This window comes from Raphanus sativus, chromosome 4 (genome assembly GCF_000801105.2).
Source record: "Raphanus sativus cultivar WK10039 chromosome 4, ASM80110v3, whole genome shotgun sequence".
Taxonomy (NCBI): domain Eukaryota; kingdom Viridiplantae; phylum Streptophyta; class Magnoliopsida; order Brassicales; family Brassicaceae; genus Raphanus; species Raphanus sativus.
The window spans coordinates 20877512-21015939 of record NC_079514.1 but is presented as its reverse complement, the minus strand read 5'-3'; the positions used below and the strand labels follow the sequence as shown (position 1 = coordinate 21015939).

General features: G+C 35.6%; 8 protein-coding genes, 4 long non-coding RNA genes and 2 pseudogenes across 17 annotated transcripts; 9 read left to right on the top strand and 5 right to left on the bottom strand.

The window, feature by feature from the left end:
* The first annotated feature begins 17350 nt into the window (after positions 1-17350).
* Positions 17351-19459, top strand: LOC108852116 (uncharacterized; annotated as a pseudogene).
* A 9650-nt stretch (positions 19460-29109) lies between these two features.
* Positions 29110-31440, top strand: LOC108848500 (uncharacterized). Its single transcript, XM_018621886.2, has 6 exons — positions 29110-29968; positions 30052-30154; positions 30489-30544; positions 30671-30835; positions 31016-31129; positions 31213-31440. The coding sequence occupies exons 1-6, from the start codon at positions 29255-29257 to the stop codon at positions 31303-31305; spliced, it is 1245 nt and encodes a 414-aa protein (XP_018477388.1). The 5' UTR covers positions 29110-29254; the 3' UTR covers positions 31306-31440.
* Positions 31441-34314: 2874 nt separating this feature from the next.
* On the top strand, positions 34315-36991 carry LOC108855527 (pentatricopeptide repeat-containing protein At5g42310, chloroplastic). Its single transcript, XM_018629374.2, has 4 exons — positions 34315-36234; positions 36315-36467; positions 36544-36615; positions 36693-36991. The coding sequence occupies exons 1-4, from the start codon at positions 34459-34461 to the stop codon at positions 36804-36806; spliced, it is 2115 nt and encodes a 704-aa protein (XP_018484876.2). The 5' UTR covers positions 34315-34458; the 3' UTR covers positions 36807-36991.
* Positions 36992-46669: 9678 nt separating this feature from the next.
* LOC108850281 (uncharacterized) lies at positions 46670-47758 on the bottom strand. The gene has a single exon (XM_018623844.2). It carries the CDS (start codon positions 47756-47758, stop codon positions 46670-46672), a length of 1089 nt encoding a protein of 362 aa, XP_018479346.2.
* Positions 47759-48826: 1068 nt separating this feature from the next.
* On the top strand, positions 48827-58837 carry LOC130510667 (uncharacterized). Its single transcript, XR_008944379.1, has 4 exons — positions 48827-49492; positions 53045-53197; positions 58565-58603; positions 58694-58837. It is a non-coding gene; the product is annotated as an uncharacterized LOC130510667 (long non-coding RNA).
* On the bottom strand, positions 53091-72616 carry LOC108853782 (uncharacterized). Of its 4 annotated transcripts, none has more exons than XR_008944382.1 (4): positions 72479-72616; positions 66189-66328; positions 65845-65926; positions 53091-53234 (listed from the first exon to the last, which is right to left on the bottom strand). It is a non-coding gene; the product is annotated as an uncharacterized LOC108853782 (long non-coding RNA). The 4 variants fall into 4 exon arrangements; XR_008944383.1 differs by lacking the exon at positions 53091-53234 and adding an exon at positions 56791-56921; XR_008944381.1 differs by lacking the exon at positions 53091-53234 and adding an exon at positions 56827-56953.
* LOC108814854 (uncharacterized) lies at positions 62088-65832 on the top strand. 3 transcript variants are annotated; one of them, XR_008944378.1, is made up of 9 exons: positions 62088-63138; positions 63208-63475; positions 63569-63665; positions 63754-63878; positions 63961-64045; positions 64142-64533; positions 64625-64748; positions 64842-65057; positions 65158-65832. XR_008944378.1 is itself a non-coding variant. In XM_057007209.1 (3 exons), the coding sequence occupies exons 1-3, from the start codon at positions 62992-62994 to the stop codon at positions 63613-63615; spliced, it is 462 nt and encodes a 153-aa protein (XP_056863189.1). In that variant the 5' UTR covers positions 62088-62991; the 3' UTR covers positions 63616-63736. The 3 variants fall into 3 exon arrangements, 1 of the variants encoding a protein (XP_056863189.1); XR_008944377.1 differs by lacking the exons at positions 63961-64045; positions 64142-64533; positions 64625-64748; positions 64842-65057; positions 65158-65832 and having other exon boundaries at positions 63754-63949; XM_057007209.1 differs by lacking the exons at positions 63754-63878; positions 63961-64045; positions 64142-64533; ... (1 more) ...; positions 64842-65057; positions 65158-65832 and having other exon boundaries at positions 63569-63736.
* A 1588-nt stretch (positions 72617-74204) lies between the features above and the next one.
* On the bottom strand, positions 74205-75170 carry LOC130511609 (uncharacterized). Its single transcript, XR_008945106.1, has 3 exons — positions 75051-75170; positions 74530-74633; positions 74205-74443 (listed from the first exon to the last, which is right to left on the bottom strand). It is a non-coding gene; the product is annotated as an uncharacterized LOC130511609 (long non-coding RNA).
* Positions 75171-75499: 329 nt separating this feature from the next.
* LOC108850280 (uncharacterized) lies at positions 75500-76089 on the top strand. The gene is made up of 2 exons (XM_018623843.1): positions 75500-75518; positions 75617-76089. The coding sequence occupies exons 1-2, from the start codon at positions 75500-75502 to the stop codon at positions 76087-76089; spliced, it is 492 nt and encodes a 163-aa protein (XP_018479345.1).
* A 2251-nt stretch (positions 76090-78340) lies between these two features.
* On the top strand, positions 78341-79650 carry LOC108850279 (uncharacterized). The gene is made up of 6 exons (XM_018623842.1): positions 78341-78416; positions 78515-78599; positions 78676-78805; positions 78909-78964; positions 79182-79305; positions 79387-79650. Exons 1-6 carry the CDS (start codon positions 78341-78343, stop codon positions 79648-79650), a joined length of 735 nt encoding a protein of 244 aa, XP_018479344.1.
* Positions 79651-82698: 3048 nt separating this feature from the next.
* Positions 82699-88349, bottom strand: LOC130511182 (uncharacterized). The gene is made up of 4 exons (XM_057008058.1): positions 88038-88349; positions 87938-87946; positions 87702-87842; positions 82699-82716 (listed from the first exon to the last, which is right to left on the bottom strand). Exons 1-4 carry the CDS (start codon positions 88326-88328, stop codon positions 82699-82701), a joined length of 459 nt encoding a protein of 152 aa, XP_056864038.1. The 5' UTR covers positions 88329-88349.
* Positions 88350-89235: 886 nt separating this feature from the next.
* LOC108850278 (uncharacterized) lies at positions 89236-91983 on the top strand. The gene is made up of 2 exons (XM_057008057.1): positions 89236-89411; positions 91422-91983. The coding sequence occupies exons 1-2, from the start codon at positions 89236-89238 to the stop codon at positions 91981-91983; spliced, it is 738 nt and encodes a 245-aa protein (XP_056864037.1).
* A 12102-nt stretch (positions 91984-104085) lies between these two features.
* On the bottom strand, positions 104086-106229 carry LOC108853243 (DNA-binding protein RHL1-like; annotated as a pseudogene).
* Positions 106230-113397: 7168 nt separating this feature from the next.
* Positions 113398-113966, top strand: LOC130511523 (uncharacterized). The gene is made up of 4 exons (XR_008944998.1): positions 113398-113410; positions 113513-113570; positions 113671-113772; positions 113835-113966. It is a non-coding gene; the product is annotated as an uncharacterized LOC130511523 (long non-coding RNA).
* Positions 113967-138428: the final 24462 nt, after the last annotated feature.

Below are 138428 nucleotides of genomic sequence, written 5' to 3'. Positions count from 1 at the left end.
ATCACTCTGGAGACATAATGAAGCAGGACGGGAATTAAGCAAGACGGGAAGTAAGCACGACGGGATCGAAGCATGACGGGAAAACCCGAAATCGACCGAAAACCCTGATTTCGGTATTATCGATATTTTTCGAGGAAGCCGGAGACTCGGGAAATATTTTCCATCATGGTCAGAATTCTTATGGAGTATTTTAAAAATATTCAGCGCATCAGAACGGGCATAGAAAAATATTCGGGATTAATTGCGGGTCAAAAATTCACCGAAAAGGTCGAAACCGGTCGAATGGACTGGAAGCTCGAGGTGGCTTTATCTGTGAGATAAGGACGTGATGTAACCTGCCTGGCATGGTATGTGGCAAGGGAAGCAGGAGGTGTTGAAGCCCAGGAGAGCACAGCATGCTGAGTGACACCCAGAAGCACGAGGTGCCGCGAAACCTGCGATCGGAGCATGCTGAGCGACATGTGTGCGCTGAGTGTCAATCTGGATGAGGTCAGGACGTGGATCAGACATGTGGAAGGTGTGGTGTCACCCTGCAGGAAGCCATGGTCTTGCAGCCAGACATGTGGAGCATGAGGTGCCGCGACACATGCGTTCGGAGGCATGCGAAGCGACACACGGGCTACCACACGGCTTGTTTGTGATTGGTTGCTGCAACCTATATATACCCCACGACCCACAGTCCTTTTCATCACATTCATACAAGTTTAAACTCAGAGAAAAACGTGAGAGAGAAAGCTAGAGAGAGAAAGTTCGAGTTCGATCATTTTCGAGTCTTTTTCGGCAGTTTTTGAGAGTTATCGAGAAAAGTTACTCTGCACGAATTGAGTCAGCATTTACAGAAGCTCTACTTGAGTGAAGATCAGTCCAGACGTGGGTCTACTTGGGAAGGTCAAGAAGAAAGGGTTCGGATCGCAGAAGACGGGTTTGGGGTCGAGGCCACGGTCAACCGAAAACTGTGAGTTATAGTCAATTGTTTGTTAAGCTATTTTCATGCAGGTTCCTGTTACTTGGAGGTTGGATCATGTCAGGAGGCCAGGTCTAAACTGAGTAACGGTTTGATTAGTTTACAGTTGAGATTGATTGGTTGATAGCATGCTTAGTTATTGCTTGAGAAGTATAGTAGCATGCTAATGGTTAGGTTGATTGGTTAGTTAGTGATTGCTGAATGCATAGATGATATCGCTAGGTTGTGGATAGTTAGATATTCTAGAATTAGTCTTTATGACTAATTCTAGAATATGGTTGATTGTGGTTGTTGTGATTATTGCTTGGAACCTCGGTTATATTTCCGGGTTTGGTATTGTTTATATATTGGCCGTCAGCATTGTGTAACCCACATTGCTAGGCGTATTAGGGGTGAGTTAGTGTTCCTTCAGACCTCGTACCTGGCGGGTTTAAGGAAACCCCTTATTCGCTGGATCGGGAAGACTCAGAGAGACGGGGTCATGGCCTAGGGCTGAGTGTTACACGACGGTGTAACGTGGCAGTGACCCGAAGGACTGTGGGCTGTCGCGCGGTGACCCGAATGACTGTGGGCCGCGGTCGGTTAAAGTTCCTTCTTCTGGCCTTTGTGGTAGGAAGATAGGATATTGCCGATAGTGAAGGAGGAACCTAACGTCACCGGGGCCCGAGTTAGATATATATTATATAGTGTAAAGGGATTGGTAAACCCTGGTTAAGTTTTATCGACTATCTTATAGTATCGGTATTTTACTCGTATTATTTTCTGTTGCGGATTTCAGATATTTTTGATATGCGTATATTATTATCTTTGGGTTGTGTTATTAGGTGAACCTCTCTCTTTCGATTGTTTGGGGTGGGATAGCGAGGGGTTGTATTTGTTAGTTGGGGATTGTAACTCACTGAGTAATGCTAGATTACTCATCCCTCACTCGTTGTTCTTTTCAGGTGACCAGTAGTGTTGATAGAGGAAGCGGGAAGTTAGGCCGGCTGGTGTAGATTTTGCATCTCTTTTTGCTTGCGACGTTTTCAGACTATAAGTATGTATCTTTTCTCTTGGCATGCCACCACGTGTATAATATTTTGTGTGTTGTGAACCCAGTATGATATAAGATAAATAAATCGATGTTTTGTGTAAATGACTTGTTGTATCTGATATTAGCTTGTCCAAGCTAACACAACGTCAGATTGGGGTACGGGTTGAAAAGCCTTAGGCTTTAATCTGACGGGACGTGTTAGTGGGCGGACTGGCCTAATCACGAATTGCACTCTTTGTGATCATGGCTGGATCGTTCCTAACCCGTCATGTAGCGCTCTCGGACCTTGGTAGAAAGTCAGCCGTCGGTCATGTTCTTGTTTGATTGTTGGCCGGTGGTTCGACCTATACCTAGAACGGTTCGGGGGTGTTACAGAGGTGGTATCAGAGCATGGTTTCGTCCATGCGTGACACAAGTGCTTTTCAATGTTTTATCGAGTCAAAAGGAGTCGCAAAAAGATGCTTTAGGAAACCAGCCACTTCCCGTGTTAGGTTAGATTCCAATAGGACTTACCCTTTTGATTGTGTGCAGATGGCTAATCGCGGGATAGGTGATGATGGAAGAGATCTGATATGGAGAGAGGGTAGGGTTTCGACAGGAAGAGGATTGGGCTACAGATCAGATCAGGGTAATGGCAATGGAGCCAGTGAGGTGTTTGGACATGATAGGAGCCCTCTTCAGAGAACAAGATCCTTTCCGGTGTACGGTAACAGGACCAGAGAAGACAGTTTGTTGAGCACTAATCCGAGTCGTATTTGGGCTCAGAGACATCAACAAGATCAATCCGCTCAATCAAACCCGAGGTTAGATCAGAACCGTGCCACAGAAAGACCACAAGATCAAGGAGCAGAAAACATTCTGAAGCTTTTGCACGACGTGATGACCCAGGCGCTTAGTAACCGAAGTACGCAAACTCATACCCCTGAAGTTTCCAGGCTGTTATCTACCATGAAGAACATTGGATCCTACAAGTTCAAGGGAGGATCAGATCCTATTGAAGCTCTTAAGTGGATTACTATGATGGAGAAGAATTTTGAAGCCATGGAGTGCTCGGAAGAATATAAGAAGAAGATCGCTGTGTATTATTTGGAAGGCGACGCAACAGGATGGTGGGACAGCATCGACAGGCAGCGTGGACATACCATCACATCATGGGAATCGTTCAAGGAAGAGTTCGAGAGGAAATACTTTCCTCCTGAAGCGAAGCATCGATTGGAGCGTCAGTTTATGAACCTTGTCCAAGGAGATAGGCCAGTGAGGAGTTATGATTCTGAATTCACAAGGTTGAGGCGACATGTTTTTGATGGACGTGAAGATGAAGGAACTATGATCCGTAACTTCATGTACGGATTAAAGCCGGAGCTTGGAAGTCGTTTAGCTGGAAGCAACTTTGGCAGCTTGTCCGATCTGGTGGAGAAGGCTGTTAATGTTGAGGCTGTATTGGAGGCAGAAAAGAAAGTTACACAACATTCTGGAGGACACACCAAGTTTAACCAAGGAGAAAGGTCGAATTACAACAAGGGTCCAAGATTCAACAGAGGTAAAGGGCGAGGATATGGAGGCCGAGGAAATTATCGCAGTAACAATGGGGTTTGTTACATATGTGGTCAGCCGGGACACATTTCAAGGTTTTGTCCCAAGAACCAGCAGAATAATCAGCGGAGTAACCAGCAGGGTTATCCCACAGTAAGGATAGAAGATGTCACTTGTTTCTCCTGCGGCAGGAAGGACCATTATGCTTTGTCTTGTCCAAACAAGCCAATCCCTGCAACCCCTCTCGCCATCCGAGCTCCTCCTAGCCGTCCAGCAATTGAGCCAGCACCAAAGAAGCAAAACCTAGGAGGTAGAGTTTATGCCTTAGGTGTAGAAAACCCTGACAATGCAGGACCGTCAAGCGGTCCCATCACAGGTATTGTGGGTGTTTAACCTCCTCTTTTTATTGCATGGGATGTTTTGTAGAATTAGTTTCTGGAATTTAGTTAGGATTCTGGTTAGGTATAGATTGCTTGATCGCTAGGTTGCGCGTTTAGAAATATTTCGATTGTGATTGATGATTGTGCGAGTCTTGATTAGTAGTATTGTGATTGAGATATTGTTGATTGAGTTACTGTGGCAGGAACCATACATGTTGCTGGTAAACCCACACATGTATTGTTCGATTCGGGGGCAACACATAGTTTTGTGACCCCTGAGGTTGCTGCCCAGTTCTGGGATTGCTTTTTGGTTGACAGGGTAAACGTGGCAGTCTTGACCCCCGCAGACCGAACCCTTCAAGCGAGTCAGTATATCAAGAATGTTCCATTGGTCATTCAAGATAGAGAGTTCGTGGCAGATTTGTTGGTCGTGCCTTTGGAAGGGTACGAAGTCATCCTTGGAATGGATTGGTTATCGTTCTACGGAGTTCAGATCGATTGTGGAAAGGGAAGAGTTTTGTTTGGCAGAGGCAAACGTCCAGAGATGGTATACTATGGAATCAGTTCTAGTATGAAAGTGTCACTTGTCGCGGCAATGAGAGTGCAAGATTTGTTTCAAGACGGAGAAGTGTATTTGGTAACTTTATCGGTTAGTGGAGGAGCCACTAATAATGAAGTTAAGATTGAAGACATAGAAGTGGTCAAGGAGTTTGAAGATATTTTTGAGCCACTAAAGGAATTACCTCCACCTCGGAGTAATCCCTTTACTATTACTTTGGAGCCTGAAGCAAAACCTATAACTAAGGCACCGTATCGGATGGCACCTGCGGAGTTGGCTGAACTGAAGAAACAATTAGAAGATCTATTGGTAAAGGGATTCACCCGATCGAGTTCTTCACCTTGGAGAGCTCCTGTGCTATTTGTGAAGAAGAAAGATGGAAGCATGAGGTTGTGTATCGATTACCGCGGAATCAACAACATCACCATAAAAGACAAATATCCTCTTCCGAGGATAGATGAGTTGTTGGACCAGCTTAAAGGAGCTAGTTGGTTTTCGAAGATTGATTTGGCATCAGGGTATCATCAAATTCCCATTGCCAAGTCGGACATCATGAAGACGGCATTTCGGACGAGGTATGGGCAGTATGAGTTTGTGGTTATGCCCTTTGGTCTCACAAACGCACCCGCAGCTTTCATGCGTTTGATGAATGAAGTATTTCACGACTACCTCGACAAGTTCGTGATCATTTTCATTGATGATATCCTGATGTACTCGAGAAGTAAGGAGGAGCACGAAGAGCATCTGAAACTGGTTATGGAGAGGTTACGAAGTCAGAAGCTGTTTGCCAAGTTTAGCAAGTGCTCGTTTTGGAAGAGAAAGATAGGATTTCTTGGTCACATTGTGTCAGGAGAGGGCGTGGCTCCTGATCCAGAAAAGGTCCAAGCCATACGAGAATGGCCTCGACCTACGACAGTGACGGAAGTGAGGAGTTTTCTAGGACTCGCGGGCTATTATCGGAAGTTTGTTAAGGACTTTTCCTCCATTGCAAAGCCCTTAACTAAATTGACCGGTAAAGCAGTTCCATTCCAATGGGTGGAAGAAACGGAGAAGACATTCAAGAAGTTGAAGGAAGCTCTCACGACCGCACCTGTGTTGGCTTTGCATGAGCAAGGTAAACCTTACACAGTGTACACGGATGCTTCACGAGTTGGGTTAGGCTGTGTGCTAATGCAAGATGGGCGAGTTATTGCATATGCCTCTCGACAACTACGGAAGCATGAAGATAACTACACTACACATGACTTGGAGTTGGCGGCCGTGGTATTCTCTTTGCGAATTTGGAGATCGTACTTGTATGGAGAAGAAGTGGAGGTATACACAGACCACCAAAGTCTTAAATACCTATTCACTCAGCCAGATCTCAACCTGCGCCAGCGTAGATGGATGGGGTTTGTGGCTGACTACGACTTAAAGATTCGCTACCATCCTGGTAAAGCGAATGTTGTTGCAGATGCCTTAAGTCGAAGAAAGTTGGACGCAGATTTGGAAAAAGAAGTGGAGTTGTTGAATCAAGAGCTGAAGCAAGTGAAGTTGGTTGCCTTGGAAGGTCAGACAAGCGAACCATTGGGAGTACAAGCAGTGAACCAGGCCAGCTTGATTCAGAAGATCCGAGAGGAGCAACTTAGAGACGAGAAATTACAGAAGATTGCTGAAGAGCTCAGAGGGCAAGCCGGACCAAATAGTGCTGGATACTACTTGGCGGAAGATGGAACCTTGCTTATTAATGGAAGGATCACGGTTCCTAAGGGGCAAGGGCTGAGAGATGAGATACTAAGGATGGCACACCATTCCTTACTTAGTATCCATCCTGGAAGTTCGAAGATGTACCGAGACGTGAGAAGATACTATCATTGGCCGGGCATGAAGAGATCAGTAGCGCAATGGGTTGCTCATTGTGCGACTTGTCAACAAGTGAAAGTCGAGCATCAAGTTCCAGGAGGATTGCTGCAGAGTCTTCCGATACCTCAATGGAAATGGGACTCTATTTCCATGGATTTCATCACTGGATTACCTACTGCTCTAGGTAGATCGAACAATTCAATCTGGGTGATTGTGGATAGGTTAACCAAGGTTACACACCTGTTACCTATGCGGGATACAGATAAAGTGGAAGTATTGGCCGAGCTGTACATCGACCAAACTGTGAAGCTACATGGTGTACCTTCAGACATCGTCTCAGATCGTGACCCTAGGTTCACGACAGCATTTTGGGAAGCATTACAAGAAGCCTTGGAACTAAACTATTCAGAAGCACGGCGTTTCACCCAGAAACAGACGGCCAAACGGAGAGAACCATTCGGACCATCGAGGACATGCTCCGGATGTGTATTCTCGATTGGGCAGGAAATTGGGAGAAGCATTTACCGTTGGTTGAGTTCTCATACAATAACAGTCACCATGCGAGCATAGGGATGTCACCTTATGAAGCGTTGCATGGAAAGTCATGCAAAACACCTTTGTGTTGGACGGAAGTGGGAGAAAGAAGAATGTTTGGATCGCCTATCGTACAAGAGACTATGGTTAAGCTGGAGACGATTCAAACCAACATGAAGAAGGCTCAAGACCGTCAGAAGAAGTACGCTGATCAGTCAAGAAGAGAGGTAACTTTTGAGGTAGAAGATTGGGTCTACTTGAAGGTTACTGCATAGAAAGGGAATGACAGATTTGGTAAGGTTGGGAAACTCGCAGTCAGATTCATTGGTCCATACAAGATCATCGGGAAAGTTGGTGAGGTAGCTTACCGATTGGATCTACCAGAGGATATGCATCTACATCCGGTGTTCCATGTTTCCATGCTTCGGAAACATGTACGGGATCCAAGTGCTGTTGAGCCCGAGAAAATTGAGGAGCTGAGGATGAACCTTACATACCCGGAAGGACCAATCCGACTTGGAGAAAGGCGTATTCGGAAGCTGAAGAATCGTGAGATTGCTCAAGTACAAGTATTCTGGGGAAGACAAAACAGGATTCATGTCACTTGGGAGGATGAAGCAAGATTTAAGGCTGATCACCCGGAGTTTTTCCGAGAGGATAATGTGATGGAGGAAGGAGGCCCCTCACATCCTTAGAATTCGAGGACAAATTTTATTAAGGGGGGGAGAATGTAGAAACCCTTAAAAAAAATATTATAATAAAGATTGGAGTTTGAGGTCAAGCTTTTGGGAATCAAAGAAAGATGAAGAATGTTGAGTTTTGATCATTTCAAACTGAACATGGTTCAAAGAAAATGGAAGATTGGTCGAGCATCTGTTTTGAGGTCGAGCCGCGGGCGATAAGGATCGATCGGCAAGTTTTGAATACAAGTGGTCGAAGAATTGATTGTGAGTGAGCCATGAGTCAGATAAGCTGCTCTACCATTGATAGAAGTTTCTTAGATTGATCAGACGGTAGTGTTCGAAGCATAACATTTTTGGAAGCACGACGTTTTAGAAGCTCGACGTTTTTGAAGCCGACGTTTCTTAACCACTAAGTTTTCCCGGGAAATCTTCGTATCGGTAAATTATCACTCTGGAGACATAATGAAGCAGGACGGGAATTAAGCAGGACGGGAAGTAAGCACGACGGGATCGAAGCATGACGGGAAAACCCGAAATCGACCGAAAACCCCTATTTCGATATTATCGATATTTTTCGAGGAAGCCGGAGACTCGGGAAATATTTTCCATCATGGTCAGAATTCTTATGGAGTATTTTAAAAATATTCAGCGCATCAGAATGGGCATAGAAAAATATTCGGGATTAATCGTGGGTCGAAAATTCACCGAAAAGGTCGAAACCGGTCGAATGGACCGGAAGCTCGAGGTGGCTTTATCTGTGAGATAAGGACATGATGTAACCTGCCTGGCATGGTATGTGTCAAGGGAAGCAGGAGGTGTTGAAGCCCAGGAGAGCACAGCATGCTGAGTGACACCCAGAAGCACGAGGTGCCGCGAAACCTGCGATCGGAGCATGCTGAGCGACATGTGTGCGCTGAGTGTCAATCTGGATGAGGTCAGGACGTGGATCAGACATGTGAAAGGTGTGGTGTCACCATGCAGGAAGCCATTTTCTTGCAGCCAGACATGTGGAGCACGAGGTGCCGCGACGTATGCGTCCGAAGGCATGCGAAGCGACACACGGGCTGCCACACGGCTTGTTTGTGATTGGTTGCTGAAACCTATATATACCCCACGACCCTCAGTCCTTTTCATCACATTCAGACAAGTTTAAACTCAGAGAAAAATGCGAGAGAGAAAGCTAGAGAGAGAAAGTTCGCGTTCGATCATTTTCGAGTCTTTTTCGACAGTTTTTGAGAGTTATCGAGAAAAGTTACTCTGCACGAATTGAGTCAGCATTTACAGAAGCTCTGCTTGAGTGAAGATCAGTCCAGACGTGGGTCTACTTGGGAAGGTCAAGAAGAAAGGGTTCGGATCGCAGAAGACGGGTTTGGGGTCGAGGCCACGGTCAACCGAAAACTGTGAGTTATAGTCAATTGTTTGCTAAGCTGTTTTCATGCAGGTTCCTGTTACTTGGAGGTTGGATCATGGCAGGAGGCCAGGTCTAAACTGAGTAATGGTTTGATTAGTTTATAGTTGAGATTGATTGATTGATAGCATGCTTAGTTATTTCTTGAGAAGTATAGTAGCATGCTAATGGTTAGGTTGATTGGTTAGTTAGCGATTGCTGAATGCATAGATGATATCGCTAGGTTGTGGATAGTTAGATATTCTAGAATTAGTCTTTATGACTAATTCTAGAATATGGTTATTGTGGTTGTTGTGATTATTGCTTGGAACCTCGGTTATATTTCCGGGTTTGGTATTGTTTATATATTGGCAGTCAGCATTGTGTAACCCACATTGCTAGGCGTATTAGGGGTGAGTTAGTGTTCCTTCAGACCTCGTACCTGGCGGGTTTAAGGAAACCTCTTATTCGCTGGATCGGGAAGACTCAGAGAGACGGGGTCATGGCCTAGGGCTGAGTGTTACACGACGGTGTAACGTGGCAGTGACCCGAAGGACTGTGGGCTGTCGCGCGGTGACCCGAATGACTGTGGGACGCGGTCGGTTGAAAGTTCCTTCTTCTGGCCTTTGTGGTAGGAAGATAGGATATTGCCGATAGTGAAGGAGGAACCTAACGTCACCGGGGCCCGAGTTAGATATATATTATATAGTGTAAAGGGATTGGTAAACCCTGGTTAAGTTTTATCGACTATCTTATAGTATCGATATTTTACTCGTATTATTTTCTGCTGCGGATTTCAGATATTTTTGATATGCGTATATTATTATCTTTGGGTTGTGTTATTAGGTGAACCTCTCGCTTTAGATTGTTTGGGGTGGGATAGCGAGGGGTTGTATTTGTTAGTTGGGGATTGTAACTCACTGAGTAATGCTAGATTACTCAAGTTTTGGATACCAACTAAACTAATCACACAATATCCCCAGTTTTTTATCCTCCCTCACTCGTTGTTGTTTTCAGGTGACCAGTAGTGTTGATAGAGGAAGCGGGAAGTTAGGCCGGCTGGTGTAGATTTTGCATCTCTTTTTGCTTGCGACGTTTTCAGACTATAAGTATGTATCTTTTCTCTTGGCATGCCACCACGTGTATAATATTTTGTGTGTTGTGAACCCAGTATGATATAAGATAAATAAATCGATGTTTTGTGTAAATGACTTGTTGTATCTGATATTAGCTTGTCCAAGCTAACACAACGTCAGATTGGGGTACGGGTTGAAAAGCCTTAGGCTTTAATCTGACGGGACGTGTTAGTGGGCGGACTGGCCTAATCACGAATTGCACTCTTTGTGATCATGGCTGGATCGTTCCTAACCCGTCATGTAGCACTCTCGGACCTTGGTAGAAAGTCAGCCGTCAGTCATGTTCTTGTTTGATTGTTGGCCGGTGGTTCGACCTATACCTAGAACGGTTTGGGGGTGTTACAGTACACTCCCCGCATATGCGGATTGTAGGTCCCCCACGGAATATGCTCCCAACACCAATGACTCAATGCTAACTTTACCTTTCAAAGCAGCTGCAATCGCATGTGAACATGGAATTAGAAGTGTCTGGAACTCGTAGCAGCTACAAGTCATATTAGCAAGGTCAACAACGAAACTCTCTCCGGTTTTGTTGCGTACTTCATACTCATCCTCCGCGATGAGAGTAACTAGGTAACCCCCACCCATTTCAAAACTCTTCGTGAGCATGGTTGCAACCTTCGGTGTAATAGAGCCCTTGTTCTTTTTTCGCGGCTTCCCTACGAGTAGCAAACCATTCTGTTAGCTTGCTACGGATGAAATCTATCAGCGGGATGATCAAAAATTCTCGAGCGTCACACAGCACAGCATTCCACGACTCAGCAAGGTTGCTTGTCATGATATTGTAGCGTTTTCCCGGAAAATGAGCTCTTGCCCAATGCTCCAAACCTATGTCAAGTAGATACTCTGCACACGCTGGATCCAAGCTTTTAATATCATTGAAAATGACATAAAAGTCTTGTAGCCTGAATGCCCGAGCCGCCTTTGCAACGAGGTACTCCAAGTGCCTAGCTCTGAAATTTGAGCGTATGTTCCTCTTCAAATGCACTACACAAATACAGTGGCCTGCTAGAGGAATGACCTGAATCCAAAAAGATGTAAAAATTTATCCCGCAACCTTCATCTTAAGACATACAATCAGTTTGTTGTCATGTTACAGTATATATTAGTGAATAATTACGAAATTACCTTGCTAATGCCTTTTGATATCGAAGTGTGCCTATCAGAAACAAACACCACCTCCTCATCACGTCCCACAAATACGCTGAGCTGCTGGAAAAACCACTCCCAAGACGAGTCATTTTCACTGTCGACGATCGCAAAAGCTAGTGGGAGTATCTGGTAGTTGCCATCATGTGCCGATGCCGTTAGCAAGCAACCCGCTATTTATCCTTCAAATGGGTTCTATCGACGACAATCACTTTCCTCATAAATGAATACCCTTCAATGGATGCTCCAAAAGCGACAAACATATACTTGAAGCGCTCGCCTGCACCCTCATTTGACTATGTAAAAAGCTTTGTTACCCTTCCCGGGTTTGCAGCAACTAGCCGCTTCAGATAGTCGGGAAGCTGGTAGTATGAAGCATTTGTGGTACCCTTCACCTTGTCAATCGCGACGTCCCTTGAGCGCCATGCCTTCCAGTAAGATATATCTACACCATGGTCACCACGCATCATCTGCCTTATCTCTCGTGGCTTAGGTCCAGAGCATGCACCTCGAAACTTGGTCCTCATGAGCTCTCCAATTACCGTCGCCGTTGCTTGTGTTTCGTATCCACCACGTTCGTCAATGGAACAAGTATGCTCGGGGATGACTCTTCTAATCTCAAACACTTTGGCATCCTTCAGCTTCACCGCATACACCCTCCAAGGGCAATCCACACCACAGCACTCAAGAACCATCAACCCTGGTTCTGACTTCCTACTCCTGAATCGAAACTTCCTGTTTATGGCGTATACTGCCATATGCTGCTTGAAATCGTCTCTGCTACTGAACATCATCCCGACAGTCACCTCCTCGTTCCCATAGTCGCCGATTTCGCCTACAAACATCACGCAAGACAACCATGATTAGTACCGATAGTCAAGGTCATCATAATTAACTTTAAATTGACGAAGCCAAAACGGTGAATAACTACCAACATATCATAAACAGGTACACAAATAAAACAATTTGTAGCGGCTACGTATAAGAAACCCCCACCAATCTGCATGAGCAATGGTTCCAATAATTTTTAACAGAACGATACAACTGCATTTAGATATAGATAAAATGATGCCAAAATCGTGAACTTTGATAGCTAGATGTAAGAAATTATATGGACAAGTGTGATTGGAGGAATACTACAATAGGTTATTAAAACGCTAAGAAACGATCATTAGTCGGATAAACTGAAGGGAAAATAGACCAACTCAGAAAGAGGAATGCTACAATAAAGACTGACTCGATACAATCTGACTCGATACAAACTGACTTCATAAATACGTTAATAACCCAGTGATTAGCTGGCTACAAAATAGAAAAAAAGGCCAACTCCGAACGGAAAATGATACAAAATATTTTTCCAAACCAAAACAACCGCATTTAAGGACAACTGACATGACCATAAAAAGATGAGGCACTTGACAGTTTAACCTCTTATCGCATTTACATGGGCAAATTAGATAGTTAACACCCACCTTCCGTGCTACTGCCTTCAGAAGATGTTTCCATTTGCCTCACCCTTGCGTTGCTTGGGCCCTCCCCCTTTGTTGCACAATACATAGCTAACTTCATCATTGGCTGGAGACTAGCATTCATGTTTGCCGCAGTCTCCACCGGATTGTCAGCAACCACGGGTATTGTAGTTGCTAACACCAATCCTTCAGCAGCGGCCAGCTCTGAAGTAAAAGTTTTTATTTGTAAGAAGACACAATTAAAATCATAATCTCTGAGTACAAAACATCACGTACCGTTTCTACTCGGCTGAGTCAGTGGACCAATGTCATCATTTGAAGAGCCCGTGGAAGATCCTTCACTGACTTCAAGCCCAACTGGAGACGGGTCCAAAGTAGGTGGGTTAACATTTGGAGGAGGCTCATTCAGCTGTCGCGGTAACATTGCAACACTTTCATTGTTCGTAACATTAGCCGTTACATCTCCCACTCCCACAGCATCGGCAATCCCAGCCCAAAACGCCATACTATCATCACCCCCTTCAGCATTAGGCGTTTGTCCTGTTGGTTGCACTGGTAAGGTCCCCACGTCAATGCCTACATCCCAAAGTCTAGGGGGCGCAGCACCTTGACTCGCTGGACCTACCAAGAAGTTAGCTCCGCCGCTTGTACCTGCATATCAATACCCTGAATTGTTAAGACAATTTTTATCCGCATAACTTTCTAAAGATACATGCAACCGGAAATAAATAGCTTGCTAAACGACGCACATTGACAGTATTTCAGATTTTGTAAACACTCACCCTGATTCATAGTAGCTTGATTTCCTTCACCCATTACTTCGTCATCTTCGTCAAGTTCGATGATCTCTCTTGCGGGCTGGCTTGTGCGGTGTTGTGCAGCCAAAATCTTGTCTGCAAAACCCATTTCCAACAAAACTCGGTGGAAGAGGCGCATGCTATCCTCGAGGAATATCGCATTCATGACGCGTTCCGTCTGTGCTGCACGATTACCAAACACTAAACCTGTAGTATTCAGGGAAACCAAACGATACATGAATTAGTAATAAGCGTAGGTTCTAGTATTCAGCAAAACCAAACGATACATGCATTGGTAAATAAATTACAACTGACCTAGGGCTGTTGTTAAAAATTACATACATGCATCATTAGTAATAAGCGTAGGTTCTACAAACTTACTTTCATAAGCGGCTCTCGAGTTATCGTTTGCCGTGTAGTCAAACAGATAAGATGTGCCGCCTATAGAGAAATTGGAACGGCTAAGAAACTCGTACTCAGCTACGCCCTTTGTACCCAATGTCACGAACAACGTTAACTCTTCCAATCCGGATCTCCCGTGTAGCAACCAAGAAAGGACCGCCGTGCACGAAATCGTCGTCGGTGGGATCTTGTTAGCATATGGCTCGAGCATCCAACTAGGAAGTCTGTATGACATCGCAAGTGGAGTTTGAGGGCCCAGACCGTAGTGCTGCCTCAGAATCATGTCAACTGATTCATAGCTCACAGTTTCATCTATCACGACTCTATAGCAGACGTCTTCGGGATGGGTGAGAAACTCCCACTCCGATTCAGCACTCTGCTTCCATTGCCCTCGCCAAAAACGCACACAGCGAACCATCTGCACATGCAACCACATTACCATATCATTTACATGATTTATACACTATCAAGCTATTTTTCAAAAACTATATATCATCATCTCCAAACAATAAATGTATTTTCCAGCAAAACATGATCTTCAAAACATCATTCACTTTTGTAACATAAAATACCCACATCTACAAAGGCGTGTGTAGTTTTCCGACAAGAACGAGACAAAATAAATGAGAGAGGAGCAACACGATGATGTTGAGAAATTAAAGACCGTATTTTATGGCGCAAACATGAACGAAACAAAATTTAATGCAGGTGTAATGGACATATTAAATCAATGATAATGAATCTGCGACGGTGAGAATCAAAACTGAAACCGGAAACTAACAAATTTATTGCAGGGAATAGAACATTCTAACGACAGAGAAAGTGACATTTATTTGTGTCAGGAATAATCACCTTCTTGGTTTCTCTGAAGTGTGAGAAGAAGCTCACCCTTAAGCCTCCTTTTATACACGAACACCAAGATCATCTTTTCGCTATCCTCCTCAGATAAACTTTTCGTATGCCAGACGTTAACTTTTTCTTTGATCTTCCAGCCCATGCAGCCGTTGTGTTAGAATTCTAAGATTTCTATTCGGCGGTGACCTACACGTAGCCACAAGTAAAAAATGTGGGGAAAAGGTTTAATCATTGCTAACCCCCTAATTATATTTAACTAGGATTAGGATAAGACCTGCATTTTGCGCAGGGTGAATTTTATGATAAATATTTAAAATATATAATATTGACAAATAATGTCAAATCAGCAATATCTCAGTTTTATTAGGGATAAACATGTCGGTTTAACTATATGCTTAGATTTTATTTAAAAAAAACTACGGGTTTAGGTTCGATTTGGTTTATTAAAGTCTAAGAGACCCTTAACCAAAGTCAATTCAAATTAATTTGCTTTGATTTGGGTTCGGTTTTATTTCGATTTGGATTGTGTTCGATTCAATTTTAATTTAGTTTGGTTTGTGTTTGGTTCATTGTATTTTGGTTTTGTTTGTGTTTGTTTAATTCAATCGAATTGATTTTTCTAGTATTGTTTTAGTTACAAAAATATAATTTATAAGAACATAAACAAATCATCATTTGACACTAAGACATTATTTTCTTCATTAATATTAGTATACATTTTTAGTGGAACCTTCGAATAATTCAGATATTGATAAATTAATTGCATGTTTTTAAATTTTAATTATTTTATACCTTCTTCGCTTATTCACCAATCTTTCTAATTAATACAAACATTCTTTTTACTGAAACTTATGAAAATTATATACTACATATATCAATTGCATGCATCATATTGTGCAATATTTTATATTTACTACTTATTTTCTGTTTTTTCTGCAAATTATGAAATTATAAAATAACAATTATATATTAAATAACTAAGAAATCAATTATTATATGTAATAAATTAGTGTGCGCATATAAATGAAACGATCACTCTTGTTTTTTGCAATCATTTTAGAGTAAATAAACCGAAACAATCACTCTTATTTGTCGTATATAATATGTAATTAAATTTAAATGATATTAACATAGATACTATTTTTGATATTGATTTTACTAAATGAGGTTTCTACTCATATGATTTATGATTATTTGCATATTTGTGAAACAAAATTTTACACCAACAATTTTTTTTTAATGTGGATGTTTAGTAGTTTCAATGATTTATAATCATAAAAACAATGAAGATTTCAAAATTAAAATATTAACTTTTCAATATATGTTCAATGCAAATATCAAAATATTAGTATGTATTTTCATATGATGTATAGTTTAATTTAAACGATATGAAATATATATATATATATATATATATAATTTATTAAAATGAAATTATTTATTCATACGGTCTTATATCATTATATCCTAATATAAAAAAATTAAACCTTGATCACAAAGGTTTATATAAGATTTAACAGTTTTAGTAATTTATACTCGTTTTGAAAAATTCAAAATACAACATATACAAAAAAATCTACTTTTTTATTATATCACTAATGTAATTGTGTAATTTATTTTAATAATAAAGAATTAAACAAAAGTGATAGAAAGTATACAAATTGTCGTATATATATTTTAATCACATTAAGTAATTTCGTAGGTTTTATTGAAGGAAAGATATATGCGACCAATGTAATGCTAGTGAGTATAATTTTTAGACTATAGTTTATATAAGGTGCTTTAGAATTCTTTGAAATAGGATTTGGAAGTCATACACAAGTGCCATATAGGATGGGGTCTTTTTTTAATTCTTACAATACTAAGGTTCATATTTTTTAAATGATTCCCAAATAATATATAGGGGATACCGTAACACTAAAAGACATTTTTTTTTCAAAATAACACATGCAAGATATTATTCTATTAAAATAAATTAAGTAAAAATAAAATAAGCATAGACAATAATGATTTTTTTGTAAATTATCTTTCTATTTGGAACTTTGTATAACCCGTAAAACAGTGCATGTGAGTTTTATATTGAAACAAACGTAAAATAATATATAGTGTGAACGTATTAATGTAGAGTTTGGCCGAGAGCCCTCTACACGTGACACGTAAGCGTATTTGTTCTCAAATTATTGTGAAGCTGCCACATGGCAAATATAATGTGAACGCATTAAATGACAATGCATCTCTTTTAATATAAAATAAGGGGATCCCGCTAATTTGTCTTAATTATTTTCGGACTTTACTTTCAAAACATCACAAGGTTAGTTTGGTAATTGCTATAGGCCCAACATCGATTCTAATCCCCACGCAAATTTCTTTTGGGTACTCTCCTAATTATACACTTCTTATATGATTTTGGCCAAATGACTCAAAGATATAGAGAACAAAAATCACTAAAAATCCGGTTGAACCGGTTGGACCAGTCCGACCAGTCAGCCCAGTGAAAGTATCGAGTCAATGGCCGGTCCGATTTTCAAAACATTGGTTTAGGTAGTCTGGAGAGTCAGGATGACTTATGACCCATATATTCTTCACTGCTCACCACATAAAACCCTAGTGGGATAATCTATACCTGCATCCAAGAATCAACTATGGCGTCTGCTTCTTCCTTGCTTAGATGGAATCCGCCTTTCACACACACTCGAGGGCGTCAGATTCGTACCACTTGTTATTCTCAAAACCTCAACGCAAATCAAATTTGTTTCGTTTCCAAATCGCCGTCAAATACAAACAATCTGATTCGGGTCCTTGTCAGATATGTAAAAAATCAATTGACCAAATCGCGATTCAGATCAGGAAAACGTTAGATTCTCTGAAGAAACCCGCAATAGCCGCGGTTTTGCTTGGGCTGCTTTTGTTTTATGATCCTTATTCGGCCTTGGCTGCGTCCGGTGGCAGAATCGGCAGCAACTCCTTCTCATCAAGAAGTTCTTCTTCCTCTTCGAGAACATTGGATCCGAGTACGAGGTACTCGGCTCCATCAAGAAGTTCTTCTTCCTCTTCGAGAACATTGGATCCGAGTACGAGGTACTCGGCTCCGTACTATGGGCCGTCTCCGTTCAGTGGAGGTCTCTATGTTGGCCCTGCGGTTGGATTTGGATTCGGTGGGTTTTCGAGCTTCTCTCTGATTCTGGTTGGTTTTGCAGCCTTTATTGTGGTTTCTGGATTCCTGTCTGACCGTTCACAGGGTTCCACTTTAACCGATACTCAGAAAACCAGCGTCATTAAACTACAGGTCACCTCTCCATTCCTTGTTTTCGAACTATTTATCTACAGTAGAATGATCTAACACTTTACCTGAATAGAGAGCTTATGGCGTCACAATTTGTATATGTATCCTTTCAGGTGGGCTTGCTGGGTTTAGGGAGGACACATCCGAGGGTCTCACCTATGTTTTAACCGGTAACATGTACAAACAATGTTAGAAATGCATCTCTGACTAGATTACTTGTTTCACTATTTTTGCTTTCTGTCTGTTTACTGAATTTTGTTCAACTATATTGAAATCGAAACTGCCTAGGAAGTAGATGGCTTTTAAAACATTCGAGATTTATTTAACCTTGTAGTATTGCTATATTTAGTGAAAACTGTCATTCCGACTCATTACGGGCTATCTTTTTAACGTGAGTTAACATGCGTAATCTATGTAAAAAGCTTGAGTTCTCTATACGACTTCTCCCTAATAAATGCTTAAGTATAATTTACAGCTGCTGATGAAACCTGGTGACTGTATAATATATCATTTTTTCTTCTTTTCGGTTCTACAGAGGCAACATTAGCTTTGCTGAGGCACCCGGACTTTTGCATCTCTTGTTATTCATCAGTAAGTCCACTTGGTTCTACCATGATTGATATATTCACCAGTTTCTTCCTGGCTAGTAACTCTAGGAGCATTTAGTGAGCATGTATGCAGAACCTAACCATTCTATTTTGTATCATTTATTTTCAGGTTGATGTGAGACGGAGTATAGAAGATGGAGAGAAACGATTTAATCAGCTCTCTATTGAAGAACGGGGGAAATTCGATGAGGAGACGCTTGTTAACGTGAACAGCATAAAGAGACAGAGCTCAAAGATTCGGACAGCTAGCGGTTTCAGCAATGAATATATTGTGGTACACTTACAAATTCATAGTTAATTGCTTACTAGAATAGGGTAAATCGAATTTAGAAGGCTGTCCCTAGAGAAAGAGATGAATGGGTCCTGATAATAAAGTTAACCATGGTATGAAGCATGTGTTTGCACGTTAGATTGCCGTAACGTTGGTTTAAGAGGAAGCGTTGTACATGTTCAGGTAACCATCTTGGTAGCTGCAGAGGGCATTCATAAACTGCAGCCTATAAATGGAACTGCGGATCTAAAGGAAGCCTTACAAAAAATCGGGTTGATACCTAGAAACAAAATCATGGTAAGAGTGTATCTGTAAGTTTGAATAATCATGCGAACAAGTTTAGTCTTGCAAATGAATGGTGTAAAAAACAAATGTTGCAGGCAGTTGAAGTACTGTGGACACCGCAGAATGAGAAGGACACTTTGTCAGAAAGGGAGCTACATGAAGATTACCCACTCTTGAGGCCTTTGTAAATTTGACTCTCATAAACGAACCCTCCATACGTGGTATGGATTTGGAGAATTTATCTTACATATGTACTTGCCACCTTGTAAGATTCGTCTGCTCAAATTAATTATAACTAGGATAAGACCCGCGCCTTGCGCGGGGTGAGGTTTAAAAATAAATATATAAATTTTGGGTTTTGACGAAAGTAAAAATATTAGGGTGTCGGTTTGTTATATGAATATAACGAATTTTAAATTGTATATATAATCATTTATAAATAATGAAGAAGTAAATTGTAGATAGTATCGTAGATTTAACTTTATTTTTATTTTTCTATACTGATTTGGTTGTGTATGGTGAAGTCGTACAATTAAAACGCTTTTCCTCCTTCTTTTATTAACTCATCTTGAAAAACATATTAAATGTTTATATATAATATTTTTTGTTGATCAAAAATGTTTATATATAATTAACATAAAAATTATGCAAATTCAATCAGAATGTGGAAGTCATTCTTCTCGGTTTTACAAAATTAATGAAAATTGTTAACTTCGAATAACATTAAAGATCAATTTATAAATAGAAAAACTATTTGAACTCTAAACCTTACAATTCTAACTATGAAAGATATATAATAGCATTTTCTAACACTGAAATAACTATTTGAACTCTAAACCTAAATATGATTTTAGACCATAAACTCTAAAAACAAAATTCCACATTCTAAGTTTATATATAATTCCGATAACATAAGTAACAATGTTTTCGTTTACACAATAATATTTGTACAATGCATTGCTCGCTTAGAATAGGTTGATATGTATTTTGAAACCTTTTCAATAGGTTGATATGGAATTTTTTCCATGTTTGCGTATTATCTACTTTTACTTAGCTAATGTATCCTCTACTCTGATTTTAGTGAAAGTTTATATGCTTTTCATAGTTTGCATGACAATTATTTAGTGTCACTATAATAGGAAGAGGAATCTTTCTTAGTGCAAGCATAGAACTCTTAACTTATGTTGCCGTGTAAGTAGTAACAAAAGCTATAGGTTTACCAAACGGACTTATTTTGATCATTTCATAATCATGAGAATTTATTTTGCTCATGTGTAATCACCAAAAGATATCAATTTCATATATAAAGTGATTTTTGCAAAATGTAATCGAAAATGGTATATAGTTTTTACCATTAGCGTCTTTGTATTTGTATTAAATTTAAATACCATAGATCACTAAGTAAAGATTCTTTTTTGAACAAATATAATTAAAAACCACAAAGCAAGCCACCTTTTCATTAGTTGGATCCATAAAGATTTGCAGAACTCGAGTACACAATGAAACTAAAACGACGAAATAAAAAAGCGATGATTCCAAATACAAACGAAACATCTTAGCACATAGATAGTAAGAATTACACAACTCTTGGCCTACCAGAGGGTCGAATTTTGCAACCAACTCTCTTTTCACCGATGCGTGAATTTTATCACCCTGTTAACGTTTGAAAATATGCACCCCATTAAGATGAAGTTAAAAATATAAAACTTATATTACTTATAATCCGTATACTGAAACTTATACTTTAACATCGCAAAGTACCATTTCAATGGTTTCACCTCCAGCGGCTGAGTATTGTTTCCACAATCAGACTATTTTCACCTTGATCTTCCACATGGTTTTGAAAGGCTTAACATCGACAACCGAATTGAGAGACATACTTCCTAAGATAAGATAGTTTATTATTCTTTAGATAGTTTGAAAGATGAGTGGTATCGATAGGGAGGGGAAGGTATATATATTGCAATTGGGGTGGTCTAGGTTTTAGAATTATAATCAATAAATGAGTTTAGAGCCCAAATATATTTTTTTCCTTTTAGAAAGCCAAGTTAACATAAGTAAAACCTTGCTCTCGAAGTAAACGTGATGGACAAAATTTTATTAAATACAGTAAATGCGAAAATATTATATTTTTATGCATTGCTATAAAAATAAAGATTTAATACTTGTTTCCCAAGTTATTAGCAATATTAATTGACAATTTACATAAATAGAATCCCATATATATTAAACCGACACCTTCATCATGTACATTAGAAAAGGTGTCACACAATCGAAAAATTAAAATTATCTTTATTTAGATATAAACAAAAAAATTTAAACCTTGGTTTAATTGAATTTTGTATATCAATATATTTAAAATTAGACGACCTACTTAAACATATAATAAATCAAGTGGAAAACACAAAATTTTGCTGAATATAAATTTCAAATGGCATTAATAAACAGAAGAATTTGCATAAACAGAACATCATTCCGGACTATAACTTATCGAAGACTACCATGAACAAAAGCTTTATAACGAAACTCCATTTGCATAAACAGAACATCATTCGTAAACAGAACCTTTTTAACTAAATGTATAATATTCAGTTGCATAAACAGAACCTTTATAACGAAATGTAAAAAATAAATTTGCATAAACAGAATTTAAATCCGGACTATAACTTATCGAAGACTACCCTGAAGTTATATAAACTCATATGATCAATGAGTTTCCGGCGATGATAATATAAACTCTTATTATAGATTTATCATTTCAAATGATATTCTTAGGCTCTACAATATACAGGAGGCGTTCGATGATAATATATTGTCGGAAATATATATTATCGGAAATATAATGAATAATAAAAAAACAATGAAATCGCAATGAAAAAATATTACCGCGATATATAGTACATACAATCACGGTTGGTCGAATTATTATTAATACTATGGTTTTATCAAAGCTCCTCTAAGAGTGACACGTAGGATTTTTGGCCTCTTAGAAACTTGCCACGTAGGAAAGGGCATTTTTTAATTAATACAAAAATGAGGTTGTTATTTTTTAAAGTTTTCTCTTTTAATATATAGGGGATGTGATTTTTAAAAAATTGAACTATCTACTAGATTTGGTCACACTATATTTTTAATTATTATTAATCTTTGAACTACTTTAATCATAATATCTTTTGATATCTTTTCATTTAAAATTTAAATATATATATATATATATATTTTTTTTTTTTAATTTCGAAAAATCTTTTAAAAAGATCTTAACAAGATCTTAATTTTCAAAACTATATGTAAATATTTAACTAATTCTGTAATTAGTTTTGAAATATTATTATACATTAATATATTAAGTTGTTTTTATAAAATGAAAAATAAAATATTATATCTTATTTTTTCTATTATATAATCACAATCAATCATGTTAATTTTTTTATCATATTGAACTTAATATGATAAAACTAAATTAAACTGATTAAATTTTAAATTCTATTTCCATAAATAGAAAATATTTATTGTAAAAATATAATATGACCGAGCGGCTTAACATTAGCAGACTATATACTACATGTATAAAAATTAACATATCTTTCACTTTTGTAGATATAATAATATATTGTGTAAATGAATAAACATAGAAAATACTGCTAAAAATCCAGTTTTGAAAGACGGGTAAAAATTTAACAAGAATTAAATAAAAAATAACTAAATGCAAATACAATAAGATAAAAATATAATAAGAAGCGACAAATACGTACGACAGTTTAAACAGTTGATTATTTACAACATGCAAACTATGTATTATTGTATTTGAATTAGCTCTATAAATATTTAAATATATGATTAAAATTAAAAATGTATACTACTAATGATCTAAATAAATATATATACATATAAAATGAAAATAAAACCCGCACGGTTGTGCGGGTCGAGATCTAGTAATATATAAAATTAATAAATTATGCATTAAATTATAAAACGACACTTATTATAAAACAAAAAAAATTCTAAACAACAAAATATAAATTGAAACGGAGGTAGTAGATAAATATATTTTTATTTATTTATTTATTTTACATCATTATTTGTATATATTTTTAATTTAATCATATCTTTACATGTTTATATAAATATTACAAATGCTAAAGTTTATATGTCATAATTAATCAATTTTTTTAATTGTAACTTCTTACTATACATTTATCTAACAAATTTGTATTTGATTATTAAACGAATCAATATATGCATAAAACAACATATTTAAAATTAATATATATATTTTTGATTTATATTATTCTTATCCACGCTTCAAAGTTCTGAATTACTTTTTAGAATTTTTTCATGTTTATTCATTTTAGATAATACATTTTTGTATATAAAATTTTAAATATTTTAATTTATATACATGTATTATATAGTATAGTATGTTAACCCTTTTTTGCCAAATATTATATTCTTTTGATATAAATATTAATATTATGAAAAATAAAAATATTAATTTATTAATTTAATATAACTTTATCATATTTATTTCAGTATACAAATTATTTAATATGAAAGTTTATGATTAGAAAATAAACAAAATATATTTTGTTTTTTTTTTATAAAAAATAACTGAATACACATTATGCATAATAATATTTAGTTATTAGTTACGAATATATATAATTTTTTTAAAACTGAGATCTTGTAATATCTTTTACAATAAATTTGTTAGCAGTTTTAATATTTACCAAATTATTAATAGTTTTATAGCATTTTCAAATATAACAATTTTATAGTTTACATGCAGTAATTTTTTTTTTTTGTTTCAAATATTAGTGATATATCTCTTATTAAAACATGAACACTAATTAAAATATTACATTCTTTGATATTTACGATAAAATCCATTCAAATTAATATTAACTTAGATATTAATTTCCTTAAAATATACTTGTATTTTACGTTTTGATCATACATATATGTTAATCGAATTATTTGTATGATATAAATATTTGACTGAATAAATTTAATTTATGCTAATGACAAAAACTGGTATAATATCTATTACATTTTCAAAATTGCACAAGATAAAAGATATAAAACAATCACATTAATGAATAGTATATGAATATGGTTTATATAAAGATAAACTTGATTATATTTTTGTAAACGAAACAGTCATATACTTTTATTATAGAAATATGAAATAAAACCATCTATTATATTTAATAACATTTAAAATAGCAATTAAAATAGCAACTGAATGCACTTTTAAAATAACATTGTAGACCTTTTGTTCATATTGATGACATATTTTCAATCATGAGATACAAATACTAACAAATCTTAATTGTTAAAGATCAAAGATTTAATTGAAAAATATTATATAAATTTATATCACAAACTAATACAAAATTATACATGGCAGTAGTTTCCAAATATTATATAAATGTAACATGGGTTTAATATAATTACAAAATTAATTAGATACTTAAAATGTTTATTTTAATAAAAATAAAATATACATCTAGTCTATTATTAATTACAAAATTAATTAAATATTTAAAAGATTTGTAAAGTGAAAAACGAATTATAACATTAATATTTTAAATAAATACGAATATATATTTATATAGTAAATAAATAGATTTGAAAAGATTTTATTTGGATGTAATTAAGAGAAAATCTAGAAATATCTATTTATAATGTATTAAGGACACAAATATGTCTATGTATATCATTAATGAATGAATGAGCTGTGATTTCTATTAAGAGTCTGTTTTATTAAATATCACACATGGATGAGAAGTCATGACTTCTCTTTTAATATAAAAGATTGCAGTGTTTTGCCGGATATCCTACCAAACATACAAAATATTTAACGCGATAGGCGGATCAAATATATTAATTTCCTTTTATTATATAACCATTAAAACAAGGGGTTTTAACAAATATATTTCACTGTCAAACACAAAACTAATACATATCTTTTTGGATATTTCATTTGTTTTATTCATCTAAAAATTTTGAATTATTCACGAAAATACCATTATATTTTTTTTATTAAATGAATATTTTATTCTATCATCCTCGTATTTATCAAGTATTTATAATATTATCATTGACAATAATACACCAGCTATGAACAATTTATTTGAAGCTTTTAATGCACCTAAAAATCGATTTTTAATATTTAAATCTCATTTCTTATGCTCAGAAGTTATATCTCTCACTTCATCTCTACATTCATCCAAAAAAATCTAAAATTTTGATTCTAGACTTTATAAGGTTCAAACTCATGATTTTTGGTCATTAATAAGTGGATCTGTTTCCTGGTGAAGTTGTGTGTACTATGAGAAGCTAATCAAGTTATCTCACTCTTTGAAAGTATGAAATTGATTGTTTTCCAGATTTGTTTGTCAAAAGATTTATACGGAAGTCTTCTGATCAATGTGTTATTTTTTAATTGATTTTATGTGTGTTTTCCAAAGACGACTTCTTTCGAAGTTTTTCAACTTTTCTTTGTTAATGACAAAATACTGAAAATACTAGAGAATACTTCCCGGTAATCGTCTAGGATAAACATGTTAGTTTTTTAATTGATCAGATTGTGTCAGAAATTTTTCTATAGATGACTTACATAGAAGTCTTCGGTCAAAAAACTTCCCTGCAAGTCTTACGAACTCTCGGTGGAAGTCTTCCAGAATTTTATTACAAGATTCTGGTCAAACATTTGTTATCACAGAAGATTTCCGTGTAAGTCGTGTGCCAGAAGACTTACATGAAAGTCGTCTAATTAAAATTAAATACTTAAATTTTACTTTTCAATTGCAAAAGTAACCTGAAATTACTTACATGGAAGTCGTCTAGTTAAATGTGATATTTAAGTTTTATTTTTCTAGTGAAAGACTTCCATGTAAATCTTTTAGAAATGGTCAAATTTCTGATACAATTCGGTCAATTGCAAAACTAATCTCATTATCCTAGAAGACTTACCGGAAATATCTTGTATCTTCAAAACCAAAAGTAAGCCAATATTTAGAAAGGAAGACTTCCAAAAAATTATTTTGTAGACTTCTCCGAAATTCTTCTTTTGTAAATTTTCAATTGTAAAAATGACCTAAATAGAAGACCTTCTAGAAGTCTTCTGGCCGAGTTCTGTGGAAGTCTTCTACATAAAAGCTTAATAAATTTCATTTTCTCTAAAACTATAAAGATTTTTTAAAATTTTCTGATTAATTTATGTATATTAGTCGATATTAGGGATCCTGAATGAAATTCATAACTTTACTGGTTTTAATTATGAGGTTGCTAACATTCATGTTTATTAATGTTTTTAGCTAATCCAGGAAGACTTCCGTAGAGGTTTTCTACATTAATTTTTGTAAACTTGTTATGTAACTTTACGATATGTTTTTTAATTTTCAAAAGTGGTAAAAAATTTAAAGAATATCAAATCATATGGTTTAATGTGTCTTTTTAGATCAAAAATATACTTTTTAACTTTCATTAAATTTGAAATTACAATTTTCACTTAAATTTTTGATTTTCCGCTTAAATTTTAACTTTCCTCTTAACTTTTCCGCTTTAAATTTAAGTCTTCCGAGAAGTTTTCCGATAAGTCTTCCAAAAGTCTGTTACTGAAAGTGTTATATATTTGAACTTATGTAATGTTTGATCTTTTGTGAATTTGACTAAGTTTTTTTGAGAAATTTTCTTTCCTAGTTGTAATAAATTTGACTAACTTTTTGTGTTATTGTATTTTACCATTGAAGTTGTATCAATAAATTCAATAATTCCAACTAATTTTGGCAAGATAATATTATAGTCATAAACATATTTACAAAAAAAAATCATTAATATATCTTCAAATTTACAAAAGAATTCATAATTAAAATAGTACACACACAAATCACAAAACGGACCACAAAAAAATTATTATAGATCATTCTTTCACAAAGACAAGCTTGGATTCTACTTGATATGAGAGAAGACTTGTCAGAAGACTTGCAAGAAGTATTTTAACGCATTATATGTTTTTAGAGTTCTAAGAAGACTTCATAGAAGTCTTTCAAAATCTGACTCAGATATGAAAATCTGCAAATTTAAAAATGTTCAAATGACTTCAAAAGGAAAAAATAAGTAGAAGATGAGATAGAGATCTATCATTAAAAACACACAAAAATATATATCCAAAAAGTTTAGATTTACATTTAAAGGAGCGGAAGATCAAAACCATGTGATAAATAATTTGCAAAAATAAGATAAATTACTAAGAAAAACATGAGACAAAAAAATGAGAAACTCATATAAAGTTTGGTGCTTTCAAGTTCAAAGAAATTAGTGAGAGATTGGAGAGTTTTAGTTTGTGAAAAAGGTAAGAGTGTAGTTCTGAGAACAGGAGTGCCTGAACAGGAGTGCCTGAAGCCAGCATGTAGTTCTCCCTCACGGTTTCATCGATTAACTCCAGGGTCTCAGGTGAATCCAGAAAAATAGTAAAGCTATAGTCTTCATGGTTTGGTACAAAGTTCCACTGTTCTTCAGCGTTCTTTTTCCAGTCTCCACGCCATATGCGGAACACACGACCCATCCTGAAAAACAGAAAGAAACATGTATAAGTATATACCGGAGGATTCAATGCCTACAATTATTTGAAATATCTGGATTTAATGCTCGACAAAATAAATTCTGAGACCTAGCAACGATATCGCTTTTACACATTTAAAGCTGATAACTAAAGACAAAAAATCTTTTTTACCTTTGTTAAAAGCTTCTGCAGACTTTAATCGCACAATCTTTTCTCTTCAGTTAACTGAACTTCGTTTGCTTGTGAATGAGAAACCGTCTAAGACTCCTTTATACACGCCCACCGATTTCGTATAGATCTTCTCGTACAGGCGTGACAGGGAAATCTTTTGAAAGATTTCCTCTACATAACCGCCGTATGCGTCAGACTTATCCCCTAAACACTGTGGCTTTTGGTTTACCGATGCAATCGCTTCGTGTGTAAACGAAATCTATTTCTTATCGCCAAATCTTTTCAAATATCTCGTGTCAGACTCTAAAACCCTACGACCTAAAACACTAACTAGGGGAGGATGAAGCGTCGTGGGTAAATTCGTCTTTTTAGCTCCGATTTTGATGACGCGTCGGTTCGCTTTTCTCCTCTTTGGTATAATGCCAATTAACCAATCTTGTTTGGTTTTGTAGCTAAATTGCCCTATATATAATTCATTAAGGGTATCATCGACTTTGACCACTCTAACTTTTAACATGAGAGCTTAATTACGAAAAATCAGTTTTATATATATAATTAATTATATATAAAATTCATTAAAAGTAATATTGATTTTAACTACTTATTTATTATAAATTGTTTTTTTTATCATATTTTAATTTTTATAATTGAAAATATTTTAAGATAACAAAAAAATACATAAGAATTATCTTATTTTTAAAAAATTAATAATATTAATAAAAATTAATATTGATTTTAACCACTTAATTATTATAAATGGTTTTATATCTAATTTTTAAGTTTTATAATTGAAAAATATTTTAAGATAACAACACAATATATAACAATTATCTTATTTTTTTAAAAAATAAATAATATTATTAATAAATTTTGTTTTTGATTATATAATTGATTATATATATATATATATATATAATTCATTAAGTATCATTGACTTTGACCACTCTAACTTTTAGCGTGAGAGTTCGATTACGAAAATTCACTTCGCTATATATATTATAATCTTTATATATATCAAAATAATATACAAATATATAATTAAATTTAAATAAAAATCTCGGGCGTAATCCGGACCAATCTTTGTCGATTATAACTGATAGTTAAAAATTATTAAAAACTAAATGAAATTAGCAAAACAGCGTAGTGAGTTTAAAATCTAGTGCTTTTATGAAGCGATCAAAGCCTCAAAAAGAGTAAAAACTGAGACGATATGATACTAGTAGTTGCAGTGACACGTACACACTAGCTCCAAACCACAAACGAAAACAGGTCGAGGAAGAAAGGATAGAATCAATCAAAAACCCTTTCCGCTCGCGACACCACGTCGTTGGAGAAGAGAAGAGGACTATGCTTCTCATTCAACCTCCTCTGGTTTCATCCCGTTTTCATTCCCTCTATTTCATCACTCGTCCCCACCACTCTTTCTTCCAACCGCCCATTTCAGCCTTCTCTGCAACCGCCCCTTGTTCGCGATCATCATCATCTTCTACTCTGTTATTCTCAAAACCTCAACGCAAATCAAATTTGTTTCGTTTCCAAATCGCCGTCAAATACAAACAATCTGATTCGGGTCCTTGTCAGATATGTAAAAATTCAATTGACCAAATCGCGATTCAGATCAGGAAAACGTTAGATTCTCTGAAGAAACCCGCAATAGCCGCGGTTTTGCTTGGGCTGCTTTTGTTTTATGATCCTTATTCGGCCTTGGCTGCGTCCGGTGGCAGAATCGGCGGTAACTCCTTCTCATCAAGAAGTTCTTCTTCCTCTTCGAGAACATTGGATCCGAGTACGAGGTACTCGGCTCCATCAAGAAGTTCTTCTTCGTCTTCGAGAACATTGGATCCGAGTACGAGGTACTCGGCTCCGTACTATGGGCCGTCTCCGTTCAGTGGAGGTCTCTATGTTGGCCCTGCGGTTGGATTTGGATTCGGTGGGTTTTCGAGCTTCTCTCTGATTCTGGTTGGTTTTGCAGCCTTTATTGTGGTTTCTGGATTCCTCTCAGACCGTTCACAGGGTTCCACTTTAACCGATACTCAGAAAACTAGCGTCATTAAACTACAGGTCACCTCTCCATTCCATTCCTTGTTTTCCAACTATTTATCTACACTAGAATGATCGCACAATTTGTATATGTATCCTTTCAGGTGGGCTTGCTGGGTTTGGGGAGGACACTACAGCAAGATTTCAATCGTCTTGCTGAAAATGCTGATACATCCACATCCGAGGGTCTCACCTATGTTTTAACCGGTAACATGTACAAACAATGTTAGAAATGCATCTCTTGACTAGATTACTTGTGGCACTATTTTGCTTTCTGTCTGTTTGCTGAATTTTGTTCAACTATATTGAAATCGAAACTGCCTAGGAAGTAAAACATTCGAGATTTATTTAACCTTGTAGTATTGCTATATTTAGTGAAAACTGTCATTACGGGCTATCTTTTTAACATGCGTAACCTATGTAAAAAGCTTGAGTTCTCTATACGACTTCTCCCTAATAAATGCTTAAGTATAATTTACAGCTGCTGATGAAACCTGGTGACTGTATAATATATCATTTTTTCTTCATTTCGGTTCTACAGAGGCAACATTAGCTTTGCTGAGGCACCCGGACTATTGCATCTCTTGTTATTCATCAGTAAGTCCACTTGGTTCTCCCATGATTTATACATTCACCAGTTTTTTCCTGGCTAGTAACTCTAGGAGCATTTAGTGATCATGGATGCAGAACCTAACCATTCTATTTTGTATCATTTATTTTCAGGTTGATGTGAGACGGAGTATAGAAGATGGAGAGAAACGATTTAATCAGCTCTCTATTGAAGAACGGGGGAAATTCGATGAGGAGACGCTTGTTAACGTGAACAGCATAAAGAGACAAAGCTCAAAGATTCGGACAGCTAGCGGTTTCAGCAATGAATATATTGTGGTACACTTACAAATTCATAGTTAATTGCTTACTAGAATAGGGTAAGTCGAATTTAGAAAGCTGTCTCTAGAAAAGGAGATGAATGAGTCCTGATAATAAAGTTAACAATGGTATGAAGCATGTGTTTGCACGTTAGATTGCCGTAATGTTGGTTTAAGAGGAAGCGTTGTACATGTTCAGGTAACCATCTTGGTAGCTGCAGAGGGCATTCATAAACTGCAGCCTATAAATGGAACTGCGGATCTAAAGGAAGCCTTACAAAAAATTGGGTCGATACCTAGAAACAAAATCATGGTAAGAGTGTATCTGTAAGTTTGAATAATCATGCGAACAAGTTCAGTCTTGCAAATGAATGGTATAAAAAACAAATGTTGCAGGCAGTTGAAGTACTGTGGACACCGCAGAATGAGAAGGACACTTTGTCAGAAAGGGAGCTACTTGAAGATTACCCACTCTTGAGGCCTTTGTAAATTTGACTCTCATAAACGAACCCTCTGTACTTGGTATGGATTTGGAGAATTTATCTTACATATGTACTTGCCACCTTGTAAGATTCGTCTGCTCAAATTAATTATATTAATAAAAATTAATATTGATTTTAACTACTTAATTATTATAAATTGTTTTATATCTAATTTTTAAGTTTTATAATTGAAAACTATTTTAAGATAACAACACAATATATAACAATTATTTTATTTTTTAATAAATAAATAATATTATTAATAAATTTTGTTTTTGATTATATAATGAATTATATATGTATAATTCATTAAAGGTATCATTGACTTTGACCACTCTAACTTTTAACGTGTGAACTAGATTACGAAAAATCACTTCGCAAATAATATATACTAGATCTTGACCCGCGCTTTGGAAGCGCGGAATATTTTACAATGAAAAAATTCACTAATAACTTACCAAATATTTTGGTAATATTTAAAGAGTGTGTATTTAAAATATTTTTGCATTTAAATCAGTGTTTTTAAATTCAACCCGATTGTGATTATACCAGTTAATCCGGAGATCTGACAATTCAATTTAAGTTTTTAAAAAATTCATATCAAAAAAATCACTAAAACCCGAGACTAACCGATTGAACTGATGGATGACCGATATGTAATCTAATTTGATTTAAATTGTAATATTTTCATAATTTGTAATCTTATAATCCAAATTTTAAAGTTCATTATTTTGCAATTTATGAAATTACGACGTTTCTACAAAATTTTAAAGAGAAAATGATAGATATAAAATAACTAAAATTAATTATTGTATTGTTTGGAAACATTGATAGTAGTATAAAAATATATTGTTTGGAAACATTGATAGTAGTATAAAGAAATAAGTATATTGTTTGGAAACATGGATAGTAGTATAAAGAAAGGAACATTAGTGATTTAATGTAGGTTTAACTATAAAATATAAAGGTGTATTTAATTTAAAAACTTACAAAATAAATGTTAGGTCCAACAGAATGTTTCTGGTTTAATAAGATAGATACTAGGTGTTTTGTCCGCACATGCGGGCATAATCGATTTACTAATAGTTATTAACATATGTATTATGATTTGAACATCATGATAACTTATTTTTCATATTTTTAATTATTTTACTTTTCTTTGATTTTTATTTTGGTCTACATCTCCTAAACACAAAGGAAAGTTATAAAATTATAAGAGCATAATTACATATAAAATATTTTACACAATAAAGTAAAGTATGAATGTGTTAGTTTTTCTTAATCTACTTTGTATTTTTGAATCAGAAACATGTATTAAATTATCAAAACAAAACAGTAAAACACATAAAATCCAAGTAATAATTTTTTTTAAATTAAACAAAAAAACTAAAGTTCGACGATAATTTAGAAGAATTTTTTTTTTAAATGAATTGAGATAATAACAATATTTCATTGGTTTACTTGATTAATACATACATTTACTTATCTTAATATTTCATAAGTTTACTTTTAATAAAAGAAAAAATAGATAATGATAGTTTTATATTTAAGTTAACTTATGGTTAATTATATAATGATAAATTTAATTATTCATTAAAATATATCTATTTTAACCACGTGTCAGTGGTCAACTGGTATGTGCTCCCTCCTGTTGTCCGCAAGGTCGAGGGTTCGAGGCTACTTCTTGCAGATTTGTGGTGATTATCTTGAGGGATCTTTGGGCCCAATACGGAGAAGCCTAGATCTGCTGCGCGTAGCCACTGGTGGCTTAACATAGGGTGATCACCAGCCCTCCTGGATGCTTTCGGCGGGCAATGCCCAGATTTCCGAGACGGTCATTAGGCGCTAGTCGGATTCCTCTCGAGGCATTCGGATACCAGGGTCATCAAAAAAAAATATCTATTTTAGCCATTTGAAAACTAAAACATTAAACATATGTTCATAACATGATTACATAAACAACTCTTTAAATTTAATATCAAAGCATATTTTCTTATAGATTAAATAGCAGTAAAACATACACGTGTAATAACTACCGAAATAATTTAGAATACCTAATTCATAATTTCAAACTCCATGTAATAAAACTGATTTGTTCATAGTCTTCCAAACTCAAAGAAAGAAGAAAAACATAGAACTCCAACAAAAAGAAAACAAATATCAAAAGTTTGATACATAAATATAGATGTCAAAAAACTATAATCGAGACAACTTGGAATGAATGAGAAAAATGAAACTATATAGTTTAAAACATCTGACAACATATAAAAATAATAATTGGCCTTAACTTGTTTAAAATAATTATAATTGTAATTCCAATTAGAAGTTTGAAATAGTTATATTATTTAAATTAATAAACTAATGATTAAAACGAAAAACTAATAAGAATCTTCTGAAAGTTAAATAATTATAATTATAATTCCAATTAGAAATTGTGAAATATTTATAATATTTAAATTAATAAATTAATTAGAAATTTCTAAATATATCTATTTTCTAAATTAATAAATTGATGATTTAATCTAAAAATTAATAAAAATATGACAAATCAGCAAAATTAGCTAAAATTATGGAGATAGTGACAAATAAGCAAAATCACTTCATAAATGTTATAATAACTCCAATTAGAAATTTTAAAATATTTTTAATATTTAATTTAATAAATTAATTAGAAATTTCGAAATAAATCTATTTTCTAAATTAATAAATTGATGATTTAATCTAAAAACTAATAAAAATATGACAAATCAGTAAAATTAGCTAAAATTATGGAAAAATGACAAATAATAGTATAGATATATAGATAGATTATAATATTTATATATATCAAAATAATATACAAATATATAATTAAAATTTAAATAAAAATTTCGGCCGTAATCCGGACCAATCCTTGTCAATTATAACTGATAGTTAAAAGTTATTAAAAACTAAATGAAATTAGCAAAACAGCGTGGTGAGTTTAAAATCTAGTGCTTTTATGAAGCGATCAAAGCCTCAAAAAGAGTAAAAACTGAGACAATATGATACTAGTAGTTGCAGTGACACGTACACACTAGCTCCAAACCACAAACGAAAACAGGTCGAGGAAGAAAGGATAGAATCAATCAAAAACCCTTTCCGCTCGCGACACCACGTCGTTGGAGAAGAGAAGAGGACTATGCTTCTCATTCAACCTCCTCTGGTTTCATCCCGTTTTCATTCCCTCTATTTCATCACTCGTCCCCACCACTCTTTCTTCCAACCGCCCATTTCAGCCTTCTCTGCGACCGCCTCTTGTTCGCCATCATCATCATCATCATCATCATCATCATCATCATCATCTTCTACTTACTTCGCGAGTGAAGAAGAAGAAGACGATGAATTCTCCACCGTCGTTCGTCGCCGCTTTGACTTCTCTCCGCTTCTAAAATTCCTCTCCAGATTCGGACCAGTCGAATTGGTTTTGGAGTCGGTCAATTTGGAACCAACGCCGGCGGTTACGCTTGATCCGGTGGAGTTGGAGCTGGCCGAGTCATACAAGGCGGTTCCGGCGCCCTACTGGCACTCACTACTAAAATCGTTATGCTCATCGAGGTCATCCCTCGGTTTAGCTTACGCCGTCGTCTCTTGGCTGGAAAAGCACAATCTCTGCTTCTCTTATGAGCTTCTCTACTCGATTCTCATACACGCGCTCGGCCGTTCCGAGAAGCTCTACGAGGCCTTTCTTCTTTCTCAGAAGCAAACCTTAACTCCTCTCACATACAATGCTCTGATTGGAGCTTGTGCTCGGAACAATGACATCGATAAGGCTCTTAATCTCATTTCTAGGATGCGTCAAGATGGTTACCAGTCCGATTTTGTTAACTACAGTTTGGTTATTCAGGCTTTGACACGTAGCAACAAGATTGATTCCGCTCTTTTGCACAGCCTTTATCGAGAAATCAAACATGACAAGCTTGAGCTTGATGTGCAGCTAGTTAATGATCTCATCATGGGCTTTGCTAAGTCTGGTGACCCCTCTCGGGCTTTGCAGCTTCTTGGCATGGCTCAGTCTACGGGTTTGAGCGCCAAAACCGCCACTCTTGTTTCTATTATCTCGGCATTGGCGAATTCGGGAAGGACTTTAGAAGCTGAAGCTTTGTTTGAGGAGCTGAGGCAAAGCGGTATAAAGCCGAGAACCAAGGCTTACAATGCGTTGCTTAGAGGATATGTGAAGACTGGACCGCTAAGAGATGCGGAGTCCATGGTTTCGGAGATGGAGAAGAGTGGTGTTTCGCCTGACGAACATACGTACAGTCTCCTCATTGATGCTTATGTGAATGCTGGAAGATGGGAAAGCGCCAGGATTGTGTTGAAAGAGATGGAAGCTGGTGATGTTCAGCCTAATTCTTTTGTTTTCAGCAGACTCTTAGCCGGTTATCGCGACAGAGGCGAGTGGCAGAAGACATTTCAAGTTCTCAAGGAGATGAAGAGCATCGGAGTTAAGCCCGATAGACAATTCTACAACGTGGTGATCGATACCTTTGGAAAGTTTAATTGTCTTGATCATGCCATGACGACTTTTGATAGAATGTTAAGCGAGGGAATCGAACCTGATAGGGTCACTTGGAATACGCTTATCGATTGCCACTGCAAGCACGGCCGGCACATAGTAGCACAAGAGATGTTTGAGGCAATGGAGAAGCGAGGGTGCTTGCCTTGCGCCACAACCTATAACATCATGATCAACAGTTATGGAGATCAAGAAAGATGGGATGATATGAAAAGATTGTTGGGGAAGATGAAGAGCCAAGGAGTACTGCCTAACGTCGTGACACACACAACACTCGTCGACGTTTATGGCAAATCCGGTAGGTTTAACGATGCAATAGATTGCTTGGAGGAGATGAAGTCAGTTGGGCTGAAACCATCATCAACAATGTACAATGCCCTTATCAATGCCTATGCACAGAGGGTATCGATAACTGTTAATAGTATCCATGAAAAATCTTTAAGAGTCATCGACTGATAGTTTCTTTGACTCTTGTGTGCCAGGGTTTATCGGAGCAAGCTGTTAATGCGTTTAGAGTGATGACATCAGATGGACTGAAGCCAAGTTTACTGGCTCTCAATTCCCTCATCAATGCCTTTGGAGAGGATAGAAGAGACGCCGAAGCCTTTGCCGTTTTGCAGTACATGAAAGAAAACGTAAGCAACTTCTTCTCTAGAGTCTAGCCTAAAAACCAATCTTGATGAAACTACTTTAATGACACAACAATTGCAGGGCGTAAATCCAGACGTGGTGACATACACAACACTCATGAAAGCTCTCATTCGTGTTGATAAGTTCCAAAAGGTAATGAATCTTCTCTTATGGTTTGACAAGAGACTACACCGAAAGTAGGAGTATTGACGTTTCGAGGCTTTTAACAGGTACCCGGTGTTTACGAGGAGATGATCATGTCAGGCTGCAAACCAGATAGGAAAGCTAGATCCATGTTACGCTCCGCTCTAAGATACATGAAGCAGACGTTAAGAGCCTCATAAAAACATAGAAGTTGCTAAACTTATTCTATCGAGCTTCTGTTGTTAGATGATATCTCACAAGCTAAGGTCAGTATGTAACGTCACAAACCACACAGAGAAAGTCTTTCGAACAAATCCTCACAATTCTCTGTCTATGTAAAGATTCAAACTGTATAAATATATAACTGTTACGTAGACTTAAATTAGATGGGATATGTTGAAACTTCAAAACCAAATCTCCATTAATCAATCTCGAGTCAAAAGAATTGTCAGCTTTTTATGTGGCAACATTCCTAAACTGCAGCAAGTAAATTAGCAATACAAGTTTCGCAAACCAATAAAATTACTAAGTTACAAGGGTTAATTAAGTGACAGCTTTTCCAATAGTTTCTTTGAACGAGTGATATGGTGTTTCTACCATACTTGCTCTTGGCGATTCAGGAACAGAACATGAACATCAAAAGTACTGAGGACAGCAAGAAGAGTTTGAAGTAGGTCTTAGTCTCCTGCATTAGCCATTGGTGTTCTTACAGCATCATAGATATAATCTGTAGCTGTACCATGTGCCAGGTACCTGAAGTCAAGAAAATTGACCAAAACGAGCAAAAATTACTGTCTAAAGGAGATATCAAAACTTTTGAAATGAGTCTCAAACAACACTTAATTTGAAAGGTTTTCTGAAGGTATTCATAAAACATTCCAGGGTTGTGTTATTGTGGTCATAACTCATGTGGCATAAATAGAGCCTGAAATAAGAGGCTGTAGTCATCCATTGAATCCATCTTCTTTATTATCATGCTGAAAACATGGGATGTCTACACAATAACACTAAACCAAAACAGAAAACATCACTTTCGTTCCAGAATGCACGTTTATCCACATGGAAGGATCAAATGACATAGCTAGCTTCCGCATTATTTGAGTTTCAGGTTCACTGACACTAACTGGAGCAGTTCCTGGATTTTCTTCGGATGGATCATAATCCTGGAAGCGAAGGACACAAGTTCCTGATATGCCATGGAGAGTATATACAACAAGAAGGAAGAGAGAAGTGGAGAGGGAAGCTGCACGTGAGGAGCAGGGAGCTACACGTGATTAAAGAAGATGATTGGCAGTTACGTATTAAAGAAGAGTTTGTTACAGTTTGTTACAGTTGTTTGTACTTGAGCCTTAGACTATAAAAGGATTCAAGAGTGAAAATAACAGATCATCGATTGAATTGTAAATGGCTTAACTCCGTGTGTGGAGATTAAGAGAGGGCGGTTGGGAGGATACTAATCAATATACATCTCAGTTCATAACAAATTGGTGCGAGTGAGCGATCTGGATCGAGCAATCGCGATCGATAACGATGACGAGACCGACGCAATCTTCGGGGAACTTGGAATCGCTTTTGGCGCAAGTCGCAGAGCAGAGAGAGACGAGTACTCAGCTGAGGGGAAGTATCGATGAGATTAGGTCATCGATGACGGAGCTGGAGCAACGACTCGATCTGAAGTTTGAGGCGATTCTACGGAAGCTTGATAAACGACCAATGGAGGAGGTGATTCTTCATCCGAATCCAGTCGATCTTCCACAAGAGCCTCAGGTACGACTCACTAACACGGAACCGGGCCGTAGCTTTAGGGAAAGTCACGATACGGTTAGATTTCCGATGCTGGATGATCGCGACAGTTTCATTAAGAAAGTTGAGCTACCGATCTTCTCCGGCGAGGATGTGTACGGATGGATCGCTTTGGCAGAGCGATTCTTTCGAATTGGAGGTTATGGCGAGCTGATGAAGATAGAATTGGTGTCCGTCAGTTTGAGTGGGGATGTGTTGAGCTGGTTCAATAGTGAAGTGATGCGCAAGCAGTTTACTAGCTGGTGTGATTTCAAGAACAGATTGATTGAGCGTTTTAGCAGAGTGAAGCTTCGCGATCCCAGTCAACCTTTCTTTGCCGTTCAACAGACCGGAACTATTGCTGAATACATACACAAGTTCGAAGATCTATCAACGCAAGTTGTTGGCATCACTGATACGCAGAAGGAAGGGATTTTCATGAATGGATTGTCACCTGAGATGAGGGAGGTGGTGACGATGTGTAAGCCTGTTGACTTGCCAGATATGATCTCAACAGCATATCAAATGGAAGCAAGTTCTTTGTTCAGTGTGATTCAGAAAGAAATGAAGAACAAGAATGTGGCAACGGTGCGACCTCCTGAGAATACAAGCAAGTCTTACTCCAACTTTAACACTAATGCGGGTTGGAAGCCTGCAACTCAGTCGGCGACACAGACAGTAGCACCAGTTAAGCAGTGGAAGCCACCGGTGAAGTCACGTCCTCAACTTCGCCTTTCTGAAGCTCAAATTGCAGAGAAGCGACGTTTGGGTTTGTGCTATACTTGCGATGCCAAATGGTCAAGGCAACATGTGTGTCCCAATGCTTCGTTACAAGTCTTGACAGTAATTGATGGGTTTGATATGGCACTATTGGATCAAGAAATGCAAGAAGCAGAAGATGATGAGATAGTTTGGGTACCGCAGTTGAAAAAGCTATCTTTGAATTCTTTTCTCGGGCACTCTTCACCAACGACAACGAAGATGAGAGGGTTGTTGAAGAAGTTAACAATGGTGGTGATGCTTGACAGTGGTGCAACACACAATTTCATATCTCCAAAGGCAGTTCAGCAAGCGAAACTACAGATTGAAACGTTTGGAGGTCTGGAAATCTTGTTGGGAACTGGAGTATCAGTTCAAGGAAATGGAGTATGTCGTGGAGTTGAGATTCTGTTACAAGGAGTAAAGTTTGTAGCTGATTTCATTGTGTTGGATTTGGGAGATGTCGATGTCATTATGGGAATGCAGTGGCTGAGAACTCTGGGTAAATGTGAGATTGATTGGGAGCGCCATGAGTATGAGTTTTGGTATCAGGGACGGAGGGTTAAGTTGTGTGGTGATCCTACTCTGCATTTGAAGATAAAATCAGTGAAATCCAGCGTTGCTCAACTTGAAGTAAATGGGAAGATTCAAGAAGTATTGCAAGCGTATGATCATGTGTTCAAAGAACCGACGGAGTTACCACCAATTCGTGGGAGGGAGCATGGGATAACGCTGCAACCAGGGCTTGGTCCAGTGAGTGTCAGACCGTATCGATACCCACAGATTCATAAGGATGTAATGGAGCAGAGCGTTAAGGAGATGTTGGAGAAGGGTTCGATACGACCAAGCCATAGTCCGTATTCAAGTCCAGTGTTGCTAGTGAAGAAGAAGGATAATTCTTGGAGATTTTGTGTGGATTACAGGGCGCTTAATAGAGCCACAGTACCTGATAAATATCCAATTCCGATCATTGATCAGTTATTGGATGAGCTTCATGGATCTCGGTATTTTTCAAAACTAGATTTGAGATCAGGATATCATCAAATTAGAATGAAGGCAGATGATGTTGAGAAGACTGCTTTTCGTACTCATGAAGGCCATTATGAGTTTCTGGTGATGCCTTTTGGTCTCACCAATGCTCCGACAACATTTCAAGCGCTGATAAATGAAGTGTTTCAGCCGTATTTGAGGAAGTTCGTGCTCGTATTTTTTGATGATATTCTGGTGTATAGCGCTACTTTGGAAGAACATCTAGTTCACTTGGAAATTGTCTTGAAGGTGTTTGAGGAGCATTCGCTTTATGCGAATAGAAAGAAGTGTGAGTTTGGTCAGCGAAGTGTTGAATACTTGGGTCATGTGATCTCTGAGAAGGGAGTATCGACTGATCCAAAGAAGATTGAAGCAGTAACCAAGTGGCCAACTCCTCGAACGGTGAAGGATTTGCGAGGGTTCTTGGGCTTGACAGGTTACTACCGGAGGTTCGTTCAGTCGTATGGGATGTTAGCCAAACCACTCACTGAGTTGTTAAAGAAGGAGCATTTCTTGTGGGTTACGGCAACTCAGACGGCTTTCGAGAAGCTCAAAACAGCGATGACTACTACGCCAGTCTTAGCTTTGCCGGACTTCACTCAATTGTTCGTGATTGAATCTGATGCTTCGGGTTTTGGTCTTGGGGCAGTTTTGATGCAAGGAAAACACCCGATTGCATATTTCAGTCATGCGTTGACTCCAAAAGAACAGCTTAAGCCAATTTATGAGAGGGAGTTAATGGCTATTGTCATGGCAATTCAGAAGTGGAGGCATTACTTGTTGGGTAGAAAGTTTTTGGTCAGAACTGATCAGCAGAGTTTGAAGTACTTATTGGATCAAAGGGAGGTGACGATGGATTATCAACGTTGGTTGACGAGGATTTTGGGGTATGATTTCGATATCGAGTATAAAGTGGGAGCAGAGAATAAGGTCGCAGATGGCTTGTCTCGGATTGTGCAGTATTCATCGGAGGAGGTTCAGGCTCAGATTTGTGCTTTGACGATTCCTTCGACTCTGCAAATGAAAGATATCTACGCGGAGATTGATGATAATCAGGAGATACAGGAGTTGATTATGAAGTTGTCTTCAGGAGAATCAATCAAAGCTGGATTTTCAATATGTCGGGGCCGTCTCCTATACAAAGGCAGCTTGGTGTTGCCAAAGACATCGCAATACATTCCTCTTATCTTGCATGAGTGTCACGTTGGGTTATTGGGAGGTCACTCGGGTGTGCTACGTACTTGGAAGCGTATCATGGAAAATTTTTACTGGCCTCAGATGCGTAAGCAGATCAGTGAGTTTGTGGCAGCTTGTGAAGTGTGTCAGACTCACAAATACTCAACCTTATCGCATGCGGGTCTCTTACAGCCTATTGAGCTACCGACAAGAATTTGGGAAGACATCTCAATGGATTTTGTGGAAGGGTTGCAAGTTTCAAGAGGAGTGAATGTGATACTGGTTATTGTGGATCGGTTGAGCAAATATAGTCATTTTGTGACTCTGAAACATCCATTCACCGCGACTGAAGTGGCTAGTAAGTTCCTATCAGAGGTTGTGAGACTTCATGGCTATCCTAAGTCTATAATCTCAGACCGTGATAAGGTGTTTTTGAGTAACTTTTGGCGCGAGTGTTTCAAAGCTTCAGGAACCAAGCTACGTTTCAGTACTGCGTTTCACCCACAGTCGGATGGTCAGACTGAGGTTCTCAATCGATGCTTGGAAACGTATTTGAGATGCTTTGCATCGAGTCATCCGAAGACATGGGCCACGTACTTAATGTGGGCGGAGCTCTGGTACAACACGTCGTATCATACAGCGACGCAATGCTCTCCTTTTAAGTTGGTCTATGGGCGTGATCCACCATCTCTGTTACGTTTTGAAGATGGCTCGACACAAAACTTTGAACTGGAAGTGATGCTAAAAGAAAGAGATGCGTTGTTGGATGATGTGAAGCAGCAGTTGTTACGCGCACAAGAGATTATGAAGAACAATGCTAATAAGCATAGGCGTGATTTGGAGTTTGAGGTGGGTACGATGGTTTACTTGAAGCTCAGACCTTATAGACAACAGTCGGTTCAAAGGAGAATTTGTCAGAAGCTAGCAGCGAGGTACTATGGTCCTTACGAAGTGCTGGAAAGGATTGGGAAGGTGGCTTATCGTCTTCGTCTACCGGAGAATTCCAAAATTCATCCTGTTTTTCACGTTTCTCAATTGAAACCAGTGGTTGGCAGCGGTGAGTCTGTAACACCGTTATCACCGGCGTTATCGGAGGAAGATGAGTTACTTGTGGAACCGATGGAGCTCGTGAATACTCGTTACAGTGGTGATGGACATTTGGAGGTGCTGGTGCAGTGGAAGAATTTACCATCACATGAGACTTCTTGGATGAGGATGAGAGACTTTAAGGCTCAGTTTCCTTCATTCGAGCTTGAGGGCAAGCTCGGTCTGCGAAAGGGGGGTATTGATATGCCATGGAGAGTATATACAACAAGAAGGAAGAGAGAAGTGGAGAGGGAAGCTGCACGTGAGGAGCAGGGAGCTACACGTGATTAAAGAAGAGGATTGGCAGTTACGTATTAAAGAAGAGTTTGTTACAGTTTGTTACAGTTGTTTGTACTTGAGCCTTAGACTATAAAAGGACTCAAGAGTGAAAATAACAGATCATCGATTGAATTGTAAATGGCTTAACTCCGTGTGTGGAGATTAAGAGAGGGCGGTTGGGAGGATACTAATCAATATACATCTCAGTTCATAACAGTTCCATAACTTACTAACAAGTAATCTATAAAGGGAACGGAAATGAAGAATTGACCTTTTCTTCTTTGCCCCAGTCAATGGCCCAATTTATTCAGGTCTACTCGTCTTCCTATAGTTTACAGATATGATAAAGGATGAAATCCTAATGAAATGCATTCATGACCAGAGACAGAAGATGGTTACTATTTCTGCGTTCACAAAGATCTCTAGCTTCAACCCGTTTACTACCATTAGAGTTTTTGATAGAGTTTAACGAAGAAGAAGATGTAACTGAAAGTTTGTTATTTCTGTTACTCGAAAACAGAGTACAATGCTCTGTTTATATAGAGAGCTGGTTAACACCCGGTTTACACATGCGTAATACCGTTACAATTAAACCGAAATGAACCATTCTCCTATTTACTCTATTATTCCCCCTCAAGATGGCAAGTATATAGATTTCAAAGCCATCTTGCCCACAAGAGAATAAAACTGAGGTGAAAACAAAGCTTTTGTAAAAATGTCAGCAACTTGATTGTTCGTACGAACGTGAAGAAGCTTGATGAATCCAAGCAAGACGCGTTCTCGAACTTGATGACAATCCATCTCGATATGTTTGGTACGCTCATGGAAAACGGGATTGGTGGCAATGTGGATAGCAGCAGTAGAGTCACAGAAGAAAGCAATCGGACCGCGTTGAGGTGCTTGAAGATCACTCAAGAGATTTCGTAGCCAGATGACCTCTCGAGAACCGTATTCCATAGCTCTATACTCTGATTCTGCTGAACAATGTGAGACAGTCTGCTGCTTCTTAGACTTCCAAGAGATCAATGCCTTTCCCAAGAACATACAGTAACCCGAAGTGGAACGCCTCGAGTCTGGACAAGATGCCCAATCAGCATCCGTGAATGCTTGAAGAACTAGATCACACTCAACAGAATAGAACAGTCCATAACCAACCGTGCCTTTCAAGTAACGGAGAACTTTCAGAGCTGCTTGAAGGTGTGAGTTCTTCGGAGCTGAAGTGTATTGACATAACTTGTTGACCGCGAAAGTGATATGAGGTCGCGTTATTGTCAAGTACATTAGTCTTCCAACCATTCGTCTATAAGCTGCAGGATCATCAAGAATCGGTTCTGCAGAGTTAAGACACAACTTTGCGTTTGGATCCATAGGGATTTGAGAAGGTTTACAAGCTAACAAGCCTGATTCTTCCAGCAGTCCAAGAGTATACTTTCTCTGACAGACTGAGATGCCTTCGCTGGAGCGAGCAATCTCAAGACCGAGAAAGTACTTTAGAGGACCGAGGTCTCTGAGCTTGAAAGCATTGCTCAGATTTATCTTCAGCTGATCGACGTCACTATCATTGTTACTAGCAATGATTATGTCGTCCACATAAACGAGCACCGCTGTGTAGACACCATTGATATTACGGATGAACAGAGTGTGATCAGAGTTAGACTGATGAAAATTCAGCTGGAGGAGAGTTTCTCTGAACTTCAAGAACCACTGTCTGGATGCTTGTTTAAGACCATACAGTGATTTTCGAAGCTTGCAGACTGCATTTGGAGGAAGACTTTCCCCCTCTTTTGGTGTATATCCCAGAGGTAGTGTCATGTATATCTCCTCATGTAGCTCCCCATTTAGAAAAGCATTCGAGATATCCAGTTGAGTCAAGCTCCAGTTCTTTGCAGCTGAGACAGACAACAAGGTTTTAACTGTCGTCATCTTGGCAACTGGTGAGAAGGTGTCAGCAAAATCAATTCCTTCTTGTTGAGTGTAGCCTTTAGCTACCAACCGTGCTTTATATCTCTCCAAGGTTCCATCAGCATTGAATTTGAGTTTGTAAACCCATTTGCATCCAATAGCATGTTTCCCTGGTGGAAGAGAGCACACGGTCCATGTATCATTGCTCTCCAATGCCTTTAGCTCTTCGTTCATAGCGTTCAACCACTCATCAAATCGTTTAGCTTGAGCGAAGTTTGTAGGTTCTGGATACATGGCAACGGCACAGATGTAGTTCTTGTACTCATCAGATAAGCTCTCAAGAGACATGTAACTAGACATCGGATATGGGATCTCAGTATCACACTCTGCAATGTTGCAGTAGTAATCCTTAAGATGTGCCGGAAGCTTAGATATCCTCTTTGCTTCAGCTTTAGAGATCTTCGGAGTGGCTTGTTCTTCTGGTAATGAATCATCATTCATCATATCAGGTGATTCATTATTAGTAGCAGAAGATTCACCGGAGACCTCTGGAGAAGAAAATATATCTTCATATATCTCAGCTTTATCCTTAGCATAAGGGAATATCTGTTCATGAAAAACAACGTGTCTAGAGATGTGGACACTGTGAGTTTCCATGTCTAGAAGTTTGTATCCTTTGTAGCCAGCAGGATAGCCAAGAAAAACACATGGTTTTGATCTTGGTTGAAACTTGTTTCTGTTCTTTGAAGAGGTTGAACAATAAGCAAGACAACCGAAGACTTTGAGACCTTCATAATCAACTTTCTTCGCCGTTAGCATCTCATATGGTGATTTATCATTGAGTAGAGGAGTAGGTAGACGATTGATTATGAAGACTGCAGTAAGAACATAGTCACCCCAATACTGCAGAGATAGATGTGACTGAAACATAAGGGCACGCGCAACGTTTAAGATGTGTTGGTGCTTCCTTTCAACCACTGAGTTTTGCTCTGGAGTTTCTGGACATGAGTGAAAGGAGACGATCCCTTTCTTCTTGTAGAGCGCAGCAAATCTCAGCTCTGGTGCATTATCTGATCTTACTGCTTTAACAGAGGCCTTGTACTGTGTTTCAACCATTTGAATAAACTCCGAGAACACTTTCAGAACCTCATCTTTTGTACGTAGAAGATATATCCATGTTACTCGAGTGTGGTCATCTACAATGGTTAAGAAGTATCTGTAACCTTCTGTAGTTGGCACTGAGAACGGTCCCCACGTATCGATGTGTAGTAAGTCAAACGCATGAGAACTCATATTGTTTGAAGATGGAAAGGGGAGACGCTTTTGTTTTGCAAGTGGACAAATAGCACAATGAAAAGGCTCTTTATTCAATCGCTTGAGTCCCAATACATCAATGATATAATCAGTTTTAGACATAGAGGGATGGCCTAGTCTGCTATGCCAAAGACCAACATCAACAACTACACTTGAGCAAGAAGCAAACTGTTGTTGAATAGGATAAGAGGTCTTCATGTCCATTGCGTCCAAAACGTACAAGTTTGAGATCTGTTCACCCTTCCCAATCATCAATCCCTTGATATGATCCTGTATCATACAAGCATCCGAATCAAAAACAACTCTGTAACCCAGTTCTTTTGTCATCTGGCTCACACTTAGGAGATTGAGTCGAAAATCCGGTAGGTATAATACATTCTTGAGTATCAAAGAATCACTCAGTCTGATACTGCCTATCCCTGCAATCTTGATTCCAAGGCCAGTAGGTAACGTGACTGAAGTGTTAATAGCATCAGATAGTTCAAAGAACAGATCTTTGCTATGAGCAACATGGTGTGTTGCACCACTATCAACAATCCAAGAGTCAGAGCATAAAGCATTTTTCGTAGCTCTAAGCATGCCTACAAAGCATAGAGTAGAGTTAGAAAAAGCCATACCAGGAAGAGCCGTGATGGTTCCACCAGAAGTTGAAGCAAGATAGTTCACTTGAGGTGTCTGAGAAGCCATCTGAGAGTTGAAGTAAGCAATCATTCCTTCTATCTGATCCCTCGTGAGGTTATTGATAACACTTGACAAAAGGTTCAGCGACTGTCATCTGAGCTACTACCGGTTTTGAATTTCCAGCTTTAGGCGTCTGCTTATCATTCTGCTGTTTTGTCTTATGTTTAAAACCCACTGGATAGCCATGTATCTTGTAGCAAGTATCAATAGTGTGTCCATTGTATCCGCAATGTGCACAAACTGGTCTGCCCTGGCGAGGTGGATAAGTAGATTGTGAAGCATTGATAAGAGGAGCTTGTACAGGAGTCTGTACAGGTGCTGTGATTTGAAAAGCAGTAGCGTTCTGGATTGGAACGATATTCCTCTGATTATAATCTTGATCCAGTAGATTGTATATCTCAGAAAGCTCAGGAATGTGTTTCTTCATAATGATCTGACTGCGAATAGTGGCATAGGACTCGTTTAAGCCAGCTAAGAACTTGATGACCTTAGCTTGATCAGCCTTTGTCTCTGTTGCTTTACAACAATCACAGTTTCTGCAAGTAGTCACGCAGTTTGCACCATCGAGTTCATCCCATAAGGTCTTCAGAGTGGTGTAGTATGTTGAAAGATCCATTGATCCCTGCTGCAATGACCAGATTTGTTGAGATAGCTGATAAGAGCGAGGAAGATTCGTGATGTGAAAGCGAGTTAACAAATCTTTCCATATCTCAGTCGCATCATTCAAGCGAAGAATGCTCTTGTAGATCTGTTTAGAAACTGTGTTGAGAATCCAAGACTTGACCATTGAATTGCATCGAGACCAGATTCGATAGTTAGAATGTGATTCTTGAGGTCGTTCGAGAGATCCATCAACAAACACAAGCTTATTCTTAGCGTCTAAGGCAATCGTCATAGCAATACTCCAGTTATCATAGTTTGAACCGTCGAGAACTTCAGATATGATGGAGAGACATGGGTTATCGCTATTAGTTAGGTGAAATGGTGAGTGAATACTATCCGGTGAGAGTTCCGGCGTGATTTGCGGTTGAGGCGGCGTGATTTGAGGTTGAGGCGACGACGGAGCTGATTCCGGAATAGGAACTCTGCGAGAAACCGACGTCGGTTGTCTTCCTCCGCGACGCAATGATCGACGAATCACCATTGTTACAGCTCGAAGATCGGAAAATGGCGGAACAACCAGATTCTAATCCGATCAAAGAGGAAGAAAAAGATCAATCGTGAGATTCACCGATTGATCGAGGTCAATGAAGGAAGAAATGAAGAAGAATCGCTTGAGGTTTCAGCCTCAAAAGCTCTGATACCATGATAGAGTTTAACGAAGAAGAAGATGTAACTGAAAGTTTGTTATTTCTGTTACTCGAAAACAGAGTACAATGCTCTTTTTATATAGAGAGCTGGTTAACACCCGGTTTATACATGCGTAATACCGTTACAATTAAACCGAAATGAACCATTCTCCTATTTACTCTATTAGTTTTTTATAGGAACCATCTTTTCGAAAAAAAGATTTATTGCCAGTTACTGAATCTATCAATAATTGCAGATAAACTGATATCGTACGCACTTGCCTTTATGACTAGCTTGTCTAGGGTGCTGTTCAGGGTTGCTCCGTTTGCTCAAAATGGACAAAATCCGAAAGACGAGTACAGAGGTGATAAGTATTTAAGGGAGTTTACAAGGACTCTGAAGTTTGACTATCATCTCTTTCTTCTACCCCGACAATAAGTGACCACGTTAACCTCAGCATTGTAGTGTTGGAGATGTGAACCAGTTGTGGGATTTATGTATTAAGGATTGTTATCTCGGTTTAATCCAAATAATGAGTGATCATATTTGGATTAGGCCTTCGGTATTTGATTGATGGACATGAGGATTTTATGCATAGAAACCAATTTGGATGTCATTTATTTATTTATTTATATAAAGTTTACTTTACTCTCTCCTGGTGAAAACACCTAGGACGCCACGTTAGAAACTTGGTTCACAGGAGCGTGACACGTGTCTCTTTAGCAAAGTGTGCGTTTCATTTATTCTGGTTATTGGATGGGCTTGCGATCAGATGTGCTCAACTCATTACTCTTCTTCTGTTAATAGTCCTTGGGTTATAATAACTGCAGCTATTTGGGCCACATAAGTTATTGCATCTAAATGAAAAAGCCCAAATTCACATGAATTATAAAATCTAACCTAAACATTTTTATACGGACGTCAGGTCAGATCCTCTAAATTCCACCGACTATAAATGAGATGTAACTTTTCCGTCGTCATTGAAATTTCATCATTAAGTTTCACTGTTAATTCTCGAATTCAAGGTCTTCCACGACGTTTGGTTTTAGTTTTCTCTTTTCTCATTTCAATCGTATGTCCCTAATTTCTTCAACTATAAATAAGGATGTAGACTACTGGGAATCTCACTGCTTCACTTGATTCAACCATACTACTTCTTTTACATACAAGACCCTCGACAATGGCTTGGCGGTTGATTACAAGGGGAATGCTTACGTCACCAACTCAGCCAAAAACTTTATCTGGAAAGTGGATCATGACTCCGTATCTTCGATCTTTTCCAGATCGTCGTTATCTAACTCGCAGCCGGTGGTGGCTGACGCGGACGCAAGCTTTTGCGATTTCAGTTTGAACGTGATTTTGTACAACATCGAAGGATAACTCTTGCTGGTCTTGGTGGTGAGAGCAACACATGAAAGATGTTTAAGGTCGAGGAAGAAACCAGGACGGCGAGGATTGTGTTGCTGAATGGAGATCTGGCTGCGGCAGATGGGATTTTGAGGAGACAGAGAGAGAAACGGTTGTGGTGGTGTCCGAGAAGAAGCTTTGGTTTGTTCAGAGCCAAGATAATATGGATATCAAAAATCAGGTAAGTGATTGATAAGTACTCAGATGGGCAGTTAGTGGGTCTCGGAAGGAGAGGAATTAAATGAAGCCCAAGACATATATTTTCTACTTTCTCTTTATATGTTGCAGTTGTTCTTTGTAAACATTTGATCGAAAAACGATCATAAACATATTTGGGTAAATCCCTAACTTCTTTTCTCTCTATCTTCTTCTTCTCCCTAAACTCTTCGTCGATTCTCCCCCTATTTCTGTCACACAGATAAGATCAACCTCTGATCTTATCATTGGTATCAGAGCTCAAGTTCCTCTCGACCTTGAGAGTCTTAATTTAAAAAAAAAAAAAAAAAAAAAAAATGCCTTTCAGTGATGAGTTCGAGAAGTTACTGCAATCATGGAAACAGATGGATGTGGATCGAAAGCTTCGTGAGGAGCTTCGAATGGACAGTCAGAGACTGCATGAGGAGTTCCGTGAGGAGTATCGGAAGCGGCGGAAGCGGCCGTATGGTGAATCTCATCCTTATAACGCTTTCATCCCTAAAAGGTTTGAAGATCTCAAGCCCAACGGAGGTATCAGGTTCAGAAGGATTCCGATCAAGCTAACCTACCACAAGGCTAGGCTTAAGAGACGGAAAAGATGGCTGATGAGGGAAAACAGTGATCCATCGGTTACACAAAAACCAGAGATATCAACAAGCTGTCTGCGATTGGGTGTGAAGAGTGTGGGAATGAAGAAACAATACCATCAGAAGAAGAGAACTGCTCAGGTGAAGCTTGCTCAAGCTTGTAAGAGCTGGGGAATGTTCCTAGACTCTCCAAGTTTTAGAGACCCAAAAAGCTGTACGAAGATCTGTGTGGTTAAAAGGCAGATAGTAGATACAGGAGTGAAGCGAGAGACTTATCTCTTCCGGTATGAGTTTACTTCTCTTGATCCTAAGGATATAGATTGTCGTGTGGATATGTGGATAGGAGACCATTTTCTTTTCGCTGAGGAGGTTACAGCACTAGAACATGATGATCTTGATGCCGCGATGGAGTCTTTACAGGAGGTAACGTCAATGGAGACGAGCAAGTATAAGAATCGGATTAAACTCTCTCATGTTCATCAAAAGTGGGGCAAACGAGGGTTTCATAAGGTTCGGTTCAAGGATATACTTCACCAAGGAAGTAAAATGACAGCTGAGAAGGTTACACAAGGTGGAGAACCTTTCAAGATGGGAAAGTCAGAGTCGCTTCACAGAAGAGGATCCAAATACACAAGGCCTGGTACTGTCAGATGTTACAAGGTCAGGAAGCGCAAAAGGGGTTTTGATTTTCAGTTTAAGTATAGTGGTGATGACAGTAGCCTGTGTTTGTCTATGTTGTTTGGGAATTGTGAAGAAGTTTCAGAAGATGCTGGCGGTAAGGAGACAAAACTCAAGCATTCATTGAACTGTGGTGAGGAATTGGATCCGTCTCTGGAGATACATGACTGGGATCCAGGTCAAGCTGAGTCTGCCAAGAGACTGCTAGAGCTTCTCAAAAGCTCTCACTCAGAGAAAATTTTGGTTAATGGCGCAGAGGCAGTAACTATGGAGCAAGAACATGATTCAGTTAGTTCCTTTAGTGAGTTGGCGTTTGAAATTTGTGTGGCGGATACAGGATGGCAACGTGGAAGTGGAACTGACAATTTCAGCTTCTCTACGTGTGTGAAGAAACAGACTTGGAGGCTAGTGAAGAATTTTTGTGGGAGACAAGTCTCTGAGATTTTTTTGGCTGTTCAAGTTTGGGAGCCTGGTGGAGATTCTGATAAACAGGTTCAGTATATGAAGAAGCTTCCAGAACCTTTATGGAGTTTCGTTGGTGATAGCTTAACGGAGATGAAAGTTATACGAGGTGCAGTGGCTCCCTTCCTCAATGGAGAAAGTGTGATCACATTTTCAGTTTTTGGCTTCTTGGGCCTTGAGGACAAGGCTGTTCTTCTACCGGGCAGAAAGATGATCTATGACCAGAAGATGATAAAGCGACAACACAGTTACAAGAGCACTCTGTTGCTACCTTCAGTCGTTACATATGTAACATCTCAGTCACCAAGACCACCGGAGCTGAGTCTGTTCATAGTGAGGTATAGGCGTTGGAGGTCAATCAAGCCAGAAGTCGGAGAAGTGCAGAACGCAACTCGAGCTACATCAAGTTCAAACGACATGACCTGGTCACAAGTGTACGAGGTTATTTACAGCATCATTTCGGTGGAAGTGCTTGTTGCATCATACAAAGGTGTGGGTGAGGAGTTTGTCACTGATTTTGCCTGCTGGGTAATGAGGAAAGCAATTTGTGATGCGGTTGTGAAGCTTTTGTATCTATGTCCGCAGAGGAATGAAGAATCTGAGCCTGTGAATTGTCCTGAATGGGATCCTGGTGGGGTTAGCCTCGAGAAGGTTCAGATAGTCATTTTAAACATAAGTTGCGGCTTGCTTAAGATGGAACAGGGTATGGAAACGAGTTTTGCTAACTCGTGGCTGGAGTTGTTTACGAGAAAAGGAGTTACGGACGTTACGTCAGAGATGTTATGCGATGCAAAAATTATCGCGACGGTACTACTACACATCAACAATCTGGTTAATGTCGGCAGAAGGGTTGGAACAAGCTGTTTAGTAGCTATTGGATTGATGTTCCATCTCCCAAGACCGCCAGAACTCTTTTCAGACAAATTAGAATGCTGGTTTTGGTACGTGATGGGTTGGTTGTTGCATTTTGGCCTTAATGAGAACCTGATGATGAAGAAATGGCCAGGAGCTGTAATACGAGTTGAAAAGTACAGTTGCAGGTTGCAGGAGTTTCTTATTGATGGCAATTGTTCTCAAAAGATGAGTGGATCTGCAACTAACACAAAATCTCAGCTCAACCTTGTGGACAAGGTTGTTTCAACCGGGGAGTATTGATAAGTACTCAGATGGGCAGTTAGTGGGTCTCGGAAGGAGAGGAATTAAATGAAGCCCAAGACATATTTTCTACTTTCTCTTTATATGTTGCAGTTGTTCTTTGTAAACATTTGATCGAAAAACGATCATAAACATATTTGGGTAAATCCCTAACTTCTTTTCTCTCTATCTTCTTCTTCTCCCTAAACTCTTCGTCGATTCTCCCCCTATTTCTGTCACACAGATAAGATCAACCTCTGATCTTATCAGTGATCATCAATTTCTTATCAGTACAGAGGATGTGTTTTCCTAGACTGTTGCACTTGGAGATTAATGTTACTGAATCGATTCTGAGTAGCACTTCCAAGCTTCTGGGTTTCAGGAAAACGGGTCGACCCGGATTGTAAATCTGATCGTTGTGAATCTAATTACGCTTCGTTCAAAGTCTTCTCGGAGCATTTAGCAAAAAAAAAATAGTCCTATCCGCAGATGGGATTTTTTTATATTATTATTTTACAAAAAAAAGCTGGGGGCAGTGTCGTTTCAATGCTTTGCTTGAAAAGAGTCCGGCCTAGACCGCTTTACGATTTATATAGTTTTATTGGTTTACTGGAAACCAATTTGTGTCACAAAAAAAAAAAACTGGAAACCAATTTAACCGGATTTTTTATTACAAGGGTTTCTTGGTGCGTCGAAGATGGTTTGGTTGGTTCAATTATTAGCTAACTCGGTGAACATGGGCTTGCAAATCTTTCACGTGGGAGAAAGACAACCATTTGAACCTGTTTACATGGAAGCAACTGGTGACCGGTTTAAGGATCTGGATCGAGGTATGCTTCAACCAGTTATAATATTGGTGAGGTTTGACTACAATTTGGAATGACTTTCGTGAGTAAATAATTGAAAGCTGGCAATGATTTTTAGCCTAAAAGATAGTTAATTTTCATATGAGCCATATATTAAAAGATTTACTATGTCAGCTGCCTAGGTTTTAACACATCAGTACAAATTTTTCAGAATTAAAAAACTATCTCATATCTTTTTATCACTTTAGTTTTTAAATCAAATCTATTAATAAAAAGTTTTTGTAAGTAGTTCTTTGGTTTTCGACCAATTGTTTTGCACTCATCATTCTAACAACATATGTTAACTTAGCAACAACTACATAATTTAATTTAAAATTCCAAAAATAAATAAAAACCCTTCATAAAAACAAAATAGAAAACAAAATATTTTTGCCTGGTTCATCAACTTCAAGGTAACAAAAAGGAGAAGACAATCTTATTCTTCTTTTCTGTTACCAAATTTTAACCATATAAAAATTTATTAGAAAATATTGAAAACCATAATCAGTTATTAATACATAATCAAAATCAGAAAATTAAAAAAAAAATCAGTCAAAAAAAAATATATATATATAAAAGAAATGAAAATTTAGTTAATTAACTTGAATTTAATTTAAATTGTAACCATCAAATAAATTTAATGTAAATACATAAATTAAAAAAATACATAAAATGTAAAAATAAATAGAGCAAGTTAATAAGAACAAAAAAAGACAAATCAATTTACATTATTTTTAACGTTTTACCAAACCTAGACCAATAAAAAAACATTAACTCAAGAAATTTAATTTATCTAACCAAAACTAAATTAGATAACTAAAAATTAATAAATATTCATAAGTTTCTAAAATAAATACAATTTCATTTAAAAAAGTATTATGATATTTTTTAGTTTAATTAAAACTCATGCTGAGAAACAGAGTGAATCACATATTTTGTTTTTTCGTAATTACGAAAAGCATAAGTTATAATTATTATATAATCAATATAACTATTACTCAAAAATTAGTTTGGAAAATATAAGATCTAACATTGCTTCAATCAAATAATCGTAACTATCATATACTTTAACACTTAATCGCTTAATACTTATATGAACAAAAATTTGCATTGCTCATTTTAAACAAAAGAATCTATCTATATAAATTTGGTTAACAATGAGTTTGACGCTTAATCTTCTAATATCTAAACAAAGAATGTATAACCAAACTTTTAACACAAAAAACAAATATAATTACAATTAAATTAACAAATATAAATGTATTCATAAAACTTAGTAAACAGAAAATCTTATAATTCAGGTTTAGAACAACAACAATAGTAAGTATTTGAAATTTTTAGTTATATAAGTAAAATTTGGTGTACACAACAGAAGCATACTCATACACAACTTAATACAAAATTATGTTTTTTAAACAAACCGATTCATCAAATCCCGCGCGTAGCGCGGACTTCCCCTAGTATTCTATAAGACCATCATTATTGGTGTTCTTTCTATCTCTCCTTTAACTAAGGGCTTTGTGTTTTTTTTTGTTCGGTAGAGATTAAGGGCAGCCCTTAAATAAGGGCTTTCCCATTCTCTTTTTTTCTCGGTCCCCGCTTTTTTCTCTTTAAGGGCTTTGCTTAGGACAAACCTATAATGATGCTCTAATGGACTGAATTAAATGACAATGCTTTTAGACCGGTTAAGTTACGGTTTACTGATTTGGTTGTGGTCCCTAGCTCACATATAATGAAGGTATATATATTCGGTTTAATATATACCATAAAGAGGGGAAATATATAAGATAGAGAGATGAGATTATGAATTTGTTTTAAAAAAGTTCATAAAATTGAAGGCTTTTGTCATTTGGCTAGACAAAACATAAGGATTCTCTCTCACTCTCATAAAGCATGCTTTCTCTATTCTCTACACAAGCTCCCATCTCTTGGTAGAGGGTATTTTCAGATACGAAGAGCTAGAAGACCATCTACATATCATCTTCTTGTAAGATGAATTCAAGTAAGTTTTCATGCTTTCATATTTTTAGTGCTAATCATATACACTATTAGATCAAGGGGCCTATTGGAATATGGAAGAGATACCACCTCCATGTATAGTTAAAATCTATCAAGTAGTATCAGAATCTACTACTATGTGTATATGGTTGCATATGCTCATATGATTTGATTTTAGTCATTTATTAAACTCATGAATTTAAAGTTTGATTTTTTATTAATTATTGTGCATAAGAATCATGATTAAAGTTAAAATTTTGCTTTATTATGATTTATAAGGTTTATTATGCATGATTTTCGGAACTAAAATCTCAAAAAAGCTTGATTTCATGTTAGAATAGGTTTTTAGCTAAAGATTGAAGATAATGACATTTTTGGTAATTATTTTAAAACGAATTTAATAAATAAATAATTATTTGTGAGTGCTTGACATGTGTCATTTAGTGAAGACATATGTTGTGTATGTGTCGTAAGGTTGAACACAAGTTAAACAAGTGTCATTTGCGGGTGTCTTACATAATAAGACACATTTTTGTTTCTTAACATAAAAGGGCACAATGTGTTGGGAAGGCACTTTGTTTGTACGGTAAATGAATTATAGACTAAAAAGCTCTTGACTAATCTAAGATGATGTCGTGAGTACTTAGAATGCAAAGAGAAAGTAATCATATTAGTATATGTGGACCAATATAAACGCTAATATAAACTAAATGAATATAATCCAACGGTTAGGTAAATATATATACATATTTATTTATTTTATTTGTTTGTTAATAATTTTTTAAATTTCGCAGACATCATATTCAGTTCCTTATTATTTCATTATCTATTATGTACATTAACATTTAATGACTGAATAAAAGTTTATTTTTTTCTTTTTATTTTGATACTCATATCTACATATTTTAATATTTTTTAATTTTTAATTTAAATTTATTATATAATTATGTTTTGAATTGTGTACATATAAATTGTGGGCATATATGTTGTGGATAGAAAAATATAAAAACAGAATATTTATGCATAAATAAAACGTGGACACATACATTGTGGACATATATATTATGGATAGAAAAATATGAAAATTATACATAAATAAAATGTGGATAAAATGTGGATACATATATCGTGGATAAAAAAAATGCAAATATTTTGTGGACTAAGTTTTGTGGATAGGTTTTCGTGGAGAAAGTTTATATATTTCCGTTCTTTTTTTCTTATAACATGAATTTTTATGATTTTAATGTTTTAAACTATTTTTTTAGTTAATTTTTTAGTTAATTTGATCATTTAGATTGCATATTTAGTGTATTCATTTGCATATCATATGGGTTAAATTGCACAATTGACAGTTTGAGGTTAATTCATGAGATCATTTTTGCATATCCAAAGTTTGTAACCGATTTGAAAAAAATCAGAAGACGAGTCACCACTATACAATTATGAGGAAGGTTTAAAGTGCAAAATTAAAAGTTAGAGATTGCTTAATAAGGACCTTCCGGTATGATTTAAAGGTTTCAGGCACAATTGAAACTAATCAGACGTTTAGGGACCTTCTTTGTAAATATGAAGAAATCACCATTGGAGGCTCTATGGAGATCTCCGTTCACCGCCACCGAAGCTGGAACGGAGTCGGAAAGTCGAAATCTTATCTCAAACGGAGTCGAAAGTTGCAATCTTATCTCAACAAATTTAGAAAGAATGTGGAATGCTACAGAAAAAGAACCATTTTTTGGGTAAAAACTGAAAAACCAGACAAAAGAGCAAGCTTAATTACAGAGGTATACTTAAATTATTAACATAATCAAAATTGAAATATCCAAAAAGCTAGCCATGGAATCTTTCATAGTTTGCACTTTGTGGATGCCAATTCAAAAACGAATTCTCAAACACTTACCCAATTTGAATAATCTTCTAACCAGTTTCTTTTTTTAATTGGTCAAATCAATAACAGAAAGAAGCGTAAGAAGCAAAAGATTATGATTCTGATAAAGCTGTTTTATAAAACCTAAGCTTTAATAAAACCCATAGATTTGTTACCTATGAAACATCTACGCATAGAAATTTCATCTTCCTCTGTTAAATTTTCTAGTTTTCTACTCGCTGGTAAGTCTGAAATTTGATAAGAAAGAGATTAAACAACGGGTTGTATTTTTAACTGTTATTTTATTTTTGTGTGAATGTGAGGACAGTATATTGAGTTGAGACTAGTTAAGAATAGTTTAGAAATCTGTACATGTGGCTTGAGAGGTAAGAAGGATAAATCACATAGAAAAAGGGTGTGACATGTAGAAAGTATCTTCAAGTGTAGTTCAAAAGTGAAAATGTGTATTAGAGAGTAAAATTTTCTTTCATTTGGTGTAGACATTTGTGGAGAGGTGTCATTTAGTTAACACACTTTCCATTCAAAACCATGTAAATAGTTATCTATTTATTTTGGGCCTTTCTTTTGGTTTGTTGGGTTTACTATTTAAAATAAGTTATCAATACTATTAAATTAGACACATGACCAATTGATATTAGTTCAGTCCAAGTGTTTTATATAACTGAATCAAAATATGCAAATGACCTACTTAAGGAAACTAACTAACCATGCCCATTTCAATATATATTGTTTAACTATTCTTTAGTTCCAATATATATTGGCCCACTTCTTTCTATAACTTTTATTTTGAACGACCCACACAGCTGAATATTGTGTGTAATTTTTGCGTTTGTCTATTTTCTTTTTACCAATTCTATGTATCCTTATATAATAGTAATAATACATATATAACTAAATCGTATATTGATATGTCCGTTGCTTCTTACGAGCAAAACACATACCTATTTCTTTTAACTGATTTTTACAGAAACCCAATTCTAATTACAACCTATATATATTTTATCAAATCAGAAACATGATCAGTTGATATAGGTTTAATCCAACTTAAAAGTATAACTACATCTAAAATATAACTGCGTCACATAAAATATAAATGCATCTTAAAAAAATATAACCACCTACCTGTTAAAAAAACGTAGTTTTCTTGCACAAACACTTAAACTCCTATTTTATGGTTTACATATATGGCAACAAACAACAAATATTGAACTCCTATTTGGTACCTAAGTGTGTGGCCAATATACTAAATTTAAATTTATGACCTACAAAGTATATTTTTGAAAGTAAATTTAAGATTACTAAAACTATTTAAGTTCATATTATTATGGAAAGTATTATTTATAAAAATATATAGGCAGAGAAAAAATCTAGGCAGAGGATGGGAGTTTCTTTCAGAAACTAAATTTATAAAGATATTTTATGTTTTTGAAAGTAAATTTAGATTACTAACACATGGGAGTTTCTTTCAGAAGACATATATTGGCAGAGAAAAAATATTAACCTACCAGGTTGTTTTTGTATCCTTTATTTCGTCAATTGATAAGCTTTTGTTAGATAACACAAATTGAGTTGTTAACAATCATCCTTTATTTTTACAGGATTATGTCTAAGCGATGCTGAGAAAAATAAAGGAGCCATATTGGAGATTGAGAAAATATTGAAAAGTAATGGAACTTCTATGCATTGTGTTCTTTGCTTAATTGTTACTCTAGATGGTAAGGATGGTGAGTTTTAGTTTAGCGGGTTTTAAATAGGTTATTCGACTAAAAGATATTTATTAGATGTGATATCTATTCTACTAAAACAGAAACATGATCTATTGATATAAGTGTGGTCCAACAATTTTAATACAATCATTAAAATCTCTTATTAATCATTTAAGAGAAATATTATACAAAGTAAAACACAAACATGACTGAAAACCCACAAATTTAAAAAATTAGACTTCTATGAAATTTTGAAACAAAAAATACACCCGCCCTTTTAGGGGCGGGTCAGAATCTAGTTATCTTATTAAAGTGGACTTGTGGGTTTAATTAACCAGACATCCCCCTATACATTAAAAGAGAAGTCACTTTAGTGATTTCTGCTTACGTGGTACTCATACAAGCCACTATCGAATTAATTCTCTTAGGGGGGGGGGGTGTATTGAATTGTGGATTTTCATAGTTTGATTGGATTTGAGAAAAACTAGAGTTTGAAGAGATTTGAACTAAAATCTCATTTATATGGGTGAGATTTACAAAAATAAAAAACGATTTTGGTGAGATTTTATCTTAAATTTCAGAGTGCTTTAGATCATTTGATATTACTAATCTATTTGTTCAATTATTTAAGAACATGATATTCAAATGGTTGCTCGTATATTATTCCTTCTGCATCATCTATCACACCGACAAAGTCATTATCATTTGTCTTCTCGCTTTCTTCAAATTGATAGGCCTCTTAGAATCACTCAGTCCCACTGCATTCTGTCCAGTTGCAGTGTTTTGTTATCGTCTTTATCTCTTCAGTTTCACATTCACATATAGATACACATTCAATACTTCATCATCTGCTCTGTTTTTCTTTTCGTTTCAGAGTTCCACCCAAAACCAGATCTGCAACAATAAAAACTGCAAGGCTTTGGTACTAGACTTCAAGATCTTCATCCTATTTTATAGTGGCCATAGGTTTTTGTAGATCCAAGTTGTTGTTGTAGAATTGTTAGTATTCTGGATTCCACCATCAATTTGTTGAATTTACCATTGGCATCACAAAAACCTTGATTGATGGCTTCCACTAGTAACATCAATAACAACTTGTGCACATGTTCAAACCATGAATGGTATTGACATTTACCTTTTATGTCTTTAGGATCTCACATTTTTCAGAAGGCAACTAGTCATATAACACCATAGAAATTAAAAAAAACTAAACTAACTAATCTATAGTCTTTATAACAAATAGTGAATTGTCAAGTTCTAAATTGACCGTGAAAGACTCAAACTCATAGACAAACATCATTCAGATTCATGACAAGTACACAAAATAATGAAACTAGTCTGAAACAAAAGTAAACTGAAAAGAATACTCACTTTGATAAATAAAAGAGTGATTGATGCACGTATCCTATCCTCAGTTTTGCAAGCCTCTCCCCACCCCCATGTTACTGATCTTATACACATAGATATACACATAATATACCTATCTAATCCTAATAAAAAAAAATGTAAACAAAAAAGAAGCCTAACATATTTATTTATTTTTGTAAAGAACAGCCCATAAAGCTTTTGAAAGTTAAAGCAACGTGTTCTTCGAGAAGTCCTTCTTCTCTGTTCAATCAGAACACATATCCGATCTACTACTTTAGCTTGCATATTTGGAGCAGTACTCTCACAGAATACTTCCTAAAGCTTTTGAGAGTTGAAGCAACGTGTTTCGAGAACCATGATAAGGAATCGACGAAGGTGGCAGAAGCTTCATCGTCACTGTCGTGCTTGCGAGAAAGCAAAAGTGCGGAGACGTTGTCGAAGTTCAGGTCAACATAGAGGTATAGAGGGAAATTTTCTGGTGTAGACACTGGTTTGTGAGAGATTGTGGTGGAGTCGTAGCACTTGAAATATGGATCATCGATTTCTTTGGCAAATTTTTTATATTGCTTCTGGGTTTTGTCAAATAACAGGTATAGAGGTGTGATTTGTATTACGCTAGTTTTGACTAAAAATCATAGATTTCGTTGCTTCAAATCCTTTTGTTAGATTTTTTGTTCCAGAATAGTTTGTCTTTCAATAACAGTAGATTTGATTTAGTTTTTGTAAATTGTTAATTGAATAATAGTGAATTGTAAGTGATTTGTGATGACTTTAGATAAATGTCATATTCAATAACACAAGATTTGAGAAAAAAAATAGAAATCATTAGTTGAATAACAGGGGATTTTTAAACAAAACCAAAACACTCTAAAATCAATAATTCAATACACCCCCCTTAATTCTATTGGTTTCTTTTTTTCTAATTTCTTTTTGATTTATTTTCAAATCAGCAGAGAAGAATAAATCGAGAACCACTTAATCTAGGCTTCCAAACACTCTCATTCTAGAGTTAACCTATAACCTATTAAATCTAGGCTTCCAAACACTTTCATTCCTAGAATTAGTACGTATATATATATTATACTCTTTAGAACATTATTATAAATTATATATACTAACTATTTAAAATATTAGTATATATATATATATATATTTAAATTTTAGTATAAAATATAATTTGGTATTCAACCTGCGAATGAGAGTGGTAAGAAATAGAGTTAAAAATTAGTGTCTTATCCTTTATATAATTATTGATAGAAAAACACACATACATATTATACTAAAATATGTTTAAAATTAGTAATTATTTCTTATCCTTTGTATAAAACATTTAAATACATTATCGTAAAGAAAACATTTAAATAAATTATTGATAGAAAATATTTTTTTTTAAAATACTACATATAGGCTATTTAAGAATTAAAGGATTAATAAATTATTGTGTGTATGTATAATTGTGAAATCCGCATAAATATTATATAAGTGTATTAAAGAAAAATATATTAAATATTTACCCACCAAAAAAAGAAGGATTAAATATTTACCGACCAAAAATCCGCATTCAATTTAAGATTATTTAGAAATTTCTAAAAATTAAGAAAATAGAAACAACATTTAATATAAACAAAGAGGAGCCAATATAATGTTTCCTTATTGAGAATATACATTTCTTGCGCATGTAAACGTATCTAATTTATTTGATTATTAAATTTATCAAATTTGTTAATTCCTTTTAATGACTTACCTTATTTTAATTATACTACCTTGCATCCATTGTTACTTTCTTCAATCTATTTGAATATATTTTTAAATCTATTATATTTAATAATTCGTATTAAATGTCTTACCTTATTTTTTAAAAATATGATTATTGCGCAAGTTATTGATATGACAATACAAATTTAAAAAAATTTCAAAATTTTTAATTCCTTTTAACAACTTACCTTATTTTAATTATACATACCTTGCACAAGTTCTTATTTTCTTTAATATATTTGAATATATTTTTAAATCTATTACATTTAATAATCTAAACTATTAAAGCAGGAGTACAAAAATGAAACTACCCCTAATGTTGCACAAAAATTACTAACCTATGCCACTGCTATTTTATCAAACTCTGTCGTTTTCCTTCCTTCTTTTTTTTTAATCAAATATCGTTCACATTAATGACCCAAGCTTTGGGCTTAGAAATCGTAAATGGCCCAAATCGTTCAAATATATTTTTAAAATAATATCAAACCAAAATCGTACCTAATTAAACAGACTTGGCAAACAATAATACAAAACATTCCTAAAACTACTCCTATCGAATCCGATAATTTAAATTTAATTAAGGTATTATTGTATGATTTAGATTTTTGTTTGCAAAGTCAAATATTTTTTAAAAATAATATCAAACCAAAATCGTACCTAATTAAACACACTTGACAAACAATAATACAAAACATTCCTAAAACTACTCCTATCGAATCCGATAATTAATAAGCAAATGAAATGAAAATATCTTTTTCCTAATTGTACACAATCGGCATTTATAAAAGATATTGTAAACTTGCGAAATGTTTTAAAAAATACTTGCTAACCAAGTTTTGTATATCTCTAAATCTCGAATATTCTGTTTTTCCTAAAAGATACTAACTAATCAATGTATATTAACTAATTTTACAAAGATTTCGCAATTTATTCTGCATTTAAATTAAAACTACCGTAATATACTATCTAATTAATATGGTTTAACCTAACGTGATCCCATTTTCCATCGCCTCCTATATATATCATCTATTCTCCATATCATATCAAAGAAAACACAAAACCTAAACATGTCACATATGACGACCTTTGTTCCTCTCACAAAACTCAGGCCATTCAAAGACAAATGGAGAGTTCAAGTGAAATGTTTACATTCATGGAAGCAAACCACAACTTATTCCGGTGATACTTTTGAGATGGTCTTAGCAGATCAATGGGTAAGTTTTGTTCTTTTCATTGTATTTATAATGTCACAAATCTATCTAATATGACTTTGTTCTTTTTAGGGTAACAAGATTCATGCTACTAGAAAACGCAGTCTGATGCAACGAATTCAACGTGTCTTACCAATAGATTCATGGGGTGTTATTGAACACATTACCATCACTGCAGCTGGTGGTCAATATCGAACTACCAACTACAAGTACAAGATGGTTATAGCAGAAGACGCTGTGCTATCAAGATCTGATTTAAATGATGATAGAATTTTCCTCTCTGTTGCTAATTATGAAGAAATTGAAAATGCTGACGTTAAAAAACAAGCGTTTCTCATAGGTAATCTCGATATCTGTTATATTTATATTGTTTAAAAACTTTTCTGTTAGTTGACATCAGTACTTACCTATGTTTATCTTTTTGATCTGTCAGATGTGATAGGAAGAATTCATGAACTTGGTGATGTACATACTGTATAAGTTGGCGGGGAAGATAGAAAGCGGGTTCAGTTTCGCTTAGTTGATGCAGAGTTTGTTTTCTGAGTTTTTTTTCCCCTTAGCTTTTACACTTTATTCTGCTTACTTTGTTTACTAAACAACATGTTTTGATATTTTTAGAGGAAAAAATCTCGCATGCTGTCTCTGGGGAACATATGCCGAGCAACTCGAACCGTTTTCTGGGGATGACAAAGATCAAACGATTATTTGTTTGATCAGGTTTGCCAAAATCAAGGAATTCAGAGGTATTTTTTTGACTTCTATAGGATTTCGAGATTATTTTCTTTTAGTTGTTCTAATTCAAAGCTTATGTTTATTGATTAATAGGAGAGGTGCAAATCACTAATGCTTTTGATGCTTCAAGGCTGTTCTTGAATGCAATGATCCCCGAAGTTACTAATTTAATTGAAAGGTTCTTTTTCTGTTATGATTTTTATATTATTGCCTGCCTTTCTTATATAACTATTTTTTAAACATAAGCTAATTTACTAATCTTAATGCATTCAAGGCTGTCAAATGATGATCTCTCTGTTGCTCTGGTCAAAAAACCATCTGGAAAGAAGGATGGTAAATTTTTTTTGTATAACTGGAATGATACTGAGATCAAAACTATTGAGGAACTCGCTGAGGCCAATCAGGTTCATTATCCCTTTCCAGAATTTAATTATTTTATTTTAGGTCGGTTCTAATTTTATACAAAATATAGGTGGAGATTTGCAAAATCATATGTACTATTGAATCAATAGATACAGATTGGTCTTGGTTTTACATTGGTTGTAACCGGCACCAAAAACGAGTCCAAAAGATTCCTAAAGTTGACTATGGGAGTATGACCAAAAAAGACAAGCCTTTGTTTCGGTGTGAACAATGTCGTTCTAATATCAGTAATGTCGGACCAAAGTAAGTGATGCTATTTACTTTAACTAATTCTATATAGTTCACATTTTTTTTTCCAAGTATACTAACTATATCCTGAATTTTGGTTTTGTAGATTCAAGCTACATTTGGTGGTGAAAGATGACTCTGCAACATGTAATCTGATGTTACTAGGCTCAGTTGGTAAGTCCATCGTTGGAGTGGATGCTGAAGAATTATGGGATGGCTCTTATGAGGAGGTATAGTTTAATACGAAGTTGTGTTTTACATTTATTTTCTTCCACAGTATAATTTTCGGACTGAAACCCCCATGTATGGCTACTTTATATCAGATTGAAGATCCAGACATCCTACCAGAACCTATTCTGAGTTTGGTCGGAAAGTCTTTCTGTTTTGGGATTTCCATAAACTCAGACAATGTCACAAATGGATCAGACACTTTTGTTGTTTTAGAGGTTTGTTCTGGAGATAAAGTTTTTACTATCGAATCTGACTCTCAAACAAATTCGGAAATGCTCACAACTTCTTCTACCATGTCATCTGGATCTGTAAGTGTATCTTTTTATCAAATTTTTATCATCCTGTTCAATTACTGTGTGCGTTATCGTAACTTTAAATGATAATACTCCTAATTGTCAATGGATTTAGGTCATGATGTTGGATCAACTTTCCAATGATGAGTGTCCAACACCTATAACGAAGCGCAAATAGGGTGATTGTGACCTACAGGACCTAACATCTACTTCCAAGAAACACTGCACCAAGATAATCAAACAAGAGAAGACCAAGGCTGATTAGGCTCAAGATCAAGTTTCATTTCCGAGATTAAACTCATTCCCCTTATGTTTCAATTTTTTGTTATGCTATGATTTATTTCGTACTTTAATTTTTAGAAGGTTTTTTTTTTATGTTTTCTGTTTCGGTTTTTTGAATTTCCTATATTTAATAATAAGTTGGGTTTTTTTCGATTGCCTAAAAAATTTTAAAACTTGCATCCATCCTATATTTTTTGTCGATTGTATTCCTACTATAAATTTGAGGAGGTGGTTTTTGTTTGATGTTTTCTGTTTCTGTTTTTTGAATTTTCTATATTTATAATACGCTGGGTTTATTTCAATTGCATTAAAAAAAATTAAAACTTACATCCATCCTATAACTTTCTCCATTTAATTCCTACTTTAAATCAACTACTATATTGTAATTACTTATTTCTAATGTAAAGTCTTATTCAGTTCACACAACAACCTAACTAGCCAATCAACTCATATAGTGATAAAACCACATAACTAGCCAATCAAGTCATATAGTTCTAAAGTAAAAGTTTATAAGGTGAACCTGTCTAAAAGAGTATGATTTGCTGAATCTGCTCCGAATTATAAAGAGTTGATTGGCCCGCTCGACGCTGAATCTGCTCAATCTGTAAGAAAATCCAATAATTAATATGATTAGTAGAAAAAATAAACCCCTTTAGAACTATATTTACTATAAAAAAGGGAATACAATCGACATAAAAGATTATGCATTTCCACTATAAATGTCATATATTGAACAATTAATGTTACAGATGTTTAAATAAAAGAATTCCTAATTAAACTGAAGGAGTAAAAGTAGTTTCCTAAATTTTTAAGCAAACGATATTTTGTGAATCTCAAGTTACATACCGAAAAATAGGAGATTACCTCTCTCATTGAAATCTCATCGTAAGCTAACTCTTTTTTCCCACAATTCTTTTTCACTCTGGTCGTACAAGGAACATATCTACATCCTTTGTATCAACTGATGAATCGTAAGAGAGGAGACGTCCAAAAAGGATCTGACACTGCCAAAAAAAAGAACAGCATCATTAAGTGATATGACGTCCCTTGAAGAGATTCAGAGTTTTTCTAATCCTATATCATATCAGCCGATTCCTTTAAATTCTATTTACTATAGATTGTTCGAAACTATAGAGAATCGCAAAGTTCCAAGCTACACTATTCCTCCACATCAACAAATAAGCAAGCTTTCACCACAAACACCTTTAAATAAAAGAAGATGTATCCTTGGTAAGTGATTCATCTAAAAGGAACTATTTACTTTCAAATGAAAAATAATCAATTCCTATAAAATTTTTTATTTTATTTTGGAATGTTTCTAAGGTATCGAAAATATAAAAGACCAAGTGAATGACACCCTGGTGTTTAGCAGTTGCTTAACCTCATTATCAAGTTAGTGTTTGTTTGGTTTATTACTTTAGATTATGTCTAACCTGTTCATTTTTGAGACTCATTTCAACATTCTTTACTATTATAACAGAGGATCTACACAAGAAGAGTTTCAAATCCGCAAAAACTAAGGGATTCCATCGGAACAGAAGTTCAAGTAATGTACTGAAAGACATTACTAATATTGCACATCTGCGGGAACAAAAAACTAGTTCATCGTCATCTACATTTGATGAGTCAGCTCAGTCCATGGAAGAAGAAGATGGATTAATAGGAACTGATCTGTTTGGAGGTAGCCAAATTTCTGCCAAATTTACTACGTTGTTAAACTGTTTTCAACTTTAGTAATAATTTGTTGTTCTTTTCTCGCAGGGATTGATACAGATAGCCACCAAGTGTTCGACTGTTCTTCTCTAGAAAATACTGACACAGAAAATGAGGATTCTGATTTAGATGATCCTAAGGATTTTGAGCAGTCGGTTGAGCCAAACGAGACAGAGAGAGTGGCACCTAACTCATGTTGCACTGTTGGGGTTGTTAAGGCACCAAAACCATCTAACAAAAAGTCTTTTACTGAAAACGGTATTGATTCTGTGTATTTGTTTAGTTAATAACACGTTTTATGTTCATATTTTGGCTTATTTACATGTTTCAATTTTTATGTGAAATGTGTAGACTACTTAGATGAAGGTGATCCAGACTACAACTGTTCTCATTGTGGTGCTATCATGTGGTATGGAGAACGACTTAACAAGCGGATAAATCAGAAGAATCCTACATTTTCATTATGTTGTATGGAAGGACAGGTGCAATTGCCTTTGTTGAAGGAACCACCATCAGTTCTAAAAAATCTCTTGCAAGGGGATGATCCAAGAAGCAGACATTTTCAGAAACATATAAGACCCTACAATATGGTTTTTTCCTTCACTTCTCTTGGTGGAAGAGTAGAAAGGTCTCTGAAAAAAGGTAGGGGCCCTGATATGTTTCAACTTCAAGGAGAAAATTACCATTTATTGGGTAAGGGTATCACACCACCTGATGGAGGTGAACCAAAGTTTGGACAGTTATATATTGTTGACACCGAGAATGAAGTTGAAAACAGAGCAAAATGTTTAAGGTACAATTTTAATTTAAATTCCTGTGCTTTTTTTTAGATTCGATGACTAATAAGATTCTGTTTAAAATATATTGCAGCTCTGGTAAACAGAAATTTCAGGTGAAGAGAAAAGATCAGCTCAAAAAAGATATTATTGAGACTTTGATGAAGATGTTGAATGAAGTCAATCCATATGTTAAAAAGTTTAGATCTGCACGGGACCGGTTCAACACATATCCTGAAAATTCTTTTCATATGAGGATTGTTAGTGAGAGGTTAAAGGACGGAAGGACTTATGACACACCCACGGCTTCAGAGGTTGCTGCGCTGATTCCTGGAGATTTTAGTCTTGATATGGACATAAGGGATATTGTTCTACAACATAATTCTGGAAAACTCCTAAGAATAAACGAGATTCATGCTTCTTATCTTGCCCTTCAATATCCTCTTTTGTTTACATATGGTGAAGATGGATTCAGACTTGGCATTAAGAAAGGAGCAACAGCAAAGACGAAAAAACATAAGAAGCCTAATATCAGTATGAGGCAATGGTTTGCTTTTCGTCTGCATGAGCGTAAGAATGAGTCTCATGCTCTCCTACATTCTAGAAGGCTATTTCAGCAGTTTGTGGTGGATGCCTTCACAAAGATTGAGGCTAATCGTTTGCGATATTTGAAGTTATACCAGCCTTCTTTGCGATCAGATAGTTATGATTCCATTAAAGAGTCTGAGAACAAAGGCAAAGTGGATATGAATGACCAAGGATCTGAGTTTACATTACCAGCTTCATTTGTAGGAAGTCCTAGATATATGAAGAATTGCTACTTGGACGCTATGGCAATATGTAAGCATTTTGGATTCCCTGATTTTTTCATCACTTTCACATGTAATCCCAAATGGCCAGAGATCACAAGATATGTTAAAGCGAGGAAGCTAAAGGCTGAAGACAGATCAGACATTATATGTAGGATTTTCAAGATCAAACTTGATTCATTGATGGATACTCTGACCAAAAAAAAATATTCTGGGAGAGACACAGTCATGTAAGTTAAACATCTCTGATCTTAAAATTTAAATTGTACTCCATACGTTTGCATTTATATAAATTATTACTAATAAGTTTTATTTTCCACAGCAATGTACCCAATTGAATTTCAGAAACGGGGTTTACCACATGCTCACATTCTCTTATTCATGAAGAAGGTAAAGAAGCTTACAACAAATGATATTGACGACATCATTTCTGCAGAGATTCCTAACAAGAAAGAAGAACCAGAACTCTATGAGGTCATTAAGGATATGATGATTCATGGTCCATGTGGACGAGCTAATACTAATTCTCCATGTATGGAGAATGGGCGTTGCTCTAAGTCATATCCTAAATCATTTGCTGAGAAGACCACTATTACTAAAGAAGGATTTCCGGTTTACAGGAGGCGTGAGCAGTTAGAGAATTTTGTTATGAAGAATGGAGTCAGATGTGATAATCGGCATGTCATCCCTTATAACCGGAAATTGTCTGTTCTTTACAGAGCTCATATCAACGTCGAGTGGTGCAACCAAGTTGGGTCTATAAAATACTTATTCAAATACATTAATAAAGGACATGACCGTGTCACAGTTGCTGTTGAACCCCCAGACCACATTGTTGCGAGTGAGTTAGGAGACGTTGAAATTACTAATGAAAAGCTTGAGAAGAAAGGGAATGAATTGAAGGAGTTCTTCGATTGCAGGTAATAATTATTAGCAATCGTTCTTCTTTACCTACAGATTTATGGGGAGCTGCGATTTTATCTCACTATTTTGTTTTTCAGATATGTTTCCACATGTGAAGGAACATGGAGAGTATTGGCTTTTCCTATTCACTATCGATCAACTCCTGTTGAGAAGCTTAGTTTCCATCTCCTTGGAAAGCAAAATATTACATTCAGAGGGAAAGACAAATTGAAAGCAGTTGTCACCCGGAAACTCATTGAAAATACAATGTTCTTAGCTAGGTTTGAGTTGAACAAGATTGACTCCTACGCAAGAACATTGACCTATGCTCAGATCCCTAACTTCTATACTTACGACAAAAAGTCAAAGAAGTTCAACAGGAGGAAACGTAGATTTGCTTTGGGTAGGATTAACTATGCTCCTAGGAACCAGGAAGATGCTTATTACTTGCGTGTATTGTTGAATGTTGTCAGAGGACCCACCAGTTATGAGGACATTAAAACATACCAAGATGTTCTCTATCCGAGCTACAAAGAAGCATGTTATGCTCGTGGGTTATTAGACGATGATCAGGAGTACATTGATGACATAGTAAGAAGAAGTTTTGAGAGCACAGCAAGCGAGCTGCGGAAAGTTTTTGTTATGATGCTTGTGAGTAACACTTTATCTAAGCCGGAGTCAGTATGGGAAAACACTTGGATGTTTTTGTCAGAGGATATCGAGCACTCTAGGAGAAGGAATTTTAATAGACCAGGTATATTTTTAGTTTTAGCAGAGATTGTTCAATTTAGGTACATGTATTTTCGTTTGAAACTTATAATTTTTTTTTCCTGCCTTTTTCATATCTATTGTAGGTCTGGTGCTGAGTGATGACGACAAAAAGAAGTATGCTTTACTTGAGATTGAAAAAATCATGAAACGATCAGGAACTTCTCTCGCAAAATTTACTTCTATGCCTAAACTGCCTATGACAAGTATCCATGATGAAAATGTCTTGGTGCTTGACGAACGGAGTTATGAGCGTTCCGTTTTGTTCGACACTCTTCGAGAAGATCTTCCGAAAATGACTTGTGAGCAAAAAAAGATATATGACGAGATTCTGCAAGCTGTTAATAAAAGAGATGGTGGAATGTTTTTTGTTAGTGGTTTTGGTGGAACAGGGAAAACTTTTCAATGGAAATTGCTTTCTGCAGCTATCAGATCTAGAGGAGATATTGTTCTAAACGTGGCTTCGAGCGGCATTGCATCATTGTTGTTGCCAGGTGGTCGGACAGCTCATTCCAGATTCGGTATTCCTCTGAACCCAGACGATTTTTCTTCATGTACTATGAAGCATTGAAGTGACCAAGCTAATTTAGTGAAAGCATCATCACTTATTATCTGGGATGAAGCGCCTATGATGAGCAAGCATTGTTTTGAGGCTTTGGATAGAAGTTTATCTGATATTGTTGGGAAACACGACACACAGCCATTCGGAGGAAAGGTTATCGTTTTTGGAGGTGATTTTAGGCAGGTATTGCCTGTTATTAATGGTGCTGGTAGAGCTGAAATAGTTATGGCCTCACTTAACTCATCCTATCTTTGGAACCACTGCAAAGTGCTTAAGCTCTCGAAGAATATGAGATTGCTATCAGCAGGATTGTCACCAGCAGAGGCAAATGATCTTAAAGAATTTTCAGAGTGGATATTAAAAGTTGGTGATGGTAAACTTTCAGAGCCTAATGATGGGGAGGCAGAGATAGAAATTCCATCTGAATTTTTGATTACAGACTGTAATGATCCTATAGAAGCAATCTGCAAAGAGATTTATGGTGCCGCAGCTTCATTGCATGAAAAGAAAGAGGCCAGATTTTTTCAAGAGAGAGCTATCCTCTGTCCAACTAACGAGGATGTTTATAGAGTCAATGAATATATGTTGGACAATCTAGAAGGTAAATTTCGCTATTTTAATCTTTTGATTTCACTTTCTTTGTGTTTTACTTTTATTCACTAAAAATATGTTTTCCATTTCAGGTGAGGAAAAAACTTATAACAGTGCTGATAGCATTGATCCATCTGATACAAGTGCTGCGAACAATGAAGCCCTTAGTGCTGATTTTCTAAATACAATTAAGGTTCCTGGTTTACCAAACCACAGTCTTAGACTAAAGGTTGGTTGTCCTGTTATGGTTCTGAGAAACATAGCTCCTACTGATGGTTTAATGAATGGGACGAGACTGCAGATCACTCAGCTAATGGATTTTATGGTTCAAGCTAGGATTATAACAGGAGAGAGGGTTGGAGAGATAGTTGATATTCCTAGATTGCTAATAACCCCTTCTGACACTAGATTGCCTTTCAAAATGAGGAGAAGGCAACTGCCTCTTGCTGTGGCTTTCGCAATCACAATTAACAAAAGTCAAGGACAATCACTATCTCAAGTACGTCTTTATCTACCAAGACCCGTCTTTTCACATGGTCAGTTATATGTTGCTGTTTCTAGAGTAACTTCGAAAAAGGGGTTGAAAATTCTGATTTTAGATGAAGATGGCAAACCACAGAAAAAAACTAAGAATGTGGTCTTCAAAAATATTTTCGACAACCTTTAACAGATGAGGTAATACAGTATGTCTATTCTCAACCTTAAAAATATTACATATATATATATTTTGGTTTGATTAACTATTGGCTCTACTAAAATGATTTTCCCCTATTGAATATTACAGATATCACATGTTATTGGTGGTGGATGAATGCTTGCTGGTTCACTAAATTATTTTTTTTTATCACGCAAATAACAGTTTTTTTATCTTTTGGGTTTCATTTCAATAAGACTGATATTATTCTAATGAGACATGGATTTTCTATCAAACATCTTAACTAAAACTAAGGTTCCGTAATCTAATATCTTATTCTATACTGTCCTATTTTTTTCAACTTACGAAATAACTACATTAGATCAGTAATTACTAACTGTAATAGAACTCTGTCGTTCTGTCTGTTCTCTTCTTTTTCATCTTGCTTACTGCTACTTGATAGTCCTTCTCCTTCAACATGTCTCTCCCTGGTCTTCTCTATATATCTCGCCTGTCCTCTCTCCTGTTGTTTCGCCTGTCTTCTCTATATATGTTAATAAATCATCATGCGAGATCAACAACTAAAACTTATAAAGTAAGATATCAAAACGCAGTCATGAAAGCGAAGCAAGCATCATATGTTAGTCGGAGAATCTATGATCCTAAAATGTTGAAGAGACTATAGTTAAAACATTTATCACATTTTCTTTTCAGGTTTCTATGGGATTGTGATACCTATGAGATTTTTATCACATTTTTTAATACATCACTATTTCCTGTATATTTTTCTTACATTTGTTTTTTTATTAGTTAACTTTTATTAAAAACATACTAATGATGTTGATTTTTTTTACTTTAGTTAACATTCATTTTTTTAATTCTTATATACTTTTTGTGACTTTTTTAGTTTTTGTTTCATTTTTATATTGAATTTAGTTCACATAGTTTATGTGTACATAATTTATGTCTTAAAACATCATTTTTCTTTTAAAAAATTAACCGACAAAGAGCCTAATTAAACCGATAAAAAAAACAAACCGAACCGAATATAAACTAAACTGGACATAAACCACACCGAACCAGACTAAATATGGTTTACTTCAGTTGAAAAAATATTAAAATCAAACTAAACAAACCAACCGAACCGAAAAAGTAAAGAATTCCACCCCTACTGCATCTTGGAGATTTGTGCAAATCATGTCTCAGCATTGAAACTTTCACTTGTTCCACATTCTCCTACATTTGAACTCAATCGATATTATACAATATTTTTATACCCGCACAGGGTGCGGGTCGGTCACCTAGTATTCTATTATAAGGTTAAAATAGATTGACTTGTTTAATTAAAAGCCCAATACATAATTCAGAAATAGAATCATAAAACAGTAAAATAGTAGGTTTGATTCCTGGTTGTTTGAGTGTCCTCCCTACACTCTAACCATCTGTACTGGCCCATATTTCGGTTTAAATATTGCGGAAGTTTATGGTAACTGCTTCTGACTCCGAAAATGAGGATTAAATTATGTTATTATGAAGCATGGTTTAGTGTGGATTAAGGTATAATCACAATAAGGTTAAAATTAAGGAATATTATTAATCGAATGTTTCCATTAATTCAAGTTAGAATTATCTGAGCATCCCGCCAAAGTGGGCTCTCTTGAGATAATTTTTAAATGGAATTGAATTAATTGGAGATCATGAATTTTGTCTATGCGGATGGCGATAAACCCAAAGGACATTCGTCATTTGGCAAGATAAAATTCATGGGAGCAATGCAAATTGATGATAATTCATTAGGTGGCTATGTGTATGGTAGTTAGTCCTAGGCCTGCGTTTTCGGTTTTCCGAAATCAAACCGAACCTAATTTTCGGTTTTTGGTTAACCGGAATTTTGAAAACTAATTCCGAAGAAAACCGAAATTGAATTCGGTTCGGTTCGGTTTGGAAATCATTTTTATTCGGTTTTCAATTTATTTCCGAAAATAACCGAATTATTCAATGGTTTACCAAAAAAACAATTTTTTTCTCGGGTATTTTTGGTTATTTTCGGTTGTTCTCGTTTTTCCGGTTTATTTCGGTTATCACCTGAAAAATTACAAAAACATCAGCGTTGAATCAGTCCAATAAAAACATATAATTTTCATATTTTTCCCTATCATCATAACTCATAACAAAAGAGAAAAGATTCAGAATCTATGGCTATTTGCAACTAGCAAACATTCAAAGAGGCATAGATTCACATAGTTTCAAAAAAACACTGAGAATGTCTAAAATACACAATGAGGGACCAGAAGAAATCATAATGATGGACCAAAAAAAACAGAAACATGATGCCATCAACTCCCTTAGTCTCGCACTCGAACCTGAAACTTATTGCAGTAAAAAATCAGTTATAAGACATAACAAAAATGCACAAAAGACATACCAGTTAAAAGATATATACCATTACCTCTAAAGCTCTAATGTTTCCACCAGTTGTATTTGCTCGTGATTCATTGCCGTCTCTAAGTAGCTACTTGTTGTCTTCTGTCTTCACAACCTAACATCTAACATCTACGTAAGATGAAGAAATTCAAGTTAAAGAATAAAGAGAGTATCAACACTAACCCAAGACACTAAAAGGCTAAATCCCAAATCGATTTATAATAAAACCTAAATCTCAAATCCATCCCAAAACTGAGAGTGAAAATCGATAAACAAATCACATGATATACTATCATACCGAACTCTTCCTTTGCTCCAAATCTTAAACCCCTAATCGATTTTGACTGAAACCCTTAATCTTAAATCCATCCCAAACTCTAAAAAAAAAACTTATGAGAGACTGTCACTGCTAATCGACCCTTCCTTTGACTCTAATCCTAAACACCTAACTGATTTTGACAGAAAACCTAGATCCCAAAATGATCTCAAGCCCAAATCCCAAACTGAAAACGACACAGACATAGGGAATGAGAAAGAAGAACTTACCTCATGGTCGGAACGTGAGAATCAGATGAAGAAAACACAATGATGTTAGATTCCGACGAAGAAGACAGAAGAGGATCGGGTTCGAGAGAGAGAGAGAGAGAGAGAGAGAGAGAGAGAGAGAGAGAAATGTGAATTAGATTTAGGTTTGCCGACATTATACGTTTAGTTAGTGATTTATATAGCTAGGTTTAACTTCGGTTAACCGGTCGGAATTCACGAACCGAACCGAACCGAGGTGATAACCAAACATATTTACAACATCCTCCGATCGGTTTGTTGCTCATAACCGAACAATAACCGAATGACACAAATTCCGGTTCGGCTCGGTTCGGACCATTCAGTTCGGTTCGGAATCCCAGGCCTAGTTAGTCCAAAGGATAACTATTGTATGATAGACTAGGTTATAATTTGTTTTATTGCATTGAGACATCTATTGCAAGTCATGACTAATGTCCAAAGAGAAAAGAAGTAATGTTGCGCTGATGTCTTGTTAGGAAACATTAAAAGGTTTCCGCATTCGATTATGATAACATGATTCGTTTAACATGTTTTTCCTTAATTTTCAGTTATGCAATCCATATCAAGTATCTCCTCCAACATGTTTTCTATTCCAACGCTGAATGGCTCAAAGTTTTGGGAATGTAAATATGACCTTGCATTCAGAGAGGATCGTCCAACGATTTCAGATTCAAGTACTGATCAGTATCGCAGTAAACTTGAACATTGGGACATCTCTAACCGCACAATTCTCATGCTAATCAAGCATTCTATTCCATCAGTCTTCAGGGGCATTGTGTCCGATGAGGTGGTGTTAGCTAAGGATTATCTCGTTGCTTTGGAGAAGAGCTTTGCCAAGAATGACAAAGCTGAAACGATTACCCTTCTAGCGGATCTTTTCTCCATGAGGTGTCAAGGCATGGGCAGTATCCGAGAGTACATCTTAAGAATGTCTAACACAGCCTCCAAGCTAAAGGCACTTGGACTTTCTTTGGCTGATGATTTCCTCGTGTGTTTAGTTTTGAGTCATGGGCCCGGTTAAAAGAAGCAGGCATTAGGTGACGCCAAAGATAAGACGCCTATCTTAGGGCCCTTGTGCAACGATCTGAAGGAAGCCTGCAGAAACCATGTCAACAAAGAACAGCCCCATATAATTAGTTTTCTCATCCTTAAATTCTAATGAGTACCTCTTGCATGGATTTTTAGTCTTAAGGTACATGATTTATATGATTCATATAAGCAAAGATTTAAAGGAAGTTAGAGATAGTTAGATGTATCTCTGGAGCTTCAAAGCCTTTGATTCCTAAGTAATGACAGAAATCTACCTGCTTCAGGTCAACCATGAGAGCGCATGGTGTTTGGGTCAGAATCAGATAAACAAACCCCACAGCTTTCCGTGGAAGAGCAGCAACACATGTTTGGACTTGTAACATGTGAAAGGACGTGGTTTGTCTGGATGAGAATGCTCTTTGATGTGTTTGTGTATACATATTTAAGTATGTTTAATGGAAGGTGGAGACGTTACTGGAGAGTTGATCGGCTCTACGAAGGTCGAATGTGTGAAGATAAATATATCTAATATTTAGCTCGGTTTGAGAAAATGTTTTCTAAAAGTCCAAAATCATAGAAGTAAAAGATCAGCCCAGATAAAGCCACCAAAATCAGTCGTTGTTTTTAAAAGTCCATACCTGTTAAGTCATAAATCAGAAGTTCTTTGTTTATAACAACGCCACATGGCAAGTTTTCCTTAAGATATTTTTAATGATGTAGCAGTGTAAGAGAAGAGAGATTTTTATTTTTTATATATACTAGATTTTGACCCGCGCTTTGAAAGCGCGGGATAACATTTTGGTCAAACTTTTCATTCGAGTATTTCTAAATCTCAGTTCGGGTGTAGTTCAGATCTTTGCCGATTCATTATCTATACTATTAAAACACAAGGCCCTTTTTTTAGGTGTCCTTGATTTTTGAAAGTATTTACAAAGGAATGCCACTGTATTATGTTTTAATCTAAGCTTTTTATTAATGTGTTTTTTTCTTAAAAAGTAACTCATTTTATTGAGGATTACGCATCTCCTATATTTCGTGTAACTGATCAAAATCGCAGAACTAAATAAACTGATACAAAATCTAAAACATTTAAATCGCAACTATATTGATTTACAGATGTATCAGATATCTTATTCATTAACGATAAACCATATGTTGTTGTAACGAAAAAGATATCCAATAATATTTATCCCATGAATATTCCTCTATCCACGATTCGTTGGAGCAGAATATAAACAGAAAATGTTATAACAGTCTGTTTTAAAATTTAGGACGTATTTAAAAAAATTAAATTAATTATTTTTGAACATTTAAAAGAATTATATAATCTAAGCAAAACATTGTTATACAATCGCAACTATACTAACATATATCCCAAGAATATTCTATAAATTAAAAGATTTTATTTTCTTGAATTTAAGTAGTTTCGGAAATCAAATGTATATAAGTAACACAATCAACACACATCAGTTATGACCATTCTAAACTTTTAAGCAAAAACGTATTCTATTCTAATGGATTCCCTTCCCAAGATCAGCTGTTTAAGTGATGTTAAACCTTTCAAATCTGTGTGGTGTGTGAGAGTGAAATTTCTACATACCTAGATATCATTCAGTCACCAGTTTGGTGCTTCGCTTCATATGTTTTGACTGACGAAAATGTAATAAACTCTCACTTCATAACGTCTCTAATATTTTATTATATAAGATCTCATGTTTTTTTCTTTTTACATGTATCAGGGAGTCAAAATCCAGGCTACGTGCAATCAATCTTTGCTTCAAAAATTCGAGAAACAATGTGTTGTTGGAGAATGGAAATTTATTGCTAACTTTACATTGAGTTCAGCAGTGGGTCTTATCCGACGCACCAACCACGCTTACAATATGCATTTTGTTAGTCAAACTTCAATAATCGATTGTAAGGTTGCGTGCCCGAATATGTATCTCGACCTCGATGATTTTGTCAACATATCAAATGGTTCATATGACCCGCGCTATCTTATTGGTAACATATGTTTCTTTTTATATATTTTCTATATTTATTAGATTCATACCTTGATATAACTAACATTACTTTCATAACAGATGTGATAGGTGAAATCTTAAACTTCGGTGGTCTAACAATCGAGAATTTCGTAACAAAATTGGAGTTTACTTTAAGAGATATCAAGTAAGTTGACTTTAAAAACGTTTTTAAAATTATTATTAATTCTAATTTAGTATATTTAATTATTAGCTGCTGATATGACCCAAGGAAGCAAACAACTGAAAATTGGTGATATATGTTTACTAAGATTCGTCAGAATCGGTAACTACAAAGGTATAATTAGCATTATATAATTTTATCCAGTCCATCATTGTTTTCTGTGTATGTCTGTGTTTTGTTTAACATTTATTGTCTATTTATGTGCGTTTCAGGAGATTTCCTCTTATCCAATGCATATTATACATCGCTGGTGATTGTAAACCCAGATATCATGGAAGCAGAAACACTTAAACAAAGGCAAGTACATTTTTTGTAGTTATAGCAGTTTGTTGATGAATTAAAAATTTTGATTTCATCTGTTTTATACATATAGGTTTCGCGTTGATGGTAGCTCTCTTGCGGTGTACCAACATGTCAATGACAAGATTCAGATCCTGGAAAAGCGTCAGAGATGGTCACAGTATCCATTCAGAACCATTCAAGAGATGAGACGCTGTGATAAGGTTTGATGTTCTTAAAAATTTTATATACAAATATACTTTTGATTTTGACAACATATTACTTTGTCTCCTAATGCTAATATGGTTTTCGGAATATATTTTTTAGTGTGGAAACTGCAGAGTAATTTGTTCTGTTTATGCTATTGACACCATGACTGGATGGTATTTTTTTGCTTGTGTCGTCTGCCACAGTAAGGTTTTTAAAAACCCTATTTTATTTGGTGAAATGGATGTATCAATCTGGTGGTGTCAATTTTGCCATAAAAGTTATACTAAGGTTTCAACAAGGTACATAATTTTATTCTTTCATAACATATTATTATTTTATCAATACTAACTTGATTGTTAATTAAATTTTTATATACTATAATTTTGTCAGGTACAAGTTAGACTTGCTTGTGCAGGATCAGACCGGTGAGTTCAGATTCACACTTCTAGACTCAGTCGCTACATCTATCGTGAAAACTCTTGATGCTAAAATCGTGAATGCACTATCAGCTGAGGTCATATTTTTTTTTTTAGTTTGTTGATTTATATTCATTGTTTACTACTAATTTAATATTATTATTTTTTACTTTACACAGGTTGAGATTCCTGAAATATTGCCACCTCAGTTAGTGGAAATAGTTGGTAAAACTTATGGATTTGGCATATCTATAGATTCAAGCAAGTCTTCTGAGATTGAAAATTTCTGTGCCAGCAAAGTTTGGACTCTTAGTGATGTTATTTGGAAAAGAACCAAGACATTGCACCAGGATTCAACTCCTTCGAGAAAGAAGCAATGCACAAATGTGATTAAGATTGAGAAACTAGAAGATGGTGAGATTGCAGAGGATAAAAGTGGCTGATCAACTTATCTGTTAAACTCAGATGCTCTTTTCGGTGTTTATTTCGAACTATTAAAAAACATATAAAGTTTGCAAACAAAACAAAGACTGAAGAAGAAGAATAGAAAGACCATGGATTGAAATATTGATGAGGATGGAAAGCCTCAAAAACAAACAAGAAATGTTGTTTTTAAAGAGATTTTTCAGAATCTCCGAGTTTATTTTTTATTTGATACTAGCATTGTTTTTATTTCACAGACTTTATTGTCTTTTACAGCTTTAGCGTGTGTAATCACGCTAAGACAATTCGAACTTTAGGAAAAGTTCAGTATGCAATAAACTTTTTCAGCTTAGATTCTATAGTTGTGACCGATTGTGAACGTGAGCTTAGATTTCATAGTTGTGACCGATTGTGAACGTGATGAGCATGTCAAAAATTATAAAAATCATCAATCATCATACCGTTCCATTACTAATTACCAATGTGTAGTATATTACCTGATTCCCTTAGTATACTGTCTCATGCCAGCACGGTTTTGTCCCAATCTTATTTGTTCTTTCTCCATGCGTATATCAGCTGTTGAAACGGCATGAACATCAGAATATTGAGGTAACATCAATATTTTATTAAAATTATGCTTAAATATTATTTTGGGTCATAAAAATATAATTTTAACATAATGATATCTTTTTAAATATATAAAATAAATAAGACAAACCTATTGAGTAAAATCACTTATCTTCTCTCAGTTTGTATGTAATGACAGGAGTAAGTAAATTAAATATAAAAATTATTTACATATGATACAAAGTAACCAATCAAATTTTATTTAATGAACATATTATTTGAAAGTAATATTATAAACATGAAAAATCCTTTTATTTGGTAAAAAATAAAATTAATAAAACACTTATCTTCGGTCAGTGTGGATGTATTTCCTTCGTTTGATGACAAAGCTTAACAACCTGGATACAAATTTTCAAAATAAAATAATAAATGGCAGAAGTATATAAAATAATAATATTGATTTACATTGTATAAAATTTGTTTGAAGAAACCTATAATTCGTAAGTAACCTTATAAACATATAAAATCCTTTTAATTGGTAAAAATATAAATTTATAAAAATAAATTAAATAATTAAGACACAGAATATTAACTTCGTATATCCTAAGAAGGTTAAATAAACGGTAATGAAACGTTTTATTAGAATAAAAGACAAACATTTCGAGTTTCGATATGTTTTAAACCAATAGAGAACGATCTATGAAGTATCTTTATATGAATGCATCATATCGGCTTCGATTTCATCGGATCTATGAAGTTCAATCCTTTGAAGATGACATGCAAAAGAAATAGAAACCAAAATAGAGAGAAGGACATACCTTCAGACGAATCGTGGAAACCCATTGGAACAAGTCTGAAAACCCTAATTTCTTTCTTTAATCGCCATCTGAGATTGTATTTTTTTTTTTAGAAACCACGAGTAAACGTGTCCGAAACATAAAAAAAAATGTCTCTGTCGTTTATGAATCAGATACTGGCTTGGGCCAAATTATTTTCGGGCTTTCTTAACATATTATAAAAAAATTAATACAGCCCATATTTCAATCTATACTATTCAAAATTATTGACAATTTTTACTCTGGCCCATGATTAACTTCATTCAATAGTTATTTTTTAATATTATTACACATTTTATATAACTGAATATAAAATACATATTTTAAATAAACCCATCAGATCACGATTTATTTATTTTAAAATACAAACTTATCATAAATAACCGAAGAGAATAAGTTTTTTGAAATACAAATATAAAACTTTAAAATAACTTATTCTCTAATCAAATGATTTTTTTTTCAACCATTCACAATACTAACATTTTGTATATATGAAAACGAACATTAACCTAAAAACAACTTCTAACAAAAATTATTAAGACACTTGATATACATTTATGTTGAAACACATAATATATATAAACATAAATTTGCCAAAGAAACATACCCGCCATTGTCACTTTCTCAAAACATAAATTAAAATCTCAACTATTTAACTCGGTATATTATCAAAACATGAGTTACAATCTAAAAAGTGTAACTCGAATTAGTATTACACGTCGTTATAATAGTATAGATTATACTTCAAAACCAAACTATACAATGTTTGATATTTAAATTTGATAGGAAACAAAATTCCGCCCTTCCAAAAGAAACATACCCTCCCTCTCAAAGGTTGCTTGCCACGCAATCTGTCGGTAAGATTGTACGTTATCATAGTTGATATATATATGTTGGACCAAACCAAATTTATTAACGACAATCGATCTCAACCCGGATACTCATGCCTAAACACAGTTATGAAAAATCGAACAAGAACATAAATTTAAAACAAAATGATTGTCCCGCCCTCTAAAGGGCGGGTCAAAATCTAGTATACTTTAAATTTCTCAAAATCTATAAACAAAATAATAAATTACATATAAATTTGAATAACATATGTAAAAATACAAAAAACTTAACATTTAAATTGGTTTGGTTTGAATATTTGGATAGAGAATCTATAGATATTTTAAGCATATTTGGTATTTTGAGTATACGTTATTTATTTTAGACATTTACTTTGAAAATTTGGATATACTTTCAAGTATTTTGGATAACTTAAAAGCATCTTATATATTTTGAATGTTTTTAATACACATTAAATCTAAAAATAGTTAATATATTTAGATATATAAATCTACTTCAGATACATTCGGGTATCCGAAATACTTCGGCTCGGGTCGGGTTCGGTTTTGGTTCTTTAAATACCAAAATTTTGAATCCGTTCGGATATCTAATCAATTTCGGTTTGGATTCGATACTACTTTATCAGATTGGCTTCGGTTTGATTTTTTGGATTCAGATTCTAGCTCAGCCCTAAAAGTTACTAATTTATTTTTGTTTCGAGTTTTAATATTTAACTTTTTACATCTATAACTGAGAGTAATTTATTTTGACGTCTCATATTGATGGGCATTCAAATTTTACGTTCATGTTGGTTTGAGTTATTAAGTTTCCAAATTATTAGGCTTGGGGTGTGACCTGTTTAAGAACATACATTTTTCAGATCAGATCATTTCAGGTAATATTGGGTTGGAGTTTCTATTTTTTCAGAAAAACCGAAGTGAACCGAATTAGAATAGTTTGGGTTTAATTCAATATGTATATAAATTATATTATGTATATAAATTAAAATTTAATTATGTTTTAAATATACGGATATTCTTTTGATTTTTGATTCGGTTTTACTTATTTGGGTAATTCATGTAGTTCAGGTTTTGGATATTTTATATTTACGAATTATATGGCGTTTTAGTGATTATAATATGTTTTTTCATAGCTATATTATAGGAATTAAAACTTGTAGAATAAATTTAGAATTTTCACAAAATCTTAAGAAAAATCTAGAAGTATGGCATAGTTAAGTATAAATAAGGTTTATGAAATTAATTAACTGAATAAATGGTGAACAAATCAAAATTGTTTCCATAAAACTTAATGTTATTAATATATTTTATATGTAAAGAAGAGCATAATCGGGAGTAATTGTTTTTTAAGGAAAAAGAAAAGAAAATCATATATAGATATTTATAATATTTTAAGGTATAATTTGAAAAATATAATATAAGTAGTTTAAATTTTTAAAAGACACTCCTTGTTTTATCATTATTTATTTATTTTTTACTTTTATTTTTTTCCATTTATTTTATTTATATATCTTGGATATAAGAGTTTTGCCTATTTAATAAAATATATTTTAGTCATTTTCTTCTTTGTGGGCTCTTTTATGATAAAATTTTAAAAATATCTATTTGAGAGAATTGTCTTTTTGGTTATGTAGAATGTAATTTAAATGAATTAAGGACATGAGATTGATTTTTAAAAAAATGATTAACGACAAATATTATAAATTGTACATGATTTCAAAATATATATATATATATATATATATATATATATATATAAAATACATCATTTAATTGTATTGAATAATGATTTTAACATTATCCCGTTAGTAACAAAGTCCAAGACTAAAAACAATATTGATTTTGAAATTCAATAATGGGCTGGTGCACGGATGAATTTAAGATCCTATATTGTTGTCTTTTCGAGATTTCTTCTCTTTATTTTGAGTTATTAATATTTACAAATTAAAGAAATTTTCAATTTTAGTTAGCTATATTTACAGATTCAAATAATATAGATATTTTTAAGGCTTTACTGATTTATTTGGAAGGGAAAGAGAAATACGATAATGTATTGTTTGCTAGAATTAAAGGATTTTGTGAAATAATAAATATAATTAATGTAATAGGTTTTACATAATGTAGTGGCAGTAGCATGTATTTGTCAAAACAGAAAAGCACCTAAAAAAAATCTTTTGTTTTAATAATATAGATTTTAGAATATTTGAAAATTCGGAAACCAATAAAATTAATATTTAAAGTATATAAAGTGTATTTTAGATATTTGGGTTATCTATTCGATTTGTTGGTTTGGTTCTAATTTGTTTTTTTTTCTATTCGAGAGATATAAGAACCAATCTGATATCGGTAAACATTGGTTTGGTTTTGGTTTCACTTGTTTTTTTTTTTGTGATTTGGCTTCTTTGTTCTGTTTCAGTTCAGTTTTTGGTTCTTGATTTATATGCCGAAACTTAAATATGTTTGTAATATCTGTTTTATAATTAATAAATAACTTATTTAAATTTATTGTTAATGATAAATTTTATAAATCAAATAGTAGTATTATTATCATATTAAAACCGTTGCAAATATCCATTTAATAATTATATAATATTCTAAGTATTTTGATGTTTATGTTTATGAATTTTTAACGTAGATTTCACTGATAATATATAAATTAGCACCATCAATATATTAAAATATAAAATATATTTTTATTTATTGAATAGTTAGTAAATGGTGAGAATCTGGAGTGATACTCTTAAAGTTGTTATATTATTTGTTAGGTTTGTATAGTCTACATTAAAAAATTTAGTTCTAATGTTAAATTTCTCAATCTTGATCTGCTCCGATTTATTTTCAAAATATTAAATTTGTATAAATAAATATCTAAAATTCGGCACAAAATCTGACATTTACAATATTTTAAAAAATTAGATTTTCTCTCATTTATTTTCCAACTTAACTGAATATGTTTAAATTAAAAGTTTGATATTTTTGTTTGTTAGTTTGGATCTCTCTGTATGAAAAGATTTGGATTTAGATTTATTGAATTATGAAAAAGATAATCTAATAATAACATTTAATTTTAGTCTATAAAGACAATAGTCCAGTTCCAGTACTACACAATTAAAAATAAGAGGATTATTAATCATGATTCATAGCAAATGTTGAATTGTATGTGGGGATCAAAATGATTTTCTGGTCGTTGGTGCCAATTATATTATAAACATACAATATGAATAAAATAAATTAAAGTGATAATGTTTGATGATAACACGTATGTACTCTTCGGTGTTTTGTTGTTATGTGCAAACTATAAGTTTTGACTTTTGAATGATAAGTATTGATACGAATAGGTTTAAGTGTTAGTTGTTAGAGCATCTCCAACAGACCCTTATCCCCTCATTTTTAAGGGTTTTTGCATTCCAACTGACTCTTATCCCTTCAAATTTTAAGGAGGTGAACAGTAGACCCTCAAATTTGAGAGGGCACTATTGAGACCCTTAAAACACTATTTACTTTTCACTTTAGTCCTTCTATTTATATATGTCTTATGATTGTGTACTTATTATTTCTTATGAAGCATTATACTATTATAATTATATTAGCACTTAAATATTATAATTCTGATCTTATAAAATTATTTTTATATAATAATAATATATTAATAAATATTGTATACCAATATTTAATAATATTAATAAAAATAATATTAACATATTATTTTACACAATACATTTCGAATATTTTGGACAAATCTATCGTATTAAAGTAGAAGTACTTTAAGCTTTTGTTTGGAAACATAGATAGTAGTAAAAAATATAATGTTGTTTTGGATAAATGGATAGTAGTATATTAAGAAAAATAATAATGGGCTTAATTTGAATCATAGATTATTATGGCCCAAAGTACAATTAACATTATTTTTGGATTTTGTATGATTGTTATTAATTTGTTAAAGAAAATTATAAAATTAGTTATAGTTTCTTTTGAAGGGATTTTTGAATAAATAAAAACAAAATGTAATTTATTTATAGAAATATATAATTTGTATGATATTTTCTGTTTTCGTATATTTTAAACACTTTTTGATATATAATTTTAAAAATACAGTATAACTATAAAAGTGATTCACCTCATGAGTTATTATGTGTACTTAAGAGTGAAACACTATTAAGTAAAAGAATTATTAAATTACAAAAGTATAAATATTTGTAAAATTGTTACTATAGTGTTTACGGGTCACAAACGCTTTTATAACACGATACAGAGCCGAAATACATAGTTTAAACAATAAACAAAAGTAGTAAAACTGAAATCGTTAAATGTTAGTTTTCTAAGTTTGTAAATACTGTAAATTCATCATAATTATTTATCAAAAAGGTATATACATATTTATTCCTAAAATAGAGATTAATAGCAACTCAGTTACCATTAATTATTCCTAAATATTTTCACATAAATTTAAATCTAGCAATTTTTAACTAATTTATATATTTGTTCAAAAATTTTAAAAAGATTTGACGTGGTATCTCCTCATTTAAATCAAAATCTCAAACTTGATCCCCACGAATTAGAATAAAGGTTATATAACTACTAAATTGCCATATCTTTATTGTTCATAATTATTCTTAAATATGCTCACATATATTATTGTTTAAATCGTACGAAATCTTAGCATTTAATTTTAATAAAATCATTTTCCAAAACAACCTTGCTCGCCTTATATATACACCTCTTACGCTTCTTTTCTACACATACATTCAGACTTCACAAAAGAAAACAATGGAAAAATTCAAAATTATGTCGACGTTCACAAAGTGAAACCACATAAAGATGCTTGGAGAGTGCACGTGAAGCTACTCCATTGATGGACATCGAACACAAGTTTTGGAGGGGAAACTCTTGAATGTGTTCTTGCTGATGAAATAGTAAGTCATCATCTTACTAAATTGTCAAGATATGTTTTATCTGTTCGTAAAATTTTGATCATAGTTAATTTCGTGTGTTTATGGTGGCAAAATACACGCAAGTTGCAAAACAAATCTGATATTTCGCCTGAAATTAAATCTCTCAATTGGTGAATGGAGATTCGTTAAACACTTTAAGGTTGTTGCTTCTGGTGGTACAATTACTAAATACAAAGTTTAAATAATAAACAATAAGCAATACAATTTCGTTCAACCAATTTAAAGTTCTGAAATGTTTATATATATATATATATATATCATAAAGACAAAAACCAACCCAATATCCATGTGGATGTGCGAATCAGCCTCTAATATTATTTACCACAATAAACTAAAATAGTAAAGATTGTACCCATTAACCTTTTATTTTTCAAGATCTTATATATATCATAAAAATAAAGACCCGCCCAGTTGGGCGGGTTAAGATCTAGTATAAAATTATAATACAATCATAATATTTTACATCAAAATAAAAATTACATAAAACTGAAATATTACACACTAAAATATATATTATAATACAAATATTTAGAAATTTGGTGTTGAACCTCCAAGATCACCAAAATATTCTCGATATGAATTTGGAGCATTTTCTTCGGTTTGTTGATGCTGAGTTCTTTTTTTTGTATGATTCTTGCTTGTTCAGATCGGATAAACTCGCGAGTATTAATATCAACGATGAAGTTCAAATTTTTCAACAGAATTTTATTTTCTTGCTCCATTTCTTTTATAGGTAATTTTTTTGCTTCATTTTGCATGTGTAACTGAACCATCTCATAAGTTTTTTCTCTAGATGATGCACTTTCTTTCAAGAAATTGAGGATTTGTTCATTTGCTGAAACCACACTATCCATAGATGAAGTATTACCTTCATGAAGTTTCCTTTTAAGTTTTGCTTTCTTTGATCTAATAGGACGTTGTGACGAATTTGAAGAAATTCCAAGAGATTGTGATGCTGGAGAACCGACAATATCGTTCTCAATATCCGGAATACCGATATTGACATTATCTGAGAAATTTGGAATATCTTTCATCAAAAACCACACATGATCAAATTTAAAACCTTTTTTTTTGTTTTGGGTCTTGTATAAATAATTTCTTTGCCTTTTCCATCTGCAAATATTTTTGGAATTAAAGAATATGATCAGATACATAAACACTAATAAAGATATATAAAAAATACTAAAATATAATTTATACTTACAATGTCTTGATCGGATGCACCACTTGGATGCATATTTTGCACTTGGATCACACAGCTCTTCAAGTTTCTAACAGCATACAAAATAGTATCCATCCTACCTTCTAAAGACCTCTGACTTCTAATTTCCCAACTCTCTGTTTTTTTCTCATTGTAAGTTTTTTCTATTTTTTCCCATAGTTTCTTTAGAGTTTGATTGTTGCTAGCAATGAGATCTTGTGAAATTTCTAAGTAGACATGACATAACAACTCATCTTCTTGTTGGTTGAATGATGTGCCTCTATTTTTTTCCATTTTTCTAAACAAGAGAAAGAAATGAATGAGTGGGATGGATAAAAATGTGATTTTTTCATTTGATAAAGCCTATTATTTATACACAAAATAAATATGGTTGGAAGTTAGAAAGAAAAAATACAAAATTTCATTTAATGGTTGATGAGACAAGAAATCTATTTGAATATGGTTGGAGGTTGAAAGTTAGAAAAGAAAATGACAAAGTTTCAACTTAAAACAAGAAATCTATTGAATTGCCTATTGAATGGTGTAGATCAATTACATATGGTTGGAGGTTGAAAGTTAGATAAGAAAATGACAAAGTTTCAATTTAATGGTTGATATACATAGTAATATTTATATATATATATATATATATACATATACATACATGCATTTGCATCTACGAACATATCAACAAAACTTCAAATAAAAATGAATTTTAATATCGAAATTCTTCTTCTTCTTCTTCTTCTTCTTCTTCTTCTTCTTCTTCTTCTTCTTCTTCTTCTTCTTCTTCTTCTTCTTCTTCTTCTTCTTCTTCTTCTTCTTCTTCTTCTTCTTCTTCTTCTTCTTCTTCTTCTTCTTCTTCTTCTTCTTCTTCTTCTTCTTCTTACAAACGCATTTGAGTTTGATCAATGGATTATTGATGAAAATGAGAAAATAGAGAGAGAGCAACAAATTGCAGTCAATTTGTTTATCAACAATAATCGTCTTATTCACCAACTCAATAAGGAAAATAATCATGTAAGTTACCGTGGTTCTATCAGCGGTCATGCAGTTTATTTTCGAGATAGAGAAAATGCTCATCGTAATTTATACAATGATTATTTTTCTGATAATCCTGTGTATGGCGAAAGAGAGTTTCATCGTTGATTTAGAATAAAACAAAGGTTATTTCTTCACCTTGTTGATGCCATCAAGCAACATGACAACTACTTCAACCAACAGCGTGATGCATCTGGTAGACTTGGATTATCAACTTTACAAAAGTAACCGCTTGGCATATTGCATGCCTGCTGATGCGACCGATGAATACATCAAAATAGGAGAGTCTACAGCAATTGAATGCATGAAAAGATTTTGTCGTGCAATTGTTTCTAGGGAATTTCAGGAAAATGGAACAAATAAACTAAACTTTTGCCCCCTTAGTACAAAATCAAATTTTGTCACTTTTGGACTTTCACTACCCTTCTTGTAAATAAAAATTCATATCAATATATTTACAATGCAAAAAAAATTAAGAAAAATATAAAACATAAAATAATCAAGCATGTGCATATATGAAAAATATTTATGGATTAAAAAATATTTGTAATAATAAGTTTTAAAATAGGTTAAATGTGTTAGAATATCAAATCTACCATCTACGACGACTTAGAATATGCAGTCTACCTAAAAACAATGATCTACACATGGTAGAATGCAGAATACACCGAAAACATTTCGACCTACTAAGGCAGAAAAACAAATCTACATTTCCTTCTATTTTCTGTATATTTGGTAGATTATAAGGTACAATAAATGTTCTCATATCTACCTTGGCAGAACATACTCTTTTCACATTTTTCTTTTATCTACGATCTCAGATTTCCATATCTACCACTTTATCGGTTTTCTAACTTTAGTAGAATGTAAGTTCTACTAGATTTGTAAATAAAATCCGAAAATTTAAGAAAAAACGGTCACCAAATATCCCCTAAATCTATTAAATCTTTTTATTTCCTTTTTAAAATGTTCTAAATTTGAATTTTCTTCATTAATGTAAGCATATTTTTGTTAGATATTTTTTCACATCAGGAATCATACATATGTAGTAGGTTACTTGAGGTGGAAGAAAAATCTATCAAACTAAGACGCAAATGCCATTCAGCTAGTGGAAAGACATAGCACATGTGAACAACACGTTCTACTCTGAGAATTACTTTTACCTGTCAATAAGATTACAAGTAACTGATTCACGTTGTCTGTATGACTGTATCTCAAGGATTAATGCTTAATGTTTTTCTAAGAAGCTCTTTTCCAATAAGGTAATGTAATGAAATATCTGAGTGAAACTGTGAGACATTCATCAGATAATTCAAACAAAGACTGGTTATCTGTGTTTGTAATGAAACATCTAAGTGAAACTGTGAGACATTCATCAGACAACTCTATGCTCTTACAAAAAATTATGACAAATAAGATTTCCAGTGGTTAAAGTGAAAGTTTACCAAAGCTAGCAACATTAATTTAGACAATCAAACACTAAGATGAGGCTGTGATCAAAGCCAGCAACTGCTTGAAGAACACAACCCTCAACGTCCTCCAGCAACATCGGTTCATGTTCATCAACCAAGCTTCCTAACCCCACCCAAAAACTTTACCATCAACAGTAAAAGCAAGACTGTGCACCCAACCTGACGATACCTTAACGATGTATTCTTGACCTCAAGCTTCAATCTTTGAAGGAACCAGAGCTTCAACGATACCTTCCCCAAGCCCAAGCTGTCCCCTTTTCGATTTTCCCCAAACCCACAGAGATCCATCATCTTCTATTGCCATTGAAACCACTCCAGACTCAAACGCTGATCGGACTCTCACATTCTCCGAGCTTTCTTCCACTCTCTTCGCCACACTCCCTGAATCTCCATCGATTCGATCGAGCTGGCTTTCCTCCTTGCGACCCAAGCCCAAATCTCGCCGCTGGAGTTAACTGCGAGGGAGTGGTAGTGTCCGGGGGATATGAACGAGACGTCGGAAGGTAAATCAGGAACCAGAGTTGGTTCGTAAGCGTCGGTTCCCAGTATTCATATACATGGTAGCCCCAGAGCGCCATGGCTTCCGTCTCCGAAGCTCATCACTCTACTAGTTCTCTGGCCGCCACTGCCCGTGAACCATCGTCATAGTAAATAATAATTTTATAATTTTTACTTTTTTATAATTAAATCTTAATTGTTAATTTTATTATTTTTCTTTATAATTAATTTTAATTGTATTTAAAGTTAATTAGAAAGGATTAAACTGGATTTTCATTAATGTTTATACTATAGGGACAATGATTTCAGTTTTAATTCTAAGGGGACAATACAATAGTTAGTTTGTTCCTTATTTCCAAATTTCCCTTGTTTCTATCTTTTCGGAGTGGTATCTCAGGTCACCGACACCAGAGGACGTTTCCAGACTTCTCAGTATTGGCCAACAACGCGGATTTCCTGGAATGTTAGGCAGTCTTGATTGCATGCATTGGAAGTGGAAAAACTGTCCAACGGCATGGACAGGACAATTTGCAGGTCGTAGCGGATCACCTACGATCATCCTCGAAGCGGTTGCGGATTATGATCTATGGATATGGGATGCCTTTTTCGGAATGCCGGGAAGCAACAACGATATTAATGTTCTAAACTCCTCCAATTTATTTTCCAAGCTTGCTCAAGGTATCGCTCCTCCAGCTAATTACACAATTCAAGGTCAAGAATATAACATGGATTATTATTTGGCCGATGGTATATATCCTAAATGGTCAACAATTGTTCAAACAATAAGCGATCCCCAAGGTCCAAAGAAAAAATTGTTTGCAGCAAGACAAGAATCATGTCGGAAAGATGTTGAACGAGCTTTTGGAGTTCTTCAAGCCAAATTCGCTATCGTCGCAAGATCCTCACGTTACTGGAAAAAGAGGTATTGCATGATATAATGACTTCATGTATTATAATGCATAACATGATAATTGAAGATGAACGAGATATCAACGCACTGATTCGAGATGCAAGACCGGCGCCGCCAATAAACGTTGAGATGGCCATAAATGAAGACATGCGTTTTCAACAATTTTTTAGCACGTAATCTTCAAATAAATAATAAGGAAGCTCATTTATCACTTAAAAATGCATTGATTAAGCATATATGGGAGCATTACGGAAATAATCGTATTTATTAGTTTTGTTTTATATATATTGTAATTAGAATTGTTTGGGTTTTATTATATGTAATTTTATGTTTTTTATGCTTTTTATTTTTTATCATAAGTATTTTGATGTTATAATTAAATCTGTTTACTAATTATGTCAATATCATATATTAATATGTGCTTATTGTTTATTTATTAAATTTTAATGGTTATAGTTAATTATTATTTAAATTGAGGACTAAAGTGTAAAATATAAACTTTTAAGAAAAAAATTTGAGGGTCACCATTGGAGAACCACATCTTTATCCCTTTATTTTGAGGGTGGATCCCATTTAAAATGACGGTGGACCCCATTTAGAAAAGATGACTATTCATCTGTATGGGACAGGTGCCATCTATCTGATCTAATGGGGACATATGTCTTTATTTCTGTCATGACTCATCAGTCACCTCTTCCTCTTTTGTTTTCTTGCTCCCCTAAATGACCGACTTTGTGAACTATAAATAGCTCCCTCTCTCTTTGTTTTGTAACAACAAGAAGAAAATAATAAAGACATAACTTTACTCTCATACTCTCTCTCTCTCTCTCTCACGTCTCCATCATCTCTCTTTTTTGCCTTGTTTTTATTACAACCAAACATATATAATAATAAATTCAATTTCATCACTTTTATTCTCAACACGTTATCAGCACGACGAACTCTCTTATACCGACTGTTCCTAAAGCAAGCAAACAAGGTGATGTTTAAATTTATGTCTTTCAATATATTTAATTTATTTAAATTTTTATTTATTATTCCGGAGTAAGAGGCTAGGCCTTCTCCGTTTATTTTCCGGGATGATAGGCGTTGCCTTCTCCGACTGATCGTTAAAGTAGGCTAGGCCTCCACGATCAGAGAAAACGTCAAAATGGTAGGTTAGGCCTCCTGAATATTGAAAATAAAGTCAACATGGTAGGCTTGGCATCTTCTGACTTTGAAAAATGATCGATATGGTAGTCCATGACTCTTCAGATCATTTGGTGTGCTGGGCCCCCAATTTTATTTATGCTATTTAAATTTCTGCAATTTAAGTTTACACAATTTAATTTTTGCATTTATTTTATCCATTTAATCTCTGCATTTAAATTCCCGTCTATATTTATATTATTATTGTATGAATACAGTAATCATGACGAATTTGACAAAGCTCAAAATTAATGCCCTGGATATTACGGAAAATAATTATATGACCTGGGCAGTAGGTGCAAAAATGCACCTAAGAGGTAGCGGGCTTTTGGAAACCATCGATAATACTAAAACGGTGTTGGGTGAGAAAAAGACTAAAGTCATGATATTTTTACGACACCACATACATGATGGTTTAAGAGACGAATATATTACGAAAAAGGATCCTGGGGGCCTCTGGCAATCTCTTAAAGAGATGTTGGATCACCAGAAATACGTAATCTTACCAAAAGCCAAACACGAGTGGATCCATCTCCGGTTCCAGGACTACAAAAGTGTAAGTGAGTTTAATTCCGCTATGTTCGGAATTACCTCGGGATGATGTTATGTGGAGAGAAAATAAGCGATTATGATATGATCGAGAAAACTCTCTCCACGTTCCATCCTGAAAATGTAGTCATGCAGAAACAGTACCGGGTGAATGAATTTAAGCGTTACTCAGAGTTGATGCGAATCTTCCTTGTAGCGGAACAAAATAATCAACTCGTGTTGTTAAACCATCAGGCTCGTCCCACTGGATCTGCTCCACTCCCCGAAGTGAATGTTGCATCATCCAGTTATAATAATTGGAGAGGACGAGGACGTGGACGTGGTCGAGGTCGAAATCATGGTCGTGGAAGAGGACGAGGAAGAAGATTTCGTCCGTATGATGAAAAAAATAAAAAGGACTTCCACGAGAATGAAATGAGCCGGGATGATAAAAGGCAAACAGAAAAGGTTTGCTACAGATGTGGCATGAAAGGTCATTGGGTACGTACTTGTCGTACGCCAAGACACTTAGCCGATCTGTATAGAGAATCCTAAAAGGAAAAAGAGAAAAGTGGAGGTGAAACGAATTTCATCTCTGATGAACCCGGGCCATCCTTTCATGGTTTAAATGATGATACTCATCTCGACGTATCAAATTTTCTGGTTGAGCCAGAAAACATCGATGTGTGATATAAAATCGATGTGATATAAGTTTATTGTATTATAGTATCATTATCTTTTGTTGTAAGATAGATGTTATGTTTCATGGTTTATGTTTAATAATATATGTTTTATAAATATATTAAATTCAGAAAGAATGCCAGACTTTGAGACTTTGGATGGAGATATCTTCTTGGCGGATAGTGCGTCAACGCACACGATAATTAAAGATAAGAAATATTTCTCTAGTCTCAAAATGAAAGATTACGCTGGAAGCGTAAGTACAATATCTGGTAATGCAACGATTATTATGGGCTCTGGAAGAGCGAAATTTTCAATGCCAGGGGGAACGATATTTGAAATAAGTGATGCATTGTATTCCCCCGAGTCACATAGAAACTTGTTAAGTTTCAAGAATATCCGAAAGAATGGATATCATATTGAGACTATGAGTAAAGATGGCATTGAATTTCTTTGCATTAAGTCCGAGGGGAAACATGTATTGGAAGAGTTAAGAATGTTATCCTCTGGACTATATTGTACAAAAACAAACATGACTGAGTCCTATGCCATGGTAAACATGAAGTTTACTGATACATTTAAAATCTGGCATGAAAGGGTAGGACATCCTGGTTCAGTAATGATGAGAAAGATAGTGAAAAACTCGAATGGCTATCCGTTGAAAAACGAAAAAGTTTTGCAAACGGACGAGTTTACATGTAATGCATGTTCTCAAGGAAAGTTTATAACGCGGCCATCACCAGCAAAAGTAGGCAATGTTTTTAGAAAGAATACATGGTGATATATGTGGGCCGATTCACCCACCATGCGGGCCATTTAAGTATTTCATGATATTGATTGACGCATCTACTAGATGGTCAAGTGTGTGTCTTTTGACAACACGAAATACGGCTTTCGAAAATTTCATTGCCCAAATAATAAAGTTGAGAACGCAGTTCTCAGAGTATGCCATTAAGAAAGTAAGGCTTGATAATGCTGGTGAGTTTACATCGCAAGCCTTCGATGATTATTGTATGTCAATGGAGATTGATGTGGAACATCCAGTTCCCCATGTGCATACACAAAATGGCATGGCCGAGTCGTTGATAAAACGGTTGTAGTTGATTGCAAGACCGTTAGTCTTGAGAACAAAGCTCCCAATTTATATATGGGGTCATGCTATATTGCATGCGGCTGCACTGATTCGGTTGAGACCGAGTGCATAAGTACTCCCCATCACAATTGGCATCTGGGCTAGAGCCAGATGTATCCCATCTCCATATCTTTGGGTGTGCGGTCTATGTTTCGATAGCTCCGCCACAAAGAACAAAAATGGGACCACAAAGTAGATTGGGAATATATGTGGGTTATACGTCACCAAGTATTATAAGATATCTGGAACCGGTGACTGGTGATATGTTTACGGCAAGATTTGTCTATTTCCATTTTAATGAGGATGAATTTCCAGCATTAGGGGGAGAAATTAGAGAAATTCCTAAAGAGATTACATGGTGTACACAGTCGTTGTTACACCTTGATCTCCCTACTAATCAAAGAGAGCTGGAAGTTCAGAAAATTGTGCATTTGCATAAATTGGCAAACCAGTTACCAGATGCATTCACAGATACGAGAAGGGTGCGAAATCATATATACCCGCTGAAAATGTTCCATCAAGAATTGTTGTTCCTGGGGAACAAACTGATGAAAACAAAATAAATGAACCTGGGGTTCAGTTAAAGAGGGGGAGACCAGCGGGTTCGAAAGATAAAAATTCCCGAAAGAAAAAGAAATTGGTTGAGCAAAGTGAAAAGGTTTTAGAAGAACCTGATATTGAAAGATGTCTCAAAAAGAAGTCATAAGTGAAAAGGATAAGGATCCAGATGACGAGGAGGGAACAAAAAAGTATGAGATTTCCATCAACTACGCCCGTGATCAAAATTTATTGATCAGAAATAAAATTAAAGATGTTGATGGAATGTTCTCGTTTTCTGTGTCCAAAAAAATCAATCACGAAAGTGATGATCTCGATCCAAGGTCCATTTTAGAATGTCAAAAAAGACATGATTGGGAGGAGTGGAAGAAGGCCATTCAAATTGAATTACTCTCCCTGAATAAAAGAAATGTCTTTGGACCTATAGTCATAACGCCTGAGAATATAAATCATGTTGGGTATAAGTGAGTATTCGTGAGAAAAAGAAATGAAAAGAATGAAGTAACACGATATAAAGCCCGATTAGTTGTCCAAGGTTTTTCTCAGAGACCGGGAGTTGATTTTGAGAAAACATATTCCCCGGTAATGGATGCAATTACGTTTAGATTTTTGATGAGCCTTACGGCGTCAAAAACTCTTGAGATGCATCTCATGGACGTTGTGACAGCTTACTTGTATGGATCGTTGGATAATGATATATATATATATATATGAGACTCCCTGAAGGAATGAAAATGCCAGGGGCATTGAAAGAAAAATCCAGGGAGGTTTGTTCGGTCAAGTTACAGCAATCACTATACGGATTAAAGCAATCCGGACGCATGTGGTACAATCGCTTAAGTGACTATCTCTTGAGTAAAGGATATGTGAACAATGCGATATGTCCATGTGTTTTTGTTGAGAAATCGTCATCTGGCTTCGTGATCATCGTTGTATATGTTGATGACCTGAACATGATTGGAACTCAAAAGGAGGTTGATGATGCTCGAACTCATATGAAAGAGGAGTTCGAAATGAAAGATCTCGGCAAGATAAAGTTTTGTCTTGGGCACCAGATAGAGCATCTCCGAGAAGGAATATTTGTGCATCAATCAAACTATACGAAAAGGTTATTGAAACGCTTTCGTATGGACCAATCGACTCATTTGAGTACTCCAATGGTTGGTAGATCTCTCAATGTTGAGAGTGATCCTTTTAGGCCATGTGAAGATAGCGAGAAGATATTAGGTCCTGAAGTACCTTATATGAGTGCTATCGGTGGGCTTTTATACTTAGCAAACTGTACCAAGCTTGATATTGCTTTTGCAACTAACTTACTAGCAAGATATAACTCTGCTCTTACTCACAGGCATTGGAGCGAAATAAAGCATTTATTCCGTTATTTACAAGGTACAGTTGATTTAGGGTTAATGTATTTTAGAAAACCCGAGTTTGGTATGGTTGGTTTTGCAGATGCAGGATACAACATTCCGTAAACACGTCTACGGTATCGGAATGCGACATTTGCGTGACCTGTGAAGAGAAAGCTATGTCCATTATTTTCAGGGGGAGATTACGTCAGTGTATTCTTTTTTCCTTGTCATGGTTTTTATCCCATTAGATTTTTCCTTGACTAGATTTTTAACGAGGCACTACGTAGTACAAGATGAATAATTAAGGGGGAGTGTTAGAAAAGATGACTATTCATCTGTATTGGACAGGTGCCATCTATCTGATCTAATGGGGACATGTCTTTATTTCTGTCATGACTCATCAGTCACCTCGAGTTTTTTTCACTCAGGATCACTTTTCATCTTTTTATTACATTATAAGTCACTTATTGCTACCAAGGTAGTTTTCATGACTAAACACCAAAACTTAGTTCATTTTTCTAACTAAGTGGTCCCACAAAGTTTAATCATGTTGCCATCTCTCTTTCTTTATGAAACAACCTTTTTAGTTAAAGAAATAAAATAAATTCTGAAACGAGGGGAAGACTCGACGTAAAAGAAGAAGCCGATGCGAGACGCAATTTTTGCTCGACGGAAGAAAAGCTTCGGTTTCAACACGAGCGGAGTCGCTACAGTTGGTTGAAGCTGATAATGCGATGGCGGAAGGTTTGGCAGTGAGCCACAATGGTGATTTTGGCATATTTGGAAAGAAATGGATAATCAAAATATCACTTTTTAATTTAAAATCAATCATTTGCAAATATATTAACGAATTTGTAGCCAAAACAACATGAAAAACACAAAACTTTAGGTGATTTAGGAAGAAGCCATTGTTGACGGCCGTCAAAACTCTACAGAAACCCTAAAAAATTGATAGGTAGAAGATGAATTAATTAAGATTTTGCCACTAATGTAAAAAACACAGAAAATAATAAAAATGGGATTTGGGGGCTTCAGACATGGGAAAGGATGTCAACAATTCTCTGCTATTACCACTGAGCCACTGTTACTGTTTTTGTATAATCCACGTGAAAAAAAAAATTAATTAGAAACAACATCATACTATGTTTTAAAAAATTAAAACTAGTTTCTGAGTATACTCAGATTAATCACAGATTTCTACTAATTCATAGTTAAAAATTATGCAAGTACTATAAGATAGTTTAAGAATTTGAATTTTTTTCAAAAATTTGACATTTAAAAGAAAATATTTTAGATGTTTTTGACAATGAAACTATCATTTAGAATATAAATCACAAATGTTACCATTTAAAAATTGTAATAGATTATTTCACTCAAAAATAATCAGATAATCAAAATAAACATGTGTACAAGCATACATGTTACATGTGTACATCTTCACACGTGTACAAAGATTATACAAGTACATGTGTACATCTTCACATGTGTACATCTTCACATGTGTACATTGTATGTTATAAGTACATGTGTACATGTGTACATCTTTCCTCTATCGCAATAACGCCACCGCGACCAAGCTTCCTCCTCCGCATCATCGCAGCCATGATTTCCTCCTATTTGTTGCAGCATGCCCATATCCATGCAATCATACTCTCCATGGTCGTCATGCAATAATTAACATGTACACCTGATTTTTTTGTATATAAATTTGCAAGTTTCATTGTTCATATGTATACATGATAAATTTGTTATATACATACCGTTTAACTATCACCACTATGTACACATGTATTTTATTGTCCATGTGTACAACTGTTTTGCAAAGAATTACATGTACACCGGTTCATTTGTACATTTTACAAGTTATGATATCTGATTTGAGTTTATCTGTATATTTACGTTAGTTAAGTTGAATATCTTGTTGAGTTTATTTAAATCATTTTAAGTTTCATTTAAGTATATATATTCATTTAAGTGTATATATATATATAGCATTTGTTTGTTTTTTTTTTGCAACGGCATTTGTTTGTTTATTTCTGGTTTTCGATTAATATATTTAACACTGCAAAATTTAACAGAGAAAGTTACAATGGCAAAGTGGTTAATAAAGCTAAAGAGTAAGTGGTTTGACCAGCAATATGGACACTTTTTCTATTTTATTAAGAAAGGGTTTAATCGTAATTTTCACGATCTTCTTCTTCCTTAACCCAATATGTATATTCTCCTGTGTAGCTACCATTGTTACCACAAAATTTTTCACTCATTTCTCATACAATCAACCGATTTCTTTAAAAAGTTAACTTGATTTCTTTATAGAATTTTAAATCATGTTATAGATAAACGCTTTTTACTCTAAAGCCAACAAATCTGAGATTTTTTTCTTTTTTTCCTGTGTTTTTTTTATTTGGGTAAAACCCCAACGAATCCTTACTTTATCGGGTGATCACCGAGTCTACAACCATTGAAGCCGCGTGAGAGACTTATCCCATTGCTTTGAGAGGAGAGGTTCTGCAGGTTTTAGAAAATAAAGAGAGAAAGATTTGAGAAAGAAGATAAAGAAAGAGAAGATAGGACCCACTAATTACAATTTAGTTTTGATTCAACGATTAAATTAGAAAAAAGTGTCTTAGGAGTACAAAGTGTTCTATAGTGTAATATAAGTTATAGAAAGTGACTCTAAATGTAAATCTTTCTTGTTTTGTAACAACAAGAATCTAATACAATAAAGTAGACAAATCTGCCTGCTCATTGCGCCACGTCAGCATAGAGGAAGGGGCAAACTGCGCCACGTGTCGCAACCTCCCTAACTATTTGTACATGTTTCGATTGATGTTGGTTATTGGGCTGCTGAGTATTTTGTTTCTGAGATGGACTCTTTAATTTTCTGTAAGGAGGCCCAAAACTTTGTAAGATTTGCTCTCCTTCGATAACCATTGACCAAAAGCCCTGCCTCTTCAGATATCTCCTCCCCGATCTAATCATTCGTATTTTGTTATTGCCTTCATCTGATACTTTAATTCTGCTATTAATGACGTCTATACCTCTTCCACCATTTTCTCTCATAAATCCAAGGTAACCGATTTCAATAGTGACTATAAATGTGTTTCTTCCCAGCGATGAACAGCCACAATCCAACGAAATCCGAAAGGCCAATCTTTGTTCAGAATCAACTCCAACTATGGCAACGTCGTAGACTGTCCTTTCCGATGTTCGAACACCGCAGAGGTCCGTCTGAAATATGATGTGAATACCACTAAGAAGCTTTGTGTTGTATGTCTTTTTCTGTTTGTATCACTTGATTTTCTTTTTCTGTTTGTATCATTTGATTTGATGTTTTTGGCATACACCTGTTGCGAGTTCTCTTTTTGGGTTATTTAGTTTATGCTTGATGATTTCAGGCAGTGAAGACGGAAATACCTATTCTCTTTCAGCTTGGTTTGAGGTATAAAAAATGAAATTTATGAATGATCTCTATGTTGAAGTCTTAGACAGTTGAATTTTTGTGTTGCTTCTTGGTTTATGTTGAAGTCTTGCTTCTTCCTCGACATCCATAAGCCAATGAAGAATACTTGGGAAGGATCCAAAGAAAACAGGTTAAGAATCAGTGGTGTATCTTATTTATAATGAGATTAAATTTTTACTTTTTATTGACATGAAAAAAGAGTCGGAAAGAAAGACGAACAGAACATAGGATTTTTCAAACATCCTCATCTTTCTTTGGTCTTCTCACGGTTTGTTATCTTGATCATAAATCACTGAAAGTTCACATTTTTAAAAATTATTTGCTCTTATTTTTAATGGGGTTGAAATATATTCACGGTTCTGCTTAGTTGTGATCCGAGTTTTTATTGAATTCATGATTATCTGGTCCTTTACGTTTCAAATATCAAATGTTGCATCTTTAGGGTTTGGTGTCATCTACGACCAATTTAGTTTGTCTTTTTCTCTTTTATGTAAGTCTTGAAGATATACATCAATCAAAATCCCATTGTTATGGATGTTGATGCAGTCTCTTATGTATAGATAAGCTCTTACATGTGACTTCTCTAAAAGATTTTTTTTTTAAAGTTAAAAGTTACAAGATCATATATATTTGGTGTGGTAGTCTTATCATTGTTCTTTCTTTATGTCTTTACTGACCCCTGGGATCCGAAATGTGTAAGCGCCTGCAGTATGTATCTTCCTAGAGAAGAGCCCGAGGATATGAAGCTTTTGTTGGAGAAGATAAATGAAAACTTTACAAACAAATTCGCAATCACACACAAGTAGTCTGCGTTTCTCGATGATAGCAATACCGCTACCGGCAGGGTCTTTTTTGGTAAACTGTCAGCAGAAGCCATGGAGATCTAGAATAAAAGAGAGGTGATGATCTCCGTTTTACTCTTTTACTCTTTGGTTTAGTGATTGTCAACAAGTTTTGAATTATGATTTTGGTTTCTGTGTGTGTTGTGAAATCAGGGGACTGGTTTTGAGTTCGTTGAGGTTGAGAAAAGCAAATATTTACTCGAACAGCGGAAAGGTCTTCTTCATCACATTTTGTAGCTAAAGATCCTTGCGACCAGACTAAAGGTCATTCATGTGTTCTGTAGAGAAATTGTACACAGCTTCTGCAGGCTTAAACCCAATCAACGAGGTATTATTTTTTTGGAATGTTGGATTTTCCTTACTTTGTTAAAATATGTTGTTGTGGGCCTGCTGGGAGAATACAAAGAAGTTTGTGTTAACGTATGTCTTTGTCCTTGCCGTAAAAAAACAAGACAATCAGTTTAAATGTTCACTTTGCAAGTTATTTCAATGAAATCAAATAAATTAACTGATGGTTAATATTTTTTAAACAAAATGTACATTAACAACCTGTTTAATATGTCGATATTCAATACTCATCGATCGGCAACACAAAAGATTTATAACGCTTAAATCTCTTCGACCTCAGCAAGGATAAAAAGTTCTATGGTAGTGCTTCAAGTAAGAACATCATTTTTAAGTAATCAAATAAACTTTGATCAATGTTATCCAAAATTTGGCTGACCGCAGGGAGCAAATATCTAATTTTTTAGCAAAAAAAAAAAAAAAAAACATACTCTAATTTACTCTCTATTAAAATTCACTGTTTTTTCTTATTCTTTTCACTTTTTTAAAGATATACACTTTAATATTTATAGAATAGTGATGCAAAGTTTCGTGCATGCATTTAATTATTGTTAAGGTAACGTAGATGTATAAAACATATATTCTAATACTATGTTTTTTCACTACCCTACTCAATCCCACTAAAAATTATCAAAAAGTAATACTCTGGGCTTAGTCTTTTCTTTTTTGAAACACATTCTGAGCTTAGTCATATCAGTTAAATTCAAGCCAATTTATAAATTAGACAGAAAACATTAGTTTTACAGGTCACAACCCAACGTTACGCCTAAAACATATTTTACTCAAAATAAACCATCCATAAACAGTACAAAATATAAAATATACTACATAATAAAATATTTACAAATACAATAGACAATATTTATACATAAAATATTTAAACAACAATTTAAAAAACTACATAAAAATATTTTTATAAAATTATACACCCCGCCCGTAGGGCGGGCCAACCACTAGTAAAATAATAAAGACATAACTTTATTCTCATACTCTCTCTCTCACGTCTCCATCATCTCTTTCTTTTGCCTTGTTTTTATTACAACCAAACATATATAATAATAAAAATTCAATTTCATCACCTTTATTCTCAACATTAGTCTAGTTTTTGCATTGTCATTTATTACTTTGCCGTTGTTTTTTATATTATATAGGCATTAAATAAAGAATAACTAAACATGTTAAATTATCTAAAAAGGGGATAATAACTGCCTTTAAATAAAATAATCTATTTGTTTTAATTTTAAGCAGTGATTAACTAAAAAACAAAAGCATTTAATTAAAAACAGAGATTAAAAATATCCAATAGCAGAAAATGGTAAATACATTAATAACTTCCTCTTAGAGGGGCTTATTGAATTAGGGGTTTGAGAAGGTTTCCAAGATTTTAAAATTTAGAGGGTTTTGTTGAATTCAAGGGTTTGGATAGAGGGTTTTGTGGAATTCAAGATTTTGATGGAGATTTAAAAGGAGAATTTGCTAGGATATAGTAAGATCTTTTTAAAATATTTTAATAATAATTTAAATCATTAAACTACAACAACGTAATCTGTTTCTTAGGTATATACTGAAATACATATATATTGTGTTTAAAAAAGCATATATATTAGGAACTTACCAATAATATTACTATATGATATAAAGAAATATAGTAAGTGAAATTTTCAACTATGATAAAAAGAAAATTTTAGACGTTCTTTAGTAAGTTGGAGAATTCAAACAAAAGTCCAACTCTACCTCTCCTCTGTTAGCTCCTTTACATCTTTTCTATGTCGGTAATCCACTAGTAAGAAGATTGCCTATGTAAGTTCTTTAGTTATATTCTCTTCCAAACTCTGATGCGTTCTTTTTTTCACATAACTCGGCGAACACATACTATTAATAAGCTTGGTGAAATTTATTATCACATTCCTATTATTTCTGAAACATAATCATCAGTCTTGTAGCCACTTCTCTAACAGAACATGACCAAAAAAGCTAGAAACTGTTCATTCTCACAGCACAAGAAAAAACAGACCTCTATTTCTTCTGAAAAGTACAAAACTTAGGCCTTTGATGATGATTTCTTCTTTGAAGGACCAGTTGTTTTCTGCTTTGCTTTCTTGAATAGATTGGCTAAAATAGCTTCAACGAGTTTACTGTCATTGATGTTGGTTTTTCCTTTTTAGCTGGAAGTTCATTAAGCAACTTGCCTGCTGATGTAGTAGTAATATCAGCTTGAGGGTCCTCACGAACTATTTATTGAAGAATCAGATTCCAACACAGGCTTCTCACCTTCTTCATCAGATGTATTGTTTTGACTTTGACCTGCAGAGTTTTCCGGAGAAGTTTCTGCAAAGTTGAACTTCTTGCCAGAATTCTTTGAGATGTCGAACCTGAGTTAGTTGAAATGGTGTAGCTTGAATCTTATCATCCATAAACTCTCCATCATCAGACAAAAGCTACTCCATTTTAACTTCAGGTGAGTCTGTCTCTGTCTCCATTGGTTGGCTACCAGTTTCAGGAGTCGCAACCGCCCTAACCGAAGCTGCTGTTGTTGCTGCTCCTGCACCACCTCGGAAATCAAATTCAGTATGCTCTTCCTGAGACAATTCTTTAGGTAAATCCACCATGTTTCAGAGAATATAATCAGGTTATCAAAACAGCCATCGCATAAAACGTTTTTACCACCTATAGAGAATTGCAGAGTCAAGTATCTGTTCTTCGGATACAAGATCGTTCCAAAAAGCTTCATTCGACCCCAAGGGAAGTTGAGGTAGAGGACGGAGTTTTTGGTGGAGAGTCAATCGAGATCGCCGATGGTGGCGCCAGAGATGGGAACGAGGAGACCATGGAAGGAGAAGATGAACCGGTTCTTGCACTCTGACTTGCGGATGATGCCGGAGCCGTGGTGCAAATATGAAATAATGGTTTTTTCTTAAATTCTCTCTCTTTAGATGGTACTAGGAGTTAACCCGACAATTTGATTTTTCAAATATTTTGTATACAATTATTTCGTTGGATGTTGTATTCTGAACTATATATTTTTGTGAATTTATGAATATTTTATATTTATAGTATGCATAATAAAGAATTTGAATATTTTTGAATTTTAAATTATTTTATTTTACATTGATGTAAACATTTTTGTGATAGTTGAATTTTTTTGTTTGTATTTTTGTGATAGTTTAACCTTTAAAAGTTTTTTATATATTTGAACTCCTATTTCTAATTTTTTATGGGATCTAATAAATATTTTCCAACGGAACTTTATATTATATAATCAGAACATTTGATATTATATTTTTTTTTCTTTTGACTAAAAATATTTTTTTCCTATCATTTTTTTTTTAAATTTGGCTTTTAAATTAGGGCCCTTTAAATTAACCAAATCAAATGTCAATTAAAAACCAAAAACATAAACCGGATCTCAATCTCCTATCCACATTAACCTAACCAAATCAAGTGTCAATAACCAAAAACATAAACCGGATCCTAATCTCATCTCCACGTTGACGAATTGAATCGTGCCCGTAAATTAATTTTATATTTTTATCACGTCAAATTTGTCTATTATTTTACAAATCAAATTACAAATCAACAATAGAATCATGTTTTTAAAGTTTGTTCTAATTTAGTTTCTAACATTATGTCACTTCGATTATTTTTAACAAAGAAACATCTAACCTATATTAAAAGGAGGATATTTTCAATGGAGAGGCCCTCCGCATCAACCATTAAAATCGGCCAATACGAAGCTGATGTTTTGCCACGTCACGCGGAAATTGGGCTGGTTTTTTTTAAATATATGACTTCAGTATTCGGGCCCATAAACCCAAGACGAGGTCGTTATATTCTTCGACAACTTCTAGACTTCGTCGTTTCCACTTCAACTTCTTCACCGGATACTTGATCGACACACCACTTCATCTCTGTGAAATCAATCCTCCCTAAATCTCATTTATGGCTCCCTTTCGTCTTCCTCTCTCTAAATTTGTTTATAATCCCCCTCTACGTTTGTTTACAATCCTTTTCTTTTTGCACAAAAAATTCTCAATCGATGAATTCAAACAGCAAGCCCCCTGTTTCCGGCGATATTATCCCGGAGAAACCACACGGAAAGGACGGTGTTTCTTCCGCCGAACCGATCAAACGAACCGGCCAAACCGTGGTCTCTTCCGCCAAAGCTGTCTCTAGAGATCCCCTCATTGCTTGCGTTGTGATTCTGTTGCCATTGATTTATTTACTTGATAGAATGGAATTGCTTCTGAGTATTGAGGCAAACTCAAATCAGGTTTATAAAAATCGTTTTGATTTAAAGATTCATTGTGCAGATCAATAAATCATTTGGCAGACTCAGAATCAAGCACTGAAACTTCACATGTACTCGCTCTCTCTCTCTTCTATCTGGTCTCATGACGACTATGATTCTGTTTTGATTTAACTCCAAACTGTTCTTACCTGATTATTTATTTATAGGAAGAAAAATATGTTGATGTGAAGGAACATATTGTAATACCCTGATTTTCTAAATCTTTATAATAAATAATAATCTCATAAAAGTCTCCATTTATTACTTATCAAAAGTCAAACTCAACACCATAATCCAATAATAGCATAAATAAAATAAATCCCAGAAAATATCGATAAAAGCATAAAACCGAAGTCTGAAAATAAGAAATAAAACTCCCAAAGCACCCATCCGATAGCAATCACTTATGTCCGTCAGTCTTACCTGAAAGGGGAAGAAACAAGGGGTGAGCAATAGGGGAGTCGCTCAGTGAGGTATGGGATGCTAATCCGCAAACCACTGACTTGAGTAATAGAACTCCCGCTATGGAAGTGTAGCTCTAACATGAACACACACGATGCCTAACACATCACACAAACACAAACAATGCGATGATAGCACACAGCTAATCCATACACCCCGCATTTCCTCATAAGGATATAATATATATACTCTGCGTCGCTAGTACAGTATGTCTCTGTACCCCCGCACACCATGATCTGCGTAGATATGCAAACGTCTCTGCACCCCGCCCACACACACAAAATATGCGTCGCTAGCTCAGACGTCTCTGGGCCCCCGCACACCATATCTGCGTCGCTAGCTCAGGCATCCCTGAACTCCCGCACACCACATCTGGTCGACAGCTCAGATGTCTCTGAACCCGCACATCACATAGCCCCTACTATATAACTATGTACATACATACATATATATCTCATATCTCAACATCACACAATCCAATCAATAGTTGAATCCTCTAGACCCCTAATTCCGGTTTAAAATACATAATTTACAACACCATTTGATTAACCAAATTAGATTCACCTCCAGGCTGGTCGCAAACGAAGACTGCAGTAATACTTCTCACAAAAACAAACACAACTTTCAGAAAATAACTCGAAATGACAATCCGCTTCTTGGAGACGATAGATAAAAGAGTGAACTACTTACTGACAAATTTCCAGATTGAAATCTTTCATTTAGGTCGGCCGTTTGGCCTTTACGCTGAGACTGATCGGAACTGTATCTGCATCACTAAAGCTTCAGCTTATCCTTGGCCAAGAAGCAACGTCGATAACTTTCCAACCGTACCTTGGTTTTACGATCGGGAAGATGATAAGGAAAGCTGACAACGAGATCTTTCTGATGATATCTCGCTCGTTTGCTGGTTTCTTCTAGATCAACGGGAAAACACCGATGAAGTTGACTATCGGCGGATCCGATCTACAACGAGTAGCCCCAAAGAAATGTCCATAACTATTAGATGAAAATTCCAAATGATGATCCGCTTTCTGATAAACATAGATCTATGAGTGCAGAACATAACCTCAAAAGTTGGATTCGAAATACTCAGTTTTGATTGATCGTTCTTCTGCTCTTCCAAAACGTGTCTGATGAGCTTTAATCTCTCTTTTCAAATGGTGTGATGGCCCTTCTTTCATGGTGGCTGGTACAGACTCCAATGGTGATGAGAGATGGAGCAGTGATGATGGAGAACACAGAATATGACATGTCTGCGTTGAGCGATGGCGGCTCACGTCTTTAGGTTTTAGGAGAAGACACATGTGATTATATATAAGCACACCCGGTTTTACTAAACAACAAAGATGATGAGTTGGGTTTTTTTAGTTTGGACCAATAATTAATCAAACCAAATAAATCAAATAATGATTTTAAGAAACTGGGTCGTTACAATTCTTCCCCACTAATAAGGAATTCGTTCTCGAATTCAAGTTGTGAGTCGGCTGTCCAATACCGTACGAAAAAAAAAAAAAAAAAACCTGAACATTCAATCCTTATTTGAATCTCGGTCTCCCAGATTTCCTCCTGGATCTTGTCCCTCTCTCAACAAACTTTGTCCAACATGGTCATCATCCCCTGAACCTCTTTGAACCTCTTTTACTTGTCGGTTTATAATCTCAACTGGCTGACAAAGTGGATACAATTTTTTTTTACCACGATCACTTGGCGGCTGCTGCAAAAAGAGTTTTAGCTCTCTCCCGGCCTTTCTCAAAACTAACACATGAATTACGTCTTGAAAATCTAACAACTCTGCTGATAACTGCGATCTATAAGCCACTGCTCCAATCCGCTCCATAATGGGGTACGGTCCCATATATCTCTGTTTACGCTTCTTCAGCTTTCAAGTCTTAGAACCTCCTTGAAATGTCCTCATTTTCAAGTGTACTAAGTCTCCCACCTGAAACTCCAAATCCTTATGGTGCTGATTTGCATAACTCTTTTTACGGTCATAGGCTTCCTTAAGCCGAACCTTGAGAATCTCAACTTGCTCTACCATTTCCTGAACATTGCTGATTCAAGTCTCCCCCACTTATGTCCAAAATGTGGTGTACGACAAGGCCTACGATAAAGTGCCTCATCTGGTGCCATCTTATACTCGAATGATAGGTGTTGTTGTAGGAAAACTATGCTAGATGTAGATACTTCCCCCAGTTTCCTTTCCGATATAAAATACAAGCTCTGAGCATATCCTCCAATGTCTGAATAGTCCTCCCTGACTGCAATATGTCTGTGGGTGGTAGGTTGTCCTCATGTGGACCTTTGTCCCAAACGCCTTCTGAAAGGCTCTCCAAGAAGCATATGTGAATTAGTATCCCAATCTGATACAATGCTAACAAGAACTTCATGCAACCTCACAATCTCTTTGATGTACATCTGCGCCAACCCAACTGTTCAGCTCTATTTGTTTTCGTAATCGCTAAGAAGTAGACTTGGTGAGCCTATCCACAATAACACAGTCACAAATCCATAGTCACCAAGTACCATTTCCACTATGGTAATGGTAGATCCTGAAATAACCCGCTAAGCACCAGATTCTCAACCTTAACCATCAGATATGTCTGACACTGCGATACAAATGTAGCAACATTGTTCTTCATACCAGGCCAATAAAATATAACTTCTTATCTATGTAACTTTTAGATGTAAGCCGCGCTGAAATCTAGCGATATTTTCCAAATCTTGGCAACTCCTGCTTCTGAAACCACATAACCCAAAATCCATTTTTTTTTCTAACAAAAGAAAAACTTACCAAGTTAGCAAATAATTGATGCTCTCCAGCTTAACCAACACAATCTGTAAATGCTCTGCATGCTCCTTTCTGCTTAAAGAATAAATCATGATATCGTCGATGAAGAGAATCGCGCACTTATCCAAGTGCTGACGAAAAACATCGTTCATAAGTTTCTTGAATGTTACCGGTGCATTTTGAAAACCTAATCAGCATCACCACTAGCTCATAATGTTCATAACATGTACAAAATCCCGTCCTATGTACATGCTCCCAATGGTGAAGTACTCGACCTGATGAAAACTTTATCCGAGAGTTCATCCGGCTGCTTTTTCAACTCAGTTATACCTGCTGGTATTAAACGGTACTACGCCTGTGAAACCGGTTTAGTCTGCGTTGAGACTCAATCATAAGAGTGTCTACTCTGGCCGGTGGTGATTCTTCAAAAAGCCTCAAATACATCCTCATACTTTGCAACCATTGAAACGTCCTGCAATTCATGATGTCCATCGTCCTTAACCATCAACATAGTCGCCATAAATCTCTCTGCTCCTCTCTCAAGTAGATCCTCAGCATGCAACATGGAAATAACTGAAATTCCTCGGTAAGCCTGAATATACTGGAATGTGATCTTCCTATCTCCTCTAGAGATATGAACTCTTGCTCTTGGGAAATCTAGTACCACTCGATGATGTGAAAGCCAATCATCCAAAGTATAACATCGTAGTAAACCAGCTCCATCTATGCTAAGTCTCTGATGAAGTTGACCCCTCCAAGTAAAACTCTCGATGAACACCAGCGGTCCCTAATCTCTCTGGTTGTCTGAATCTTCATAACTTAAACACAATCTGAAACAGTCAATACCGCCAAAATCTGGCAAACCAAATCAAGCTTAACTCCAGTATGTAGAATACGCAAGATGCCGCACCTCCAATCTAAAAGCAATCCCCATGAGTTTACAAATTGAACCTACCTCCAAAGTAATCAATTTACTCGTACACAAGAATAACACATGCCAACCAATGGCTCACCTATCACACCAAATAAGCTCCAGTAACCAAAAACTCGCGGAGTGACGACTTAAAGTAAGGTGGTGGCAGAAACATCACAAATTCACTGGCAATCTCCGAACACGGTTGACGAACCTGATAAACAACTGAGTAATCTGACAAACTGTGACATCCTCCATCTATTAAACATCTGGCTGAAACCCTGCTAGCTAGAGAACGGATAACGATGAGTAAACTCATCGTCATAAAAAGACAATTGGGTTAGGAGTTACCGAACAGAAAGGTGCTAGTTACTCTTATTTTTAAAATTCCCCCAATTCCCAAATTATTTTTCAAAATCGTCAAAAATCGATTAAAATCGCGTCCCACAAATCGCCATCCCGGGTCGGAGCCGGGACGGAACCCGCTCTGATACCAAATTGTAATACCCTGATTTTCTAAATCTTTATAATAAATAATAATCTCATAAAAGTCTCCATTTATTACTTCTCAAAAGTCAAACTCAACACCATAATCCAATAATAGCATAAATAAAATAAATCCCGGAAAATATCGATAAAAGCATAAAACCAAAGTCTGAAAATAAGAAATAAAACTCCCAAAGCACCCATCCGATAGCAATCACTTCTGTCCGTCAGTCTCACCTGAAAGGGGAAGAAACGAGAGGTGAGTAACAGGAGAGTCGCTCAGTGAGGTATGGGATGCTAACCCGCAAACCACTGACTTGAGTAATAGAACTCCCACTATGGAAGTCTAGCTCTAACATGAACACACACGATGCCTAACACATCACACAAACACAAACAATGCGATGATAGCACACAGCTAATCCATACACCCCGCATTTCCTCATAAGGATATAATATATATACTATGCGTCGCTAGTACAGTATGTCTCTGTACCCCGCACACCATGATCAGCGTAGATATGCAAACGTCTCTGCACCCCGCCCACACACACAAAATCTGCTACGCTAGCTCAGACGTCTATGGGCCCCCGCACACCATATCTACGTCGCTAGCTCATGCATCCCTGAACCCCCGCACACCACATCTTGTCGACAGCTCAGATGTTTCTGAACCCGCACATCACATAGCCCCTACTATATAACTATGTACATACATACATATATATCTCATATCTCAACATCACACAATCCAATCAATAGTTGAATCCTCTAGACCCCTAATTCCGGTTTACAATACATAATCTAACTAACAATCACGACTCAAATAGACTCAATTCATATTTCGAAATCTAAACTACGATAGAAAGAATTCTATTCTGGTACGGAATTTACGGAATAGACCCTCACCTTTGCCACGAGTTCTGAAGATAACCTGAGAAAACACATAATGAACCTTGACGACTCTGAAACAGCAACTCTGGAACTCTCTGAAAATAAATGGATATGATAATTTTGGCAGGACTGAACCCTAGAGAAAACAGATGGATATCTCAAGAACTGACCGTTAACTTTTCAATCCGTCCGGTCATAATGTAGTCCTATATGTCCTCTGTCCATAGACACCGAGTTCACTCCGATCGGACACCATTTGAATTAACCAAATTAGCTTCACCTCCAGGCTTGTCGTAAACGAAGACTGCAGTAATACTTCTCACGAAAACAAACACAACTTCCAGAAAATAACTCGAAATGACAATCCGCTTCTTGGAGACGATAGATAAAAGAGTGAACTACTTACACACTTTTGGATTTTATAGTGTGATTCAGATTAATCTGAGTATTTTGTATGAGATTGAAGTGATTAGAAGATTAGAGAGAATAAGAACAAGAGAGAGACTAGAGAGAGACTCAAAACTCCATTAAAAATATTACAATGAGGGTTTTCAAGGTTTTAAAGAGATTACAAAACTGTCTAGGTTCAATGTATCTAAACCTTATCCTGTTTCTTCTTTTCTGGGCAAGTACTGTAGCTACAGTCTCAAGTCTGGTGCCTAGCTTCTCAAGTCTGGTGCTAACTTCTCAAGTCTTGCAATCCTTTATAAAGTCTAATAAAACCTTATAATCTTTTAGCTTAATTATCAAGTCTGGCATCTCATCCCAACACTACTTACTGAAAAATTTCCAGATTGAAAGCTTTCATTTAGGTCGGCCGTTTGGCCTTTACGCTGAGACTGGTCGGAACTGTATCTGCATCACTAAAGCTTCAGCTTATCCTTGGCCAAGAAGCAACGTCGATAACTTTCCAACCGTGCCTTGGTTTTACGATCGGGAAGATGATATGGAAAGCTGACAACGAGATTTTTTTATGATATCTCGATCGTTTGCTGGTTCCTTCTAGATCAACGGGAAAACACCGATGAAGTTGACTATCGGCGGATCCGATCTACAACAAGTAGCCCCAAAGAAATGTCCATAACTATTAGATGGAAAATCCAAATGATGATCCGCTATCTGATAAACATAGATCTATGAGTGTAGAACATAACCTCAAAAGTTGGATTCGAAATACTCAGTTTTGATCGATCGTTCTTCTGCTCTTCCAAAACGTGTCTGATGAGCTTTAATCTCTCTTTTCAAATGGTGTAATGGCCCTTCTTTCATGGTGGCTGGTACAGACTCTAATGGTGATGAGAGATGGAGCACGTGATGATGGAGAACACAGAATATGACATGTCTGCGTTGAGTGATGGCGGCTCACGTCTTTAGGTTTTAGGAGAAGACACATGTGGTTATATATAAGCACACCCGGTTTTACTAAACCACAAAGATGATGAGTTGGGTTTGTTTTGGTTTGGACCAATAATTAATCAAACCAAATAAATCAAATAATGATTTTAAGAAACTGGGTCGTTACACATATAATAAGGGTGATTCTTTACATATACTTATGTTGTGTGTTTCTCTTTCTTTTCGCAACTTTACTCTCTAATAGTGTTATTTCTGATTGATTTTTTTTTGTTTTCAAACAGGTAAGGGTCCTCATGCTCAGAAAGTTCTGAATGCTTCAACCTAAAAAAGACGTTTAAGGTAGAGTCTTCACACATTGCTCTTTAGCATGAATATTCGTTAGTCCCCTGTCTTATTTTTACCTTCTAAATTTGTTTTTTTTTTGGTTATGTTGGAACAGCCATTAGTGTAAAAGAAGCGAAGAAAATAAGCAACCAACCCACAGTCTACACATATATCTCAGTCTCTCCCCGGAATATGCATTTTGTTTCAATTGCTAGAGGTAAACACTATAACTCGACGTAAATTCAGAATTGTGTCTAATCAAATTCAGACACCTTTCAGTGAAGGTTCTGTTTAGACGATGAGCGGATTCTGCTTTAAGCGGAGCAGCAACAAGTCGGTCTGATAATTAGTCCTTTTTGTTTATTGATATTTTATAGCATTTGACAGTTGCACTAAGCCACCAGCGCTAGCAAATCCTACCACTGTTATTTATGCAGGTATCGTATACAACTCTCTGTTTCAGATGACTCGGAGGCGGCTGTCTTTGTGTCTTTTGATGGTGAAATGAAAAAGTTAACCAACATCCGTCCTGCAGATGTAAAACTTATGGTAGCATTAACCAAAATCTTGCCAAGCACAACCACTTAAAATAATAAACGCTTTGTTGATTACAGGAGCTAGGGGTTGAACCACTTGTGGATTGATTGAGGAAGCTACAACCGCTACCAGTGACTTGAATGATGATCATGTGGTTGGTGGAATCACTAATGAGGGTAAACCACTCGAGGAAGAAGGCCACACCGGGAAGAAGCCACGCACTTCTTAACTTCCAAGGTTTTAGAAAGTGGTCAAGTCCAATGCCCACAATTGATGCTGCAGAATATTTATCTTTATCTCAAGTTTGAATAAATTGTTAGTGTTTCGTTTGCTATTTGAATCATATTGTGTTGGTTTTGTAACTTATCTTCTTCTTGACTTGGTTATAACAATAACTATTGTGGTAAAGACTTTTAAAATAATTTTGACGCGAGCGCGTCTTTCGAATATAAATGCGGAATTTAAAATAATAATAAATAAATAGTAATGCAGCGGAATAATAATAATAATACGGATAATAAACTCCACGTCATATCATAAAGTCGAATACAATACTATAAATTCAAACCCGAAAAAACATCCGAAATATCGATAACAACATAAGCCCGAAGGCTGAAATAAGAAATAACATAAACGATAGAAGTCCAAAGGCCTGAAGGCCCAATAATGATAAAAGATAAAATGATAAAACGATAAAGCCCACGTGCCCAAATAGTAGCACCAGTCCGATATGATCACTCCTGCTCATCGGTCTCACCTGAAAGGGGAAAGAAAGAGGGGTGAGCAACAAGGGAGTCGCTCAGTGAGGTATGGGATGCTAAACCGCAAACCACTGACTCAGTTCATAGCACTACAACTATGTAGGCTTAGCTCTAGCATGGAACAAACACGGCATCTAGTACACCACACATAACGACAAATAATACGCTAATAGCACACAGCTAATCTCTGCACCACGTATTTCCTTATGAGAATATAAACATATACTCGAAGCGTCGCTAGTACAGTCTGTCTCTGTACCCCCGCCCACCGTAGCGTCGAACGCAAACGTCTCTGCACCACGCCCCAAACAGTAGCGTCGAAGCTCAAACGTCTCTGAACTCACGCCCATATCACACCGTAGCGTCGAATCTCGGACATCTCCGAACTCACGCCCATCACATAGTCCCTACTCATAACTATGTATATACATATATATATAAAAACCGTGCTCAGCATCAATCTATTCACACAACCGTTGAATCCTCTATTAACCTAATTCCGGTTTAACAATCAATAGCAATAATAATCAAAAAAGACTCGCAAACAGACTCGATTCACAGAGACAGATCATGTTTCGAAACTAAACTTTTCATAATGGTAGTACTAAACTAGTTCGGGATTTAACGGAGAAGCCCTCACCTTAGTAATGAAGAGAAGTGATGTCTATGAACTCCAGCTGCTCAAATAGACTCCAAATCTGAAATCAGATCGAAATTCCGAGTCAGAACACCCTTCGAACGGGTGAAAACTGGTGTGTAAGGAAAAGTCACCCCGCTGGTCAAAGATCAACCCGGTCAAACCTTGACCAGAAATCAATTTAGCTAACCGACCGGTTTACTCTGACCTAAATCGATTTCAATTGGACCGTCCGGTTTAACCTTAACCGAAATTAAATTAATTAATTAATTAAATCGACCGGTTTATCCTAACCGAAATCTAATTAATTTTAACCAACCGGTTTACCCTAACCGATTCGCAATTAATTTAAACCAGTCAAACCAACCGGTTGACCGAGTCACCGAGTTGACTCACCGAGTCGACTCAGCCGAGTTGGCGAGTCGCCGGCGAGTCACCGGCACCGGTCACCGGCGGCGACGGCGGAGGGACAGTGGCTTACCGGAAAAGTCACCGGCGGCGGCGGTGCGGCGGCGACGCAGCGGCGGATTCCCGGCGGCGAACAGACGGCGGCCGGGCGCGGCTGCTCCGGCGGACGGGCGGCGGAGGCGGCGGTGCGTGCGTTTCACGCGCGCGCGCGGGCTGATCTTCCGGAGGCGCGTACGGCTTCGTCTGAGCTCCGATTTCGACGATTTCGGTGGCTATGGATTTTTCTCGTCGAGAGGAACGTGATGGTGGTCTTGCATGCACGAAATACTAAGCGGTTAGGAAGTTATGGGTGTTTTACTAAAACGGCCGAAATAAACTTAAAGATCAAGGCGGTTTCCGGCGTTACCTAGGGCTGCGATCGGTGGTGGTGAACTGAACGCGATCACTGGACGTGGTGGCTCCGGCGACGAGCTCCGGTGATCCTCTCTCTACAAAATGATCAACCACTTCCTTAGCTCTCTCTCTCTTACTCTCTAACTTTTTTCTCTTTTTTTTTTGTTGCAATGGCGAAGAAACTGATGTTGCAAAGTGGGTTTTTAAAGAAAAATACCATGGGCCTCTGGAAATGGGTTTGGGCTTCGCCGGGCTTCAGATGGGCCAAGGTTTTGGGTCATGACAACTCTCCCCCACTAATAAGGAATTCGACCCCGAATTCGAGCCAGCAACTGACTGTTCCATAACATCCCGAAACAACTCTGGATGGTCAATCCTTAACACGACCCTAGGATGAACTCTGGATGATATTGGATAGATCCTTGCAAAGATGAATCAAAAACTCAATCTTTCAAGGCTTGTGGATGCGATTGGTGACACAAAGAGATGCGGATGACTCTTTGATACTCCTAGACGACTACTTTAGATATGACACACTAAAGGAGAAGTCCTTAGACTCTGGATATGACACACCAGAACTCTCGAACTCTTGTTGATAGCAATAAGAGAAGAGAAAGGTTTTTAGGTTAAAGATGATGATCTTATTAGACTTGCTTCGACCAGAATATATAGTGAGAACCTTGTACATGCACAAGGTCTCGGAAACAACTACTAGTCATAAAGGAACAGGCTCCCTTTGACTTGTGTAAACGAAATAAAAAGCATAGTCTAAGATAGAATAAGATACATAATGTAGTCTGGTCCGAGAGTATCATACTAGGTGATTTGAAATAGCAAGACAAGGCCTCGTTAAAAACCTATCTTAGCAAAACCCAATGGGACAAAAACTAAGACAGGAAAAGAGCACACTTCTCTTGCTAGCCTAGATGATACTCAGCTTGATGGTATGATGACTTGAATGGTGATGAGTGGGTCTTGAAGTATCAAGCTTCCTTCAAGACTTTCTTTCTTCAAAGACTTTCGGATTAAGCCTCCAATAGCTTCCTTGAGCTTCTTTGATCTTGCACGAGTCATGGGACCTTTAGAAAGGTCTAAGGCATCTTCTTCTTCAGCTGGTTGGTCCTTGTTCTTCTTGACATGATCTGGAATCATATCATTCCCTCCCTCTTGAAAAGGATTTGTCCTCAAATCTGGATCATCTGCAATAAAAGGAACCAAATCAGCAACATTAAAACTATTACTCACATCATACCTTCCCTTTAGATCAAGCTTGTAGGCATTGTTGCTGAGCTTCTTCACGATCTCAAATGGTCCATCAATTCTTGGCATCAGCTTGGACTTCCTCTCGTTTGGAAATCTTTCTTTTCTAAGGTGAACCCAAACAAGATCTCCTTCTTCAAAGATCATCTCACGCCTGCCTTTGTTTGCATGCTTAGCATACAACTTTGTTTTCTCTTCAATGTTGTGGCGTGCTTGCTTATGGATCTCCTGCACCATCTCGGCCTTTCTTTTTCCATCAAAGCTAACTCTAGCACACTCAGGTAAAGGCATTAGATCCAAAGGAGAAGTGGGATTGAACCCATAAACAATTTCAAAGGGTGAAAACTTAGAAGCAGAATGCACAGCATGATTGTATGCAAATTCACAATGAGGCAAATGTTCTTCCCAAGACTTCAAATTCTTTTTGATGAATGCACGCAAGAGAGCTCCTAATGTTCTATTTACTACCTCAGTTTGACCATCAGTTTGCGGATGACATGTAGTAGAAAACAACAACTTAGTTCCTAGCTTAGACCACAAAGTTTACCAAAAGTAACTAAGGAATTTAGCATCTCTATCTGAAACAATGGTCTTAGGCATGCCATGCAAACGAACTATTTCTTTAAAGAACAAATTAGAAACATGCAATGCATCATCAGTTTTGTGACAAGCAATAAAGTGAGCCATTTTGGAGAACCTATCAACAACTACAAAGATTGAATCCTTTCCGGTTCTAGTCCTAGGCAATCCAACAATAAAATCCATAGAAATGTCATTCCATGGGTGATAAGGAATAGGGAGAGGAGTATACAAACCATGAGACTGAACTTTGGACTTAGCTTGTTTGCAAGTTGCACATCTTTGGCATATCTTCTCTACATCTTTCTTCATGTGAGGCCAAAAGAAATGATCCTGCAAAACCTTAAGAGTCTTGGCAACACCAAAGTGTCCCATTAAGCTTCCTCCGTGAGCTTCCCTAGTAAACAACTCTCTCATAGAACAGTTAGGTACACATAGGCGATTATCATAAAACAAATATCCTTCATGCCTAAAGTAGTGACCTTTAGCAATCTTTTCACAAGATAGATAAGCTTCTTTAAAGTCAAGATCAGTTTCATACATTTCTTTGAATTGCTCAAATCCTAAGAGTTTAGCATCTAGAGTGTTTAAGAGAACATACCTTCGGGAGAGAGCATCAGCAACTATGTTTTCTTTACCTTGTTTGTACTTGATGACATAAGGAAAGGTTTCTATAAACTCAACCCATCTGGCGTGTCTCTTGCTGAGTTTGTTTTGACCCTTTAAGTACTTAAGAGACTCATGATCCGTGTGTATCACAAGCTCCTTAGGCCAAAGGTAGTGTTGCCAAGTTTGTAGAGCCCTCACAAGTGCATACAACTCCTTGTCATATGTTGCATAGTTGAGTGTAGCTCCTCCGAGCTTCTCACTGAAGTAAGCTATAGGTCTCTTATCCTGCATCAAGACAGCACCAATACCTATACCGGAAGCATCACATTCTATCTCAAAAGTTTTATTAAAATCTGGAAGTATAAGAAGGGGAGCATTAGTGAGCTTCTCTTTTAGGCATTGAAAGGCGGCTTCTTGTGCTTCTTCCCATTTAAAACCTACGTCCTTCTTGATGATTTCGGTTAGTGGGGCTGCAAGAGTGCTGAAATCCCTTACAAATCTTCTGTAGAAGCCAGCAAGACCATGAAAACTCCGGACCTCACTGATTGTCTTAGGGATTGGCCATTCTTGTATGGCTCTTATCTTTTCTTGATCAACCTTAACTCCATCTGCACTCACAACAAAGCCTAAAAAGACCAAGTTATCCGTTCAAAAGGTGCATTTCTTAAGGTTAGCATAAAGTTTTTCCTTTCTCAAAACATCAAGAACAGACCTAAGATGAACTATATGCTCTTCCAAACTCTTGCTGTAGACAAGGATGTCATCAAAGTAAACTACAACAAATGAGCCTATGAATGATCTAAGCACATGATTCATCAACCTCATGAATGTACTAGGTGCATTTGTCAATCCGAATGGCATAACTAACCACTCATACAAACCATGTTTAGTTTTAAATGCAGTTTTCCATTCATCACCTTCTTGCATCCTAATCTGATGATAGCCACTCTTTAAATCTATTTTAGAAAAGATGCTAGAACCATGCAATTCATCAAGCATATCATCAAGTCTAGGAATAGGGTGTCGATACTTCACCGTAATATTGTTGATTGCTCTACAATCAACACACATGCGCCAGCTCCCATCCTTCTTGGGTACTAGTAAGACAGGAACAGCACAAGGACTCATGCTCTCTCGGATGTGACCCTTCTCCATCAACTCATCTACTTGTCTTTGTAGCTCTTTGGTTTCTACTGGATTGGTTCTGTAGGCAGGTCGGTTAGGAAGTGTGGATCCAGGTACAAAGTCAATCTGATGCTCAATCCCTCTTATTGGTGGCAACCCTGTAGGACTATCATCTGGAAACACATCATCATATTCCTGCAAAAGAGATAACATCTCACTCGGGTATACCGGTGCAAAATCAGTTAGATTCAAAAGAGATTCTTTGTAGATGAACAAAAGAATAGATTGATTAGAGTGAGGAGATCTCTTGATATCACCAGTTTTGGCATAGAAGTTGTGTTGCTTGGTTTGAGTCGGTTTAAGATCAATCTCCTTTTTCTTTTGAAGCTGCAGCTGATCTTGATGTACTTCTTTTGGAGATAGTGGCACTAGTACTGTCTTTCTGCCTTTAAACTCAAAGGAGTGCTTGTTGGTAAAACCATCATGAGTTACACGTCTGTCAGATTGCCAAGGCCTTCCCAGCAGTATGTGACTTGCTTCCATAGGCAAAATGTCACACAATATCTCATCCTCATATCTTCCAATGGATAAAGGAACTAGAACCTTATCAGATACCCTCATCTCACTCTCATCATTGAGCCACTGGAGTCTATAGGGTTTTGGATATTTCTGCACCTTTAGTCCAAGCTTTTGAACCATGGTTTCACTCGCAACGTTGACACAACTACCACCATCAACTATGAGGCTGCAGACCTTTCCTTGTACCAAGCACCGTGTGTAGAATAGGTTCTCTCTTTGCTCAAGCTCTTCGGTCTTAGTTTGAAGACTAAGGTTTCTCCTTGCCACCAGTAACCTCCCATTAACCGCCTCTTCTTCATACTCTTCTTCAGACTGATCCTTAGTATGATCTTCTTTCTCAGCTTCAGATTCAAACTCGCCATTATCAAGCAGTATCATTACCCTTTTGTTGGTACATTCATTGGCATAGTGACCACGACCTTGACACTTGAAGCACTTGACATCTCTGGCTCTTGAACTAGTTGTTTCAACCTTGCTTTTATCTTTGTTGTAGATGCTAGCAGGTTTCGGTTCTTCTTTAGGCTGAGGCTTACTCTCTTTCTGGAAACTTGGCTTATCTTCTTTTGAGTGTTGGAATCGTGTGGAACCATAGCTACCACGTGAGTGACCCTTTCTCTTAAGCTGCTGTTCCACCAAGATAGCCTTATGCAACATCTCTTCTATCTCCACATAGTGTTGCATCTCAACGTTGTCTTGTATCTCACGGTTTAGCCCTCCAAGGAATCTTGCCATAGTAGCTTCTCTGTCCTCTGAAATACTAGCTCTCAGCATCAGTAACTCTAGCTCTTGATAATATTCCTCAACAGTCTTGGAACCTTGCGTGAGTCTTCTTAGTTTCTGATGTAGATCTCTGTGGTAATGGTTAGGCACAAACCTCTTGCGCATAAGAGACTTCATCTCTTGCCAAGATTCAACTGGATACTCTTGGTTGAGTCTTCTACTAGTTACCAATTGATCCCACCAACTCAAAGCATAGTCATGGAACTCAGTAGCTGCAATTTGGATTCTTTGAGCGCTGGTGTAGTGTTTGCAATTGAAGACTAGCTCAATCTTCTTCTCCCACTCCAAGTAAGCATCCGGATCAACCTTGCCATGAAAAAGAGGGATTTTGATCTTTAATCCATTGAACTCATCTCTCTGAGTCCTTCTTTCATCATGATCACGTCTCTGCCTTCTCCTACTACCTCTGGATGAAGAAGATCCACTGAGTTCAGACCGGTGACGCTCATAGTAGTTGTCTGTTTCATGAGATTCAGCATGCTCTCTACGATCTCTCCTTGGTTCAGGATGATTATGTGGACTCTGACCTCTTCTGTCTCTCCTAGACTCATTACTATGGCCCTGACCAGTAGCTCTTGCCTTATCTCATCACGAAGACCCGTGATGCTAGTCTTGATCATATCAGCCACAGTAGTGATCAGAGTTTGCTTCAACTGTTCTGTCATCTCCTCCCTTAGTAGTTTACTCTTTCTTACAAGTTCTGCTTCCTCATCTGTCTCGTTCCCCATTGGTACCTGAGACAAAGAAACAATCTAAACAAGTAAGATGTTCAAGAAAATTTTTAAAAAGGAAACAACTTTGATTAAAAGGAATAACTTGCGATCTAAGGCAAAACAATTTGAAAGATCAAAACTTGATAACTTTTATCACACGAAATCGAAACAGATCAAGATCAAATATGAAGAAACTTCTTAGATCTATCAGGATTTGATTCAAACAACAACAATAGATATTGAAACGATCAGATCTAGTGAAATAACACAACAAAGAACACAGATCGATTGGCGGATTCAAAAGAAGTTGAAGGGTTCTATTTGAAAACAACAAAAGATCGAAACTTCCCTATCCAGAGCTGCTCTGATACCACTTAACACGACCCTAGGATGAACTCTGGATGATATTGGATAGATCCTTGCAAAGATGAATCAAAAACTCAATCTTTCAAGGCTTGTGGATGCGATTGGTGACACAAAGAGATGCGGATGACTCTTTGATACTCCTAGACGACTACTTTAGATATGACACACTAAAGGAGAAGTCCTTAGACTCTGGATATGACACACCAGAACTCTCGAACTCTTGTTGATAGCAATAAGAGAAGAGAAAGGTTTTTAGGTTAAAGATGATGATCTTATTAGACTTGCTTCGACCAAAATATATAGTGAGAACCTTGTACATGCACAAGGTCTCGGAAACAACTACTAGTCATAAAGGAACAGGCTCCCTTTGACTTGTGTAAACGAAATAAAAAGCATAGTCTAAGATAGAATAAGATACATAATGTAGTCTGGTCCGAGAGTATCATACTAGGTGATTTGAAATAGCAAGACAAGGCCTCGTTAAAAACCTATCTTAGCAAAACCCAATGGGACAAAAACTAAGACAGGAAAAGAGCACACTTCTCTTGCTAGCCTAGATGATACTCAGCTTGATGGTATGATGACTTGAATGGTGATGAGTGGGTCTTGAAGTATCAAGCTTCCATCAAGACTTTCTTTCTTCAAAGACTTTCGGATTAAGCCTCCAATAGCTTCCTTGAGCTTCTTTGATCTTGCACGAGTCATGGGACCTTTAGAAAGGTCTAAGGCATCTTCTTCTTCAGCTGGTTGGTCCTTGTTCTTCTTGACATGATCTGGAATCATATCAATCCTCATCTGTAGCTCGGGCTCCCATGTCTCCTCCTGGATCCCGTCTCTCTCCTAACGAACCTTGACCAACATGGTCATCATTCCCTTATCTGTTTTCATTTGGCGATCCAAAATCTCCACTGGCGTACACGGCGCACATAAATCTTTGCCAAGATCACTTGGTGGCTGCTGTAAAATGAGCTCTGGCTCTCTAACGACTTTCCTCAAAACGGAAACATGAAACACGTCATGGAAGTCTGATAACTCTGCTGATAACTTCAATCGGTATGCAACTGCTCCAATCCGCTCCAAAATAGGAAATGGTCCCATATATCTCGGTTTAAGCTTCTTTAGTTTCCGAGTCTTAGATCCTCCCTGAAATGTCCTCATTTTCAGGTATACCAGGTCGCCAACCTCGAACTGCAAATCCTTACGGTGCTTATCTGCATAACTCTTCTGTCGATCATGGGCTTCCTTAAGCCGACTCTTGAGCATCTCAACCTGCTCTACCGTCTCTTGAACCATTGCAGGTTCAATCTCACGTCGCTTCCCCACTTCTGTCCAACAAAGCGGTGTGCGACAAGGCCTACCGTAAAGAGCCTCATACGGTGCCATCTTAATGCTCGAGTGATAAATGTTGTTGTAGGCAAACTCCGCTAAGGGTAAATACTTTGCCCAACTTCCTCCCCAATCTAGAACGCAAGCTCTCAGCATATCCTCTAAGGTTTGAATAGTCCTCTCTGACTGACCGTCAGTCTGCGGATGGTATGTTGTGCTCATATGGACCTTTGTCCCAAGTGCCTTCTGAAAGGCTCCCCAAAATATAGATGAGAACTTTACGTCTCGATCCGATACAATGCTCATGGGAACTCCATGCAATCTCACAATCTCATCAATATAAATCTGCGCCAACTGACTCACTCCGTCGGTCGTCTTAATCGCTAAGAAATGGGCTGACTTGGTAAGTCTATCCACGATTACCCAAATGGAATTCTTTCCTCCTGAAGTGGTCGGCAATCCCGATACAAAATCCATAGTCACCATGTCCCATTTCCACTCCGGTAATGGCAGGTTTTGCAATAACCCGCTAGGAACCTGGTGCTCAGCCTTAACCATCGGACAAGTCTGACACTGCGATACAAATGTAGCAACATCCTTCTTCATACCCGGCCAATGATAATAACGCTTCAGGTCTCTATACATCTTGGTGTTCCCTGGGTGAATAGAGAAACGCGAGTGGTGTGCTTGCCGTAAAATCTCCTTTCTTAACAACTCATCACTGGGCACCCAAACCCGGTTCCGGTACATGAACATCCCACTCGATGCTATATGATATCCAACACTCTCGATCTCAATCTGCTTACGCAAAGCCTCATCGACATCTTGAGCTTTACGTATCCTCCATAGTAAATCTGCCTGATCTACCGCCTCGAGGCCAACAGTCTCTCCGTCTACCGTAGTGGCGCATAATCTGAGACTAGCAAGTGTTCCCATACACTCCTGAACCTCCTTAGTTCGCGAAACATCGCTCCTGCGCCTACTCAAGGCATCTGCCACTTGATTAGCTTTTCCCGGATGATAAGCAATCTCCAAGTTGTAGTCTGCTAACAACTCCACCCATCTATGCTGTCTTAAGTTCAAGTCCGTCTGAGTAAAGATGTACTTCAGACTCTTGTGATCTGTGAGGATCTTCACCTTCTCTCCATACAAATACGACCTCCAAATCATCAATGCAAAGACAACTGCTGCTAACTCCAAGTCATGTGTAGGATAATTAGCCTCGTGAGGTCTCAACTGACGTGAAGCATAAGCAATGACCTTACCCTCTTGCATCAATACACATCCCAATCCCGTGCCTGATGCATCAGTATAAACCTCATATGGTATCCCTGACCTCGGGAGTACCAAAACTGGCGTCTGTGTCAGATGTCGCTTCAACTCTACGAAACTCTCCGAGCACTCATCTGTCCAATCAAAATTGACGTCTTTGCCCGTTAACTTTGTCATTGGCCTTGCAATGCTAGCAAACCCCTTGACAAAATTCCTGTAGTATCCTGCTAAACCGAGAAAACTGCGGATCTCCGTCGCACTCTTAGGTGTCGGCCACTCTGAAATAGCTTTAATCTTTTCTAGATCTACAGCAACTCCCGCTTCTGAAACCACGTGACCCAAAAATCCAATCTTTCTCTGTCAGAAGCTGCACTTACTCAACTTAGCAAACAACTGATGCTCTCTAAGCTTCCCCAACACAGTCCGTAAGTGCTCAGCATGCTCTTCTCTACTCCGAGAATAAACCAAGATATCGTCGATGAAAACGATCACACACTTATCCAAATGCTCGCGGAATACGTCATTCATTAGCTTCATGAATGCTGCTGGTGCGTTCGTCAACCCAAATGGCATCACAACAAACTCATAATGTCCATAACGTGTGCGGAAAGCCGTCTTCCTTACATCTCCCTCTGCTATGGCAATCTGATGGTATCCTGATGCTAAATCAATCTTAGAAAACCATGAAGCTCCTTGCAACTGATCCAACAACTCGTCGATACGCGGAAGCGGATACTTATTTTTGATGGTGACTTTGTTCAAACCTCTGTAGTCGATACAAAGTCTAAAACTTCCATCCTTCTTTTTCACAAACAAAACAGGTGCTCCCCACGGTGAAATGCTCGGCCTGATAAAACCTTTATCTAATAGTTCCTCCAACTGCTTCTTCAACTCAGCCATCTCTGTGGAAGCTAAACGGTAAGGAGCTCGTGAAACCGGGGCTGCCCCTGGTTCCACCTCGATCTAAGAACATTACTTCTAGCTGGCGGTGGCCCTTTTAAGGCCTCAAAAACATCTTCGTACTCAGCAACCACGGGAATATCATGCAACTCCTGCTGATCCTCATCATTAACCATCGAAATGGTCGCCAAAAACCCCTCTGCTCCACTCTCCAATAATTCTTCCGCACGCAACATGGAGATAATAGGAATTCCCTGCTGTGACTGGATTCCTTCAAATGTGATTTTCCCTTCCGCTCTCGGGATATTAACTCTTGCCTCTGGGAAATCTAATACAACCCGATGTCGCGTCAACCAATCCATCCCAAGTATGACGTCGTAGAAGCTCATCTCCATCTCTGTCAAATCTCCGAGCAAATCGACTCCTCCAAGCATAACTGGTACATCACGATGAACTCCAATCGCTCCCAATCTCTCGGTGCCGGAAGTCTGAATCTGTTTAGCCTTTGGTTCAAAGACACCCCGGAAAGACCACGACTTGACCAAACGCGGACTTACGAAACTATGAGAAGCTCCTGAGTCGAATAAAGTGTGAGCTGACTCACCTCCAACCGAAACCAATCCTACACAAGATTTTTACTAACTACACATGATAACCACATAACCAAAATACTGAAAACATAACAAGTATGAATAAGATGCATACCCGCTATCGGCTCGGTTCCCTGGGCATCTCCAACTGTAAACACACGTGGAGCGATGGCTAGACGCTTCGATGGTGGTGGAAGTGCTGCATTGCCCCTCCTCGGGCAATCCCTGATCATGTGACCCGGCTGGTTACAGCCAAAGCAGTTCCCAACTGCCACTGCTGGGGCTGCTGCCACTGCTACTGGCGGTGCAACACGGGCACCGGCTAGCCTGCTTCGACAAACCCTACTCTTATGTCCAAACTTCCCGCAATGAAAGCACTGGATGCCTGACTGATCCAAGGTCCTCTTCTGCGACCCGGAAGTCCCTCCGGTCTTAGGTTGAGCTGCCTTGTTGAACTTCTGCTCCGCTGCAATACATTTCTCTTGCACAACGGCCTTCTCTACCAGATCCTCCAAACTGGCATAGGTGACCATACTGCACCTACCGTGAAGTTCTACTCACATCCCTTTTAAGAACCTCCTGATAAGATCCTCCTCATCCATACCATTACCCGCAAATCGGTGAAGCTGGCGAAACTCATGCTCATACTCTCTGACAGACTTTCCACCCTGCCTCAAACTCTCAAAGTCGTTCTTCTTCTCATCCAAAGCTTCTCTCGGAAAATATTTCTTGTTGAACGCATACAGGAAATCCTCATAAGTCATCTCGCCGTGGTGCATCACTCGCACTCCATCCCACCACACTGCTGCATCTCCGCGTAAATACAACTCAACAATCCTAAGCTTGAGCCTTGGTGGGCATGAGATAGTGTTCAAACACTTATCCAAACTGTGCCTCCAATCGTGAGCAAGTGTAGGATCCGTGGTACCACTGAAATGCTCCAAGTTCACATACTTCATCTGTGACAACACCCTGATAAATGTTTCATCAACCTCGGACACATGCACTGGAATGACGGGTGGCGGCGGCAGAACCTGAAAGACACCTGGAACTGGCTGAATAGGAACCTGCGGATACTGTGGCGCTGGGGCCTGCTGAGCGGGAACCTGATGATCATGCTGAACCTGAACTGGCGGAACCTGCTGCATATGAATCTGCGGACCCTGCTTGATACGCCCAAAATCGGGAGGATGGCTTTGGCCGGATGTTGGATATGAACCGAGAAGGCGAAGGCACTTCTGGAACTGGGATGGATTGATAGGATCGTCAAGAGGTGCGGAATGGCTCTTGATATACCCTCGATCTAAGGCTAACCACCAAAGAACGGATGTAGTGTGTTGGCTAACCACCAAATAACACACAAAGATGATTGGCTGACCACCAAATCAACAAGCCGGTTCAAACCGATGAACTAGCTAAAGAACTCTCTCTCACTCAGAGAAGAAGAACAAAAATGAAACCAAAATGAACTGATTTTTATTCATCAAAGTGACTACATATTTATAGTGTTTGTAGTCAAAGACTAATAATGAGAAATGCGGAAAACAATACATAGAATTTAGATATTTGACCAGATCTAGTCAAGGCACAGAAAATAATGTATAGAAACTATAAATTTGACCAGATCTGAATTAACGAGTCAAAGACTCAGTCTTCCATGCAGATTGGTCAAAGATGACCCTTCAGATAATGTCCAGGTTCATCCGAACCAGATGGATGCACGGGGTAAAGATAAGGACGCCTACGGGACTGTCCGGATGGTCTGCCGGATGAGAATGCATGTCCGTCTTGGGTTTCCTCACGACCCAAGTTAAGTCTGGCTCGACCATGGGTCTTAGAATGTGCGGCTCGGTCGGTGTGATCATCAGGAACTGGTGGAGAAACCTTGGTTGAGTCGAGCTGGTTGATAAGATCGCCACTTTGGATCGTGTCCATGAACCAAAAAGGACGGTGCTCGATTTTGGTTCTATCATACTCTCCCTCTTCAAAAAGATTTGTCCTCAAATCTGAATCATTAAAAGGAAAAGGATTATAAGCAAAAGAATTATAATCAACACAAAGCTCATTATGAATGTGGTCCGACTTTTGAATGGACAAAGATACTTCCTTTTCTGGCTCGGTTTCAACTTTCTTCAAGGTCACCAATGTTTTCTGTTTGTGGCACTTGTTAGCATAATGGCCGACCTTATGGCATTTGAAGCACCTGGTAGAATGAGCTTTGCTTGTGGGTTTCACAGCTTTGCTTTTATCAAAAGAAATCTCATTAGTTTTCAAATCAGAATTTGAAAGATAAGAAGACTTACATTGCTGTTTTGGTGCTGAAGAAGTGTTGGTGTTTTCCTTCCTTTTGAGTTGCCGGACAGCATGAATAGCTTTATGCAACATCTTCTCCAAACTGGCATAAGTCTGAATCTCATTCTGATCAAACACATCACGACTGCTTCTCTTGGTTTTGGTGAAGGGACGATCACCACTTCTGACCCACTTCTCATCATCAGACCTGTTTTGTCTCTTCCTTTTCTGCACAAAATCAAACCTATTAGCAGCAAACTGTTTCTTATTTCCAAAAATTAATTGCTTTTTTTTCGAAACAGTTTTAAAAGGAAATAGGATATCATCTTGTAGTGGTTTTGATTTCTTGAGAAGTCCAAACATCCTGAAACACTTAATAAACGTTAGCACATAAAAATCCTCACACTCTCAAAGTGTTTGATCTCACGATTTTTAGGTGATCACTCAGAGTTCTTTTACTGGTTCAAAGGATGATAGGCAGTCAAAATTCAGCAATCAAAAACCCAAAACAAACTTTGTGGAAAAAGAAAAGAAATGAAGATGAAGAGATTTTTTTTGTTTTGTGTGGATCCGCCTTAACTGTCCTAAGGCTGGGTTTCTCTTAATTAAAATTTAGATTTTCTGGAAGAGCTTCCTAAATATTTGAACTTTATTTGGTGATTTCTATAGCCAATGAATTTTCTTATAGATTTTGATTATGTTTTTTTTTTAAGATTAAGTTCCAAATTAGGATAGCCATCCTGAACAAGAATTGTATAACATTCCTTATATGCTTTTGATTCTCTTCGAAAACACAATTATGCAAGAAAACACACTCATTTTATTCTTATTGGAAACTCATCCTTAAAGTGCCAAAAGGTATCCTATATAACATATGTGTTTTATAATGATACCACATTTAACACTTTCTTGATAAAATTATTGAAAATGCTTCAAGCTATATTTTAATGTTCTCTGTTTGATATGTGTTATCTATTTTGTAGACAATGAACTCTATTTGGTGATTTCTATAGTCAGTGAATTTTCTTATAGATTTTGATTATATATATTGGAATATTAAGTTCTAATTCAGGATAGCCATCCAGAACAAGAATTGTCTAACATTCCTTACACGATTTTTGATTCTCTTCGAAAACAGATTTATGTAATAAAACACACTCATTTTATTTTCTGGAAACCCATCCTGAAAGTGCCAAAAGCTATCCAAGATAACATGTGCATTTTATAATCATACCACATTTAACACTTTCTTTATAGAATTACTGAAAATGCTTCAAGCTATCATATTTTCATGTTCTCTCTTCTCTTTTATACGAGTTCTCTATTTGGAGATTTCTATAGCCAATGAATTTATAATTATGCTGTTTTGTTTTGATTGTTCTGAAGATTAAGTTTCAATTCAGGATAGCCATCCAGAACAAAAATTGTCTAACATTTCTTACACGCTTTTTGATTCTCTTCGAAAACAGATTTATGTAGTAAAACACACTCATTTTATTTTCTGGAAACTCATCCTGAAAGTGCCAAAAGCTATCCAAGATAACATGTGTCTTTTATAATCATACCACATTTAACACTTTCTTTATAGAATTACTGAAAAGGCTTCAAGCTATCATATTTTCATGTTCTCTCTTCTCTTTTATACGAGTTCTCTATTTGGAGATTTCTATAGCCAATGAATTTATAATTATGTTGTTTTGTTTTGATTGTTCTGAAGATTAAGTTTCAATTCAGGATAGCCATCCAAAACAAAAATTGTCTAACATTTCTTACACGCTTTTTGATTCTCTTCGAAAACAGATTTATGTAATAAAACACACTCATTTTATTTTCTGGAAACTCATCCTGAAAGTGCCAAAAGCTATCCAAACATTTATAATTTTAAATGGATATTTTCTGGAAACTCATCCTGAAAGTGCCAAAGCTATCCTAACATTTATAATTTTAAATAGTAAGTCCAATAAATATATACATTTTTACTAGATATTCTAACATTTAAAATTTTAATTAAATATTAAAATTTCAAGAAGTAATTACTAAATATTTTATTTGTTATCCTAACATTTTTCTTTTTAATTAAAATTTAGATTTTCAGGAAGAGCTTCCTGAATATTTTAACTTTATTTTGTGATTTCTATAGCCAATTAATTTTCTTATAGATTTTTATTATGTTTTTTGGAAGATTAAATTCCAAATTAGGATAGCCATCCTGAACAAGAATTGTATAACATTCCTTACAAGCTTTTGATTCTCTTCGAAAACATAATTATGCAAGAAAACACACTCATTTTATTCTTTTTAGAAACTCATCCTTAAAGTGCCAAAAGTATCATATATAACATATGTGTTTTATAATGATATCACATTTAACACTTTCTTTATAAAATTATTGAAAATGCTTCAAACTATCATATTTTAATGTTCTCTGTTTGATATGTGTTCTCCATTTTGTAGACAATGAACTCTATTTGGTGAAATATATATATATATATATATATATATATATATATATATATATATATATATATATATATTGGAAGATTAAGTTCCAATTCAGGATAGCCATCCAGAACAAGAATTGTCTAACATTCTTTACACACTTTTTGGTTCTCTTCGAAAACAGATTTATGTAAAAAAACAATACTCATTTTATTTTCTGGAGACTCATCTTGAAAGTGCCAAAAGCTATCCTAGATTACATATGTCTTTTATAATCATACCATATTTAACATTTTTTTATAGCATTACTGAAAAGACTTCAAGCTATCATATTTCCATGTTCTCTCTTCTCTTTTATATGTGTTCTCTATTTGGAGATTTCTATAGCCAATGAATTTCTAATTATGTTGTTTTGTTTTGGTTGTTCTGAAGATTAAGTTTCAATTCAGGATAGCTATCCAGAACAAAAATTGTCTAACATTTTTTACACGCTTTTTTATTCTCTTCGAAAACATATTTATGTAATAAAACACATTCATTTTATTTTCTGGAAATCCATCTTGAAAATTTTAAAAGTTATCCTAGATAACATGTGTGTTTTATAACCTTACCACAAGTTATCCTATATAACAAGTTATCCTTGAACAAAACGCTCTAACTGAGAGTTGACCTCAGCAAGACCAACACCATTCTCTCACGATGCTTTCTGTAAGGCAAAACCAGTTAACTTCCCTGTCTTTTCAACAAAAGAATCATTTGAATAACTCTCACTTATCTAAACACTGTTCTGCTAACCAGTGAGCATCCAACATATTCTCACTGCCAAGTAGTCCTTAGCAACAGCTTCGTCAAATCTCAGACCCACTTCCAAAGCATGTCTTCCTCGCTTTCACTCTCAGATGACTCAGTCTCTTCAGTGCTATTTTCCTTCATCTGATAAATCTTCAGTGGATAGTCTCATCCCTCCTATAGAAATGAATCAAGAGTTCTTCTTTGATGGTTTTGACTTCATCTTCTTCTTTCACCAGTTTCTTATCTCCCAATGCCTTTGAAACAGAAAGACTACCAATTTGATGCCTCATCATCATCATCAAAAAAAAAAAATCTTTCTTATCACTGAAAGATAAAAGGAGCTTCCTCCCTAATCCTCAGTCACTCGTTCATCTCTACGAGGCTAGTCACCGGCCGGGTTCAATCCTCTCACGGACTCAGTGTAGCCTCGTCGTGGATTGTGGCTTCTCCTTCACTCACGATGTCCCCCTCCTCCACAGCTTCACGCTCAACTACGCCATCAAGAGGATCTCGGAGGAAAAGCTTACACTAATTACCTGAAGGAGTTGGTTTCTTATCGATCCATCAATGTCATGGATCAAACCTTCTTGATGGATGATTCTAAAGAGAAGCTCTGCTTCGTCTCTCTTCACCTCCACTATCTCAACCTTGCTCGGTTCCTTCCTCTCTCTCTCTCTTTTTTTGCTCTGTTCTTCATCAATCATCAAATCATTTATGTATATAGAGATTGTAAACAGGGAGCGGCGTAAAGGGAACCTGATAAAGTCTACATATGTTCTTCCTGATGGTGTCACACATACCAAAGGTTATGTCAAGGATCCTCAATCCGCTAAGACCTTCCTTACTTTAGGCTTATCAGATGAAGGAGCTAACACTCTCGTCGACACTAAGGTTGACGTTGAGAGGAAGAAGGCTGACATGAACAAAAACGTATATAAAAAAAAAGATTCCCATTCTCTTCTCTATTTGTGTGTTTGTAGATGTTTTTTTTATTTTGTTCTCAAGCTTCCATGGTTGGTTGAATGCAGCAGATTGACTTGACAAATGAGCGTTTTCTTGTATTGAGACGTTATTCCAGCCTGCAGATCTAGGTTTGTTGTTGTATCAACACATGGAGTTTTTTTTCTCTAGATTACACTGAAAAATGCTAAGAGAACGCCCGGAGATTGAAGCTGACGTCGAAGAGATCGACCTCTTCACCGACTCTCATCTCTTCGATCCATCCTAATCTCGCCACTTCTTCATCATCATCACCTCTTATCACCATTATCAAGGTCTTCTCATGGGAAAACGAAAGTGCAATTCGAAATATCGCGTCGACTCTCCTTCTCCGATCCTCATGACAACACTCCGCCGCTTCAATCTCCTCAACAAATCTCTGGATCTTCGAATCAACCTCCGACCTCCGATTCGTTCTTCGCATCACTCTGATTTTTTTCTTTTTATTTATGTTTGTTTAATTAGTTTTAAACCAAGGGTATTAGAGTCTTTTGAACAGTTAATGAATGTTATTTTGTGACTTTTAGCTTCTAGTGTTATTTTTGTGACAAAAACTTCAAAAGTGCTATTTTGGACAATTGCCCTTCAAGAGACTCAAACCAATAAAATTTACACTATGATCTTAGAAAATAAATTGCTTTTATTATGTTCAATTTAGAGTAGTTTTCAATAATTTATAAAATTTAAATATATTTTAATACAAACTAATTTTATTGTAAACTTACCACCCGTAGAATTACCATAAAAAATATCATAAAATTTTAGTATATAATATATGTATTTAAAATAATATATATTAAATTATAATATATTAATAATATATTTGTTATTGAAAATAATAAATCTTATTTAATTATATAAATTAAATTAAATTTTAAATATGAAATATTATTATTTAAAAAACTAAATGTAAACTTTATTTAAAATCTAAATTATTAAATAAAATAAAATAATTATATATAGTTTATATAAAAAATTATCATTATTTATTTACTGGTAGAGCAGTAGATGATTCATTTATAATATTATCATAAAAATTAATCTATGACATATAATTTATTTATTTCTAAATAATATAAATGTGTTTATTTAATAATATATAAAATATAGATATATATTATGTTATTTGTTTATGAAAAATGATGAATGATATGTGTAATTACATAAATCGTATTATATTTTAAATGTGAAATATTGTTCGTTTAAAAAAAAAATATTTAATTGCAAGTTTTATTATTTTACTACAAACATAATTTTTGTATTATTAAGCAAACAAAAATTATATATTTATTTTAAAATTTTATATATGCTAACTGCTAATTCTCTACAAAAACTTCATATGAAAGTATTGAAAGCATTTAGAGTTAGAGAGCATTAGCATTTTGTAAATATTTTTCTAAATTCTTATGTGATAAATGTTGATTGGATAATAATAACGAGCATAATGCTCATGCTAATCTTAATGATCTGCCAATAACGAGCACAATTTTATACAAACTTACAAAGGTCTGGAGAATATATTACACACAACATTTTTTAGCAAGAAAAGAGAGTTAATAATGCTGTAGTGTAATAGTTAGACAGATTCTATATCAAACTATATGAACTTCATAATATTGAAATAATAATTTTATAGATTTAGTTCATAGAAACAATTATTTTTTATATATTTTGTTAAGTTATTAATTTTATAAGAAAATGTTTAAACATAGACTACAATGGAGGCTCACTCCATTATTGTAAACTCTAACCATTACTCCCTTGAATGGTTATGAAAACAAATCATCCTATTGAAACTGGACAAAAAAACTTCAAACAATTCTGGTGGACGATAAGCAAAATGAGGACGTCCTCTCGGATCATGAACCAAACTAGAAAGTGTATCATGAATTGTTTCTCAATTATCGAATTGTTTTGCCATAATTTTTTTTTAAATTAAGTGTTCTTAGCTTATGTCTATATTTTGTAGTTCCTGAAAGGGAAATATGTGATCGGCCTTTTAAAAGAAAAAAGCATATGATCGGCCAACATGCAAACTGAAATTGTTTGACTGTCAGTAAAAATTTGATTACAATAAAATAATACCACCTTTATCAACTTAAATTTATCCAGCTAATCGGCTCATTTTCCCAACTTTAGGTGGCTGTGATATTTATGACATTTATGCCTTTATGGTATAGAAATCCTTAGAATTAGAAAACATCACTCTTCTCTAATCGATACGTCAGCTAAACATACCATCCACAACTCAAAAGATGATCATCATAAAAAATACAACTAAAAACAACTTCGGATCCTCTCCCAAACTATCTTCGTTTTTGAAATTCAATCTTTGTATTTTACCAGACCAATAAAAGAAAACTTTATATTTCAAAAAAAAAATAACTAAATAAAATATGTGCAGTTGTAAAGCTACATGCAACATCCATACAACAAAAATCAGTGCATCTTTCCCCTCGTATACTATATTCTATAGGCTAAAGAGTTTATAAATTCAAAATGACTCTACAATATCTGATATTTGGACAACTATTCAATTATAAAATTTATAAAGAAATTATCCGCGCGTAGCGCAGAAGACGATCTAGTATAACTAATAGTTGTATCTTTAATATAAATCTAATTTAGTTTTTTCGAATTGTGTTTTTCACTTTTATACACAATCACATGCAAAAAGTAAAATAATATTATCATAAACTAAGCTTGCCATCATTTGCATATTTCATGGAAAGTCACCCACTGTCGATGACTTGAAAAACCGTTTTTTATAACAGATCTTTTTTTCTTCTCTTATGTGTTTGCTTCTTGAAATTTTCTCCGAAAAATCACCAATTTCATACAGACAAATTTTGAATTGTGAGATGTGTCAAAAATGGTCTCTCTGATTGAATTAGAGACTTAAGGGTAAGGAAATATTGGTGTAGAGAATCGGTTTCAGCGCATAGTTTGCTCTTCTCCTTCACCCTTCTTCTCACTCTCAAGCTTGTTCATGTTCTTTTTCAATCATTGTGATCAGTTTCTTTCTTTCTTTTTCGTAATTGCTGCCTTGACTTCTCTTTTGTATAGCTAAAGATAGGATAATTATATGAATCAGTTGATGTACAACTATAAAAATTGGATCCTTGTGTATTTAGCGATGTCTAAAGTAGAAGTTTTTATCATAATTTGGCTTTGTTTTTGCATTTTTATATTTATACCCTTGTAGCAGTTTCGTGCCGTGATTTTTCGTGGTAGATTTCTCTGTGTGCTCCATCTATGAAATCTTTTGTGATATTATCACCTTTGATCTCTATTAGCATCATGTTATTTTGTAACTTTTAAAGTTCCGGTTTGTGGCAGTGGGGTCCTTTTCATTATGTTTTGGCAATGTCACTATTTGTTACTTTCAAGATCTTGCTCTGTGTACATGTTAAAGATTAATATGGTATACTCTTTAACTTGTAATATTAATCGCGGCTGTGTTTATGGATGGTGTGTTTGTTTATGATTGATGGTTGTGTCCCTCACTCCTTGTGTTCCAATTGTTTATGATGAAAGATTTGGTTGTGTCTTACCATTGCTTGTATCTGCTTATGGCTGGTGTGTTTGCTTATGATAGATCTGGATTTGGTTTCTTAGTTATTGTTCAATAATACTTACCATCATTCTAGAAAATTGTAACTCGTTATGTTTTCTTTTCTTTTTGTTCTTAGGAAAGAATTATTCTTGCTCATTTGTGTGATGAGCTGAAATGTGAAGACTGAAAATAGTCATGTGCATGGTAAAAAATCCATAATTTTCACTCGTCATTCTTTCTATCTTACTGGTTTGGAAACAATATATTTTTATTTTAAAATGCAATCTCTACTCTATATTTCTTTTTTGCAAACTATATAACTGAAAAATTGAATGATGAGTATATTTTTTTGCATATTTACATTTTTCTCGAGAATGTGCAAGACACTTATGCCTAGAGATGAAGAAACTATAAGTGATGAAAGCCATATGAGAAATATCAAATATAAGTTGATTCTTCACTATTTGCATGTGAACTTATCCTTTTTTGTAACACTTTTTTTTGTAATACAAATGTGAACTTATTCAAACATATTTTTTTGTATAGAAGAGGCTTTTACTATATTTTATGTAATATTTCTATTTCTATTTACGATATAAGTTTAATGTAAATTTTTAATTCTGTATATTTAATTATTGTTTATTTTTCTTATATTTTATATTTACTTATTCTAATTTTCTTGCTTTTATATCAAATGATAATATTATGATATATGTTTAATGTAGTATTTCTATTTCTTATATTGTATGCTTGTTTTCTTATAATGTTTATTTACTTATAAAAATATTTGGAAATAATAAAAGTGTACAACTATACATTTTCAGATAGATGTTAATGTAGTTTTTCCATTTCTTATATTTTATTTAATTATTATTTATTTTTATTATATTGTGTATTTACTTATTCTAATTGTTTGGCATTTTATATCAAATCGTAATATTCTATTTACGATAGATGTTTAATGTAATATTTCAATTTCTTAATTGTATATTAATTTAATTATTTTTTATTTTTCTTATATTGTATATTTACTTATTCTAATTTTCTTTCTTTATATTGTATGCTTATTTTTATTAAAATATATATTTACTTATAAAAATATTTGGAAATAATAAAAATGTAAAACCATAAAATTTTTAAGATAGGTGTGTAATGTAGTTTTTACATTTTTATATTGTACATTTACATATTTTTACTTTTTCTTATATTGTATATTTACTTATTCTAGTTGTTTTTCTTTTATATCAAATTTTAATATTATGATAGATTCTTAATGTAATATGTATATTTCTTATATTTCATATTTAATTATTATTTATTTTACTATATATTTTCAGATATATGTTTGATTTATTTTTCTATTTCTTATATTGAAATTTTACTTATTTGTTTATTTTTTATCTTGTATATGTACTTATTCTAATTTTATTTCTTTTATATCAAATTTTCATATTACGATAGATGTTTATGTAATATTTATATTTCTTATATTTTATATTTAATTATTATTTATTTTCTTTAAATTTCATATTTAGTTTTTTTAATAATGTCAGGTGGCATCTTTAAGAAAATATTACATTTAGTTTTTTGGAAATAATAAAAATGTTAACTAAATGTAATACTACTATTTCTTATATTGTATATATTTTTATTCTAGTTTTCGAATTTATTTATCCAATTTTAAATATAAAATGGTAATAATATATTATGGACATTTTAATGTAATATTTCTTATATTATTATTCTCTTAAAAATAATAATAGTAACATGTGGCATATTTTAGACATCAACAACACAGACTCATATAGACTCTTGACACCAAGCTGGTAGCTCCGCTACCATGTGAACGACGAAAAATGATTGTTGTCTGGTACTTCGTGCTAAACGATCTGCCCTTGTATTCTCCGTTCGTGGTACATGAATAAGCTGTGAACTTTGGAAACTACTTTGTAGACTCTTA

Coding starts and splice junctions, on each gene's coding strand:
- LOC108848500 (XM_018621886.2), top strand. CDS start 29,255: ATGCTTCTCATTCAACCTCCTCTGGTTTCATCCCGTTTTCATTCCCTC. Junction 30,545..30,670: donor GCATCTCTTGTTATTCATCA/GTAAGTCCACTT, acceptor ATTTATTTTCAG/GTTGATGTGAGACGGAGTAT. Junction 31,130..31,212: donor TACCTAGAAACAAAATCATG/GTAAGAGTGTAT, acceptor CAAATGTTGCAG/GCAGTTGAAGTACTGTGGAC.
- LOC108855527 (XM_018629374.2), top strand. CDS start 34,459: ATGCTTCTCATTCAACCTCCTCTGGTTTCATCCCGTTTTCATTCCCTC. Junction 36,468..36,543: donor TGCAGTACATGAAAGAAAAC/GTAAGCAACTTC, acceptor CAACAATTGCAG/GGCGTAAATCCAGACGTGGT. Junction 36,616..36,692: donor GTGTTGATAAGTTCCAAAAG/GTAATGAATCTT, acceptor GGCTTTTAACAG/GTACCCGGTGTTTACGAGGA.
- LOC108850281 (XM_018623844.2), bottom strand. CDS start 47,758: ATGGTGATTCGTCGATCATTGCGTCGCGGAGGAAGACAACCGACGTCG.
- LOC108814854 (XM_057007209.1), top strand. CDS start 62,992: ATGTCACATATGACGACCTTTGTTCCTCTCACAAAACTCAGGCCATTC. Junction 63,139..63,207: donor TGGTCTTAGCAGATCAATGG/GTAAGTTTTGTT, acceptor TGTTCTTTTTAG/GGTAACAAGATTCATGCTAC. Junction 63,476..63,568: donor AAAACAAGCGTTTCTCATAG/GTAATCTCGATA, acceptor TTGATCTGTCAG/ATGTGATAGGAAGAATTCAT.
- LOC108850279 (XM_018623842.1), top strand. CDS start 78,341: ATGACCCAAGGAAGCAAACAACTGAAAATTGGTGATATATGTTTACTA. Junction 78,806..78,908: donor AGATGAGACGCTGTGATAAG/GTTTGATGTTCT, acceptor TATATTTTTTAG/TGTGGAAACTGCAGAGTAAT. Junction 79,306..79,386: donor TGAATGCACTATCAGCTGAG/GTCATATTTTTT, acceptor TACTTTACACAG/GTTGAGATTCCTGAAATATT.
- LOC130511182 (XM_057008058.1), bottom strand. CDS start 88,328: ATGGAAAAAAATAGAGGCACATCATTCAACCAACAAGAAGATGAGTTG.
- LOC108850278 (XM_057008057.1), top strand. CDS start 89,236: ATGACAACTACTTCAACCAACAGCGTGATGCATCTGGTAGACTTGGAT. Junction 89,412..91,421: donor TGTCGTGCAATTGTTTCTAG/GGAATTTCAGGA, acceptor CCTTGTTTCTAT/CTTTTCGGAGTGGTATCTCA.